Source organism: Aulonocara stuartgranti, assembly GCF_965226115.1.
Source record: "Aulonocara stuartgranti genome assembly, chromosome: 18".
In the NCBI taxonomy this organism is placed as follows: Eukaryota; Metazoa; Chordata; class Actinopteri; order Cichliformes; family Cichlidae; genus Aulonocara; species Aulonocara stuartgranti.
The window spans coordinates 25,224,442-25,337,591 of record NC_138954.1 but is presented as its reverse complement, the minus strand read 5'-3'; the positions used below and the strand labels follow the sequence as shown (position 1 = coordinate 25,337,591).

Here is a 113,150-nt window from a genome sequence, read left to right as displayed (position 1 = left end):
TAGCACATTAACACATCATCTAAATCAAAGATGGGTCATTAATTTTCCAAACGGGGCACAATTAGTGCCTGGCTGTGCTGTCTTCTGTTACCGGTAGCAGTTTATAAAGAGATTAAATTAATATTGAAGAAAGTTGAGTTCAGCTTATTGGTGCAGTTCTAGTTCAAACCAGTTCTAGTTTCTCACGTGGCCTCCTTGGTAAAATTAATTTCCCACCCTGCTCTGAGTCCAACATGTAAACACAATCATTTTGCACATGTTAGCATGGATGCTAATAATAGCATTAAATAGTAAACGGACTGAGTCTTATAGCGCTTTTCTACTCGACTACTACAGTACAGCTTCCCTCATTCACCCAGATGTACAAGCACTTTTTAACCATCTTCACCCTCCGATGGATGCACCAGAGTTCAACTTGGGGTCAGTATCTTGCCCAAGGATATTTGGCATGCAGACTGGAGCAGCCCGGGATCGAACTACCAACCTTCCCGCTCTGCCTCCTGAGCTGCAGCCACACATATAAGCAGTTCATCATCAGATGGCGAGTGCAAAGATCTGCGTGGACAGTTGCTTGCCTTCCAGTTTTTTGCGGCCGTGCAGACTCCTCCGCGAGGTCACATCATCAGGAGGGAACCAGGAGTGGGCGAACACACCACTTTCTCACTTTCCTCACTTCAGCTTTTTTTTTGTTGTTGTTGTTTGTTTGTTTGGGCCAAATACAAGAAACAAAGCGGCTCTTCTTTCTCGTGCATGGATGTCGCCAACTGACCCGAGAAGCAGACAATGACAGCGGTGAGCAAGGTTGGAGGTTTTATTTACAAAAGCAGAAACTTTAGAAATCAAGGTAGAGGGAACGGAGCAGGAACTAAAATCTAGGCTGGTGGTCGGGGAGGGTCTGTGGAGATGGGAGAGACATGGTTAGAGAGGGTGGATGGACAGGGGCCATATGGATAGGTGTGGGTTGAGTGGATGTCTTACTTGCAGTCCAGGGAAAGGTACTTGAGAGAGGGGTGGTCAGAGGGCAGGCTGTTATCCGGTGGTACCTTGGAATGAGCAGGCAGGTTATAATCCAGAGAGAGGTGTTTACCAGAGTGAGGTGGCTGGCTGGGTGGACGAGTGGAGTTGGATCCATCTCAGCATAGAAACCAGAAAAAACCCACAGCCTGCCCGGACCCTGACAAAATCCTTTGCTTGGACTTTTGCAGGTCTTTGTGACTGCGTCCATGTAATTGTTCCTTTATGCTGCAGACTCTTAGTATTGTGTAGCTAATAGATATTCATTGTTCAGTCAGTGAATATACAGACAAGCTTTAAATGTTATCATACTCTGGCTGATGATAAAGTACCTGCAAAAATGACTTTCCAGTCAATCTCAGCTAAACTTTAGTGTTAGTGCGCAGCAATTAGCAAGCAAGCCTTTAACTCAAAGAGCCCCACAGCCTCGTCAAGCTGCTAGCGTGGCTTCAAACTCTTTAGCCCTTTTTCCATCTGGATTTTTTTTTTTTCCTTTTCATAGCCTGCAAAGTATTTGAAATAAATTATTTGGCACAAAAGAGAGCTTTCTTTGCACGGGGTTCGTCAGGCTGAAATTGTGGAGTTCATTGTTTTGGGTTTTTTTCCTTTTTTTTTTTTTTGCTCTAGCTTCAAAGAGCGGAGCAGAAGAAAGCCGGGCTTCTAACTACTAGAGGTTCCCTATCTGTGGACTGCAGATAATGAGGTGGTTGGTATCTGTTAGCTTGAAGAGAGCAGCCTAGCCGGACCGGAGCATCTGTCCGCAGAGAATTGACTTCTCATCCGGTCACAACGGTAGCGCGAGGTTTTGTTAGGTATATCCTGAATTCCTCCAGGTTTAATGTCTCCATCAAAAGGAGATCAAAAGGATGGGATTAGAGCTGCATAACAGAGGTAAGTGCGGAGAGGAGTCTTCACTAAACTCCGGCGCGCTTTTGATACCACTCATCCCTGCCAAAACCGTAGCCATGGCAACAGTGGAGAGGGAAAGTGTGCAGCATTGATAAGAGTGCGACAGGGGATGAAGGGGTTGACAGATCATTTTGGAGGAGTCTGACCCTTCCGCGGAAGGACCGTCGTCTTGTCTGGGAAATTAATACCATACGCAGATGGTGTGTAGAGATTGACAGTCTTGGACCCAGTTCTCTCTGTGAGAGCAATTTAACACATATCATACTACAAAGTGTTAACTTCAGACACTAGTGAGGGTATTTTCACACTGTAAATGCCTGTGACTGTGGGTCTCTTCTTCAAGTCCTTTAGGATTTATCTGCTGTGCCGAGCTTACTCTGCCTCTCATTGTTAGGAAAATATGCACATAACTCCGCTGCCATGCCTTTAGCTGGGCTTTAGCACGCTGCCACGGTAACGAACGTCACGCGGAAACGGATGTTCGGCTTCTAGTTTAAACGGGATCAGGTAAAGAGACAAATTAAACATCAACGCTTTTTCCTTTCACCTAATTTTTTTTCCTTTTAAACTTACTAAGTTTGAGTTTGTGTCAACAAGGCCGGTACATGTATATGTGTATGTACCAGCTCTGGAAAACCGCGGGGAATTCTTCATTTCTTCTCTTCTTCTCTGAACACATGAAGACAGATAAAAAAGAAAAAACAAGAAGAAGAGAAAGAGCAATGTACAGTATAAGGGCCTCCAGCCTGCCTCAGGGGCAGCAAGCCGGATACAGCCTATGATTTGACAAACAACGTTTTTGCACCACTGATTCAGACGGAGTGTACTTAATTAGCAAAAATGGACACTAATTGAGCCCCAGCTGTATGTGTGGGGGGAGAAAAAGGAAAAAAAAAAGATGTGAATCTCTAAGCACACACCAACCCAAGAGCTCCAAGTCTCTCTGATCCTCTTCTCCCCCCCTGAGCTCCGTCTGTTCACTCACTGAGCGTAGCGGCTTGTTAGCACACTGGGAGATTTGTAAGGATAATGAAAAGTCGAGAGAAAAGCATGAAGAAGAGGGACTTCAGGATTTGTTCTTTGCTAAACAACACCTTGTCCTGCAAGTCTTGACGAAGCGCTAAAGAAAGAAAGAAAGAAAGAAAGAAAGAAAGAAAGAAAGCCTTCATTTTTCACTACCACTCTAGTGGATGATTTAATCCCAAATGTTTAGCCCTTTATATTGCAATAAAGCGTGGTATTGCATTGAGCATTTCATAACACGCGCAGAGATTGTTTTGCTGCATCATTTGCACAATTTTTTTTCCTCTGTGAAGGAGTGTCCGACTGTAAATGCGATTCCCGAATCTCAGCCAGACTGACTCGGGCGCTGCGGATAAATGAACGAGCACAACAAACTCAAAAGCAGACTTCACTAAAACATGTAAATGAGCTTTTCACTATGCTAATGAATATGTAAATTTCCCACCCTTAAAAAATAAACTATACAGCCAGAAGGCAAAGTGGAAAGAGTAAAATACAATAAATTTGTCCTTCTTCTTCTTGGGAATCCACAGGGGCAGGATTCATGTTTTTACACAAATCCCTGGAAATTATTTAAATCAGCTCCTGCTTCGCTCTAGCATGTAGTGCATGTTTGTTTTCACTTGACAGTGGGCTATACGTTTTAGGCTGGCAGATGTCGTCATGTTCACGCAGACTAATCATGATGATCTTTGCATTTGTGCCACAGCTGCTTGGTATTTTTCAGTCTTCTGTTTGTTGTGATCATGCACTACATAGCCTTATGTGTCCCTTTAGAGGCACAAACCAACAAGCAAATATATTATTACAGCATACACTTTGGACCAGGAAGAAAATACCAACAATACGACCTGTTCAAGACGTTTTGAGCCACCATTCATTTCTCCATATTTTCCTGCCAAGGAGCCAGACTTTCTTGTCTTGAGCAGTAGTTCTCCAGGATGCCTGAAGGTCTTTCAATGTTATTATTTGGACATTGGCTGCTTTTTCACTCATTTTCAGTGCACTCCTTCTGCCTGACCATGTTAAGAGGAATGTTTCGATATTTTTTAACCCATTTAACTCTGACCTATCACTCATCCAAGCATAAAAAGGCACCTAACTAAAAGTTTGAACCAGTTTTATGTACACACTTGGCAAAGAACCCGTTTTAAATGGTATCTTTAGGTGCTTTCTTAGCAGCCTGTTGTAAAAAGACATCATTTGTGCCCATTTGTTTTGTTGAATCTATGAGAAATGCCAAAGACAGCACAGTTTGACGGGCATAAAATGGCATTTTTGCACCAACAAGGTGATTCTCAAAGAGATGAAAACTCCTATACCTCTGCGTGGTGTGCAGTGTGTCCTAAAACAACATCTAGAGCTCATAAAAAGTCTCTGAAAGTCATAGTGGCTGTCAAGAAGATGTTCTTTAAGAAGGAAAGCAAAGAGAAAATGCTGAGGTATGCCAAATTACAGAAATAGTGGACTGCATTGTCAACATGTATGATGGAGGTCAAGAAACAGTACAACAGCGAGTGTCTAAAGCAGGGGTGGGGAACTCCAGGCCTCAAGGGCTGGTGTCCTGCAGGCTTTAGATACCATCCTGGGTCAGCACACCTGAATGAAATGATTAGTTCATTACCAGACCTCTGGAGAACTTCAAGACCTGTTGAGGACATAATTTAGTCATTTAAATGATCTATGTTCGATCAAGGACACATCTAAAACCTGCAGGACACCGGCCCTTGAGGCCTGGAGTTCCCCCATCCTTGGTCTACAGCAATCTGTAAAACACTGAGAAGCTTCTGGTTTGGATCTGCATTTCAGCCAGTGCTGCTGGAGAAACTCATGGAATTGTGAACATAAAATTCAATCCAATTCAATTTTATTTATATAGCACCAAATCACAACAACAGTTGCCTCAAGGCGCTTTATATTATAAGGTAGACCCTACAATAATACATACAGAGAAAAACCCAACAATCATATGACCCCCTATGAGCAAGCACTTCGGCGACAGTGGGAAGGAAAAACTCTCTTTTAACAGGAAGAAACCTCCGGCAGAACCAGGCTCAGGGAGGGGCGGGGCCACCTGCTGCGACCGGTTGGGGTGAGAGAAGGAAGACAGGATAGAAGACTTGCTGTGGAAGAGAGACAGGGGTTAATAACAGGTATGATTCAATGCATAAAAAAGTACCATCAAAATTTTGATTGACCATGTAATACATCTGGTCCAGATGAACAGAGTCAACCTTTTGGGACTTACTTACCTGGATGATTGAACATGCATCAAGACCTAGTCATAGATTGGCCTCCCCAAAACCCAAACCTCAACAATACTGAAGCAGTGTGAGATCATCTTCACAGAGAACAGAACAAAAAGCAGCCAACGTCTAAAGAAGAGCTTTAAATGTCCTTGAAGAAGCCTGGAGGAGTATTCCTGAAGACTACTGGAAGAAATGACAAGAAAGCTGCCTGAGAGAGTTCAGGCTGTGTTGAAGTATAAAGGTGATGATACCAAATATTGACTCTCAAGTTTGTTGGAATGGCAAACTCTGTTTTTCTTTATATATTATATGTTTGCACAGATTTATTGCACCTCTTTCACATTCTTTTAGCGAAACACAGAGGAATGAGGAGCGGCTCGAGACTTTTGCACAGACGCCGTAGTCTTAAAAGAGCCATCTCTTTAAAAATCATCGTACAGATGTGTGCGTGTATAGGTCAACTAACTAATCTAATCAGTCCTAATAAGTTAAAAAGCATAATGCAAGACATGCTCACAGTTAATGATGTATTTTTTTGTTATTAAAGGAAAGTCCAATTAGTAATATCCCAGAAAACCTGTTAAATCTGTCTCAGTGAACCCAATTAAACTAATTCACATCTTTAAAATGAAATATTTATGGCAGATATTCAGTCCAGTAGCAGCGCCTGCTGTTTATTCTTTCAGTTTACTGAATGAAATATATCAGCGATGGCCAGTCTGGAGGACATCTTGATGCTAACTGTTGATAGCTTACAAGTTTCTCTGAACAATGCTGCAAAAGCAGACACTGTCTGTTTCCCCCCCATAAGAGTCTAAAAAACCATGTTTTCTTGTCTTCTTGTCATCAAAGTATTGGCAGGAATACAGACTCTGTAATCAGATTTTAGGAGGCCAGGAGAAGCGGAGACTTTCCTGCTGGTTTTGGTATAAACAATCAGAAGGAGAAACAGTAACTGAGACAACACAAGCCAGACTGTGCGTACAGACATGTGTTGGAGGAGGTAAAGATGCTTTTCATATGTGAAGATTTTGAGAAATTGTTAACATTTGGAGCTCTGTAGTCACATTTTTTTAAAAATACCTTGTTATATTCATCTTGATAAATGGTAAATGCTGATTAGGAACTAGGCAAGATTTCTATTTTAACTTCAACTTTATGTAGTAAATGTCACTCGACGGTGTAGTGGCTATAAATTAATAACATCTATAAGCCTCCTTTTAACTATTCACTTGTCTTTCTAACGGGCACTGAAGTCTCCTGAGATAATGAAGGCTTTATTGTGCTACCTGAACAGGAAGAGGAAAGCGCTTCTGTTTTGCCCAGCAGCCATTTATATCTTTCCCCAGGTAGCTGAAACCGTGGACAGCAAAACAACTGGGGTACCCGTGGAAACACTGCCTGGAAAAAAAAAAAAGAAATCCATTGTCGGTGTGCCAAAAAAGGTGAGAGAAACTGAAGGTAAAACAAGAGTGAACTTCAGAGAGCTCAAGGACCTGTGAGGGCTCAGAAGCAGCTTTCAGTCAGCAATATTCCTCTCAGTAACAACACAAAGCTTTGTAGTCTTTGCAACAGGGTCAGTGGGGGGAACGATGTCAATCTACTAATCACAGAACAAGCCGGTGCCACTGATCTTGGAGGTCACTGCAAGTAACTGTACGCTGGAATCTGCCACTTGTATCTACATCATCTGGTTGGACATTAAGCTTTTCATATTTGATTCAGTGGGCTGATGCTTTTATCCAGACCAAGAGACAAGAACTGAAAAATAAACCCAAAGCTTGAGGCTGTCTCCTAAAAAAGAGTCACTCCCAATAGACTCCCATGTTAAAATGTCCAACTTTTAACCATTAAAAGCATTTTTACAGCGTAGATCTCCATGGATAGCTTCCCCTTCATAACAACTATGAGTGCGGTGATTTTCTTTCTTTTATTCTTCTTTTTAACTCCTCCACCTGGATTATTGATTTAGTGGGCGTGGCTGCATTGACCAACAGAACACAGGCAGCGGGAATCGACTGGTGTGCTCCACCACATCCATTAAAATAGAGTCAGTCTTAGCACTAATAGCTGATATGTGTGTTTGTGTGTGTGTGCATTGCACCCATGCAGTTCATGGACGTATATCGCTAACCATGCAGGAGAGCGTTGGCTGATGAGTCACGACTAAAAACTTCGAGTTCTAAAAAGCATCACGTTGGTGGTCAAAAATGTGAAGTTCAAAACCAGTTAGGTGGCATCATAGTGGCTACATCTGCCTTTCTAAATCATCAATTTTAGAGTAAAACATACTGTAGTGTTTAAGATGACTCAGGATTGCACTTCTCCTTATTCGTCTCCAAATGTATGAGGTTAAATATGTGCCAAAATTATGTTCCCATGGACACTGGACCATCTCACTGCAGCATTAAAAGCTACATTTTAGCTATTAGCAGTGGCTCATGGTCAAAGTAGCCATTCGTTTTACCTAAATCCCCTCTCTTCCTTATGATATCACTCCATCTATTATCCTACCCCCATCTCTTCCTTGCAGCTAACTGTAACAACAGCAGCCTCCTGTGACTGCAGGGCCTGTTTCTAGTTGTTTCTGGTAGTACTGTTGACGGCGCAGCAGCTGCAGCCCCAACAGCTATCAATGCAGGTTCATTCGAAACATTTTGCTGCATCTATTTTTAGTTTAGTTTATCTCTTTGCTTTTCAGCTCCACCTTTTTTGCTGTTGTTTGTCTATATTTATCAACCACCTCTTCTACTCTGTTCCATTAGGTGCATGAGTGCGGTAAAGGTAGGGGAGGGGCCAGCTCGTTAAGAGATTTGATTGGCCAATCCAGTGCCAGTAATGAAAATGAACGAATGGGCTATTATCAGTGCATACAAGGCCAGCGCATAGTGGCCCTTCAATTGATCAATGGTCCTAAAAGTGCATCGGCCCACCAGGCAAATGCCAGATCACCAGTCCAGCCCTGTCCCCATGTATCACCTGACTTATGTTTGCATTGGTCTCGATATTCGGCACTTATTCTTGAGTAGTTGATGTAATCAACTGTACCGTAGCAGTTGTACTAATTTGTGAATGATACCTGGCATCATGTTCATTATATTGATCATTTCATACTATTTGTAAGATGTTATAACTAATCTAATATTCTTATTTCTGCCTGATCCATTGTGAGGTGTTGATTTTTGCGATGATGGTTTTTGTAGTTATGAAGAAGATTTTTAAACTTGTATAAATGTGACTCACAATTACTCACATTGATGTTTCTGCTAATATCATCACCCGACTAATCACATCACATGATGTTTATTGGGTTTATTAGGCAGTAACCTCTAACTGGATGATTGAAGGTTTTCCGGTGGATGTGTGGGAATACACAGATATTCCCATTATGCCCGATGAAGGTCAGTAGGAACAAAACATTTTAATTTAATAAATGTATTAGCAGGCTGTAGGAGTTACATTGAAATGCAGGGGTTTTTTTCTGCAAATATGAGACACATGAGCACAACCTGCAGAGCAGCAAAGAAACAGTCAAACAACAGGAAGTGGAAGAAGACGACTCAAGTACTGACACAAAAGTGTTGTAAAGAATAGACAGTCTGGTAGTCATGAGTGAAAACGTACAGCTAAACATTAAAAATAAAAAGGTTTGACAAAATTAAGTAAATCAGAATCCCATTAAAAATTGTAACATTGTGTTCATTTATTCCCTGTCATCTTCTGTCTGGGTGTAAAATAACGTGAACTACATTTCCCACGTATAATCCAGCCTTGAACGCCGGGTTCGTCACTTTGAGCGCTAGAACTGTTTGACAGCTTACGTAGATGATTGGAGACTTGATGAATGACTGACTTCCATATCCTCAGACTGAACACAAAGATAAACGCATGAGAAACACATGTTAAAGCAAACCGAACCTTTCGCTCGAGTGATTTCCATTTAAGGACGCTGATGTAAACTGCGAGAAGCAGAGTTTAATCTAATTCAGGGACTTTATTTTTCAGACATCCTGTGCAGGTTACCAGCGGCCACCACGGGATCAAAACAAGATCTGGAAGTTTAGTGAAGTGAAGAGTACGCTTGATTTAATTAGAAGGGAGATTTTTTTTTTCTTCTGTTGCTGGCTTGTTTTTCCTCTGCTGCGCCTTCCCATTATTCGCCAACATACAGTAATGAAAGTCTGTGCTGATTGCAACCACATTGGTGGATCCTTTTGCTCGTTTTAACACATTAACATAGTTTGCAACAACTAGATGAGCTCTTGATGAAAGCGATTTGATTAGAAAATGCTGGATGGTTATGAAACGGAGGCCGAAACACCTCAGTTAATTCAGCTTTGAAGTGTTTTATTTGACAGTCACTGATTGCACTCATCTTAAAAAAAGGACCCTTTAACACAGACAAATTCTCTCTTATTATTCACATTACTCGCAAGTTACCTAAAAAAAAACACACACACACATAGCAAATGTTGGTTTTAACAACATGAGCACCAAGCCAGATTTCCAGGAATTGTTTCTGATATAATTAGTGCCATTTCATGAGGAAAATAACATTTGGGTATTATCGCAGCAGAGTGGTCCATTATATAGAGACCTGATAACTGTTCTGTCCTGAGCTTTTGTTTCTTATAGCACCCACTTGACCACACCACCAGAGGGTAATTACAAATGTTCGAGGGAGGAATATCACCAGAAGTGGGAAAAGTAAACCTCAGGTGGGTTGACAACACCATAAATGTCACTTATGGCCAAATTTCTAAAATTTTGACACCAAGGGCAGAGTTTCTATAAACTGTTTGGCAGATGTCCACTTGAAACTGCCAGTCATAGGCAAAATACAGCAGTCCAGAAAGTTGAAATAGACGGTCCACATTAGACACTTTTAATCCTACACAGAATTCTCCAACATTTAGAGACAGAGAGGAGTTCTAGATAAATATAATTTAGCAAACCCCATAGGGATTGGGGGGGTTCGAATCTATAATATTTTGAAATAACACCCAATAAAAACGTTGACCATGTTGATTATGTTCATTCTAATGTGCAGAGATTGGCTAACCTGACCAGGGAGTGCAATAAACAGGACTGTCAGAACAGTCGGCGTTAAAGTCACTTTTGACAGTCCACAAATCCTTAATCACGGCAGCACATCAGTACATTTAGGCACGAGACAGGGTCAAGATGACCCGCTGAAGTTCAAATCTCACAAATCCCGATCTTGAAATCAAATCTTTAGAGGAAGAAAGGGGATTTAACTAATTTTGAACGCACAACTATCTCCACGGTTTAGAGAGAATAGTCCAAAAAAAGATCAGATACCCGTGAATGTAATGTTAATGTGGGAGCAGAATGGAAAGATGTTTTTGAGCTAACAGGAAGGCAGCAGTAACTCAAATAACTACTCGTTGCAACTAAGGTATGCAGAAGAGCATAGCAGATGGGCTACAGCAGCAGAAGACCACACAGAAATCTGAGGCTCTAATTCACAACTGGTCATTAAAGATTGGAAAACTGTTGCCTGGTTTGATGCGACTTGATTTCTTACACTTTTGGATGGCAGGTTCAAACTTTAGTCTAAACAACATGAAAGCATGCTGCTGGTGTGATAGTGTGGAGGATATCTTCTTGAGCATTGTTGCTGTCTGCAGTTTGTGTTTGTGGCCACAATTTACCCATCTTATGGGCACACTTGTGGGTACACTGAGTACTTCCAGCACGATAATGCACCATGTCAAAAAGTAATCATCTCAAACTGCTTTCTTGAACATGACAATGGGTTCACTGTAGTCAGATGGTCTTCACAGGCACCAGATATCAGACCAATAGAGCAGCTTTGGGATGTGACGAAACAGGAGATTCACTTCATGTTTCTCCAGCTGACAAATCTGCAGCAACTGTGTGATGGTATCAGGTCAATGTGGACCAAAATCTGTGAGGAGTGAAGTGACCTGTGAGTGGAAATGATCAGCATGGCCCACAAGGGATGCAGCTAATGTAAATTACAATTGCTTTTTCCACGCTTCCATTTTTCACACACTATAACGTGCTTGTTATAAAGCCTTGTGTGAAGCGCTTTGGAAAACCGCTCTTAACTACATCTGCTGCTGCATAATTAATCCTGGTTAAAGTGCAGTTGGATCCTCGGAGAAAGACAGCCACGGCATTCAAAGTTCTTAAACATTCAGATTTTTTACTGACCTCAAGTCAAGGAAAGGTGATCAGAAAAGACACGGAACATTTTTCTTTTTACAAGTTGAGTCAAAATACTGAGCGTGACCTATAACCTCCCTGTGAAAGAGGGACAAGGATACCCTTGGGAGAGTATGAACACCAATAAAATTATCCACAGTGTAAATCAGCTGAAAGGGAACAAAACTATCAGTGTGTTGCTTCCAATTAAAATAAATTTTGTGGGGAGAATTCACTGCAGTCACTTAAACTAATAATCTAGTGATCAAAGTGGAAGATTTATATGAAATAATTGATTTTACAGTGATAAATAATCATCTCGAGGGCCTAGATGCTTGAACGGATCTTAAGTTTAACAAATAGTTTTTATTACTAGAAAATATCCCCTGATGAATGTTGTATTGTGCCCTAACACCGTTGTGTTGAAATTATTCAAGGACAAGGCAGCTGATACTCATTACTTTAGTCCAACATGTCCTTTAGTTTATGACCTGCAAATGTAATAGCATTCAGCGGTTTGTGCTTAGCATTAATTAACAAATGCTAACACGGTAGCACACTAAACCAAGCTGGTGAATCTGGAAAACATGATACCTGCAGCATGTTAGCGTTCTTCTTACTGTTTTTAGCATTTAGCTCAAAGCACCGTCTAATTACAACCTAACGGTGCCCCTAGCGCGCCTGCAGACACGTAGCTGCCAGTGTGCTACAATAAAAGCTAAGAGAAGGTCAGAAATTTGCTAAAGCGGCTGAGCGCTGAACTTTACAGGGTTTTATTTGAAGAGGCCACTTTTAATGAGTAACTTTTCACCTGTGGATTAACTTGTATTAGTGCAGTGGCTCTGTGGAACAACTAATTGCAAGTTTGCAGCTCCCACGAGAAGCAAAGGCGACAGGAACGAGGGACTGAAGTCGTTCACCTCAGCCTCCCGCCACCACAGCAGTCGACCTCCTTTGAGACTGAGCAGAGAAAAGAGTTACATTGTTTTTTATTTAAAGATTTCTTAAAAAAACACGACTTATCTGAGTATCTTTGGGATTAACCCTGGGTTTTCAGCGTTCACCTCTTACCAGGGTACATCGCCATGGTAACTTAAGCTCCAGGTTTAACCTTCTTGGCAGCAGGTTGTGTTCCAGATTAGAGATCAGTCAGCTGTCCAGAAAATAACATCACCAGTCCTGGAAGATTCCTGTGTCTGTGCACAGATAGCAACAGGATCTAGAGTTTTCTATTTCCAATTTATCAAGAAGAAATATCGATTCTTTGACACTAATCATTTCACTGCAGTTTTTTTTCTAAGCTTTAATATATTGTACTGTGCAAAAATCTTGAGCTGTTCCTCTATTCTTTATATAATATTTCCGGAGAGCCAGACTTTCTTCTAATTTTGCAAAAATAGTTCTTTCAGAGTTTTTCTTTGCAAATTGGCTGCTTTTTTACTCATTTTTATGATGGCGTTAGATGTTGGATTTGTTATTGATCTAATTACAAACACAGAAACATACAGTCTGAATCTGATCTAATATGCAGAACCATGTGGAAAGCATATGATCCACGGTGGCTTCATTTTTCAGCATGAAGATGACCCCAAACACACTGCCAGTGCGTATCAATCATGCCTTCTCCTCCACAGAACCAGAGCACAACATTGCTGAAGCAGTGTGGGATCATGTTGACAGAGAACAGAACAAAAGGCAGAAACATCCAAAGAAGAGCTTCAAGAACTATTCCTGAAGACGACTTAAAGAAATGACAAGAAAGCTCTATCAAATGCACATTTCAAATGCTGTGACGACAGAGCATTGATCCTCAGACACTTACATGCACAGTCAGCGTTTTTGCTGGCTTTCCTTCCTGGTTTCAAAAAAAACTTTATTAGTGTAGTAGGTCTTGTCCAGTGTTACTGACCAAAGCACAAACATTCATATAGCTCTTTGAACACTAACACTTTCACTTTGTCAGTATGTATCATGTGTTTAAGCTCTTCATATTTTCCTCATATTATCTCCTTTAGTAAAATCAGCCGCTCGGCTGCCAGCACACTTATCCATGTTTGTGATTGGTCACATCCTGCCAGTGCCAACCCTTTTCATGTGAACGTGCTGCAGCTAGACTGATAAACCCTGGATTAGCCTGTTGAGTTTATAACCACCTTCGTGCGACGGCTTCATCTGATGGCTGATGTCAGGGAAAGTGAAGCCAGATTGTGTAAAGATACTTTGGGTGTACTCAAAACCCAACTTTTAGCCTAAATTTGAGAACAGCCCACCCAAATGACTTAAAACTCGACACTGCACTTACTGTGGCCTCCAGCAATATACCTGCCAAGGCTGAAGTAAATCATATCACCCGAACACACACGTTCAGAGATTCCTTCCTTTAGATTTAATGCCCTAGTGAGTATTTACAGCAGCATATGTGGGACCGACTTAAAATAAACAAAGGGTTCGTGGCGGTTATAATGAAGGAAAACGCGTCCCAGTGCAACAGCATGGCTCACTGGTGTGTTTTAATAGTTTTTGAACAACAATTAAGTTATGACACAGAGGAATAAGTAATATCAGGCTACTGCTACGCATACAGTACTTGCAAGGAGGCACAATTCTCCGTTGGTTTTCCTATTTTGGAAGGGATTTAATGACAATTAGAAAATATTTTTAATAATCTCAGAGCTTTTGAGGTTTCTGCACATGCATCCTTTTACTGATCGGGTTTGTGGGCAAAGGCCAGAGTATCGGCATTCTTTTCTGAGACTGAATTTATGCCTCACCATTCCTTTTCTATGAATCATAAGCAGAGCTAAAAAAAAAAAAAAGAAGAAGAATAAAAAAACGTTCTCAAGGCCCACAAACATGAAAACAGCAAGGTCAGTGTGTTTACTCTGCCGTTGGTAATATAAAGCTCATCTCAGCGCGAGTGTCTCCAATTACAACAAACCACTGGGCTCGCTGCTATTCCTTAATAGCTTCTTCCATATCTGACACTCTTCATTTCACGTAATGAGGGTCTTCAAGATGTGAATAAAGGTATGCATATGATTTGGTGCGAGGGCTGAAAATGAGACGTGCCTCGGGGTTCACTTCAAACAAGACAAAATTTGCAGCTCGAGAGAAACTCGGTGGCTTTAAAGCCGACATCTGTTCTTCGTCCCTCGTTTGGGGGCCAGAAAGGAAGCAGCCTGGGCTTCTGTGCCAAGGAGCCTCTTGTCTAAATCTCTGCCAACTTATTTGTCGCTGTGGCCTCATTGCCCGAAGAACCAGCCAGCCACTCCAGCCTAATGGTACGGTCATCTGTCGGTTCATCTCACAGCTCGCAGCTAAAACCTGGTGGCACAGAACATCAGAGAGCAGAAAGGAGGAGGAGGGAGGGAGGGATTGAGAAAGGGAGGGGAAAGTGAAACCAAATCCCCGAGACTGGAGTCGGTCCTCACTGTTAACACCGTGAAGTCACCTAAAGTTTATTGCTTGTCCATTTGCCAGCAATCCAAAGAGAGGCTTAACTCTCCCAGGAAGCCACAGAAAGCTCTTTAACTGCCTGACCTTCCTGTGTTTTTATGGAGCCGGGGAGCAATTTAACATGTTTTAGTTAGTCTGCTTCACCTCAGCGGAGATGCTAGAAAGTGATACGATGCTCGGAAATCAGCATTAGCCGAGCCTGATAGGCCCAAAGCCCATATCTGCCTCGAACATCTCAACTGCATTCACATTTCCAGCAGGAATTCATATTAGACTGGCCTTGAAGTGCATTATACCGCTACCTTGAAGTCTAATGGCCTGTAATAGAGACATGTAAGTATACAATGAAGTTAAGGCTGCGAGACAGAAGCTGAACGGATCCCCCCAAAAAAAGAAGAATAGACGGGGTGAAATTCTGCTACCTCTGGGATAAAGAAACTGTCACACAGGCACAGCTTCCAGTTTATCTTTTAATTAACGTCTCATACACCGAGACAAACACACCATCAATAATGCAGCGGCAACATGCTACAATATTAATGCCAGACGAAATGAGGTAATTAGACGGGGGGAACTATTTCCAGCGCATGTGTGCGCCCAGCTAGCTAGCATCACCGAGCGGGAATTACTCGGCGGGATACAAAAGGGATACCGCTACAATGGAGTCATGAGAAGAGGGGAGCAGCTGATCCCATGTGTGCCAGGGCCAAACGGGAGGGGACAGAGGGCCAACGTTTTGTTTGTCAGGATGAACAAATGGTGACAAACGATAGCAAATTGGAGTGAAGGCCCCCTGCTGAGCTATGGTCTGCCCACTGAGGTCTCAATAGAGCAGAGGTGCTATGGCTCGGGAGGATAAAGACACACATATATAAAGTTATCGAAATGTAATAAAGTTCTAAGGCGTGCCGCGCATACAGAAGCAGGCCCAGCCACGACAATAAGATGCCAGAGACAGGAGCCATTGGAAGCTTGGAGACGACACACAGAAACAAAGGGCTCCCCTGACTATCTAATCCAATGTTTCACATGAAAGGCTTGAGCCTCTGCCGAGGACTAAAACAGCATTTGGCCTAATCCTATAAATCTATATGATCGAGACAGATGGAAAGTAAGTTCTCTCAGTCTGTGCCACTGGGAAAGAAAGAGAAAAAGCCTCATACCTCTCACCCCCATAGCCCTTGTTTCCAGCCTCATCTGCGGCAAGCTGCATAGCATAGCAGGCGTATAACCACAACACAGTCTAAAATAGATTTCGGGGGCCAGCTCAAACCACGTACAAAAAAAAAGTGTATTTCATTTAATTGGCTGGATAAGACAAAGATTTTTTAATTTCCCCTGAGATACGGGTTGCCAACTTGTGTTTTTACACTGAAAGAAGAAGAACTGTACTCAGAGCAGTGCCAAGAATTTACAATGTTCTCTCTCTGTTTCTTTTTTTTTTCCACGGGCGATGCTGCGTTTTTTTCTCTCTCCTCGGAGAGCTCTGCAGATATTGGATTAATTATGCAGATGTTTAAATATCAACCTCGATCAAAGACTCCTACTAGTCTGCGAACCTTAGTTTGTCTGCGCTCCGTCTCCTAAGACCTGTCGTGGCATATGCTCCGGCACGGAGGACACACTTTCAGCTTTTCCTCTCCGTTTCGTGATTCTCCTTCCCTTCCTCCCTCCTCAACACAGACAGGCCATTGTGTGCGGGCACAGATGAGATTTGCATGCATGTTAGACTGGATTACACATGCAGGCTCTGGGAACCCGGACCCCTGTGGTCTCCCTTCACCGTTTGGGCCCGAAAAACCGGCGAGTTCTCCTTTCAATCAGCAACTTCAAACAAATCTCACAGCTTAATTGGCTCAGGAAGATACAGAATCAAAGGTTACATTCCTTAAAATTTGAGAGAGTGGGAGAAGAAGAAAAAAGTTTTGCAGTCTCTCTGCAGCTGCCCGTTTAAATTTGTCTCAAAATCAACTGCAGTGAAGCGGGGCCCTCATCAAGTTTTACATCCATCAGCAGCCAGGTTCCTAACTCGGGGAGATAAGGGTTAATCCTCTAAGTGATACGTTTAATCCCCGATCTTAAGATGCTGTGTGTAAGAGGGTGGGAGATGCCAGATAAGAGAAGGCAAATCTCCTTAAAAATAGCTGAGAACGCAGCATCAATCTGCCAGGAGATGCAACAAACATTTGATGATTTGATTTTAATTTCATATTGCCTCTTTCATCAATACATCCTTGATCATGCACGTGTGTGTGTGTGCATGCGCGCACGCTTTCCGGTCAAGCCTCTCCAGCCTCGTCAGTGTATTTATAGAGCATTTGTTGACACTGACACAGTATTAAAGTGGCTGCCAAACAGACAATGAAAACATCTCGTCTCCAAGCATTTGTGTGTCATTACATTTATTCATACGAACATTAAAGTAAATTGTCAGCGCTGTCTTCTTTAAGCAGCTAAGCCCCGCGGAGCGCCTCTCCTCAGCGGGATTATAAATGAGATAGGATTTAATATTGATCCTCCGCTGACCTCCTATGAAGTTCTCATCATTTCATAATATTCTCCACAAATGCTGGTGATGCGATCAATGAACTCCTACAGGTCCGCGCGCGTAAACCTTGACCTTAGCGCTTGAGCATGACCGGGCTGTGCGCGGCCACAGGAGAGAGAAGGCTAGGGACGACGCACGAGGATGCCTTGTTTACTTGATATGGCGACTCTCCGTGCGAGCCCCCATCACCCCCCCGGTTCTCATCATCTCTTCATGCTTGCATCTCTAGTTTGGACACTATTACATTTTTAGGCTCCACAGCACGCCGCTGAGTAACGCCACCTTCAAAGGGCTAGACCGTGAAGTATTGGATAATTTTTTACCTCGCACTGGAACGAAACTGGTTGATGAGCAAATTTACTGTCAGCTCTGAGGCTGTCTGATGCTGCTCCTCAGATGAAAAGAGGAAGGAAGGAGGAAAAAAAAGGAAAAAGAATCTGTCTCCTCACAAAACACGGGGCTCATAAGCAAGCCACATAAATAAATGAGCTTGATAATTATCGGAATATATTTCCATTCCTCTTACAATGGTCCCCAATCAATGAGCCTGCCTTTAAAAGTCAGCGCTCGCATATGTCCCAAAGGCATTCATTTCACTGACGCTCACATATGAGTTTGGGGGTGGATGCTTGGTGTGGGTGGAGGCAATTGATTCAATGTATCTGAGGCGATGCCAGCCGTACATAATACACAAAAAACAGCGACGGAGGAAGGGTGTGGGCGGCGGGGTGTGTGTGTTTGTGTGTGTGTCAGAGTAGGGAGGGCTACCTGAGTGACTGTAGCCTCTAATAAATCAAATCATTTGCCTTCCCGCCAGCTAGTCCTGTTTTGGAGTCTAAAGCTGCTTATGAGAAAAAAGACATGAGGAATTGTGATTTGTATTCATCGATACTGAGCCACAAGCACACGATGTCCCCTCTCCCACTCCCCTGTCAGCTCATTAGTCGCCCATCTCGATATTGCTATAAGGTGTAGATTCAAGCTCTCATCTAATTATGCCTGCACACACAGAGAATTAGATAAAGAAAACCTTTGCATAATTGGTCCAGAAATGTCCCTCCTTTAGTCCTGTGTGTATGGGTGTGTGTGTGTGTGTGTGTTGGGGGGGGACAGAGACACACACACATATTATTGGACAGGAGCCACACCCTGGCAATGACATCCAGAAGTTAGATTTTTAAGCCGGTAACAATAATGTGTGTGAAACTGTAAATCTTCGGCCAAGCTGGCAGGAGACCAACCGCCGACATCTATTTAAAAGACTTTTTTGATGGATAGTCTCCTCCGAGGAAACAGAATCACATCCTGGATATATACATTCCTGTATAATTAAACCTCTTAATAAATGATTTGCGAGGACAAATCTTTCTGCACAAAAATATGGATGGCAACCAGAAAAGGAAAAAGAAAGAAAGAAAGAAAGTTGTGGAATGAATATATCTGGCCTGATTTCTCCCCCCTCCCCCCACCTCCGTAGCTAATAACTCATTTATCATCTGCGACCTATTAATGACCATCTTCAGTAGAGCCGTAATACCATCAGGAAGAGGAGAGACACTCTTTGCCTTCCTGTTGCTGCTAACATAATTGTTACAGATCATCTCCATTCGAATGCGGGTGCAGGTGTTTGGTTTTTTTCTTTGCTTTGGGACCGAGTACCTTTATCTTTGTCAGATGACAGTGTCAATTTGGCTTCAAAGCCGGTCAATGCTAAAAACAGCCGTTTGTACATTTTTCCCTTGATAAAAGTGGAGTGGATGCATTTGATCAAATCTCTGTTGCATTTAAATTTCTATGGGGAGGAGGAAAAAAAGTCATCTTATGTTGACTAATGTGTTAATTAAAAAAGCACCCCAAACCAAATAAATTATAATACAAAAACACCACAAAATTTACATTCTTGCATATGGAAATGTGTGCATTAGAAAGGTGATAGAAGATACAGTTCATGTAATGCATGTAATTACATATTCTGTCTTCACTCTGTGGTTTCACATTACTATACTGCCCGAAGCTGGCACTTTTCAATCCATGAAATCCACAGACTGTATATTAAATATAGACATCCTTAAACCCCCAGACTCTAGCTTGATCATCCATGCTATCAGAAGTAACCAAGTATGCTAAGCTAACATCGAACTCCAGTAAGGATAGTTACCAAGCTTGTTCCATAGACTCCGTGTGTGCATCATATACAGATACCTGCTGAAGTAATGTGAAAATAAAACATTACCACACAGCAGTGAATATTATTCCCAGGAGGATATCTTTACAAACTAGTACAGAAAGAACCAACATCACAAACAGGTTATTGCAGTAAGTAAATAAGTAAGCTATAGAAAAATTAAAAACCTGTTTATTTCTGCTGTGAAGTTAGTTTTGGAGCATGGACGATGAAAAAAGATGGATTTAGCTTCTGCGCTGAAAATATGAAGCCAATTCTGAAGTGACTTAAATCTGCTTTCTATCTCAAGGCCACCAGATGGCGATAGCTGTGGTTAGCCTATTAGCCCCTTTCCACCAGTACTTATTCGGCTCGATCCGACTAAGTTTGTAGGGTTTTTGATTAGGTGGTAGTACCTGCACCACTAAAATTTTTAGTAACAGCTCAGCCGGTATGACACCAACAGACAGCATGCCACCGACTGGCAAGTCACTGCCGTCACTCAATGAGTGAAATGGCAACGAGACAATGGCAACACAAAAATCAGCACCCTGGTCTCAGAGCCTGACAAAAAGCCATACTTAGATATACCATCGCCTCGACATCCTCCGTTTTAGTGTTGTGTTCGTGTCACATAGATATGACCTCACAGGGTTTTCGGCCGCGTTGTTATAGCAACCTGATGCACATTAGGTGGCACTCAATTGTAATGGAAAAAGAGAGAAACCCAGTAGAGTTGAGTCAAAGCACGCCGAGTTGCACTATGTACAACTGGAAAACAGCTACATGTGAAATGGCTTTCTGCTCTGACCTCTGTAAACACTTTCCTGCTGAGTTATGGTCTCACTAACTCAATATGAATTATATTGAATTATAAAATTAAATCTATTTTGTTACTTGTGGTCGCACAATGTTTCAAACTGGAACCTTATCAGTGATATGAAACCGTCGTTATCCAATGAGTGTGTGGTTACACAGTCAGACCCGCTGCTCCCCACCAGCCTTCAAAACCAAAGGGTGATGTCATTATGCTACACATTATCAAGTCACTTTAACCTGTGGGTTATTGATGGGGTCAGTTAAGTAGCAGAGGGGATTGTTAATCAGTTTTAGCTACTTTGGTATTAATGAAATTAACAACTGTTGCACTAGAGGGGTAACAATGAGACAATCCACAAAGCAGGAATGTTTTTACAGCTGGAGGCCACGGACATTTTATCTGACTGGATTTACATTATTTTAGCATTTGGCTAAGATCAGTGTCATTGCTGGTAGCACGAGGCGATACCTGGACCCTACAGAGGTTGCACAGGTAGTCCACCATCTCCAGGGTGGCACATCAATATGTGACATTGGCAGAAGGTTTGCTGAGTCTCCCAGCACAGTCTCAAGATCATGGAAGCGATTCAAGGGGACAGGCAGTTACTCTAGGAGAGCTGGACAGGGCCGTAGAAGGTCCGTAATCCAACAGCAGGATCAGTATCTGTTCCTTTGTCCAAGGATGGACAGGATGAGCACTGCCAGAAGTAGAGCCCTACAGAATGACCTCCATCAGGCCAATGGTGTGAATGTGTCTGACCAAACAATATGAAAAATGGGCTTCACGAGGGTGGCATGAGACCCCGAAGTCCTCTGGTGGACCTGTGCTCCCTGCAGAATTGGCAGGTCAATCACTGGTGACCTGTACTTTTCACAGATGAGAGTTTGGTGGTGGGTTGGTGATGGTCTGTGGATGCTTATCCATGGAGTGCTGCACTGCCCTCTATAGACTAGGCAACAGCACCCTGACTGCCATTAGGTATCTGGATGAAATCCTTGTGCTTGTTGTCAGACCCTACGCTGGTGCAGTGGGTCCTAGTGCATGACAATTCCCGGCCTCATGTGGGGAGAGTATGCGGCAGTTCCTGGACCCCACACTCGCCTGACCTAAATCCACCAAAACACCTCCGGGACGTTTTGTTTTGGTCCGACACCACAAAGTTGCTCCTCAGACAGCCCAGGAGCTCATTGATGCCCTGGTCCAGATCTGGGAGGAGATCCCCGAGGACACCATCTGTTGTCTCATTAAGAGCATCCCCGACGCTATCAGCCATGCATACAAGTATGCAGGGACCATACAAACTACCAAGTACCATTTCAAGTTGCTGCAAATTAATTTTCTGTCAAATGGACAAGCCTGCCGCATTGTTTTTCCACTTTGATTTTCAGGGATCTTTGAATTCAGCCCTCTGTAGGAGTCCTGTCACTCCTAACACATTATCCAGTCCGTATCAGTCCAGATATCCAACATATTTTTTTTCCTCATTGAGATCTGGTGTATATTAAAAACTTTCTTTTAGCTTTTTATTCATGAGAAAAATGTCATGACAGTAAAACCACAAAGACCTGGCACGATTGGTTCAGACTGAGTGTATCACATTAAACTGTAGTTACTTCACTGTTCACAGCTCGGTTCACCACAGAGCAGCAGTAACATAAAAACCCGGAGTAATGGCTACATCCAGCAAGATATTTTTACACGATAGCTAAAATAACCGCACACAGCAGACTGATTGTTCCTCGACATGGCATGAAAACAGTTTGTACACAGAAAGCAGACTGAGTCATTTATAGTTATGTGGTACTACAACATGCAGATGCATCCACTAAAGCTCCACGGCACCTTCATCTGTTCCACAACCAGAATAGCCAGGGTTTCCGCTCTCCAATTACACAACATTACTTCATCTTTTGGCCTCTTTCTATCCCACTCACAAAAAAAATAAAAAATCCCATCTCCATAGCAACAAACTCTCATCCATAGTTCACAAAAATAATTGTTTGCTCCCGCATCAAACAGTTGTTCCGTGGAAGCTGTTAAATTTTGAGAACTTGTGCGTCTGTGCCCACCTTTGGTATATTTAACATAAAAGCCCAAGGCCTCTGACTTTTCTATTTATGTCCTTTGTGTGCTTCTGCCTCTATACGCTGCCGCAGAGGCTGAGGTGGAAGATAGTTGACTGCGCCGGTCCAGACGGTCTTAAAAGCAGGACTGTTCATTATTCACATGTCCTTGGGTTGAGTGGATGCATGTCTGTATTGCTTGTTATTGGTCAGCTCGGCTCTGATGCTATCACATAAAGGCACAGATGCTGGAAAAAAAAGCACTTAAATAAAAAAGATGTCAATGTTTCTCCTGCTTGTTGCCCCAGAAAGACAAAAGAACTTGTCGCCTGGTGATGCGATGACGCCACCATGGAAATGTTTATCTGTTACAAAGGTGGTAAGACCACACTAAGCTAGCTTAGACTTCTGAAATTAGCAAGAGCACATTCGACTAATTTAAGTTTATTAAACCGCAGATATTTAACAGATTTAAATGTCTTTTGTTTATATTTATGTTGCAGTATAGGAATTTCTTTCAACCCACAGGATAGCAGGAATCATGCTGGAAAAAAGGAGAGTAAATTCAGGATTGACCTGATTCTACGCTCCCTCTTATCTCCCTTAAAATGTCAAGTACCTGAATGCGCTGATCAGGCCATGAAAGTACTTATATATATTATGTCCTTGAGTCCCAGAGATTAGAATTTCCATTTCAGGCAGAAAGCCTCTAGAAAAACCAAACATCACATGCTGAGTGAAGAAAACTGGAAAGGTTACTGAGCCTTATCTGCAATTATGCAAAAACAGAGAGATTGGCCAAACCCATGTTCATTGCTACAAAGGGAATCTACAATGCCTTGATGTTGCATTCTCGTCTCGTAGTGCAGATATGTAGCACACAGCACATCCTAGAGGAGGCTATAGGCAAGAACAGCTGACTGTACACTACTCACACCTAGTCATGTTTTGAATTATGAACACAGGCAATTAAACTTTAAATCCCCCCCTTAGTAAGAAGATAGAGCCGACTAATTAAGTAAGTCCTTTTTAAATTTGGTTTTAATTCAGAGCTCCTCGAATGCCAAGCCGGCGTAGAGGATCAGATCAAAACAAGCTTGGTTTACTTTCATTCAAAGCTTTGCATTTTTGTTTGTGTTACATTCAAGTACCTAGTTTATTCCAGCATTAGAAGGGAACAAAACAACAAATCTGAAAATCTTCACTCTGTCTGACCTTCTTCTATCAGCAGCACTGACATGGAGCTTCTCAGATGTTGACAACTCCACTTCTGGACTCATTGTGTCATCTGTTCTCCGTCTCTCTCTTTTTTTTTTCCAAAGGAAGAAAGACAAGAAACAAAGCTTTGCTACAAAGGTCACTCGGAAAAACCTGCTTCTTTCTCTCATTTATTTATTTTTTTCCAACAAACACCGGGGGAATAAAAATAGTTTGGTTTAAAAATAATGGCTTTCATCTTCATTTATGCCTCTGAATATTCAATATGAGAGCAATGGTGCCCCCTTGTGTAAAATATAATTAACAGTCTGATAGTAAATATGCACCTAAGGTCAATTATAATTGAATCTGATAGCACAGCTTAGAAACGAACAGTGTTATTTAACCGTGAAAGAGTGTGATCACCTTTACAGCAGCTTCTGAGGTCCAGCATGTGTTTTGAACATTTTTTATTCCACATTCATACAATTCCCTCTGCAGTAAACCTGTATTGATTCTCTCAGAGGTGAAGGGCGCTCCCTCTGTCCGTCTTTAGCCTCTCCTGCTCTTCACAAGGACTGCAGCTCTATCCTCCGCTGTCAGAGCTCTGTGCACTCTGCACCGCTCGCGGCTCAGTCAGGCGGTCGTAGGACAGCGCTGTCATAACCTGTGAAAATGTACAGTGTGATATGGCTTTGGAGAATAGAGAGAAGCAAGTAATAAGTAGAGGCTATCAAAGACATGCTGAGTTAAAGATTTTACTGGCTAGAACAGCCTGTGGCTACTGTTTTTCACACTGGATTGGTGAAAAAAAATGTTTTTTAAGCAGTAGCTTCGGCTAGTTTCAAACAGGGAAGGTAGATGAAGGACAGAAAACGGAGCTCTTTCTCTCTGCTGACATTAAAATTAAAATAACCATTAAAGATTTTGTAAGCGTTAAATGATCAGTCTGAAGCCACACTCGTGTCTATGCTAAATGTGAAGCTACAGCTAACCACACAGCTTAACTTAGTTTAGCATGCAGAATAAACATAAATTCAAAAGAACTATTTGGAATTTTATCACCAAATTACTTTTTTTTTTAAAAACAACAGTAGAATGTAACATGTTATATTCCAGTGAGCTTTCCCACCTGCTAGTTTGTAGCGTCTGTTTTCAGTCTCAACGCTATGTGAAGCTAAAGTAAGCTATCCTTTAGCAGAAGGCGATTTTCTTAAAGCCATACACAGTCAGTCTGCCTAATGACCAAGACTATATTAGAGAGACACACTACCCAGACAATCACGAAATGAACTATGGGATAATCCAAAGCACAGATGGCTGTATTAAATATAAGTTTAAAGGGGAGAAAGGCGTTTTAAACCGTATTTTGAGCTTTTAACAGATTATGGAGTATATATATAATCTAGGGAAAACTAAAAGGAACATTTTTGGTTCAGTCGCACTATAGCAAAAATTGAGCAACAACCTTCTTGCAACTAGGAAAAATTGGTGATTGCAGGGTTTATGCACTGATGTTGTTTGTTGTGTTTTGTCTTTCTCCCCTCTCACCCTCAATCGGTCGTGGCAGATGGCCACCCTTCACTAAGCCTGTTTCTGCCGGAGGTTTCTTCCTGTTAAAAGGGAATTTTTCCTTCCCACTGTGACCAAAGCACTTGCTCATAAGGGGTCATCTGATTGTTGGATTTTTTTTTTCTGTATTCTATGTATTATTTTAGGACCTTTACTTAGGGCTTAAAATCTGGGACTGTCCACCAATTGCTCTTAGAACTGAAGAAGCTTCTCAGAGGAGAGATGAAACGTCTTCAAGAAACCTAAAGAAGTCCAGACGCTTTTCTTTTAAACCTCCTTAGACTATGATGACCTGGATGACTGAGAACCTTCACAGACATAGGTCTTAACCTTACAATCTGGTTGTTCAGTGATGACACGACGAATCCTACTTCCGGGCCTAAAGTAGTCTGCGTTTAATATGGCTTTTGTGTTGTTAACATGTTTAATGTTATGTATTTTCTTCTATTTGATCTCAAAAAGCTCCTAAAACAGTCAGTGATCACTGCTGACCTCCCTCGGCTTTTATTACCGCTAATCATTTATTTAAGCTCAGTTTTTAAAACCTTAGGATGTAACTACAGCCCAGCCCATGCAGCAGTATATGAATGACTAACCTCGTATTGTGAATGGATTATCTCAGTTGTTCTCCTGGCTGAAGTTTGGTCCTTTTACAGCATCCTGCCATGCGATTACATTTGTTCCTGACCACCGAGAACACTCACGTTAACTTTTATCGAGTGGAAAAAAAAGTTAGCTTGTTTATATTATGCTAACATAGCTGTGTCGCTAGCGGTCACGTAGCACATCATTATATACCAGCTAGCCCAACTTCAGTAACCCTTCAAACGTCACTGCTGTTTAGTTTTCTGTCTTCATTTATGCTGGAAGTGATAACAGAGCTGTACGTTTTAATTTCTTTCCAAAACCCTGCAGTCAGGACATGCTATATTGTATTTAGATAGAAGCTAGCGAGCTAACTCCCTGCTAACTTCTAACTCCGTTAAATGTCATAAATTCCGTTTTCATGGATGCCTGGATGTTAAACTCAATTGTTACACCTGGTAGAGCAGAACGCTGATCATTTTATTAAAGATGAAAGACTTTAGACAGTTTTTCAACTCTCAGTAATGCCATAGTGATGTTTGATATATGGACCTGCAGCGGAGTTTAGACCCAGACACGGCTAGTGACGTCAGACTGAACAACCGGATAAAAAGTGCATGGAGGCAACTGTTGTTGTGATTTGGTGCTATATAAAAAGAATTGAGCTGAACAGAAAAGTTTGTGGCGCGCACTTTTAATACTAAGGCAACTGCACAGGTGGATGATCATGGTCCCCCTCAGACTGACTGCAATCACTCTCAGATACCTTGTAGAGGTTGCCAGCTCACTGCAATCAATCAATTATTCTGCACCAAAGAGTGCAACCTGTCTGCAATAGGTCTCCTTGCAACAGGGGACTTGACTCAAGTGATTGCAAAACAAAATTAATTCTCTATTTAAGCAAGCTTGCTGAACGCTTATGTCATTTTGCAGTTAAATCGCTGTCCTGCAGCAGCTACATCACTACTTCTGGAGGAATTTCAGGTCTGGATCTATGACGTAAACGCTACAAGCTATAGCTTAGCTTAGCACTCTATAAAGAATAAAAATTTGAACAACACAAAACTTTCCAGTTTCTCTTTTGTATCGGTTAAATAACTGTATATGGCATGTCTTATCCCGTTGGTTTATCAGTGATAGTAGATATGTGTTAGTACCACATAATAGATTACATGCTAAACCAAGCTAAGCTAAACACCTGACAGAACACAGCCACATAGCCAGTCTGTGTAACACTACACTATTACTGAGCGCCTTGTTCTACTTACTGTGATCATAAGAAGTAGTGCCAGCATCATGCCCAACATTATGTACAAATTATTAGTCAATCCTCCAGCCCACAAGGGACCCAAGATTGTGGCCAGGCCCCCAACTGAGCGTCTGACACCTTGGCTGAATCCTTTTGGTGAGGGATCACAAAATATTAGGTTATTTATTTCAGATATAAACATAACAATATGGCTTTAAAGTTCGCTACGTGTAATTTTTTTTTCTATGCATCACATGCGCTGAGCAACAATCTGTTGTTTTAATGTGTTGAGCCAGCACATGGTGCCAAGGTAATATGAGCCAACCTTGTGTTTTCTCAGCAGTGACTTTGGAGAAGAGAGACACCTGAGACACGGCCACAAAGGGAAGCCCCAGCAGCTGCAGAAACACTCCGATGATGAAGGCTGACAGCTCCCATCCATAACCACCTGGCAGGGGTGGGAAGATGATATCACAGGATCGCTAAATTAAAGTAGTTTATCACAGAGTAAATGGAATACATAATTCAGCAATTACCTTTAGCGCAATCCAACATAAACCCTCGCATACCTATATTTGATAGACCTAGTGGCCAATAAATATGACAGTTCTGAAGCTTCTTATTTCTCATGTGGAGTCATGATCATTCAAAGAGTGTGGCAGATCATGCTTCGGTTGCCCAGCTCGTCCGTCCGTCAGTTTTTAAGTTTCTCCCACAAATGGGCTGGCAACACCAGAGACGGCTCAATCCGAAAAACGAAACCCCTGCCAAGCTGGCAACCACTTGATTTTTGTTCTCTGCTGCTTTGCATCATGCACATGCCTGTATGAATTTGTGCCGACTCTAATTGTTGGAAGTTCTTGCATGAGCTGAAAGTCTATCATTTTACGATCAAATTACAGTTTCACCAATCAAACATGCCTCTCGGTGGCCCCAAAGGATAAAATAGTTTTTCTTTAGGTGTCTTTCTTTCGGGTTTTATGTCTTTGTTCGGTTGCTTTAACCACAACGGTTAACAAATGGCAAACAAATGACAGCCACGCTTTAACAAATAGCATTTTTGCTAAATTTGATTACTCTAATCCTTTTATATGTACTCAGGCACTACCCAGCTCCAGCACCTGTCACTTGTAATCAGAGCGATAAACGTGACGAGCTGCAACAGACGCAGGCCAACATTAACATACAGGATCCGGTTTGCCTCTATGGTATCCTGCTGAATGATATCATTTACAGAGCACACTCAGTTCAGCCAGTGTGTAACCCAATATGGCTCTGCTGTGCTCTACACACCGACACTGGTGGAACAGAAAGGATTTGGCTCAGAAAAAGAGGCATTTTTGTGTCTGTGTGTGCCTGCATTTGTGTGTGTGTGTCTGTGGGTGTGGTTTTTCACAGGCAGGTTAGCACCTCGGGGGTTGCAGAGGAAGATGAGGCACCAGATACAGGCGGTGCAGCAGATGACCAGGCCCGCTGCCAGCACGGCGCGGTCCGCCACCTTCCTGCTCAGCCAGCGTACAAAGAAGAAGCCCAGGATGACCTCCACCCCGCACAGGCTGTACATGAGGCTGTTGCCCAGCTCGCCAAAGTTGAAGTGGCGCTGCGTAAGAGGGGTCACCATGGTCTGTGAATTTTTAGAAAGACACCAGTCATTTAGGCAAAGCGGTCCATTCAGAGGTAAAGAAAGGTAACCAGAGTATCCAGTTAGGTCAGTTTAATAAGAGGTGAGAATGGATCTTTACACAGAGGCTGATTATGTGCTTCAGCATTTAACTGATTATTTTCCCAAAAGTTTAGGTCTTAGAAGACTCAGTGTTATTCACTCTGGATGATAAACAGTGTGACATAGTGTGAAATGTTTGGAATCGCTGCCTGATGGATCTCGATGGTCGCTGCTCTCACCTCCAGCGCCGTCTGATTGAAGAGAGTGATGAACTGAGCCGTGAGGACAACAACTACCTCTTCTCTCAGGAACTCTGTGCAGAGAAGGACAGAGAGAGAGATACCAGAAGAAATAAAATAGGGAAGTCAGGGAGAAAAATCCCCAAAAATCTTCAACTGCTAGCTTCAAATCGAAAGTTTCAACTGGCAAGTTAATTCGAGATCAAGAAGTTTTAAGAGAAAAGAAAAGTTGGACGATCTCAAAGCGGTTGTAAGATAGAAGGAGGCGTGACAAATCCTGGCCGCCTGGTCGTGTTGATCATGTCGTCCAAGACGCTCTATATCTATTTCTTTTGATGGAGAGAAGTATGGATTCTGATATTTATCTTATATCCAAAACATGATTACACAGGAAAAAAGGGGGGGGGAAGCTTTCAATAAATTCCAAATTTTGATACCAGCTTTTCCTGGAACAAATTCCTCCTTATGGGCTTGGAGAGGAGGAAAACGAGCTGGGCTTGCTGCTAAATTTGGATGCCAGATGGCTGGAGAATCGGCTTGATATTACACTGTGTGATCCACTACAGTTCAGTTCTCTGTGTTCAGCGTTTGCACTGCTATTGACATGGTTTGATTATTTTATGTCACTGGATGTGTATGTGTGCAGGTAAATACCTGATGTGGCTTTAAAATGATTTATTGTACCTCAGAAAGTTCTGAGACAGATTTTTTTCCCCAAGATTTCCCAGCTTTTATTCCAAAGTCTGAATCTACAGACTGATTATTAGAATCAAAAATGCTTAATAATGGACAAAAAAAGTTACAAAGTGGTTGCTAGGGTTGCCAGGTCTTTGGTATTAAAGCAAAGGGCAACCACTGGAGCTGAAAATTGCCTTGCTCTAAAAGAAGGTCAATCCTAATGTTAAAATATCCAGACAGTAGAAAGCATCGTTAAAGAACAAAAAATAGTTTGTGCATTTTTTCACTTATTACAAAATCTCTGAGCAGAGAGGGGTTTTTTAAGGACTCTGGATACTAGAAGCTGGGGGCGCGGCCAATTTGACCAACAGGCATCCAGACACAAGCAACTGTAAGCAGTTTGGGTCTTCTAGGTATCACCTCTGCTAATTCAAGCCACTGAGCTGGATCTTACCTCCATGCTTGTGCTGTTGGTGCCTTTTATGACAATTTTAATTGGCTAATATGATGTGTTTCTGCGTGGTACGAACTCTCCCAGAAGTTTGTGTTTCTGGTTTGGTGAGTAAAAGTCTAATATTTGATTATTATCTTTGTTAACACTAATTAGCTGATTTGTTTGTCTGTTCATTGATCCTATGAAGTTTATGGAAGCAGACTGGTAACCAAACCTGCTAGAGTGAGCTGAAAACCTGATTCTTCATCCAAACATCAACTCTGTCTTCAAACACCCCCCCCCCCCCCCCCCCCCCAAAAAAAAAAAAATGGTGACAGCAAAAACATCAAAGCATCAATTCAAACGGCAAACGACTCGGAAACTAGTTTTTATCCCATCTATGGATAAAAGCAGCTCAGCTGCCAATCCAAATTAGCCCAAGATTTATTTATACTTTTTTTAAAAATCCAGGTGGCCACTTTGATGCTTTTCCTTTGGACCTTAAAGACATGCTCTTGCTCAGCCGATACATTTTACATTTGATGCTGCACAGAAAATAAGTAATAAAAAGATCTATGAGGAAAATGCTTTGACCTAAAGATGGTTTTCTGGTGACGCCACAAGTAGACAAAGCAAAACAGCAAGTTCCACCGTTTTATTCATTGTATAGCTTAGCTTAGGAAAGAGACTAGCTAGCATGGCATTAAAATTAGCTTACCATTACTTCTAAACATTTCATCACTCGTGAGAGGAGGGGTACAACCTGAAAATATCAACCCAAAATTCAACCCTAAAACTAATCATACTTTCTTGATCTAACTGGAAAAACTAAGAAGCTATATAGCCTAGAACTGTTTTAAACCACATATTGACTTCATTGATATCATTGTTGTTAGTTATCCAGGAAGACATTTACTAGCAGAGGATCTAGCACAGAGTAAAACCTGCATTTCTTTTATTTCTATATTTTTATACATGTTAAACAAATGAAGGCATTCACTCCTGCATCTGGACTTTTTGCTCAGTATGAAAGTGGAATCTAACTCTTGATTACAAAATATCTCTTAAGTATATTTCAGATAATACATCTTTGAATGTTTCAGTCTTTTCAAGGGAGAAGAACTAGAGCGTGAAACAGAGCAGGCTACAAACCTGCAGTGCCGTGTAAGCATGTGTAAAATCTGATCCAGTTCAGATACAATACAAGTACATGGACTAAAAAAGGCAGTTGTGTAGTTTTCCTTGTTCCAAAAGCAAAGATTCACAGAGATTTTACTGGTGCTGTTATGTACTTTTTTCTTTCCACGACACCTACCAGAAAAATCAAGATTTGATGAAAGAAAGTGAAAGATCTGCCCTGATTTTCAAAGCTTCTCCACAAAAAGTCAGAAAAGATCAATAATTAAAGAGAGCGAATACCAGACACGCTGTAAGGGCTAACAGACACTCCTACTGCATGTGCCAGAGAAAACATCCTCCGCTCCTGCTGCGTTTCTGGTGTTGTAGCTTCTCTTCGTACAAAAAGGAATCAATAAGAGGAATGTTGGCCACATTACCAATTCTGTCTCCATTTCATCCACAAGTCAACCACAGCAAGTCAGTCAATAAAAAAGGAAGTCTTCCATCCTTCCCTCTACCACGTCTTCAAAGAGTGAGAGAATCAATACAGCACATACACACAAACACACGCACTCGCAGTTGTGTCTTTAGAGGACACAACACCGACTCGCATTTCCTGGAGAGTTACTTCAGTCTTAAACACAACTCTGACCCCAACACTCACCTCGACCGTAAGCTTTAAACACGTCTGCAGCTTAAATTTAACGACGTCCCCAAAAGAAAAATAAATCCCCAGAATGTGAGTGCGTAAATCTACGATCAAAGCTTTAGGTCCTCACAACATGGTTAAGACAAATGAGTAAGTACTCAACCCACTCACTCCCAAGACACACACACAGTCAAAGAAAGTACAGAAAGGATATTGAGTAGTGGCAAACAATCGCAATCGCCATGTAAACGTACTATGACACTAATCCAATAGTGCACCTGACATCATGTATATACATGCTCTGACATAAACCAGACATGTACACGCAAGTCCAATCAATACACCGGGAATCTGATCTGACATGCTGCAGAAAATTCCTCAGAGAGACCTGGAGAATGGAAAGTGTGTGCGAGACTGAGTGAGCAAATACAAGCAAAATCAATAGAGCAGATATGAAACATGTGCATTGGCAGTGACACCTCTTCCTACCTGAACGCTGCAAAATGGGGCAGAGGAAAGCTGACTGTAATTGCTCGAGACAGGCAGTCAAACCTGCCGGCTCACCTCTGCTGGCGCTGAAGTTTCGGAAGGGGTCCGAAGCTCTGTGGACGGGTTGCATGTCAGACGAGGTGGAGGTCTCCAGTTGGTCGGAGTTGAGGGCTCTGTAGGTGTGCACCGGCTCCTCGTCAGACCCCATCAGCGGCACCTCTTCCTCTACCTCCTCCTGTTTCATCTCCATCATCGTGGCTCCCCCCTCGCAGCTAACGGGTGGTACATCCCAGTACATAGCCAGGACGACAAACTGGAGCAGCATCCACAACAGGCACATGAAGATCTGACAGCATGGAGGAAAAACCCACATGTCTTCAAAGATCTTACAGTTTAAACACACAAAAAAAGATATTTTCACAGGACCAGAATCCCTGGAAGCTTTCAGGAGAGATAAAGTGGTTCAGCTATGGAAGCGCTGCCTGGCAGAGTGAACTCTAGAGAGGGATTCTGGGTCATATTATGCGGAAAAAAATGGAAGCAGGCATATAAGAGCTTTGTTAAGTCTCATTTAAGCTTCATCCACGCTACAGGTGTTTTATTGAGGCACACTTAGATAGAAACAGATCGATACAGGTTGTTACGGGACCGAGTACCGCTGCAGGTGTTTTGTATTCCTCTTACTCACAGGAGAACAAAGGAGGAAAAATATATATGTGAGCACAGAATGTAGAGCGACTATTTCTGAAGGTTATTTCTGTATTCATGAGCCTTTCACAGAACCTTAGATTACTGATTATCTGGATGCTGTTACCCCAGGAGACGTATACTTGTTCACAACAAAGGGCCCCAGTTTGAAATCACACAGCCGCAGGAACAGGTTGAACGCCGGCCCTGTAGAGACAGGAGGAAGTGCTTTAAAGATGAGATAAATGGAAGATGTGTGGAAACAGTAGCCTGCTCCTTAGTGATTTTATTGAATGTTTTTTTCTGCTCACAGTTTAAATGAAACATCAAAAAAGAAAAAAGGGGAAAAAAGGATCACGAAATCCTTCCCGTTGTCTGATATTTCCTCACAGGGCAGAAGGGATGGTGAGAGGTGAAATAACACCTATTTCTCTGTGGATAAGTGGAAAGGGTAGAAACTGACCAACAAGAAGACCGGCTTGTCGACCAGCCATGATGGCGGCAAATATTCCAGCTCGCTCCTCCGGCTGAGTGCTCCGAGTCAAAAAGCCAAAGATGGAGGACCCAGCTCCTGCTCCGACACCTTAGGGCAAACATATCAAACTATGATATATTACATGCATTGAGTGTTAACCGTTTTACGTAATGCATGCGTGCATGTGTGTGCATTTGTCACCTGCTACAATCCGACTGCATAACAAAAGCCACTTTGAGTATCCAATGAAATACATAAAGTTACCTGAGAAGAAATTAAAAAAAAATAAAAAATTGTTGTGAAATGCATCTTCATCTGAGGCAAGATCTTTGTTTAAATGTTTCCAAAAAAGTACTGGCTTCACCCTGTAACAGTTCCATTAACTTCTATACTATTCTATACTTTGGCTAGTTGGCTAATGTTAGCATGCTAACACGCCAACCAATGACTGTATAAAAATAAACTTTTCTTTTACTAAAAAGGTCTACAGTCATTGATTCCAACACATTCGGTGACAATAGAAAAACACTGTATCTAGTAAAGTGCACATTAACAATAATAGACGATCATGTGGTACTGCTGTTTTAGTTAGTTGATTTTAGCTGATAGTAGCTAGGTTTTAGCTAGTATTTACTAATATTTAGCTACTATTTAGAATATACTGTTAGTCTAATAGCATTCAGGTGATTTTGTTGTTTGGTTGACAACATAAATTTCTTAACAATGACTCACATCATCCCTATAATGCTTTGCTTAAAGAACAAATAAATAGTTATTTTAGAAATTCCCATAATCCATTGTGTGCATCCTGTAGATAAAAATTTGAATCGCAGAGGCAGCTAGAGAGTTCTCATTTTGAAGCCTGTACCTTCACACAAGCCTAGAGACTAGTCAGTGGCTATCTGGTAACTATGGTCACTATGGAAACATGTGCATCAACTAACAGATTAGCCAGTGGCTGCAGGAGGTTAAAGGTCCACTGTTAATAGCCCTCTCACCACTCACCAACCACAACTGCTTGGAGAGTGGTTGCTAGAGGTTGGCACGCACTAGCATGAAATTGGTCACAAAGCGGTATGCAGGTATACCGTGCGCTACCAGGAACCTTCTTGCAGTTGCTTTGGTCTCTAGCAAGTTGCTGCTGTCACCAGTAGTTTGCATGGAAGACACGTGAACCTTCTCTGTTTCAAGTCTTATTTTAGTTTTACAACAGCAAGCTATGGGGCAACTGCAGCAATCTGCTATCAACAAAAGCAATCACAAGGACGTTGTTGGTACAGTACCCTCTTTGTGACCGATTTCACCTAGTAACCTCCAGCAAACACTGACCAACACAACCCAGCGGGTGGTTGCCATGGGGTTGCCAGCCAGTATAGGTCTACATAACTAAAGCCTTTTTTTTTCTTTTTATGAAACCACACGTGATGAAGTGTGACTGACAATCACATGGCAGGAAATGGCCAAACACAATTTAGCAAGCACTTCCTGCTTAACTGTGTCTTTTATTCTAAATGAGACTCAGAACAGAATCAATATTTTGGGAAGGGACCAGTAGGGTGATTTCCTCTTTGACTTTTCTACAATCAGACTTCTTTTTGCAACTGCAGAAGCCACCTTCTGCTGGCCATTAGAAAGAAAGCAGGTTTAAATCAATTCTGCGCCTCTTTCACTATTCACTTGACTTTCTTCCTCCCGGAGGCTACGTTCAAAGAGAAATTTAGATTGCATTCAGATGAAAGGAATGACCTGATATCAGATTTTTTGTAAGCTCGGTCATCTATAAGGAATTCTCTGTGTTGCATGAGGTGAAAATAAATGCGTAAAAGATGACCCACAGAGTCTCTTCATACAGAAGCGTGACGCAGAGTCTAAATTAGTCATGTGATGTCTCGTGGCTTGACTACTTACCAACAATCTCGAAAACATTTGAGAAAAGGACAATGGACTTTGTAGTTTTGCTTCGATCTGACCAGATGCCAAATAGCGGGCCCGTGACCAGTGCACTCAAGCTGAAGGCAGACAGACCGAGACCTAGGAAGTAAGGTGGAGCCTCCAAAATCTGTAGATACCTCCATATTGTAGGAAGAATGACAGCTGAGGCCACCACAGAGGAACAACAGAGAAGGGTTGAGACGTGTGCATTAATATGCCAAAAACAACCCTGAAATGATATCCAGTTCGATATGAACTTACCGTACTCTATGCCACTCAGCATGAATATCAGTCCAATGGTGAGAAAAGTAAGATTCCTCTTTTGGTGATTATCCATTGTCCTCACTGACTTGCTTCTTTTTACATGCCAACCTCTATCTGCGCATGCTGCTCTGAAACATTCTTCAGAGCCATAATCAGATAACAAGAGACACCATGCATCCTATTACAGCTGCCGGCCCAGATAATCAGAGGAATCTGTTGCAGCGCTTTACAAGGTCACAGCAAAACTTCTTAGAGATGGACAACAAAGACGATGGGAGGCTTTTCTTACAGAAAAAGCTCAGGACGAACGAAGCCTGGACCACGTCACAGCAAACATGGAAACAATACAAACAAATATGAAATGATTGCAGTAGTCCAATTCCATTAGGCATTTATGTTAAAGATGAAATTCTGTTTGACTCCAGTCCTCGGTGTAGCACCACGCTGCGAGATCGAGGCAAGTTCTCAGGTTGCCCGGTGAGGTAAAGTACCCTGAGGTTTATACATATTTAAACTTGTTTGCTTCAGTTTCATCAAAAGCACCTCACAACCTTGTGAAAAAATGTGCAAGGCCTATCTGCCCCTTTTGGTTACACAGTAATATGCAAAAGTCTTGAGACACTCCTCATTTCTTTATACTTTTCTTCCAAGGAGGCAGACTAAAGAAGAACATCTAAAGAAGAGCCAGGGCAATAGTTCTCCAGGCCTTCTGAAGGAGTTTCAGAGTTTTTCTTGGAACTGACTGTTTTCATAGTAAATCTTTTTTTTGTTGTTGCTTTGCTTTGTTTTTTTTTTCTGTTAAGCCACTTAACACTGACCCATGAATCATTCAAGCATAATAAAAGCTCCTACACATAACAGAGAATAGGACAAATTGTATCTTTAAGGCACTTTGTTACTTGAAGCCTGTTGCAAAAACACATCTTCTGTTCAATTTCTGTAGTTAAATCTATGAAAAATGCCAATGATAACATAAAATAGTAGTTTTGGCGTAGTAATGTGATTCCCAAAGAGCTATTAGCTGAAAACTCGGCATATCCCGGCATGGTGTGCAGTTTGTCCTTAAGGATTTTAGGAAACTGCTGAAGAAATCCAGCAAAGACTTGACACAGGACCTGACAGATGCATCTGGTGCTTAAGTTGATCCATCTACTGTTCACTGAAGCCTAATGAGAAATGATCTCAATGAAAGGAAGAAGCCAAAGGAAGAGAAACAGGGACAAAAGGCTGAGGTTATCATGTAATGCCAGATTTTACAATAACTAAACTAAAAATGAGAAACAACAGATGGAGTGGTGAATCCAAATATGAAATACTTGGTTCAAGTATGTACAGAGGTCAGGAAAGAGGTACAACATAGAGTGTGTACAACATGGTGGAAGCTCTATCATGGTTTTGGGCTCCATTTCGGTCAGTGGTGTTGGAGATCTTGTCCAAATTGATGAACACAGAAAAGCACCATCAAATTTGGATCCATCATGTAGTACAATCTGGAAAGCTTCTGATAATGTTTTAGCATGACAACGATCCCAAACACACTGCCAATGCAGTAAACACACAGTGAAACACTACCAGTCATGAATTGGCCTCCCCAGAGCTCGGACCTCAACAAGCAGTGTGGGATCGTGTTGACAAAGAACAGAAGAAAAAAGGCAGCCAACATAAAGTCACACCAATTATTGCCGTTCATGTTTGTTAGAATTGTACAAACTCTGTTTTTGCCTCACATACTGTGTGTTTCCATGCATGTTTGCACATGCTTCAATAAATCCCTGCACCTGTTTCCTATTTCTATAGCACAATATAAAGAAATAAGAGGTGGTTTGAGTCTTTTGCACAGGTCTTTAAATAGGAATTGTGCTTTTTACAAGCATGGGGCTAAATTTAGCTGTTCAAAAACACAATAAATCACACAGTGATAAAACAAAAAGTAATGAAATACATCAGATAAACAAGGACTATAGCTTATGGAGCTTTAACAGCAGAGCGGGCAACGGAGGAAACTATTCAGCTTAACGCTGCAATGTATTCAATACTGAATAAATTAGGTATGACACTGCTGTCTGTTGTGTTGAGCTGTAGCTCCTTTTTTCAAGCTGCTGTGGTGTTCCTAGCCTTGGGCTCGCTGTATTAAACAGAACTGTCACCAAGTTAATACTGCCATATGTTTTTCAGCAACCCATGAATAATACAAAACATTTGATTGTTTGAATAGCAGATATAAACTCGCTCAGCATCATGTGCTCATGCCAAATAACGTCCAGACAATCTGAGAGGTTTCGAGCTCACCAGGCCCCTGCAGTGATGAAAAGTCGCAGGACTCATGTATTTGGGTAGGAATCTACTATATATGTATGCGTGCATTTGTTGGCCATAGTGTTGACCTTTCTGTAATTTTTTTAATGAAAAATGATTTCATAGAGCATGTGTACTCACCAGTGTAGCGTCACTGTGTGTGTTTCATTCTGTGGAAACGGTAATCAAGGAGGGATTCATCCGGCTCGGCTTTTCCGTGACAAACGGCTGCTGCTGAGTGTCACAGGCCCGCTGAGAGGCCATTAGCATCCTACCTGCCTTACCTGTGGTGGTTTCTATAGAAACACATATGAGGGTGGAAGGTGTTTTTGCACTCACCTTTGAGCCTTGGTAAACAACAGGAAGTTCCCCGGTGACTAAACTGATATCGAGTCCACTCAGCCAGTCACAGCAGTGCCCCGGAGCCTGTTGGAGATATGAAATGATCAGCTGCTGGCAGAAGGACATTTGACTTTCAGATAGAGAGGAGCTTGTTAGGTGGATATACTGTACAGGAGGTAGCTCAGATAGGAGTGGGCATGTGGTTGAACACAGATTCTCCCCGGAGGTCATCCAGCATCCCCATTAACATTAACCTGCACGGTGCTCGCAGGCGGCAGACACGGTAAGAGCCGGCAATCGACTGGGCCAGGCAGCAACACTTTTGGGTTCATTATGAAGGAAAAGCACGGCTGAATTTAAACAGAGCTTCACATTATACACGCTATAGGTGCTCACTGGGTATGTATAAAAACCAGTTTGTGGTGACATCAGTCAGTTCATACTGCATTCCACTGATTGGGCATAGGATTACTACTATAAGCCTGGAAAATGTACATCTTCTGTTTGTAAAGTTTTAAAAAAAAGCCTATATTTTGTATCCTGTCCTGCCTCCAACAGGTTACAAAACCAGTAAGTTTCATGACATCCTGCTGGTCTGTTAATGGCGTCGGTTAAAAAGAAATATTGTATAAATATACAAACAACTGCAGCAGTCTGTAACAGATATGCACTGTTGTAAACAAAGGACTAGTCAAGATTTTAGAAAAAACGATTCAACATATATGCATGTGTGAGATTACAGCACATGCACAGCACAGAGTATTTCTAAATGTATGGCTTGAAGGGGAATGATATATCAGAAATAACCTGTATACACTCACCAGCCACTTGCTACACGTTGCTAGTACCAGATCAGCCCCACTTTTGTCTTCTTTCGTTTTAATTGCTCATGGCACAGATTCAACAAGGTGCAGGAAGCATTCCTCAGAGATTTTAGTTCATCGCACAGGTTGTCAGCTGCACATCCATGATGAGAATCTCCCATTCCACTGCATCCCAAAGGTGCACTGCAATGTTCAAGAAACCAGTTTGAGCTGATTTGAGTTTTCTGACACGGTGCATTATCCTGCTAGAAGGAGCCATCAGAAGACGGGGACACTGTGGGCATAAAGGGATGGATGTGGTCAGTAGCAAAACTGTGTTAACAAAATATCCCATGAAGCTGAACTGTTGATACAAGGCAGGCTAGATCCATGCTTTTGTGTTATTTATACCAAATTCTGATCCAACCATCTAAATGTTGCAGCAAAAATCAAGTCTTATCAGACCAGGCAACATTTTCCCAGTCTTCTGTTTTCCCATTGTAATGTAGCCTCAGTTTCCTGCTCTTAGATGACAGGAGCAGCACCCAGTGTTGTCTTCTGCTGTTGCTGTAACAAATCTGCTTCAAGATTCAACCTGTCCTGATCTTCTGCTTACATTTGGCTTACATTACATCTGCTTACGAGTGGTTATTTGAGATACTGTTGTTTTTCCATCTCACAGCAGTCTGGCTAGCCTATGTTTATATGGCTAGATGCATTGCTTGCTGCTGTGTGATAGGCATGAACAAGCAGCGAACAGGTGCAGCTAACAAACTGCCGATTAAAGGAAATACTAAGGCCCACATTATTAACACAGGACTAATTAAAATGATTCCTCCAGCTTGACCTCTAATCACTGATTTATTGTTTATGGGCAGTGTTTTTCTCTTACAGTGTTCATGTCTAGCTAAATAAGCTAGTTCCTAAACTAATGACCTTCCCATGAGCCTCTGCTGCGCTTCCTGTTTATTGCTAATTAGCAAGTGGTACAATGGCATGCTACCATGCTAAGTGGCGTTTAGCTCAAACCACCCGTATTTTCAAACACAGCCTTACAGAGCTGCTAGCATGGCTCATTTTTTTGAAGTATTGGTTACATTTTGTTGTATTTCATTTCATTTTTATCACTTACATTACTTTAAATACATTTTGTATGTAAGTCATTTATTGTTTTAAAGAGTGTAAAATTAACCAAACGTGAAATCATTTAAGTTTGAATCACTTCTGAATTAAATCCCTGTATGTGTGTGTGTGTGTGTCTGTGTGTGTGAGGCCCGGGGAATTCTGCCACACGATGGTGGCTCAGGACCGCGATCGAAGCCGAGGAGCTGACGGGCACGGAGAACAGGGGATTCAGACACAGGTGCCAGGTGCAAGCGTCGGGGAGGACCGCGCCATCCTGCTGGGCTGCACCATGATGGCCTTCTCTGTGCTCATGTTCTTTGTAGTCGGCATCACAATGATCAAACCCTTTGTTAACAGGTACACTGGGGAGTGTTGTCTCGTTTCCAGGCTCAGTTACAAATGCATCCCCTCACTGAAGGCTTGTTCTCCCCGTGTCTGTGCGTCCAAAGACGTGTGTGTTAAGAGTGAATGCGAGTGTGAATGGTTGCCTGTCTCTCTGCGTGTTAGTCCTGAGATAGAGTGGTGACCTGCCTCTTGCCCTGTGACAGCTGGTGTATATTTTTCCTTCTGCTGAGCTTTCTTAATCATTTTGAAAGATTTCTCCGCAACAAACTGATAAAAGGCACTTAAAAACACATGACATGTGATTGTTGTTGCACCCTATTCTCCTGCAATAGCTTTTACAAGTTTTATTGGCATTCACCATCAGTTGTGTCACATAATCTCCTGTCAGAATAACAAAGCCGGTATAACAGGAATCACTGATGATGCTTATGCTCTGTATTCCTGCATGGGATTTTTATTCCAGTAGTTTTTCTTGCCTGTCTGAGAGTTCCCAGAAGAATTCAGCACAACAATGGACAATGACCGACAGACCAATGACAGACGATGCTGAGCAAGTCTAAAGCTTCCACGTTCAGGATCTTAATTTAACTGTTAACATGCTAAATATTGGCTAACTGCACTGAACCACATAGATGAAGTAAGAAATTATAAAAACTTGGGCAGGAACCCTGCTCCTGTGGAAAAGTTGATGGGTCAGTCTATCCCACACTAATTTTGCTACTACAAATTGCAGTAGCAATCCTTTATGCAGCTGTTTTAATTAGTGCCATTGAGGTGTGCATGTGAATTATGTAAGTCTGAAGGCTTCTCTGAAGCTTCCCTGCTGGTTGTCTTCCAGTGGCTGGGATGATGGTAATGCCAGCTGTGTGCTGCAGAAGAGTGAGATACTGGAGGAGTGGGTGAACTGCAGAGGTGTGAGCACAGTGCCGTGCCTCAAGGCGACGGTGACGGTTTACTTCAATGGCTCCACCGAGGAGGCCGTGCTCCACTTAAATGAGGATTCTGTTCTCCTCGCGACCGAGGTGTGGATTTAAAACACAAAATTCCAGGTTTTAGGAATTGTTACATGAACTGCTCAGGAGGAGGACATCAGCTCTGGAGCATTAAATCTGAATATTAGGTCTTTATATCTATATAGCACAGCATGTAAGATTACTTTGTTTAGTAATTCTTAATTTTAATTCTCAGGTGTTTTATTATCCATCTAAGCATGGACCTGGGAATGCATGTGAGAAAGCGATGAAGGCTGAAGTAGCTGACAGGATGGAAAAGCAGCAACACTTTTAATGCCTGTGCCCTTGTGAATAAGCCAGTAGATATTATTAGGAGATGCTCTCACACTGCACTTCTGCTCCATTCAGAGAGATGCTATGAAGTATTTTTCGGCACCGGTGCAGAAAACGGAGGCTTGTAAATTCCCTTTGCTTTTTTTAACAGACACCAAAAAAAAAAAAGACCCTTGCAGCTCGTCGCACTGATTGCAATCAGTCCTGCCAACTGTAAGGGGTAGGTCACTTGATAAAAAATTACACTTGAATCTTATCTTTTTCTCTCTCAGTGTTTCTACATGCCCAAATGCCAAATGGACAGAAAAGCACTTCAGGATCAAGTCCAGAAAGTGAACGGCAGCCTGGACAGTCTGCTCGGGAACAACACCGCATGTTTAACTGATCAGACGAGGTACCCCAACCACGCCATCTTACGCAGGAAGTACACTTTGCAGATGGTCCTGTTTGCACTGCTGTGGCCCTGTATACTTCTGGGCGGTGGAGCTCTGCTGGTGGGCCTTGTGAAACTGACTCAGTGTCTAGCCCATCTGTCCACAGAGGTGATCAGTGAAGCTGCAGGGGGCCGGCTGACTTCAAGATACACTCAGGGCAAACTGTACAGGCTGCTCCGTAGGTCCAGCGCACAATCTCCCTCATGACATGTCCAGAGCTTAAGCTGTAATATGCCAAAAAATGCCATTTTTGTAAGCCTTTTAACTGGTACATAAAGTTATCTAGTGTTGATTTGTAAAAGGTTAGTCAAAGTAAAATGTTGGTCTGAAGTGTGAGAATTGAAAATCTATACAGTTTTTGCCTCCTTATTAAAAAGTGCCTTCCTCTGTTATTAAATAGACACTGATGTCCAAATGTTGGCAGAAAGAAACAAAGTCTGCTTGACCAGCCACACCATTCATGATGTTTCACACTCAGTCAGCACCAATTAGTACCTCTCATGTTTAATTAGGCATATATTCAATATTTGTTAAGTGTCGAGCAGGTAGCGCTCCAACTTTCTCGGGCCAGGGATCACTTACAGGAGAGAAGCATTCCAATGCTCTCCTGATAATCCAAACACTGATTTATCTAGCCTGGGCTCTGGGTCACTGACTAATACTTTTTAATGTTTTCCAGATAGCAAGCTGGCTAATAAGTCAGTTTATGAGGGATGATTATTTGCACCCTGAGAGAAGTGAGGAAATTCGTGACAGATTGATGTTATGTGTCACAGTTGGATGAGAGTTTCTATTGGTCCAATGATAATATGCGAGGGAGTACTGGACACAATATATTTAGAATAATAACAGACTCTGCTTGAATGTCTTTGCATGATTCATGGTTAAAAATAATTCTCATCCTGGAGTTTTGTGTAAAACTCTCAATGCACTTCCCGTGTCTTTATGTTTCACTTCAAAGGATCCAGACTCTCTTGTTATTTTTAAAGTGCTTTTGAGAGATAGATCTACAGGTTTTTTGAAGCTTTTTCACAGTATCTCTTTTTGGACACTTGTTGTTCTTCATTCATTTTCAGTGCAATCCTTGAATAACTGAACATGTCCAGAGGATTTCTTCTTTGTTTGGTGTTTGTTTTTAAGCCACTTAACACTGGCCTATAAATCAGTCAAGCATAAAAAAGCAACTAACTCAACGGATGAACCAGTGTTGTGTCTACATGCAACAGACAACTTGACAAAGACCATTTTAAATTGTATCTTTAGGCACTCTGTTAACTTGTACCCATTTGCTTAGATGAAAAATTCTAAGAAAGATGTATAAAATAACAGAGACAAACATGAAGTAGTATTTTTACACCAACAAGGTGATTCCCAAAGCGCCAGTTGCAGAAAACATGACCTAACTCAGCATGGTGTGCAGTGTGCCCTTAAAAAACCATCTATAGCAGATGAACTGTATCTGAAAGTCATGTCTGTAAGAGATAATATCCAGAAAAGACCTGACACAGGACCTAAAGATACATCTGGCACTACTGTTCACTGAAGCCTAATAAGAAACAACCTAAGTGGAAGGGTGGGTGTTAAGATGCCTCTCTTAATGAGTGGACTGGACTTAAAATCAGTGGCAACTGACATTTTTTGTTAAAATCATTGTCAGTATGTATGGAGGAGTGGAGGAGAGAGGTACAACAGTGGGTGTCTACAGCCTTCTGTAAAACACGGTGGAGGCTGTGTCGTGGTTTGGGGCAGCGTTTCAGCCATTGGTGTTGGTGATCTTAACAAAATTTGTAGAACAGATCAGCATGAATGATCCCGAACACACTGCCAATGCAGTGAAAGTATACCGGGATAGAAAAATGCAGAATGCAACATTATCGCTCCCTAGATCCTGGACCTCACAAAAAACAGTAAACATCCAAAGATACGCTTTGAATGTCCTTCAAGAAGCCTGGAGAACTATTCCTGAGGACTACGCGATCGTGGCTCAAAAGTTGGCAGTTTGTCTTGTAATCGGAAGGTTGCCGGTTCGAGCCCCGGCTCGGACAGTCTCGGTCGTTGTGTCCTTGGGCAAGACACTTCACCCGTTGCCCACTGGTGGTGGTCAGAGGGCCCGGCAGCCTCGCCGCTATTGCCCCGGGCAATGTAGCTTGCCGTCACCAGTGTGTGAATGGGTGGATGACTGAACGTGTAAAGCGCTTCGGGGTCCTTAGGGTAAGGCTAAGTAAAGCGCTATACAAATACAGACCATTTACTTAACAAAATGACAAGAAAGCTGCCCAAAAGAGTTCAGGCTGTGATGAAGAATAAAGGTAGTCATATAAAGTACTCACTGCCAACCTTCACCTTGTATACAGTTTCCATGTTTTTACTTTTCAATAAATGTATGCACTTATTTCTCAATTCTGAGCAACATATAAAAACATGAGGAATGACTCAAGACTTTTGCACAGTAGTATCAATTACGGTACTCTTACCGTAATCATTTAATGTTAGATAATGTTAATGGGAGTCATTTCACAAGTGTGCCATATTGCACAGACCCTTCTAATAAGTCTTTTTTTGTATTTTTCTATGGAAACCTTTATAATGCTTCTCTTCATGGCTTTGGCTCACTGTGTAAATATTATTCTGGAGTTGTTTTTTTGTAAGCATGGAAATGAAAAAGTGGCTTGTAAATGACCTAAATTTTTAAACGAGTAAAATAAACCGACAGACTTATTCACGAGGAGAAATGTTTTTATTCAACAGCACAATAAATGAATGCATACAGACATGGTGATATGAGGATGACTAAAAAGAAGTATTTGAGGTGTTTTTTTTCTGACATATACAGGTGGAAAGATAACTAGCATGGGTCTGGATCATTTTAAAACATGCAGGGTAGTTTCTTTGTACGCGTTGTGCTTAGAGACTTCCACTTGGGGCAAAAATTCCCTCCACTTGATGTGAGAATGGTACTCCAACTGCAGCACCAAGTCCTTGTCCTTCAGTCACATCCTTTTCGATGACAAGAGGCTGTTTGCTGGATTTTGCGTGAGGATGGTGAATGTTACACGTGACTCCTCCTTTTTTTTTTTAACTTTTTTTTTTGCCTTTTTCCTGGTTAGCCGTTACTCATGAGATTGCTTACATTTAAAAAATACAAAAATATATTACCTCTGTAGTTATTCAAGGAAAGCATTTGCACACGTATCAGTATCTGTTAACTTCACTGTGACTTTGTTGTACCTTAAACAAGTAACAAGGTCATTTCTATACATGAAATTCAAGTAGACAACATCAGGTCGAAGAAAAAAAAAAAGTAGATAGTCATGCATAATGCAGTGTGAGAAACAAAACAAGTACAAAGGGAGAGAGCGTGGTTTAGATAGGGCTTCTATAAAGTATATGTGAGGGTTAGTTCTGTCAGTTCGGGTCCGGCCCACTGCTCTGTATCCCGTACAGAAGTGCGTGCATGTCAGTCGACAGTTTCCTGAGCAGTTTTAAGTCCTCGCTCAAACTTCGCTTACTTTAACAGACTTAACGTTTCCAGGAAACCGCCCTGTTAGGCATCACTTTAGTAAAGCTACAACACTTATGGACGCGTACGAGAGTCTGTGCAGCGATAACGCCGGCCACGCTTCCATGCACAGGGCAACAATCACAGGTATGGAAGAAGACACTTGGAAGGTTTCAAAAATATAACTTCGGATACATTTCTTTCTTTGCTCTCTGTGATTGAGAGCAAAAAAGTTTTGTTTTTTGTTTTATTTTTTAAACACATGGCTTAGACCGAAGCTCCAAAGTTTCTCAAGGACAAGTAAAAGGCAGGGTGCAGAGGTGTTTTGCACAGCTCTTTCTGCTGGGAAGTAGACGATACTGTTACACGGCAACTTAAGTGAGTTTTTTTGGGTTTTTTCCTTCTTCCATGCACTTTCTATACAAAGTCCACCGACGGTTCTCTGTGCGAGCACGCCAGGGGGAAGATGCGCTTCCCTCTGTGCCCGACATCAGTATACAGTACATGTTATAGTATTATGACTTGCATAGAGTAACTGCACAGCACACGAAATGAACACCGCACATCCTTTGTTTCCCACCCGTGTTAGCTAAACGACAATAAAACCACCAAACAGGAAAAAACAGGGATCTGCTGATATCGAGTTATCGAGCCTGACGTTTATCGACCTGTCAGTGTCGTCCAACATGAATCTGGTGCTGGCTAAATGTTCCGAGACTCTGTGATGAGGATGACCTTAAAAAATGTTTTTTCTAACTAACGTATTGAGCAAAAACTTTGTTTTCCTGAAACAAACTAGCGCAATACAAAAACAAACAAAAAGGGGGAAAAAAAACAAAAAACGCTTTTGGCCAAATTCATATTTTGGGGCATCCAAAAAAGAAAAGAAAAAGAAAGACGAACCCTAACCAGCTGGTCATCAGAAAGGTTTTCTCGGGTCCATGTGCACTGAATAGATGACACGTTTGTGCCTCTACATGTGACACAAACTAATACTGACAGACAAGAAAAAAAACAAATACTGCAGACATCAGTGCTAAGAGTACACACAAGACTTGGAATAGTAGTGATTATTTGGGGGGGGTTTGTTTGTTTTTAACAATAAGACTGCTGACTAGTGGAGTTATGCATGTAGTACTTTGGCTCAGTAGAGAATAGATTCAAAAAGGAATATGTGCACCAAATGCATACAAGTATATGGATATACTGCTGTACAAAAAGTCACTTATATGACGGGACATGATTTGTACACGGGTAGGTTACAAATAGGTCATCATTGCAATTTCTTCAAATAGTGTTAAATGCTTAGTTGAGGTTTTCCCAAAAAACTTTGAGGTTTGTTCAGTGTTTATATAATCTTATTGGAAAATTCTGAGAGTACCTGGCAGGTGAGCTGCCCGCTGCAACAACAGCCCCATCTTCACCTGGCCCCGCCTTCATCAGTTCAAAAATAGGTAGTTGAAATAATTCGGTTTCAATCTCTCTTTATAAAAAGCTAGCTGTGCTCATCGTGTATCACTTCATGAAGTTCCTCTCTTAATGTTGATGGTTGTAGAAGCTTTGAAAATAAAAAGATAAAATGTAACCTGTCTATACTTGGTTCACATAAAGGCCAATGCTGTCCAGGTCCACGCTAGCTTAGCTCCTATGAAGACAACAGGTGAAATTTAACTCCACCTTCTTAAGTTCATAATGCAGGGAGAGAAATTTCAGACGTCTGTAAGGAAAAGGAGCATTTAGGCATTTCTTCTGAGCGTGCTCGTTTTGAGTCTCGCAGGCAGGCAAAGTTTCAGAGTCAAGCACTGGCAGAAATATTCACCAGGCCTTAGTGTGTTAGGGGAAACAACTTGCTTATTTTTTATTGTTCTTGTGGTTCTTCGTGTCCTGCTGCTGCCACCATTCTTTCCTCAGTTCATGGCATGCTGGCGAATCGTGTGGAAGATCCAGTCCATCTTGGTAGTCCAGCCGCCGTGGTGAGCGTCGTTCATCTGCTTCATGAAGTAGTCCAGGGCCTCCTGCTCCGACTTGTCCAGGGCCAGGGTCTTCCTGATGTAAGCGATGTCGTCGAACGACTGCAGCTCAGGCATTCCCGAGCCCAGCATCATGGAGAAGAGGTTGATGAAGAGGTTGGCGTGCTGCCGGATTGCCAGGTACGCTTTGTAGCACATCTCCTGGAATCTGAAGAGGGAAGCAAAACGAGCAGGGTCAAGTTCTGTTACCCACCCCAGTTACCCACCAGAGACTGCTGCTATTTTAAATCTGGCACTGTGTGCAGTCAAAGACAACAGAAGAATCATCGACTTTCTTACATTTGAAGTGCAAGACCTCAATTAGAACCTATTCACACTGTGATTGGCTGTGTCCAAAAATTCATTCCCTAGACATTTTTGCAGGAGGTGCAAAAGATACTGGGAGAGTCTTTGAACATGGACCCCTTATCTCTTTCGGGACATCCAATTTGGAACAATATTGCGGACATCAGCTTCATTAGACTACATCCTTGCATACGCTGCAAGGAAAAACATTTCCATGTTTTGGATAAATGACAAACCTGATCCAGAATTTCTATGGAACATTTGAGCAGCTTGCGTCATTCCGCCAGGAAACAGTTTATGAGAATCTGGGCTCCGGATCTTTGTTTCACAAACTCTTCAGTCACTTTGTTGCTCTCAGATCTCATCAGTGACAGAAAACCTTTGGTGTGTGTTTACAATAAGATCACTAGCGGCCACATCTGTCACGGCTTGACTGTCTGATCTTTTGTCTTTGCTACAAGCCTGTGGTGCCTACCATTTGATTTATATTTATTTACTTCTTCCGTTTCTCTCCTAACACCTTCAGATTTTTATTTTTACACAGACTAGTTACTGTGCTGAGTCATTTGTTGTAACAAAAAAGTTTAAAAAGAGGACTCAAAAAGCACCTCATCCACCCTTTCAGCGTCGCCGTGGGTGAAGCATTACCTTTCAAACTCCCTCGTTTTGGTGCACTCTTGCGTTCCTTTGCTAATAACAATCAAAAAGTCCTGTGTGAGCACAAAGGGGACGCGCTCCCTCTTGTACCCAAACTTCTTCTTTTTGTGGTCAAGGAAGTGACCAAAATCTATGTGGAACAGCTGAGAACACAGAAAATATGACACATTAAATTATAAAGGATAAACCAAAAAATCTAAAGTATAGAGATGAAGTTTAACTCAGAAAGAGAAGTGGCTGTAATCATTACCTGCCCATCATCTTTAACCATGATGTTGCTGTTGTGCCTATCTCCTATGCCCAGGATAAATGTAGCTACACAGTAGCCTGCGCACGACCGTGTGAACAGATCGATGGCCTGGTCGTACCTGAGACGGCAAAAAAAAAAAAAAAAAGGCAAAATCATTTGAGGCAGTCTAGGAAATTTATGCAGATGTCGTCACAAAGGAAGTAGAAATAGAAAAAAAAAGGCTTGGCATTAATAATTAACATTAATTAACATCTCTACTGAGCTCACATCTCTCCCTTGTTCTTATCCTTGAGCCACTGATGTAGAGTGTGGCTGTTGAACTGCAGCGCCCCCTTTAGGCCTCCTTTGCACTGGATCTGCATGATGGTGTGAGAGTTCCTCACCACCTCGATCAAACCCACGCAGTCGCCGATAGACAAACAGCCATAGGGCAGCATCCTGGAAGAGGAAGCGTAGAAAACATGAGAGGCAAGGCGATAAAGAAAAAAAAAAAAATATATATATATATATATATATATCAAGACAGCACTGATGGACTTTATATTAAATGACGTGAGGTGGCTGGCAGGGTCTGCCTGCTAATCTGCATTCAAGTATGGCTCGCAGAACATGAAAGGTCCGGTGCCTGTTAATGGATACCTGCATCCCTGCTGTCATGACGAAGTGAGGAGCCTACCTGAGATCAAGGCCTTGGTTCTGCCAGATGTTCTCCATTATCCTAATGATCTGTAGCGTCAGCATGTCCTGCCTCAGATCTGCAGAGTCAAAGAGAGACAAGGAGGTGGATAACGGTGAGGTGAATATGAGCTGCTGAGCTGCTTTGATCAACTCCATGATGCATTATGGAGCAGAGCTTTCAAAGTCATGTTGGTCACAGACGCTGCAGCAAAAAAGCACAACCTGCTGCCGTGAAGCGGGGGTCAAATACGAGCACTGCTCCTTCTGAGTTCTGCGTTAAGAGCGCAGTTATAGTTGTATTTATGTAGCATGAAACGACGCAGCGCAGGCTGAACTGTGCGCATGCTCGGCAGGTCTGTGTGTGTGTGTGTGTGTGTGTGCTGAGAGTGTCAGCGCTGAGGAGAGGACAGACAGGCGGAGGTAGAGGCACAACTCACCATCTCCATTTTTGAAGATGATTTCATTGTTCTGAAAGAGCAGCTCCGACATCATATCTGGGTTTTCCCAGTTAAGCCACAGAGGTCTCTTTGCTGACGACATCATCCTGCATTCCTCCAGGCTAAAGTAAAGACATGGATATGTTTTAGCAGGAAAAATACACATACATGTATATAAAAGGAAAGGAGGAAAGCCCTCTGTAATTGTGGTTGTGTTCATCACAGCAACAGAGCTCTACAAGCATTCAGTTCATAATGGTCCTAATGTGCTTGATATGAACCAAACTGTTCAGCTCTTATCACATCTGGTAATACTTCAAGCCTCGGAGAGGAGAGGGCGAAAGCATCACCTGCAGGGGGAATAAAAATCAAATGCCAACCATTTGAGCGGACTGCGTTAGATAAGAGTGCTGAAGTACCGGAGGTTTCCCAGCTGATGTGCCGGATTCAGCGGAGAGGTGAAGCTTTGCAGTGCATCCATGTAGTCAGGTCTTTTCATCTGCTCCACCAGAAACTTCATTTGAACCTTAGAGGGGATTAAACAAATGTGACAGTTAGTTTCCTCAGGTGCTGAGCAACTGGATAAACGGGCTGGCCTAAGTTCATATGCAGCAATCACAGTCAACTTTCTGCTGCTTCTCTTCAGCAAAATCTCTCACAATGAGGTAATGCTCCTTCACTGAGGGCTTTCAGGCAATGACATACACCCTCTGGTGGCCATGCTGAACCATCTAAGAAGCACCAGGTAGATTTAGATTGGATGGGCACTGGGCATTTCATACTGGTTTAATACATGACCAAGCCATCCAAGCTAACCCCTGTGACTGGCATAGCAACTAGTAGCAAAACATTTTTATAGCCTGTAGCTACATATTAAGTTCACTAACTACTAACGACTGCTAACCTTAAGTTCCATATTTAACTGGAACTAGTACTATAAGGATAAGAGACCCATTGTTCTCATTTCAATGAAATATTTTCATTTGACTCTTCTGGGTTTGCTCTGCATGAGTCACAGTTTAAAATAATCCTTGTTTATTTCATGCTGAGCCTTTGTGGAGTCCCTCGGGTCATCCTCTGTCTTAAACGAGGAGGTTGCTGATTAAGTCCAGCATCCCTTCTTCTGATTGGCTACCCCTCACAAACAGAAAATTGGAACAGCAGGTGGGTGGGGCTTCTGTTATCTATGTTTCTGAGATGATTGAGGTTTTTCACTCTCACTGATGTCATAAAGACCCAAAAGCAAAATAATAATAATAATAATAATAATAATAATAATAATAATAATAATAATAATAATAATAATGATAACAAAAAATACACTGAATGAGTGATTACAAAAAGCTTTTTAAAAAGATGAAATATCTTATGCCAGTGTGGCTGAATATTTTACTACAAGCAATTAAGAGGGAAAAAAAAAAGAGAGAAAAAGCAAAGCTCCAAATTCTATCACTGCACTCTAATGTGGTGTCCCTGCGGCCAGGCCGGTCCAGATGTTGTCAAGATTAAACCAAACGATTCAGTGGATCACATTCAAAACAGCTGCCAGCTGTCAGATTACCTTCTGAGCCTCATCTTTTTTCTCCTGTTTGAGGAGGTCAGTGAGATTGATGAGCTTCTCCATGGCCTCCACCTGTCTGCTCAAGTGCTTCAGATACATGCCACAGGCCCGGCAGTAGGACTCCAGAAGCAGACCAAACCGCTGGCTCACTGTCTTGTTGTGCATCTCTGACCTTCACGCATAAAAACAAGGAAAGAAAAAAAGTTTAAGAGGTTCTGTCCCAAAGAAAATACACTCTGCCTCCCTGGAAATCCTAAAACATAAACCAATGTGAGGCATCTTCAAAGTATGTTTTTTAAATTCATCCGTACCCGAGGCCAAACACTCAAACAAGACTTTAACCTTTCGCTTACAAACAGTTCCAACTTCCTGAAAGAAAATCCTTTTAAATAAACTCACTTTAAATGCCAGAAGAAGAAATGTCCTATCCTCTGATTGGTTAACGCCTTTTTCAGCAGGAACCGTGCGAGTGGGTTATCAAGGTACTGCTCGTACTTCAGAACCTAAGACACGGCCACAGAGAATATATTGAAAATACCTTCAGTCCATCAAGCAAAACATGTGACTCATCAGCAAAACATGGCAGAATGAAAATGGCTCCCGCGGCTTAGTTTGATCTAAACACACCTGAACCAGCTGAATGAGATACTGGGAGAGTTTGTCATCAGTTAGGTATTTCTCAAGGCACTTCACAGCAAACTCTCTGACCATAGGATCGGGGAAGTTGCAATCCAACAACTCCATGGCTTGTTCTGGTTTGATAGCAGGCCAGTCCTTTAGAAGGCAATACATCTGAAATGAGAAAAGGCAGCTAAATACAGAACACAGATTTTGAACAACCCTGTAATACACAGCTGTATAAGGACTATGAGAAGTTGCCCCTTCATACATGTTGCAGACAACAGATTCTCTGTGTCAGAGTTGTATTCTCACCACTGCAAAGTTCTCCTATAGATTTAGGTGTGTAGTGTTCCCTAGGTAGCTGCTGAAGGAGGCAGGACACATTACACTCACTCACTCCCCGTGAAATCTCCAGCCTGCCTGCTCTATTCTCACACTGGCTCAATCTGACATCACACAGACTTTGTACTAGGGAGCTGGCAGGGTGAAGACTGCTCGAGTTCAATCCATCTGAGTATGACATTTAGGTTCTCGCATCAAGCCCTGCTGGGTCTAGAAAAGTCATGCTGTGGCTCATGTGCAAAAACAGGTCGAGAACTTGAGTAAGCATATTCAATCACTGTTAAAAAGTGATATCAAGGTGTATGAGCTGTAGAAACCCCGCACTCACCTGTGCAACCTCATCTCTGGAGTTCCACTTCACAGCCAGGAGGATCTTGGGAAGGATCTCTGGCATATTGATGCAGTCATGTCTAAAATAAAATTGGTGACAAAACAAATAAGTTATAACTTTTTCCACCATCAGCATTAAAGACTTCCGTGTACAAATCTAGCAGCTTTGATAACCAGGGGCCAACTCTTCCACTAGTACCTACTCGTCCTACTGCTCATTTTGTCATTAGAGTTTTCCATTAGGTGGTACTGGTGATGTATTGTATTGCCTACTCTTCCAGGGATCCAAGCGAACTGAGTCAATCTGAAAACGTGACATCAACAGGCTGCATGCCACTGATTAGACTGGACAGTGGCGTCGTGAGAGCCGGCAACGGCTACACAAAAAACAAAATCGTGCTACCCCAGTCTGAGAAAAAGCCATACACTGAGCTTCAGATGTACCCTCTCCTCTACATCCTCCATTGTTGTGTTGCATACAAATGATGTCGGCACATTAGGTGCTATTCAATTGTAATGGAAAAAGACTGAAGCAGAGTAAAGACGAATCGCCCCGAGTGGGTACTAGCTCAAAAGCCCTTTATAAAAGCATACCAGCACACATCATTACCTGTGTCTCCACAGGAAGTCCTTCTCCTGCTCAGTGATTTCAGAAAGTGGGTCTCTGTTACACACTTGCCGTAGCTGCTCATTGTCGCCGTCAGTCAGGGGGTTGTCCCGTGCCAGTCTGTTACTCTATGACACCAAAATAACACAGTTTAGCAAAACAAACCAAGGAGGTCAGAGTCGGTTCTAGAGCCACTTGTCATATAACAGCGGGATGATTATTCTCATTTCCAGCTCCACATTTGCTATAGTGACTGCATGATTCACAGTTCAAAATAGTCTAAGTCTATCTTGTACTGAGCCTTGGTGAGGCCCATCGGTTCATCCTTTGTCTAAAACGATCCGTTTCAGCTCCTCTCCCTTTAAGGAAAACCTTTCTTCTGATTGGCTGCACCTGATTGAGTCCCTGAGATGACATTATTAGGGATATCCACTCTCAATCACATCACAGAGCCAAGAGGCGAAGAAAATGACCTTATTATATAACTGTGTATATATTTAACAGAAAGATAAACCTTATAGGCCCCCATACTTTCTGTGTAGAGTGCACATGAACTATGATGTGGCAGCTCTTCAATGAAAATCACGTCAGATAATGTGTTCATGTATCTGACCAGCAAAGCAAAACAGAAACCAACAAACACGTGTTTACTCTTACCAAACCAGTGTGGCAGTAATTAAAGCCAAGCTCTCTGGATATGTTCCAGTTTGCATGATCCTCAATGGTAGACATATCAGGAAACTTGACAGGGGAGCTGTAATGGTCAAACTCCAGCTCCAGACATGGGGTTTCCTGTATGTTTAGAAAACGGTAAAGAGGGGAAAAGGTCATTCAAGGTGTTTATTGTAATCAAATTAAGGCGCCCGTGTCAATGAGTAATTAATTAATTGGGATAAGGAGCTAGGTTGCTTAAATCGAGCAGCTTAAGCAGCAGCTGCTGCATTACTGAAACTGTACAAGGTGTCGCCAGCTTTGCTATAACTGGGTCACGAGGCTTAAAAGTTATTATTATGCATAATGCGTGTATGTGAAAAGCTTCAGATGCTGGCAAAAACTCAAGTGTTTATAAACTGCATCCTGATCCATTCAGGTTTATGCAAATTAAAGATACAATGCTACTATTATCAACATGTTTGTATATACAGAACAGAGAACCACTGGAAGTGCAAACAACAAAGAAAGTTTTGCCACTTGCCTTGTTAGGGTTGGAGCCCGTGACACCGATAGGGTTGAGCAGGTCTTCCAGGCCATGTGGGACAGGCCACAGGTTGAGAGCCATCTTCCCTGCTACTAGTGTGTGGGTGTAGTCAAACAGGTTAATGTTGCCCCAGGCGAGGGGACAGTGTTCCTACAGGAAACGAGTAAAAAGGATCCATGTGAAAATCATCAGCAAGGCAACATCTGGTGGATACGGAGCAGACAGGTGCAGTGGAATAAAAACAAACAGGGAAGTTGGTGATAATAAAGTAAGAACAGGTAAGACGATAATGAAATGTCCAAAGTACATGTGCATCATTGGTTTGGCTGATCATAACTGTTAATAGAAACATGGTTTTTAAACAAAAAACCGCAAGAAGAGAAAAAATAGCTGCAGCAGGCAGACTGCACAGCTCCAACTCCTGCCCTGCTCCTGTATGGAAATCCATTTAAACCACGCGCACCATGAAACTTAATCGCATCTGCTGCTGGTCTGCTGGGAAAAGGGCCAATTACTGATTGACTTCTTAATTAAAACCATGCTAGTTTGTTTGGCTGTCGGGCAGATACACCACTTGTGCTTTTAATACATTTCTGACAGAATAATTTCTCCACGAGTGCTTGCTGTAATATTAAAACACACTTGTTGGCCAAAATCAACAAGGTGTTAAATCGTGGCCTCTTTCACCCCGGAGGGGGCAAACAAAACAAAACAACCACTCTGTGGCTAATGAGATGGTACAAGAAAAACACAATAGCTAAGATTAATGTGCTTCATTTCTGTTGCACCAAATTCAGTGGAGGTGCAGAGAATAATTTTGAGAACAGTTTCGATAACATCTGAGGCACTGATTGGTTTATATTAGGCTGTTATTCACTCTCCATATTAAAGGTTTGATTCAAGAGGAGCAAAGACCATTTTTGAGGCTGTTTTTCAACCCTTGTAAGTCACACGATGAGACACGGATAGAATAAACCAGTCGAGTTCGATGCATGAGGTTGCGTGATTGACAATGCCTACTGAATCACAGGCTATGACACACCAACGCAACATCGACGCTGTTTCTTTCTCTGCTACACCCTCCTTGGCACAGACACGATCATAGTTAAAGAGCATGTCATTTTAAAAGATCAGCTACATTTTTTTCTTGGTTGGCATCCCAAACATTTTTTTTGGCACATTTTACTTCCATCAATTCGGTTTGTGGTTTTTAACAAGTGCCCGTGTCGAGTAGATCGGGGCATGAGTTGTAGTTGCATTCCAGTTGGCTGACTGGCGAACACAGGTCCCAGAAGCAGTTGATGAAAGATTAATTTCTAACAATGCCTTACTGTCAACAACCATCTTTGGCTACTGGACCATTATAAGGGCCAACTTCACTTACTGTGCCGTGACTGATTCAATTTCGGGATTTTTTAAAAAGAAAATATGCGAATTTTACGACAATACCTTGAAGATTTTAATATAAAATGCTGACATTTCAGTGCTAACCTCTTTAGCTCCCTTCCGTCCTTTGACAGAGCAAATGGAGAGGCAGAGTCGGGCAGCTCGGGGGACTTCTGGAATGTACATGTCGTAAGTCAGCCACTCGTTCCACCTGCCACAAACAGGAACATAACCACAGATATGAATCAGTCACATTAGTGCCACAAAGCTCAGTAAAATCATAGAGTACAAAACACTTTGATTATGCACAACCTGGGGTTTGAGCACGGCACACGTAGCGTGTTGACATTGTCGCACAGCTGCTCTCCACCATGGTATATCCCAGTCCTGACATAGATCTAGATCAGCAACAAATCAAAAGATTTATAAAGTAATCTAAGCGATAACGATTTCTTTCAGCACATTTCTGACTGAGAGAGACGGCTAGACGCAGTGCAACATCTTTTAATAATCTCCAAGCTACTGAGATGGAATATTACAGTCAGAATAAATTTTACTCAAATGAGAAACAAGCCAGATGAGCTTTAAAGAAAAACAAGATGACAACAATGTACTGCAGTTGTACCTTGTCAATGTCTCTGATGTTGACATTGACATAAGTGGCGCACAGTATCTTAATCCTTAGCGTTCCGTTGATAGTCCACAGATTCTTGGTGGCTGTTTCCCCATTCATGTAGGGTGTTGCTGTGGATATTCGCCTTGCATATGACGGCATGGTGAAGAAATCCATGGGCAGTTGGGAATACAGGCTGTCTTTTGACATTAGCATCAGGTTAGGCATTCTTCCCAGCATGATACAGCTGCGCACATACTGTTGAGGACAGATAAAAGTGACATTTTGAAGTAGATGCGATTGTGACATTTTGACGCCGCTCGTGTCATTTTGACATTTTGAAGCCATTCGTACACATCTGGGCCTATCAAAATGTAAATTCCAAGAATTTATAATTGCAGCTCAGCAATAACTGACGCACTCAGCACTTTGTACTTGTGTGATGTGTGTGGGGCTTTTCTCGAACGTGCACACTTGACTGGCCGAACATTTCCTCAGAAATTTAATTTCATGCCCTAAGTGTCGAACACATTTGTGTTGGATGATAATTTGATGTGAGGTGGATCTGTCTCTCCCCCTCTAAGTACAATAGAATCAGCTGCAGCTAAGCTAAGATTTAATTAGATTACCTTGTACTGACTCAGAGGGTATTTCTCCAGTAAGTACTCATCACAGCCGCAGACTTTGAGGATGTACTTTCCCTGATACTCCTGCACACACATCTTTAACTGCTCCTGGGAGAGCAGCATGCTGCGCGTCTTCTTCCGAATGGCTTCTGCAATCACTTGCTCTGGTACATAATCATGATTGATCTTCAGGGTGTACTTCTGTTTGTCATTGGTGGGCGAAACAATGACCCAAATGACCACAATGATTTGACCTGAGGGAAATAAAGTAACAGATGAAACGGAGGGCAAAAGCATTGGCAAAACAGTTCCAGCACAGTGAGGGGTGCTGCCCACCTCGGAGTAAAATGCCTCACCTTTGTCTAGCTTGCTATAGATGTGCCTGGGAAGCTCTGCTGAGGATTCAACATTGGGAGGGTAGACGTACAATGCTCTGCTGTGGGGTCCGTTGCTGTCTCTGAGGTCCACGGCTTCTTTGCAAACGTTTAAAATGTTCCTTCTGAAGTCCTGCACCTCAGGGTCTTTCACCAAATCAAACTCACATATAGGCATACCAATAGCAAAACCTGAAAGGGAAAAAAAGCAATTGCGTTTTGTTATTATGTATTAAAAAGGAGAGCCAACGACAACACAATACAGTGTATATAACACACAGTATAACCAAATAAATACGGGCTGTTTTTAACTGCATAGTAACTCAGGAACTGTACCTATCTCTCTGTTGAGAATCTTCTCTTCTCTGTTGCCTACTGGCTCAATAACCTTGAGGAAGGCCTGGAAAAGCCTAAGATCACATAACCTCCTGGTCTCATCATAAAACTCCTCCCGCTCTGCTTCCTGGGTGACACTAACAAAGATGTAGGAGCTCTCCTCCTGCAGCAGATGGTAGAGAGGGTACTTCCTGGCCTCTTTGAAAAGCTCATGCTTGACTGTAGTAAGTGTGGCCTCCCGGAGGCACTCCAACGTGAGAATCATGCCATTTGGCAGAAGGCAGTCCACTAGAATGCTGGGGGGCATCAAGTGCATCCCCCATAGTTCTCCCGATGATGGTCTGGGAGCCATGGCTTCGCCAGCAGATCCTCTCTATTCTGAGCCCAGTAATTACCAGATGAGCAATTTCGACCAACTGAGAAACAGAAAGGAGCAGAATTACGCCTGTGGTAAATATTTCACTACAGTTATGGCAGCTGCTTCTCAGTGACAGGATATACAAAAATGTAACTATATCCAAGGGAGTTGGAAACATCAAACTTTAACTGATTATGAAGAATTTTAGAAGAATTGCGAACAAAAATAATTGTAGAATACCTGTAGTGTCACTCTTTAGTATTTGTGTGCTACTTATATAACAGATGTTTCTTTGGCTCGGTTAGCACAAGAGCGGCAGCACAACATATGCCAACAACTTGACGTTACAAACTGATCCAATGATAACAAAAATTGTCAACTCATCAGATGCGCAAAATCGACCACATGTGTCAGCTGGTGTTGAATTAGCTCAAGTTAAAGTGGACAGAAATGAACTGATGCAGGGCTGTGGACTCAAAAGGTCTTTGAGAATCATGTAAACAAACTTGTTAGCTAGCAAATTTCCCCGTATATTGGTTTATCACGGCTAACACAGCTAAGCCTTGAACTTGACATACACATTGACTGGTTGGATGTGTACTGCTGTCTGGTGGTTTAACTTTAGATAATGTTTCTTTGACGAGCTAGCTAGCCACGCTAGCCAAGTTCACCAAGAAGATCAATGTCATATACAGTATGAAGACCTCTCCTCATGCACACGCTATTTTCACGCTGGCCCTAATGTAATTAAAGGGTAAGAGTGAACAGTGTTGTGTGAGTAACTGGATAGCTTTATCGATCAACAGCAAAACCAAACACACTGCAAAAAAACAAAACAACAACAAAATTAACATGTTAGGTTTACCTGTGTCAGCTAACGGCAACCGGTTAGCCGTAAAGCTAGTCGGACTGCTCAATCATTAGCCGCGGCTAGCTGAGTAAATCCCATCCGCTCCAGAACTCCCAAGCAGCCGCGCTACTTTAGTCCATCCGAAGAGTGACACGGGGTGGTCGGGACAGTGCCGCTTTTCAGAAGGAAACACGTCCCTAGCTCCCACCGAGGTTGTCAATATTCTGTAGTGGAGTAAGTCTATAACACTTCTTGTTGTTCGTCATCGTGCCGTCCCGAAAATATACTGCACTGCTTGGTAACACGCTAGCTCCACACAGCTAGCCTGTTCGAGGGATGCTAACAGGCTCATCGTCTCGGACCGCCTTCCCACACTGACCGAGCTGGTGGAGGAGTTTGTCATGAGATAAGACTGGGGAATTGACGGGAAACTGCCTGCTCGCTGTTTTCTTGAAATGAAATGTCTCCAAAGAAAAGCTATCAGATTGCACATGCAGAGTCCAAACCCTTTATAGAAACGTGAAGTGAACAAGCCTACAAAATACGATTGCAGCACTATTTTATTTAATTATATATGTACACTCAGGGCATTATATTTCCACACATTTCTCGAGTATCTGTAAAACAAACAGTCTATATTCAATAAGCAAAGGAATAGATTAAATGGTCAAGATTACTGAGTGATTAGAGTGTGAGCAGCTTAAAACTTTGAAAAATTGATAATTGAAGAAGCCATATTCAAGCATATGGATATGCAGTCAGGCAGCCGCCTGTGTTTGTGATGCAGGTTTTAAAAATCAGGTTCTCTTTCATTATAAAAAAGCTGTGAACATTTAGCAGAGGTGCATCTGTATTTGTTTTCTACCTTGTAAATGCTGAGGGATTGATCATTTGTTACAGTTACAAGCCAGACACAGCCAGCGAACTACCACAATGTAAGATGTAATTTCAAATAGAAAATTATTATAGAGATGTAATCAATAAAAATTGTGATCCTGGAATACAAAATCAATTTATTTAGTCTGGTAGGCTGAGTCAGCGCACATGTACGCTGTGTCATGATGTCTCTGATTTTTCACTCATTTTCAGTCCAGTCCTTGTACATGAACATTTTCAAAACAATGTTCTATTTGTTTGTTAAGCCACATAACATCTATGAATCATTCACCACAGAACAGACAACCTGGCAGCGCTGCCATGTTGTTACTAGTAGTCTGTCACAAAAACACACAATTTGCTCCCATTTCTTTAGTTGCCAAACACAGTTTGACAGGCATAAAACAATACAACCAACAAAAAAGCTATTAGCTGAAAACTTCACTTATCATGGCATGCTGTGGAGTGTAGCCTTAAAAAATCTGAAGAAACTGGACAACTGATGAACAAAAGAAGAAGCGGCACATGTTTATCAAAATGCTTTCCTATCATTGTCACATTGTTCGACATCATCAGCCACAGACACTTCTGCTCAGACAGCGATGTTTTTCTCCATCGGTTCAAATATTGATTCGTTTTCGTCGGGTATGTAACACTTGTAAACAAGCACTCTCAGACATTTTTACCATGCTTTAACATCTTCCCAACTGCGCTCAGATCTTTATACAGCTGACAGTTCATTCACATTTATACACTTGCTCTGAGGTGAAAATCAGCTGCTCTGAATGTCTCAGCTGAAGAGAACGGTTTGCGAGATGCAACAAAACATTCATTTGGTTCCCAGCAATTCCTTTATGTCGTGCGTCCCTCACAAACCATCAATTTCTTGGTTTATTTTGATTTTTTCATGTCTTGAGCTTCCCTATCTCTTCACACAGTCTGGAGAGGTACTGCGTTAGCTTCACCATCATGATGATTAGGGCCCCTCCTGCGAGCGTGCAAGACGGCCAGAGCAGCGAGTGGAAGACGGCGCTGTGATCGTACAGGCGAATCAAGAGAGTCATCTCCTGCTGCTCGCTGGGGTCGTAGTAACACGGGACCTGCTGGTTCGCCTTCAGTCGCTCAGAAATGTTCAAAATCATGGCGTGCATGGCTGTGCTGTCCTTCTGACACCTGGGCACATAGAAACACTGCAAGGACAGGAGTGAGGGACACAGAGGTCATCCAGAGGGCAATCAGCCAGTCATACTTTTTTGTTTTTTGGCACTCAGAGCTACTTTTGTTTTATTTCACAACACGCTATCTGACATTTCTGAATTGGGCATCTATCGCCGGGCCAACATCTGACAGCCATTGTCAACATTTGAAACAGTTCAGTAATTCCCAGTATTTTCTCTCTGGCACCGTACTCACTTCAGAGCTGGCATCACGGGTCTCTTCATTGTGAGATAAACGGCTGACACGGCCTGTGTTATTGACGCTCACATAGACCTGCAGGCAAGGGTATCTGGATATCCTCCAGCAGTCTGACCCACAGCTGTAGGAACAGTTCATGTCTGCTGTGACCGTGGAGTTGAGAACAATACACACACCCTCCTCCGTCCACACGCTGTGTTGACATTTAAAGGAAGATCCAATTTATTACGACAACAAAAAAGAAGAAGAGGAAAGAAAGACAGCATTCGGGATGTTATGCCATGAAACGAGCTCAGTTTGGAAAGTGTAATCTGCTCCTGGAGATCTGGTTTCATAAAGTATTCATTTTTGCATTTTTCCCGCTTGAACGAGCAAAGAAACAGTTTGCCAACAAGCACATCTGATGAATAAAACATGTTTCTGAAAGAAATATCAGAGCCGCCTCCTCCAAACACTAGCAGGCCTGTACCTGTCTGCATAGGACCGCAATATGGTGATACCCAGGACAAAGTACATCATGACTGAAGAGAGGATCATCCCAAGTCCCAGAAGAATGGCCCGATCTTCTCCGGGCTTCAGAGCGGTCACCGTCTTCTTCTTGTCCAATATATCTACCTCTCGAAATTTCTGGTAAATTGTCCTGATGATGGAAAATTAGAAGGAGTTAATTTTTTTTTTTAAAGCTGTAGCTGAAATACTTTTGGCAATCGAAGTCCTCTTGACATTTCATACTTTTTCAAGCCTGAAATGATGAGAATCTGTTACCTCCTTTCATTTCCTCTTCCCGATCCTGCTGTATTTCTGGCCCCTGCCACAAAGAACATCTTTCCTGGCGACGACAATGATGGTGATGCACGTCCGCCTGTGTCTGATGAAGCAGAATGGAAAGGCTGCTGGAAAGACCTGTGAAAGAGTGCAGCCGGTTTTATTTTTAAGATCCTAAACCAGTGGTTCTTAACCTTGTTGGAGGTACCGAACCCCACCAGTTTCATATGCGCATTCACTGAACCCCTCTTTAGTGAAAAATAAAATATGATTTTTTTCAAATTCAAGACATAGATTTGTTTTTTATTGGTGCACAAAATGAGCCGTGCATGTCACGGTGGAGGCTCTGCCGAACCCCTGAGACCGACTCACCGAACCCCTAGGGTTCAATCGAACCCAGGTTAAGAACCGCTGTCCTAAACAGAGCACAAATCCCGAGTCGGTGGTTCCAAGGGAGATTTGTAAGACGTGAGAATCGCAAATCACGCTTTACCTCTGGTGCATATTGGCTGTCAAAACGCACTACGTTCCGGATAAAGTAAACACTACTTCAAATAGCCCTCGAACAACAGTTCCTCATTATGCTGCACTTGATATGGCACGCCCCGCCAGGTAAACATCTCATTTTGAACACAAAGAATTCTACAAGATGATGGACTGCCACTGATGAAAGGCGTTAATGCTGACGTGGCACACGTGAAAAGAAAAAAAGAAAAAACCTACCTGCTGTTTTCTGAACACTGTCAACACAAAGTCATTTGCACCTATTGAGACACAAGAGCAACACCTTGCATGGGCCTCCTCCACAGGTCCTACCACTGCAAGAAAACATGCAGCATTCAGTGCCGCTGTACGTACAGCTTCTTTAATATCATTAGCTTTCATGTAATTGAATAAGCACCTGAGACATTAGGAGTAATTGGTCATCTTTAAGTTCTTAAAACACTATTAAGACTGCATGTGCACGCTGTAACTTGGGGTGAATTTCCCATATTGTCACTGCTTTTATTTGAAAATCAAAAATCAGTTCCTCCGCAGGCTGGAATTTATTTAGAAAAAGCTTCTATTTACGCCCCAACAGCCCTCCAAAGAAAACATTAGCTTCATTCAAGGCTCAAAATGGAAGCAGAATGAACACGGCCTCTTTCTTTTCTTTCTTTTTTTTTCTTTTTTGTTTGTGAGGGGATAACAACCCTGCCAGAATGCTGGGACCAGAATAGTTAGAAAACAAGCCAGCAAGTTCCTCTTAGATGAGTAATTTCCTTATTGTATCACATTCCCAGCTGCTTAGGGGAAATGTAGCTGAGAGACAGCTCCAGTGTGACACAAGACATCTGAAGGAAACCATTAATGTTATCAACAAAATGCGCTTCTCTCCAAACACTCCACACGAATTTGCATGCATCCCCACAACAAAGGGAGTCACTCACACAAATTTTACGCTGTGTCTTATTACTTTTAACCAGCCACCCACACACACACACCCTGCCGTTGCCCCTCGAGGGCCTCAAGCTCGGTGCATAACTGTATTGATTTCAGCTAAACGTGGACACCCGCACACACAATTTCAGAGAGAGACCCCCTAACTCCATGTGTCTACTTAACTGTCAAGCAAAACATTTTAAAGGCTTTGAAAGCTGTAAACGTGTTGGCAGCTGAGCCTTGTGCTCAGTGCAGGTTTGATTTACACTGGCAGCACAACAGCCTGTGAGGAATGGGCCTCGACTGTTCTCGCTGGTAAGTGAGGCTAACCAAAAATGCAGCTGATGAGGTTTATTTAAAAGTGATGTTAACTCAAATATATTTCTAGAGATGTCTGGAAATGTGCTATTTATGTGAAATGTCTCAAACTGCAGTGAAATAGTGTTAGAGGCTCAAAGAGCCTGTCGACGGTTTCGAAAAACACGAATTTCTTCATGTCTCTGCTTTTTTTTTTTTAAAGTCTACTTGGTCTGCATACTGTCCAACCCCACAAAGCTCTGCAGGGTGACAGTTTTTGCGTGCTTAAAGAGATTTTCCAGCACCGAGTGCTGGTGTGGAAATGCTTACAGCAGCAGGAACGTATTGTTCACACTTTCCTGTTATCATTTTAATGAACATCCTGAGCCAGAGGCCGATACGATCAGCCAGCGTCCCCTCATGTTTTCACGGGTGTGTCCTTAGTTCATGTTTCATCCAGCTGCCTCGCTTCAATCTCGTGAGCGCGAGCGAGACTGAATGATAGTGAACAGAGCTGGCACGTGGTAGCTCGCGTAATTGTGGAGCCACAAAAAAGAAACACAAGTGACCAAAAAATAAAAAATGAGAAAAGAGAGATTTAGAAAGATTGCAAAGGTGCACAAAACGGAGGCAGTGAAGAGATGACAACAAAGGTATGTTCATGTTGTCCTTCCAGTGATTATTGCTTTCCCATCATGTGTCCCAGTGCTGGTCCTGCCCCTCAGCAGCCCACATAGGTACAGTATAAGCGCTTTACAGAGGGCCACAGAGTAATGCTGTATAATATGCAGGGGAAAGTGAGCTGCATGTTAACTAAATCAGCTATTTATTATTGCAGCAGTTGTGAAGGTTGCAGCGCTGTTCCTCCGACTGAGTAAAAAACATATGATTCATTAGGCCACTCCAGGAGGAAAATCACAGTGTGCTCCATTCAACAGGTCAATGCACTGCATCTAAATCTGATCGCTTAGAAATAAATAGCACATGCACCAGATCTGTAAAAGATTCAAACTCTTTTGTATCCGTTTTGTGCTAAATGTCAGCTTTCCGCTGTGTGCCGGTTCTTTTTTTAAGCACACATGGCCTGTGTTTCTCCCCCGGTGTCCGTGATAATCTCTTTCTTTTCACAGCCGAAGTGAAGTAAGCCCCAGCTTTTGAATTAGCTTATGCTGAATTGAAACCGCAGCGATAACATGTCAATTCTGTGAAGTCCTACCTTTTGTCGCTCGTGGTGGGGGGGCTTGTTGTGATAATCCAGTCTTTGGTGTACAACTGTCAGCAGAAGCTCTTCCAAATGCTGCCCAGGCTCCTGGGGACAGCAGCTGGCTACGTCTTATTTAAACTCTTACCCCCAAGTGAACAGGATGCCTGCCATACCTGGGTCAGTAATTTGAGTTCCCTTTACAATGCCTTAAAATGTGTTGGGCAGCACAATGATCAGACCTCTGACTGGGCCTGTTACTATGTTTGTGCGCAGCAGTTACTTCAAACGCTTCTGGCCTTATATTGTACATATGTCTATATCCATTTACTTTCCTTTATCCAGTTCAGGGGCAGGCTACACCCTGGAGAGGTCACTAGTCTGTTACATGGCTAACGCTCAGAGACAGACAACCACTCACACTCACATTCACACCTATTACAATCACAGTTAACCACTGACTGCATGTCTTTGTGACTGTGGGAGGAAGCTGGAGCGCCTGGATAAAAACCACACAGATACGGGTTGGATATGCAAAAACCACACAGATGGTGGATTTGAACCCTTGCTGTAAGACAACAGTGCTACACACTGCACCATAGTGCTTCCCCATTTACAGGACGTTTAGGCAAATTCAAAGTCAAATGCTGTGACAAGACAAAAAAAGAAGTTGCAGCTACATTGTGGCCACAAGGTGTCTCTGCAACCTCAAAAAGTGGAAAAAGATAAACGTGGAGGGTGGCTCTCCATCCACTGATTGAACATTAAACGTGCAACTCAATTCATTATGAGGGGTGATGCTTTCACTCTGGTGGAGACATGGGTGTTAAAGTGTGATTTATTTATTTTTTGTAGGGATATATTTATTATTACGTGTGTGAAAAGATCATGCTGATCAGGCAAACCACATCGCTGGGATATCCCTGCTTTTATTCTATACGGGGGAATCTTATTGCTTTTTAAACTTCTGGCTCTCTTCATTAAAAGCAAAAATGACAATTAAATCCACTTAAAAAATAAAGACTAAAGATAGCAAGAAAGAAAGAGTGAGAGCAAACATTCGCTCAGAATTTAATCTGCGAAATTTCTAAATCTTGAGTGATGTAATCACATGTGATGTATTTTATAAGGCTTTTACTGTTTCAAGTAACCATGAGTAGAGATTTTGTACACAAATGCTTTTTTAAGCTTGAAAATAAAACACAATTTGCAGATTAAATCTGTAGAGTTTTTTGGGAGGGTTTTTAACCTGTTTTTACCACTTCCCTTTAAACAGTAATTTCCTCAACAGCCTGACCAGATGGTGGATTTTACTTCACCGACCCTAGCTGATGAGCCATCTTGACTGCAATCTCTCCTCATCCCGTTTGGTTTTGAGCGATTGAGCGAACGTCTGCCCTTTTCAGTTATAGCACAAGATCTGATACTGTCACTGCTCACTACTTGACTTTCTCTGCATCGTCCAGCTGATTAACAGTGTACACTGTACAGTGTAACACAAGACAACCTCCCAGAAGAACCACAGAGCTCCTTCCTGCCACTCAGCTCACATGCTTGCTGCTGTAATTATACCCTGGCCTTGGATTTGGTCCTTAAAAATAATGGTCCCTTCTGCGTGTACAGTAAGACAGCAGGAAGAATTTGTGCATAGATATAGCAGGATGAGGGGGAAAAATGCTCAAGGGCAGATGGAAAGGCGTTTGTATTTATTTGAGGTTATATCTAAACTTAGCTACAAAGTGCAGGCTGTCTTCAAGCACCACATTTGGAGGTGAAATAACATGCTAACAGGGGGGTGGATGGGTGGGTGTGTGTGTGTGTGTGGGGGGGGGGGGGGGATGAAAGGCGATTCTGCGTCTTTGTTTCTCTGGATCTAAAAATAGCTCATGCTGAGCAGGCAGTGAAGCTGAGCTGCAGTCCCTTCTCTTGCTCCCTTTTTTCATTCTTATTCCATCTCTCACTTTCTCACACACAACAATGCATCACCCTAACGGTGCACGGGAGGTGGCTTGGAGAGCCAGCGCGGAGCGGCGTTTTGGGCCAAGCTGTTCCACCCCTGTCTTTAAATTGCTGTCAACACAGAGCACCTTTGGACGCAGGGCCCGGTTTTAATATTTATGTGCTGACTGGCGTGTCACCTGTGCATCCATCCGCTGAAAGAAATGGCAACATGAGACTCCAGTCTAAAGGTTGGGATCCTCCAATGTACACATTAACATCAGCTGCTCAAAGTTCTGCATGTGAACTCTTCAGAAAGCGGTCAGAAGCAGGCGTTGCTTGTTCTGACAGGTTTGCAAACACCAAAAAACAGAAGAAACAAAGAAAGAAAAACTGACCCACTAGTGTCAAATTATTTGTCCTTATCTAAAATATACCCACTAATCTTCTGTTCATGATCTTTCACACACACACAAGAAAAAGGCATACTGCAGTTGCTAAGGCACTTGATAAAGCCTGGTCTTGTTATTGTCCTGCAGATTAGTTTCCCGCCCACACACACACTCCTAGTCTCACAATTATAGAGGGAAGCTGTGCTAACCCTGTTTTAAGGGGTAACAGCTGAAACACAAGCAGACTTTGTAAACCAGGGGTTTCTGCACACATGCATGCAGAAATACCGTACATATATATCTATATATTCACATACAGTATAGAGTATGTGCACGTGGGTCAGGTGAAAATGGGTGAGCAGGATTTACACTTGCAGAAAAAGGTGAGTCGATTCACAATATTTGCCTCTGGAGTGAATCATGTATTGCGTAAAGGCTGGCGCTGGAGATGAGGAATTTGCTTCACATTTCTTCACTTGGCAGCCAAAACACCCTCACACAGTGGGAGTGATGGAGCACATATTTCTGTTTCTCATGGCTCGAGGAGAGAGCACCAGAGGCAGAACGTGGGAAATCACTCGGAAATTAACTAATGGAGACAAACAGCACTGGTGCCATGTTTTGTGAGATTTTATAGCAAAGTTTTGTGTTGTGGTCCTTTGTTTTTCCTCGTGGAGCTCCATCTCGACTGGGGATGCATCAGCTCTGGGCTGATACTGTCCATCCATCAGTTTTCTTCTGCTTAGGTGTGAAGAAAATGGGTTTGATCCTGGAAGCTTATATTGTGAAGTGGCAGTGCTAACCACAACACCAACCATCACCCGGAACCTCGGGTGATGGTGATATTTGCATTTTTATTGCAAGCAAACAATAGGTTTTTCTGCTTGGCCTCCCCTCTACACCAATCAGTCACGACAAATGCCTACTGCTTCTGCTGGAGCTTTCTTCCTGTTAATAGAGAGTTTTTCTTTTCCACTGTCACCAAGTGCTCGCTTGTAGATAGTCGTCTGACTCTTGAGGTTTTCTCTCCATTACCTTGCAAGATAAAGAAGCATGAGGTGATTATTGTTGGGATTTGGGAGCTATATAAACAAAAATGTATTTATTGTTTGTTTGTTTTTTACATTTTTTTCTCCACATACCCAGTAACACAACACAACAATAAATATTGGCCACCGACATATCAATATCAGTCTATTTGGCTAATAGTGGATCCGTAGCGTAGTGATTTGTATGATTGCTCTGCCAAGCAAACAACCCCTGGTTTAATCATGAGGGGACACACAAATCCCTTAGGGGTTGTGACAGGAAGGGCACACAGTGTTAAAATCTACCAAATCAAATGTGCATCGCTATCTGCTCTGGGGACCTCTTGTGAAGAAGGATAGGTGAAAATAGCTTCAGTCAATCTGGCCACTATCTGTCGCTATCAGTATTAAGTTGCTATATCAGTGCATCTCGAATCTAATATCTTCTGCACTTAAAAGTCTTGTTACATATTATCAACCCATACATACATGTGAATGCATGGCATAAGGTATTGGAAAGGAATTTTCAAATGGACAAGACGAGCTCTGAGATTATTGAGTGGGAGGATCAAACTGCTCAGAGGCTGGGGAGTAAAAAAAAAAAAAGCACTGCACTATCATACTTTATCTGCTACAGGCAAATCCATCTCTCAGCTACACAGTTAATAAGATACAAATGAATGCCCGTTTCACACGGCTTCCTTCTGATTACATGCAAATACTACACTACTGCTGTATTATCAGCGCTGCTTTGGTTACAGATGATGCGGCAGCTTTGGCAGAACTCTATTTAGCTGTGACTAATGACCAGTCGCTGGTAATTACCCACACATTACTGTGTTGTGGCGGTCGGGTTACGAACACGTGTGAGAATTAAAGTGTTCCACTCAAACACCATTGTTAGTGGTAACCGGGAAATGCAGTGTAACAAAGGCAGTACTAAATACTGTGTAATAGACATCTCACCTGGTGTCGTCACCCCGGTGTGTAAGACTTAAATGGGGGCATTCGTTTGTCACATTCAAACAATTCACTTTGTAATACAGCACACATTAGATTGCATTATGAAGATGGATTTGTTTTTAAAGCAGTGTTTTTTAAAGACACTATAAATCTTAAATGATTACAGTACAGCGTGACTGTGATTTTCATCGTGCACATGGCCGGAATTAGCATGATTATGGATTATGTGTGCAGCTAAAAAAAAAAAGCGCTCTGATAAATCTGTGTAAAACACAGATTGCAATGATGATGTAAGCTGTTGTTGACTTTCCCAGTCTGAATGACTGGGGAAAGGATAGGGGGTGGGGTGTCATTAATCCAGGGCTAGTGGTGACTCGCCAAGAGAAAATGGGGTGTAGTGGGGGATGGGCGAGGACACTGTTATGACTGGTGCTTGGCTGCGGGACAAACTCGCTGAGGCCTTGGTATGTTTTTTTTTTCTCCCTAATCCCCCCCCCCCCCCCATCTTATCGCTCGGTTTCTGCGTGGAAATGCGGCTCCATGTTGGCGTGAACATATGAAACGGGCGAAGACATTATATTTAATCAACTCCGAGGACAGTTTCAGCATTTGCAAAACCCGGCGTGATTTTTGGTGGCTTTTTTTTTTAGGGAAATAGGTTAGTTACCGCTCTATGGTTGTGTTTCAATTACATGTGGACGGAATTATAAAATACCCTGTTATTCTAACATGAGTGAGCTATTAGTTTTGATTATTTAACGGAACACACGTGGAATATTTTTGCATAATGGGCTCCCGTCGTCACGGGTTAATCTTTATATTGATCTTTAGTCCGCGCCGCTTTGAAATAACAGTTGTTACAGGAGCTCATTTTTGCATGTCGGGTCACTCCAATGTGTCTAATGTCTGAAGCCGTTACAGCCTCTCAACGCCTACCTTTAGCTTTAATACTATAACCTTATCGTAGTTCATATATGTGGGAAAACCACCATTCTTGCAGTCGGTTAAAGAGATGACACGGTTTGACTTGAACACGAGAGCTGTGGAAGATATCGCCAATTGAGAGGTTTTTGTCCAAGTAGGTAGGAAATTGTAGCTAACTTGTTAGCATAGCATGCTAGGTTAGCTAGTTAGCTTGTTGGAAGGCTCAGAGCGGCAGCGGGCTGACGACCTCACTGTATTCGTTTGAAATGCAGTTTCAGAGAAGCTAACTTTACTCTGTTGTCGTGAATTGCGTATATTTTTGTATGAATAAAAAAAAGTTACGGGTTAATAGAACTTTAAAATATTTGATTAGCAGATGCGGCTAAGTGCTTGTGAGGAGCATTAAATGAAGTACAGACCGCCTTGCCTGGCTGGCGTGTACTGACGGGTACGGCCGCCGCTGAGGCAAAACTAATGTTAACTCGCACGTTAGCTTTTGATTAGCTTTTATCACTGCACACTAGACACCACGTTAAAATTGCATCTACACAACTTTGAACTATTCTTTGGTGGTGAAGTTAAAGGGAATGAAACGCAAGTAATTAGCCTTCATTTGACAATTATATCTGGAATGCTAAGGCCGGTAGCGCCCTTTCGCACATTCGCATCCCCCCGTGACACATGACATGTGGACAATTGTCAGCCTACCTACAAATACAGCAGGAACTATTTAAGTCTATTTATTGCTACTCTGTTAATAGATGTGCTGATAGTAGAGAGTTTATTTTAAACAGAGTTGTCTTAAAGGCACTTGGGGGCAGTTTGAGTAATTTATGAGCACACACTGTGCTGATAGTGACTTGTCACACACCAAAGTTCAACTCATTCATTCATCGCTAGCTCCCTGCAGACTAACATGATGACAAATGTATTTAACTTGGCTCCAGTCAGACAGACGACCTTTCGCCTAAAATGGTAACCAAACAAAATCTGATTTGCCCAGTTGAAAGTACTAGTATGCAAAATACCACACGAAGAAGTGAGCAATTGTTTGTTAATATTCTAGGCAACAGCCGCCTTTATTACATTGAATCAACAGTGGAACATCTGTATTTCGTTTCCTTTTTACTATTTAAGTGTATTTAAGGCATGCGTCTCTTTTAGAGAAGTACTGCAGGGATTGGTGCCAGGCATGGCACACATATCCATTTGGTGTATTCAGCTTTTTGCATTGCTGACCTAGATTCTCTCATTGTTTTGTGACACGCCCCTTCCTTCAGAGCATTTTACTCAGGTTGCCTTCTCATCCACTTGCTAACAAGCCATTGCTAAAATGTTCGTTCTCAGTAGGGTAATTTGTCATGACACTGATAGGGAAACTGTGTCCCACATGAATGTGTGGCAGGGCCTGTCTGGTTCTCAGAAAGCTGGAGCAGATTATTTACCTCCACTACATGGGGAGAGTTGGGCTGCGAGTCATAAGGGTGCCACTCATGAGTCTGACTTTTCATATCAAACTTAAAAGATATGAAAATATGTTTTGTTCACTTTGTTTGTTTGTTTTAAGGAGTGATTACACACCAAGCAGCTTTTGTATGTATAATGAACTGTAGTGTAGTTACTGATTTTGTAATGGGGCATTTATGTTTGTATTTTTCTTCTCCTAGGGGCTGAAAATTGTTTCCGAGGACAAAAGCGCTATGATGCGCCTCTGAGGATATCACGATCACATGGGTAACACATATCACTATTTATTGTCCTTCCTTTGCCCTCCCACCCCCTTCCGTAGGTATTGCTTGGTGTCTTTCTCTTGGTTGTGTTGAAAATTATATCGCTAATGCCTAGTGTAGGGACTCTTCTAAAGAAGAGCACAGCAGTCTTTTATCTGTGGTCTAACCAGAAGTCTAAAGTACGGAGCAGGATTTGGGCTTATTGCGGTAATTTCAGGTTTAACCCAGTGTTTGTCAGTATTACAAAGGGGTTGTATTCGTACAGGGTTACATCACCGTAGTAACTTATGCTGCAGATATAACCTATTTACATTTGAGATAAGAGATCAGCAGGTACAAAATCACTACATGCTGACCAGTCAGTTCTCTGTAAAAACAAACAAACAAACAAAATGTTTCATCACTCTTTGAAAATCCCTCTGAACTTGGTTTGTGGATAATACTTAGGGCTAGAGTGTTTATTTTCTTCCTCCTTCATTTTTTTTTCTCCTTGTTGTTCTATTTGCCTTGATACGTGAAGCTGACACTTTCTCTAAGCCTACTTTTGAATTCTGTTTTTATAATTATTCTTTACTTGCTGTTAAACACCATCAGTGCTGGAGTTGAAAAAAGAAAATTGTCTTACACCCTAAACATGATTTAGTCGTTCTGATTATCCCATGTCCTTAAGGTGTAACACTGAGAAGTCCCTTAACTTACACAGTATTTTTTCCAGCTTTTCTTCCTTGCTTTAAATAAGCTGCACTTGAAGAGTTACTTTTAGCAACTCTTTTTCCAGTTTCACTGACCAAAGCACTTAAACCACACACACATTTATACAGTACTTTCAGTACTGTAATTTGCCCCTTAAGAGCACTCTTGTAGCTGATTTGTTGGCAACAGCTGTGTTCCTTTCAGCTTGTATTATATATATTCATATTTAATCCTGGGAATGTTGAAATGACTACTTATGTGGTACAGGTCCTAGTAATAGGAATGTGAAAGAAAATGTTGAGAATCCAGCATTAATAGATATCACCAGGAATGTCCTAAAATTCTTGGATTTTAATTAAAGTTGATGTTTGTTAATGATGTGAAATATTTATTTAGAGAATACGTCAATAAATCCTCCTGCTGCTTTTACAGAACACCATTAATACCATGTGTCATTATAGGTTTACAGTATGGGAGTGTCTTTGCAGGGTTTTTTTTTTTTGTTTGTTTGTACGGCTGACTCGTATGTTGTGTTTTTACACCTGTACAACTATTTTAAACATTTGGTGGGTGGTCATTGAAACTTCATCAGCTTGGTCTGCTGAATGTCTAGTTTTAAAAGAATAAATGAGGCTGAAATGAGAACCAGAGAAACTGGAGAGAGAGAGAGAGCAAAGTGGCATGTAGCATGAAATATATGAATAGTTTGTTTATGACTTTAAATGTCAACCAGTGCTGCCAAATTATTGTTATAAGAGGTTATTTTATGCTTGTAATCTCTAAATTCCTGCAGTTAATCAGGCTCAGTTTCATGATAAGTCACATATTTAACTCCATACTTTATCTTTAGGAATATCATGTTGATGTTAGTGAAGCTAATAAGAGAGTGAATTATCTGAAGATGAAATGCAGACTAAGAAAACTCACACAGACAGTGGAATATCAATGACATGCAGGAAGTTCAAGTGAAGGATCTGAGTCTTCTCGTAATTGAGGGGGAGATATTGAAGGACCTGCCATTGAAGACAAGCAGTATCACTGATTGAAATTTCAGGGGGTGGTGAATACATTAGAGGTTTAATATCACAACTCTATTATCATTTGTACTGGTGTAGCGGTTAACATATTTGCCTTCCACGCAAAAGATCCCAGGTTCAACACCAAGAGGGGACACAGTCTTGGCCTCAGGAGTTAAAAGTTAGTGGACTCCTAACTGTGAGTCAAGCTTGGAATAAGGGCGCAGCTGGAAGTATCTTCTCTTTGTTGGTTCTTCCTTTTTGACCTCAGAGTTGTTCAGTCTGTTTTTCTATGTTTAAAATGGCTTACCTGTCTCCTCCACGTCTCATCAGGCCCTTGCCTAATTAAGAGTGGAGTGGGTTGTCAGCTTTTTTACTGAGGGATCCCCTCCCCTCAGTGTTATGTGTGACTGAACCTGCAATGATAAATAAGCACATTTGCAGGTGCAGTCACATTGAGCCCTAAATTGAAAATCCACACAGCATCCAAAAATGTCCTTCTTTTTTCTCGCATTAATGAATAATTGTATTCTATTTATTTCTTTTAAAAGTAGAACCTTGAGTCTTACATTAGCTGGTATAATGTTAGCATGTTACCAGCTGTTGTTGTTGTTGTTGTTGTCCAAAGATGGGAAGGTGGCATGTCTAATTTGCTAAGAATATACAATTGTAACATGTTTTCTTGTGTTAGAGCTCTGACTGCAGTTTAGGAGATGAAGCTTGAGGTGAGAAGAAAGTATGAGGTGGAAATCAGGCAGGGGAGAGAGGAGTGATGGAGGCGAGATGATGAAAATAAAAGAAGGCAAGGCAACATAGTGGCTTCCACAAACCAATGCCAATATGTATTTGTCTATGTATTTATGTATTCATTCTAAGTTGATGAGGATGCATCAGTTTGTTAGAAAAATGAATTACACACCCATCTGTGTATATTTATTAGTGCCATAATTTTTTTTTCTATCAGATAATCTCGAATTACTTATTCTATCTTTAATCTTACTGTGAGTGGCTATGTGACAGACGTAGACCTGTTAGTTATTGTGACTTCATGTTGTCTTGGAAGCGATACATAAATGTTAAAAGGTCTAAACTATTAAGATTGCCATGACAGTCTTTACAGAAAAGTGACCATGACTGATATTCAGACGAGAAGCCAGCATGTTCAGATGCTGTCAGATTAATCAAAAGAAATGCATGTCTGAAAGGGTTTTGGGTAGACAGCTGACTTATGATGCTTAAGCTTTGGGAGTTATGTCTCTGAGCTATTAAGCTGCTAATTAAAATTTCATAACAAGTTTGAAAGTTACCTAAGAGATACTCATAACTCTTTGCTCACCATTTAGACCTGACTGCATTCAGCTTCTATTTATGTTCGCTTTTAAAGATGCGGGTGGCTGCTGGAGTTTTCTAATGAACAATAGGTGTTGCTACTCAGACTGTACGCCACATCAGTTCAGAAATGGGAAGATGGGAAGGAGTCAAAACTGGAAGCAAAGACATTGGCGAAGTTATTTTTCCACAAGGTCTCGTGTTTTAAACTATTGACACATCCCCTTTTGTATAATCTGTGAATCACTGAGCTTCTGTATTGGCAGTAAAACCCAACACGATTGTACACTCAGGTTCTGCACCCAGCTGTGGAGGCACAAGCTGGGTTATAATAATCAAGAGGTTGAAGTGACACCAAAACTGCTGCTGTCACCAGCAGATGTGATGTCACGTTTGTGAGCATAAAAGCTCACACAGCAGGAGTGCTGCATCAGCTTACATTTATTTGTGCTATAACCATCAAACAGAGATTTTAAGGTGAAGACAGTGCTGTGACAGTAATACACTGGTGGCAAGGGGTGCATATTTTATTGAAATGTGTTGTTAGTTGTCATTTTTTGTTTCCTTCAGTAGAGCTTATCGGAGATTGTGATTTCTTTCAGGCTTTTTGCTAAGTTCTAGTCATACTGCTTCATTGTGAGAAAATGTATCCCGCAGGACTTTCTGACCACCTTGTTATGGATTACTGAAGGACTTGTACCAGATTCCAGCCCTTTTGGTTGAGTTGGTCTTGGATCTGAGCCTCTGGGATGTGGCAGGAGACATGTTGACTTTTTCAGCAGGCTGGCATCGTGGAAACAGTAGATGTTCTGTCCCTCGTCCAGTCTCCTTGTTTATTTCCACAGTCCCATTTAAACAGTGCAGGTTCTGCATGAACAAATATGGAGGACAGACACAAGTACTCGATGGATTATTGCCGAGGTTTAAATCCCATCTTTCCCAGACGTTTCAGTATAAAATAACCTGTCTGCCTCGTGAAGGCGGCTGGTAATTATTTCCTGTTGTAGGTTAATGAATGGAAACTGGTGCCCTGCCTAGAGCTAAGTGGTTTCTGCATCCACAAATAAAGAGGAACAAGATGTCGTCATTTATCAAATGACATTTGCGATTGCCTACTTCTGTTTTTGAATATCCAAGATGTAGGTCAAGCAAGTTAATTTATTTTTAATGATTTCATTTAAGGATTCATTTTCATTTTCAGTGCATGTATGACCCTTTTAAAACTGATTTAGCGCGCCAGAATACCAACTAATGTTTTTGCAGTCCATTTATGTTGTTGTTGATTTTAACACATGAGTGATCGAGATGTGTACCACTAGAACTCGTTTGCACTTCACTTCTGCAGTGTCTAATACCACTGGCTTTTAATGAACTCTGTGCTTTGTGCTTTACTTTTACAGGCTCCTATCCTGTGCTGACCCAATGGTTTAATCACCAGGACTAAAAATGAGCATAAGCAGTGATGAGGTTAATTTCCTGGTTTACAGATATCTGCAGGAGTCTGGTATGTCCAACAAATCAATATTTGATCAAACAGCTCTGCTTGCTGTTGTAGTAATCGCAGTGTTAGTAGTTTTAATATTTGGTCATGAATAACTTTTAATCTTGCAGCATTTGAGTCTGTGGAAATGAACTTTGACTTCATCCTACTTTTTGCATGATCCGTTCTTCCCGCAGGCTTCTCTCACTCTGCGTTCACCTTTGGCATAGAGAGCCACATCAGTCAGTCCAACATCAATGGAGCCTTGGTGCCCCCTGCTGCCCTCATTTCCATCATTCAGAAAGGCTTGCAGTATGTGGAGGCTGAAGTCAGCATCAATGAGGTCAGGGTCTGTCTTTGCATTGCTATCGACTGATTAGTTCACACTTGAAACATGCTGGAAAGAATGGGTGTAGTGTTTACTTATGTGTCGATTGCTCTGATAACAGTGTGACCACTTCAGTTAGAAATTCTTTTTGGAAATCATGAATGCCAGACCACCTGGCTTGTTATGAACACACTGTTAAAAAGCCAAAATTCATGTTGTTATGGAAGGGGTGAATCTTCAGCAATAATGCTGCTTTGCTTATTTCAGCAAGGCAATGCCAAACACATGCAGGCCGTGTCACAGCTGCTTGGCTCTGTTAAAAGAGCCTGGGTGCTAAACGGAGCAAGTAGTTTCACAGTCAGACCTGTTCCTCTTTATCACATTCAGTTTTTCAAAACTAAGATGGCTACTGTCAACGTGCCAATCTTCCAGCTTCCCCTTTCCCCCCCAATTTTCCACCCAATCATTCCAACTCCTTTGGTAATGGGGTTAAATAACACTGTATGTTCTCTTTGTAGGACGGCACCTTATTTGACGGGAGGCCAATCGAGTCCTTGTCTTTGATTGATGCCGTAATGCCAGATGTGGTCCAGACCAGGCAGCAGGCCTATAGAGACAAGCTGGCCCAGCAGCAGGCGGCAGCGAGCAGTGGCAGCAGCACGGGGCCACAGGGAAGCACCAAGAACGGAGAGGGCGCTGCCAACGGGGAGGAAAATGGATCCCACACCTTAGCCAGTAAGTTTAGCTCATGGTTGTAAACAATCTGAATCAGCTTGTGAACTACCTGTTGTGTTTTCTTGTCTCATGCAGGATGTTATTTTGAGCTAAATGTCTGATACACAGTTATAAAACAAAGGAGTGTTGGCACATTTTCAAACATGAGTACACAAAACACCTAGATGATCTACTTTTAGTGAGGCAACAGTACAACCTGAATTAATGTCACAATCAGGTTATGAGTCAAAAAATTTTTTTTTTGCTAATTTCACTAGAATGGCTTCATAATATTCTGAAAGATTGCATCTTGTTAAAGCTAACCTCTTTGATTTTTATTTTATTTTTTTGCATGATTCTGTCTGTGTGACCGGTTTAATCTTTCCCGTCATGGCTGCGTCACAGTTTGAGGGTTTTGTGTAAAGTGCTTTTGGTTTGGTTGGTTTTGGCCTGACTGTGTTGTACAATGGGCCGACATATCCTCAGCATAACCATGTATAATATCCACAAAGCTTATAAAGAGGTTATACACACACAATGCGGTAATATTATGTTGAAGCACAGTATGTATTACTCTGCGAGGCTCCCGACTACGGTAGCCATAATGCTCCGACAATCCATCAAGCGGTGCAGCTTCATAGCTTAGCAAAGTGGTACTAAAACATTTTTGACAGATTTTTGAGCGCCGTGTACCACATAAAATCAGTTCAGTAATAATGATGGTGCGTATGAAAGCAAAGGCATTGCGCATATGCATTTTACATTCTATCACAATATTTCATTTTCTTATCATTGCCCAACATTATACCGATATTACCGTGAGCGGTATGATGTGGCCCAGCCCTACCTGCAATAGTTCATGTGTGCTGGAGCTTTAGGACTTCAAGAACGCCGATGACCTACAATTCAGTACACTGCTTAAATGCCTCCACACTGAGGATCCGGTTACTGCTGTGTGGACACAGTGGTGTTAACCATCTGACCTCAGCACCTCGTGCTTGCGGTTAAGCCACTTTTTATGAAATAAGTTCAAGCGATGACATACTCGTGTGCTGCTGTGGGAATGCTGTGGTTTGTAGGTTGGGTGATGTCAGATTCCCATCATGACTAATCTTGTACAGTGTGATGCGGTTTGCTAGGCTGGTTGTTGCACAATGATGTTTAGTGAAAACTGGTTACTCCTTTTCAAATTAACTTTTGTAGCAGTAGAACAGGACTCTACTTTTTCTTCTTTGCGTTCAATGAGAGGAAACTAGCATGTGCTCATATAACATACCTTTTCATTATTTTTTTCTCTTCATTCATGTATTTGCTTCTCTTTTCCTGCTGCACTGCATTCGCTTTGCTTTCTGAAAAATTGCACAGTACTTAAAGAATACTCAAGTTTTTGTTTCACGCTCCTTCCTGTAGATCACCACTCGGAGATGATGGAGGTAGACAGGGATGTGGAGATCCCCCAGAGTAAAGCCATGGTCTTGAGGGGCCACGAATCGGAGGTTTTTATCTGTGCCTGGAACCCAGTGAACGACCTCCTCGCCTCTGGGTCAGTATTACAGTTTTCTGATGCAAACGTGGGATTGTTATGGGCGAGAGCTGGCGCAGCTAAGCGTGTTTCTTTGAGACCTTCACATTATCACCTTTTCACCTTGTAATTCAAATAACCAAAATGATTTAGCTTTTCCTTCTTGTCTTTTTTATATCGGTCGTAATTTAAGTATTTTTTACCCAGAGTTCACTCTTGATGATTTATTATAAAGAGTCCAGATCTGTAAACATAGTTGATCATTTTTAAATGGTTGATTTATAAAAAGAATAACTTGTGTGGAATAGTCAGTGAGCTTTTATCACAGCTAAATGAATGTTTCTCAGTTAGAGGAGTGTTTTCCTGGACATTTGCTGGTGCACTTCAGTGTAATCACCCGAGATTTGCAGTAACACGTTACTTTTTTCAATTAACAAGTAAAGTAAGGGATTACTATTGCAAAACAGTAACTAGATTACTGTTGCTTTCCCATTAGCACGCTGTGTTACTGCGTTACTAAACCTTGATTTTGTTTATGAGAGTGTCTAATGACAATGACGTCTGAGCGTGCGACATCCGTGGCAGCAGCAGACGTGTGCAGATCAACAATGGATAATATGGAGTGTGGGAGAGAGTACGACCATGCAGCGTTTAAAGCTGGGAAGTACTGACATTACTCTGAGTTTGATTCCGTAAAAAGTGACAAAAACATTAGCGTGTGTTGTACACTCTGTGTGGGAAGAAAAGTTCTTTCTACAGCAAAAATTTTTAATTGAAATCTGAGCAAGTACCGAGCACACTGCCACAGGAATGTGAAATTCAGAGAAACCCCCAGAACCCCTCACTGACATGACCGCTGCAGCACCGGGCAAACCTCCAACAGCCCCACTCCTGCGAAACAGGTGAAAATAGACTTAAGAGTGACAGGACTCAGTGCTGCTGAATCTTTGACTTTATTTATTTTGTGCTGTGTTTTACTTGCTTCTATTTGAAAGAGTGAGTGTAAACACAAAAAAATATTTTATTTTATATGCTGGGATATGCAGAAAATAGCTTGAAACAAATTTCTTCAAGTGAGAGAATGTTGCATATTTTTTAATTTTTGCTCGATGCAATGTGCATAAAGTTAAAAGATTAAAACAAATAAAACAAGTTTTAAAAAGAGTTTTTCATTTGATTTATATGATGGATTATGCAGAAGAAATAGAATTGGGCTGAAAGATCTGGTGCTTTAGGTTGTGTATCTTGTTTTTTTAAAAGTATCTAAGTAATAAAGTAATTAATTACTTTTGAAAATAGGTAAAGAGTAAAGTAACAGGATTACTTTCTTGGAGAAGTAATCAATGTAATAGTAACTATTTACTATATTCAAGTAACTTGACCAACACTGGTAAAATTTCACACGCGTGGGACTAATAAAGGTTATCTTATCTTATCTTAATCACACAGAGGGAATCTCTTTACATGGGTGGAGTATGTATTCAAGAACAAAACATGCTGCAAATGTGACACATTTTTCAGAAAACACATGAATCCAACGCAGCAGATTTCCTGACAGGTGTTGATTTATCCCTCACTGACAGATAAAGTGACAAGAATCACTTTTGGTGTTAACCCTCTGGGGTCCAGGGTATAATTGGCCGTTTTTGACTACTTTTGATCTTACCTCTATATTTCACATTTAAAAACTGTTTACCTTGCCTTGTTTGGTATCATTATTTTCAGCACAACCTCAAATATCTGAAATTTATTTTGTCATTTTGGCATACTATATTAGCACAATTAATCTAAATTCAGACAAAAAAATTCAAAATCCGAGTAGAAAAAAGTTATATTTTTTACTGTAAAACCTGCAAACATGTTTAACGAATCATTTTCATAACTTGAAATGCAAATAGAAATTGCACATTTCTAAAAAATTATACACAAGTTTTGCAAACAACAAAGTTATATGGTACCATTTACCTAAAAATGCAGCCAAGGCCTCAGGCGTTTTTTTATTTTATTTAACCATTTAACCAACTATTTACAGAACAATCACGTGTGCTGCAACAAAAAGAAGGCACACGAATTATTTGTGCCAGTCCAAAAATAGTTTGTTCAGTATAAGACAGAGGAGAACAGCACAGGCCTAAACCCTGCAGGTCTGACAGCAGGAGGTGTATCAGTCTAGTTTTCCATGTGGAGACAGTGTTTACACTGGAATCTGCCTTAAATGGCTTTTTTGGAGCAACTGTGACAGTATAACTGACACACAATACAAAACAATAACTACACAACACACTAACTATAGCCTCTAAACACGCTAAATATCATTAATGTCCCACATGTGAAAGCTGTGTCGTCTTAAAATGGTCATGTGATTTTGACGCGCCGGCGTGTCTGTCGACCCCAGAGGGTTAAACACAATGTTAAATTCTTCTCTATTTGCTTCAAGTGTCAAACTCTGTGCACTTTATTGCCGTTTTACAGTCAGTCTATCTATAGCTGGTGGCTTTTTTATGGCTTTAAAACCAGGCAGATAACCTCAAGAGTTGCACCTGTTAGGTAAATGGGCCGTACATTAAACGCTGTATTTGCTCTACTCTTATTTAATTACTCGGACCAAAGTTTGTTAAACTCTTAGTCAGACAAACCCACTCATAAATCAGCTCTCTCTGCGGTTACATCAGGCACAAACTTCTCCACTCCTACGCTCCACTGTTTGTCAACATGGCTCAAGGGAAATGCCTGAATTTTTCAGCAGTTGAACAAGATGATATAGAAGAATAATGCATGCAATCCAACAGGATGCACAACCACTATGTGGACTAAAAAAGGTGAAAAATAACGATCATCTGAAAGAAAGCTCTGTTCAGCAGGAATTAAAAGCTGAAACATGCCAATAACATTTTAAACCTTTTTTCCAAATTAAACCGGCGAGTCTTAATTTATAATGGTAGGCAACCAGAGGTAAGTATTCAGCTGGCTGTTTGCTGTGTATTCAACAGTCTTGCTCCTCAGTATGTGCATGCGTCTTAAAATAAAATGGAGAAAAAAAGCGATTACATCTGGAACAATCCTGTAATATAGGAGGGTCTGCGTAAAGGGCCAAGTATCCACATAAACCAACGTGAATGAGTTTTGTGCTTGTAAAATCTCTTTCTCCTTTTTCTTCAACAGATGATGTGAAAAGTTTTGATAGGGATTTTAAAAGATTTTGGATTTGATGATTTGGGTTCAGGTTCGATAAAATGCCTTTAAACCCCAACCCTACTCAGGAGCAATGATGGTCAGTTTTATAACCTTATCAGTACCGATTTTAGAAGTCCAAGTCATGTGGGTGTGCCTAACGCAAGGTTGTTTTGACTCCTTCAGGTCCGGGGACTCGACAGCACGGATCTGGAACCTGAGCGAGAACAGCACAGGCGGATCCACCCAGCTGGTTCTGAGGCACTGCATTCGGGAAGGGGGCCAGGACGTACCCAGCAACAAAGACGTCACCTCACTAGACTGGAATGTGAGTGAAAGTGGGATTGTGTCAAGTTAAACTGTGGAACCCACACACTAACACGATCATACTGAGTGCTCTGTGTTGGTCATCTAGTCTTCGGGTGTGGGTTTGTGCGCCTGTGTGCATGCTAATAAACACAGCTTTATCAAGAGGCATTCCTTCTAACTATAGCCATGTATAAGGAGGCACTCAGATGAGGGAAAAGGCCTTTTCCATAACCAAGCTGCAAACATTTTGTGCTCTTTTACTCTTATATGTTCCTGTTACCATTTTTTTGTAGTCAAAGTCGATGCACAACGCTTAAAATGAGCCTCATTCATTTACTCATAAATTAGTCATAATAATTTGGCTGCACCCAATGACACCACGCTTCTTTCCTTCAGAGCGAGGGGACGTTACTAGCAACCGGCTCATATGATGGCTTTGCTAGGATATGGACAAAAGACGGTAAGACTCTGGCATCTTCTGCATCGTAGCATTTCAGGCGTTTGTCCCTGGTCTTTTTCCAAGTGGCATTTGGTTATTTTTTTTCAGGTAACTTGGCCAGTACTTTGGGTCAGCATAAAGGCCCTATATTTGCACTCAAGTGGAATAAGAAAGGAAACTTTATCCTTAGCGCTGGTGTGGATAAGGTGAGACACGTTGCTTTTCTTTGTATTTTTTTTTATTATTATTTATGAATATTTTTGGGGTGGAAATCTTCGGTCATTGGTTTGGATTCCTGGTCTGACTAAAACAAACAATTTGAACACATTGTCTTGGGTTTGATTGGTCATTACTCAAAATATTGCCCATTTTTATAGAATCAAATTTAAAAGCAGAAAATTCGTAATGATATTCTGCTATAAAGGGAAAGTTAAAAATGAATTTGCATAAATGATAATTTAATGACAATTATTTTCTATAATTTTCTTCCTTTTAGCAATAGCAAATTGATGCCATGCACGTCTGTGTGGATATGTAACATAATCAGGTTGTTGTATGTCATAAATGTGAAGGGCAGCGTTTCATCTGAAATCACAAAGCTATTTGTTTGTCCAGTCAGAATTATCAACACATGGTTCAACATTGCCACCTAGTGTACAGAAGTATATTAAAACCTTGTCACCTTGGGATTCTCATGATTGACCAGGGGCTGGCGTATTGTGATATAAAAGTTTCGTCATGTTTGTGATATAGTGGTGTAGTTTTGTATTTTCTCTGCTTGTGCAACAAGCAAAATATGAAAAGATTGCAAGATGTTAAAAAGAGAGTGTTTTATTCTATGTAATGTTTTTGATTGTTTTTTATAAATGACACTAGTTCGTCATAAAAAGCATCTCTATCTTCACACAGACGACAATTATTTGGGATGCACACACGGGAGAGGCGAAGCAACAGTTTCCTTTCCACTCAGGTGAGTGACAGGAGTCAGCTGGATTGTTCACATGACGTTTCCTGGAGTGTTTCTGTTTTTAGGCATACGTTACCTTTAGTTGAACTGCAGTGTGAGAGCACAGTGAGAAGACCTTCACTTATTTCTGTCTAGTTTTTCTGGACATTGTGACTGAGCTTTGATCCTGTGATATTCAAGCTAGTATATCTTTACACACAAGGTATCATTTCAGCTTTAAATGAATAGACAAAGCTTTTTTTCTTTTGTTTTGTTTTAAAACCATATGTTGATCTGATGATCAGATCTAATGTGGAAGGAAGAAATCTTTACCGTGATTTGTTCGTTGTGATCTTCTACGTCAACTTACTGCTACATCAGCCTTAAGCTATATCTTTACCTCTCCACAGCGCCCGCTCTGGATGTCGACTGGCAAAGCAATAACACATTTGCCTCGTGTAGCACAGACATGTGCATCCATGTGTGTAAGCTGGGCCAGGACAGACCTGTAAAGACCTTCCAGGGACACACGGTGAGAATAGAACACTCCAGTGTTTGCACTCCATTGCACAAGTAGGAAAACAGCTCTGGTGCTCAAATGCGCTGTGTTTGATCAGTGATGTGCGGTGACTTTTACAGAAAGACAAAGGGAGAAGGTTGTTGCCCAGAGACACAAACAGAAACATGTTCCTTCATTATTTAACAAGATAAACTGGATCAGATTAAAACATTTATGCTGCCTGTCTACACTCCTTCCTGGCTGATGACTTGTAAAATATTACTTTTCTAGTTAAATGAATATCTGCTATACCAAAATGATTTACTATTAGCTGAAACTGACAAGTGTTAGATGAAGTTTTCAAACCATTCCTTTAGGTAGAGAAGCAATAAAACACGGTATGATCTGTATAATTGCAAAATTGTATCAAGTAAGTATCAAAAATAAGAATTTTTCAAATATTGCTGCTGCATGAATAAAAATGTTTTTAAAAAGTGTAATAAAATGTGTTAATAGCAAGAAATCAATAGAATGAAAAACGTTGACAGTACGATTAACTTTCAATATCTAAAATGTTAATGACAAATAAAGGTGGAGTGTTGGTTAACATCATCAAGTCAAACATCATTGTCACAACTTTCCTTGGTAATGTACTAAAGCAGCTAGTATCAACCTTTTCACTCTCCATTTTCTCTACATCACACACGTTGGCCACACTGATTAGCAAGAGGCAACTCGGTGATACTTGTTTACTTGCTAATACTAGCTGTGCTTCCACACAAAGCCCAGATCTGACTGATCTCAGAGCAGTAAAGGCAGAGCCAGGTCCGCTTGACCCGCACATTGGTCTGATCAGTTGACAATAGCAGACTGCGGCCACAAGATGGCAGTAAAGTAAAGGTGAATGCAAACTGGCAGGGAGCTTTGTGACAGCTGTCTGAGATGAAAGGAGAGGGATCACTTTACAGTGGTTCAGTTAAATTTATGTCTATTATTAGGTTTGACTATATTTAGATGGAACATTACTGTGTTACATAATATCAGGGTGGCACTCCCTCCTTTTGGTTTCTTATAAAAGTTATAGTGCTCATAAAGTGCATTCAGTCAGTGGTAAAAAAAAATTATCGTACCATTATGTGTCACTGCCATTATCATTTGTCTCTGTCATAAGCTGATGAGCCTGATAGGCTGGTTATTAACTAATTTATTTCATAGAAATATGTACTATGCAGGTCAACACGATTGTTCTGCAAATTGTTATGGCAAAGAGTCTGTCTTTTTTTTTTTTTTACCCTTCTCATTTTTGGCCAGTTTGAAAATAAAAATGTGAGCTGGAGTAAATGAAACCTTAACCTTGGAAACGATTTGTTTAAAGTCTTGAATTTAGAAGAGATTTTTGTTTGGTCATAAGCCAGTGTTATCCTCATGTAGTGTATTGTATTATCTGTGGCCATGTGCGCCAGTCAGACTTTTTGTTTACACTCACGTCTTTCTCACCCTAGAATGAAGTGAACGCCATAAAGTGGGATCCTACTGGCAGCTTGCTGGCCTCCTGCTCCGATGACATGACCCTAAAGGTCGGTTCACTCAACGCAATGAGGCCTAACGGAAAAGAACAAGCCGGGCCTTCATAGGAACACTGTATCCCAAGTAGGGCTGCTCAATTAATCGAATTTTAATCACGATTGCGATCTGGGCTTTCAACGATCATTAAAAATGACTGAGCTGATTATTAGCCCCTCCCTCATGCTTTACTCTCGCGCTGCTCCGTGTGGCAAATCGAGCGCACCTCTCTGCATTTCCTAGGGAAGCTCGGAAAGCTAAGCAGAAGTTATTTGGAGAGGAGAGTGACTGCCGTTGGTTGAAAAGAGAGGTAAAAAAAAAAAACTTCAGTGGTGTGGAAACATTATGGGTTGGTGGAGTCAGACGTGGATCAAGTAGACACAGTGTGTAAATGCTATGGTGTAGTAGCTGCACCACAGAGCAACACTGCAAAGTTCACTAAACATAGATGTTTACATTTTTCATTTATTTCTTATATTGCAAACATTCGCACTGTTATCAGTATTTGCACACTATTTTATATTATTTTTTTAAAGTCATTATTCAATACATTGTTATTGTTAACCCTTTAAAGCCGGTCAGAGCAGCACGCTCTGTTTTGTGTAACTATTTTTAAATCCCTGTAGAACCTGAACCGCTTAAGCTAGCACAATAAATTTTTTTCCATATGAAACCGGAGGAGTTGTACTTACATCTCATGCCATCAGCTCGTCCTCGGTCACGGTTTCCTTCCACATATAGCTTTGCAAAAATTGCATAAAAAGCGCTTGCAGGAACAAAAACATAATATTCCAGAAACACTTCCCACATTGAAAAAGACGTCAACACGAACTATCGCATTTCCTGCCCGAAACCGGAAGTGACGTCATTTTCGCGGAAAATGTAGTTTTTTACTTGTAGGCCTTAAAAGCCTATACTGGTGTTTTCATAAGTCATGTTTGACTTTTCTGAATAGTTTCTGGGATGCTTAGAACTCGAATTGCACTGCTGGAAATAGTTTATTTTGATGCACATGCTGTTTTCTTTGCAAATTTGCATCATAGGATTGTTTTTTTGTTTTTCCTGCAGTATATAAAAATTGCTGTGTCTCCAAAATAAAACTATGAAGACACTCAAAATAAATTTCCTGTTGTTGTAAACTATTTTTTGCAACTTTTTTGTATTTAAAGTTTTGAGGGATAAACCTCATAAATTTCGCCAAGTAGAAATATATGTAAAAACAAAAAACAAACGATTTTCAATTTTTTTGTAGTTTATTGCACTTTTTTGCAATTAATGTAGTTACTATGGACTTAATGCATACATATTTTTAATATATGGGCTATAACAGTTGTATTGATGTATAGCAACTTGAAATGCTCCCACAAATGGCACTACAACATGTAAAAAAAAATAATAATATAAGCTCTGGCGGACTTGGTTCTATGGTAGATCTTAAAGGGTTAAATAAATATCGTCAAATAATCGAGATCTCAATTTCAGTGAAAATAATCGTGATTATCATTTTTGCCATAATCGAGCAGCCCTAATCCCAAGCGTACATTACAAGTTAAATTAATAGCTTTTAAATGTTGCCTTGATTTTCTCTCATATAGATCTGGAGTATGAAGCAGGATTTGTGTGTCCATGACCTCCAGGCCCACAGTAAAGAAATCTACACCATCAAGTGGAGCCCCACAGGCCCTGGGACCAACAATCCCAACGCCAGCCTCATGCTGGCCAGGTAAGAATCGAATGAAACGTGTTCCTAGTTTTTCATCTTTTTTTCTCTCTATGTCATGTGTCAAAGGGGATTTCTATTTATAAGGGAATGTTAATGGTATGTAAATTGTTGTTGGTGGAACACCTTTAGAAAACAGTCACAGATATAAACAGATTGTTTATAGTAAATGGCCTTTTTAATACTAACATTTTGGGAGTTTTTCAGTTAAACGTAACTATGGCATGAGAGTTAAATGCTTGTTTGTTTGTCTGAGATCTGATGTATCCCTTTGAAAGAACAGTCCAGAGAAAAATGTTTGCTTTCAGTTGGATGTGCTCAGGATTTGGACATGGTTCACTACACAATGCAAATAAGAGTTGGCTGTGCATTAGCCAGCATTATTACTTCCTTGTATTTTCTCTGAATTCAGAGTTCATTAACTGCATGTTTAACTGAATAAAGAATCATTGTAAATAATTAAAGCTTAGAATGAGTTATTGGTTTGTTATTGGTAACATCGAGCAGCCTAAAAAAAATTCATCTTCATTTCTGCGTCTGGGATAATGCAGCTCTGCCATGTTTGCTTCCCATCAATTACTCTCTGGACTAGATTTTTAGATTTATTTAGGGGTGGGTTTCAGTTTCCGTTTTAAGTAGCAGTCATGCCACTGACGCAGTGTATTTTATATCTTGCACATGGTTCTTGACACATGACCCTTTGCATCCTCTCTCGTTCCCCTCTCTCTGCAGTGCGTCGTTTGACTCAACAGTGCGCCTGTGGGACGTGGAGCGGGGCGTGTGCATCCACACTCTGACCCGCCACCAGGAGCCCGTCTACAGCGTGGCCTTCAGCCCAGATGGCAGGCACCTGGCCAGCGGCTCCTTTGACAAGTGTGTCCATATCTGGAACACTCAGGTCTGTGATGCTACCTTCAAATTAAAAGCTGATCTGGTAATACATGCTGAACCACAATATTCTAAAGATGTTGCCTGTTATTGATGAATCTGTGCGTGTCTCTCCAGACGGGTGCTTTAGTCCACAGCTACCGAGGGACAGGTGGGATCTTTGAAGTGTGCTGGAATGCAACAGGGGACAAAGTAGGAGCCAGCGCATCTGATGGATCGGTGAGTTTTGCTGCCTGAGAGCTTCATCACTCCCAGTAGTATCCACCCACATGTGCTCTAGCCTGTGTCTACAACTTTCACACCACCTTCCTGACCATAGAAATGTGTCAGCCCCATTTAATATAGGTCTTGCCAAGCTGTTCTGATAGAATGGGCTGGGGGTCTACTACAAGTACATCTGCTGCTAGTATTACAGTAGCAGAAGTATTTGGTCATTTCTCTCGCTTAGAAACTTTCCTAAGCAAAATTGACTGTTTGACTGTAGCCATGACCTGAGCTGATTATTCTATGAGCTGTCAGCTAACAGCCTCTCATAAATGGTGAATTCAGAACTTTCTTCATATTTGTTGGATTTGTTAGCACTTTCGGCAGCCATGAATAAAGCACTTCAATCTGAAGGCTTCATTTAAAATGCTCAATCAGGGCAAGATTTATGGTCATCATGGCATCAAATAGCCGTCTGTCTGTTTACAGATGCTTCTTAACCAAACTCTAAAAGGTTTTTATCTGCATTTGAATGAAACTGCAGAAGTCCCATAAGAGGTTACAAGGAAGCGCAGAGTTGCATATAGACTTTCTTATGAGGGGATTGAAAAGGCTGGAGTACATCTACTGCTGAATTATTTAATTGGATTATAGGCTGATATTGATAGCAGAATTGTTAATTGGCCTTAGAGTGCTGGCTTTTATGTGAGCTAAAAGCTCTGTTGTGTATGAAGCAGAGCACTGTTAGTAGTGTACCTTTCCCCAGGCACACCGAAAATGTTGTTCTTGTAGGTCTCGTGCTTTTCAAACATTATGCCTCTGCATTATGAAGTATTTGTCTCTTGCAAACTGACACAGCAGTGGGAATGGAAACATTCGACTAGTAAGCAGCTACGTGCTAAGCAGTAGGAGAAAATGAGGAACAGTGTAGATATGTTTCCTGTTTTTTGGGGCACAAAGCCAAAAAAAGGGAAAGGAAATTTGAACTGTTTGTATTTTTGTATTATTTCAAAGTACCCCTCAAGTTGAAATGCTCAACTTATGCATTCTATTGCTCATTGTGGCACAAAGTTACATTGCTCTAGCAAGGTACTGTATAGTATGTTTATAACATAACATCCCGGACTGGACCTTCCTATATAGAGTATGTGTCCTCTATATGTACCTATCTTGGACCACTCCTGAGAAAGACTTAAAAATGTTCCTTTTCTATTTTGCAGTTTGAAAGGTAGTTCGGTTTTATTTTGAAATCCATGCTTTTATTTTGCAACAGGAAACTGGCACAAAACCGTTAAAGGGCTTGTTAGTAACGTTTGTTTTAGGATATGATAAATAGTGTGCCTTAAAGTAGGGCTGCTCGATTATGGCAAAAATGATAATCACGATTATTTTCACTGAAATTGAGATCTCGATTATTTGACGATATTTATTTAACAATAACAATGTATTGAATAATGACTTTAAAGATTGTCAAAAAATAATATAAAATAGTGTGCAAATACTGACAACAGTGCAAATGTTTGCAATATAAAAAATAAATGAAAAATGTAAACATCTATGTTTAGTGAACTTTGCAGTGTTGCTCTGTGGTGCAGCTACAACACTGTAGCAAAGTTTACACACTGTGTCTACTTGATCCACGTCTGACTCCACCAACCCATAATGTTTCCACACCACTGAAGTTTTTTTTTTTGCCTCTCTTTTCAACCAACGGCAGTCACACTCCTCTCCAAATAACTTCTGCTTAGCTTCCCGAGCTTCCCTCGGGTCCTCTTAATTGTTGTGACGGTGTTCGAAATGCAGAGAGGTGCGCTCGATTTGCCACACGGAGCAGCGCGAGAGTAAAGCACGAGGGAGGGGCTAATAATCGGCTCAGTCATTTTTAATGATCGTTGAAAGCCCAGATCGTAATCGAGATTAAAATTCGATTAATTGAGCAGCCCTACCTTAAAGTGAAAAATATGTACATTTCCTGTGCCAGTTTGTACCTGGCTGACAGTGGCACAAGGTTTATTAATGTTTCCTTTAATGGAATAAGTTATGTGCAATCACAATGTCGTTTAATAGAGTTTATGTGTAGTTGTAAGTTAGTGAGGTGATATAGTGAATTGAGTGATGTAAATTTGATTTGTATGCTATATGTGAGCAGGAGAAATTTATTTCCTTGATATTTTGATGTTATGGTAGTTATATTGTTGGTTTTGTTTTGCTCCTAGCTCTTACGGTGTCTTCACTGAATATTTCAATAAAAACTTTTCCAATAAAACCTCTGTGAAGCATCAGTATAAGAGACCATCATTCAGTCAGGGATGCTACACCGTTATCAGCCAAAACAGTAGAACAATGACACAAACTGCTTAGCGGCTCGTCCTGTGACTCTCAAACTTTATTTTTAAGCTGAAACAAGTTGCCATATTTCCTACGAAACACAATTTCCATACGCTACCTAAAATTTGTGTTGATCTGTCACCACAAACCGATTTAAACTGTGACAAACAAAAGCGGTTAGGTTAAGTGAAGCAATGCTTTTGAAGTGTGAAAGGCATTTTGTGCATTGTTGAAACAGGCTATGCAATGCTGCTGATTTTTATCACTTTGGTTGATCGTGTGCTCATTTGTGGACTTTTTTGTAAAGGGCAACTGACATTTTGTTGTAGAGATGATTTTGCTGTGTGTGAAGAAGACTGATGTAGAGTGCTGTGGAGGTTTCCAAACTGAGGAACTTGTTTGTTTGAAATGTTGATTCTATATGTTTTAGAAAATGGCCTGAAATCTATAGATTTCAGATATAAGCCATCTCAGCTTCAACCCTCCTTTTCCGCAACCTACTTCTTCAGAATTATACATCTTGTCTTTCACACATGCTCTGAATTAAGGATATGACTGGCTGAGTAGCGTCACGTGGAACGAGTTCCTGCCATTGGTCTGTTTGCGTACATACACTGATTATCATAAAGACAAAGGAAAAAGTGGTGCAAGTTAAAATAAGCTTACTGTACATATGAGAAAGAGTCAAACAGAAAGGGTCTTAAGTTGGACTGTTGGTGCGCTAAACTATATGTTTATTATGCTGAAATGCCCACTAGTCTTCTTCACACTGCAGTGCGTTCAGTTTCCACAGTATCACACAGGGTTCATATGGGTGCTTGAAATCCTTGAAAATGCTTGAATTTTAATGTTGTCTTTTCAAGGTTTGAAAAGTGCTTGAATTTTAGATGTGGTGCTTGAAAGTGTAACTGTATTTCATTCACCACAAATAACTATCTGGTTGAATAGTTTTCTTATCAGATAGAGAAACAAAATGAGTCGCAAAATGTAAAAGCAAAATTTCGCGATCTGGGCTCCCTTGCGCCTCCGTCTCTTTCAACATGTGGCCCCGCCCCTCCCTCGAACAGTCGGGCATGAGTGCGCTAACATACCTGTAGGCTGCTGTTTTAATGAGTGTTTGATGGAACAAATGGCGGAGTTTGCGCTTTCCAGTCGCATGATAGGTGAGTGCTAGTAAATAATTTTCCAGTATGCATACGTTACACACGCTTTTTTTTTTTTTTTTTTTTTTTTTTTAAATTATGATTATTATATTGCTGTCAAACTCGCTGGAGCAATGATTGAAATGCACTGAGTGTGATGCAGTATGGCAGCGCTTTTATGGAATATGCTGTGAACTTAGCTAACATTACAGTAATATGAGTTAATTTACTCAAGTGAAAGCTTTAAACATTAGCCCGATACATAACTAGCCAACTTAGGCTTTCTGATTAACCCTCTGGGGTCGACGGGCCCAGAGTCTCCATTTCAACTTGGGTCGAACGTGCAGATTTCAAACTATGTACCAGGTTTTAAATTGTGTTGATAGGCCACGTAAAACCGATGGTTTTTTTGGGGGGTTTTTCTGAATAAAACTGTCGTTTACTCCGGGAAGAAACGGTAAAAACAGCGTTTTCTAAGGAGAGCGCTAGCAAACACGCTTTGATTGTGAGTGAAAAAAGAAAAAACACTCCTTCCCTATTGGTGGAAAAATGTACCGTGTGGAACAATCAAAAAATGATATGGCAACATGTGGCATTTGGTTGTTTGGGAAGAGGGGGAAGTTTTAGCAGTGAGAGAGAGAGAGTGAGCGAAAGAGAGAGAGCGAGAGTTTTGCTACGTGAGAGGTTTGTGACGTTTGCCGTGTTTGGAGTCTCAAGTTAGTGTGTTGTCTTGTGTAGTTAGTGTGTGGTGTAGTCGTTGTTTTGTTTTGTGTGTCAGTTCTACTAGTGAACGTCACAGTTGCTGCAAAAAAGGCACCAAAGGCAGATTGCAGTGTAAACACTGAGTGACACGCCTGCTGTCAGACCTGCAGGTTTATCCCTGTGCTGTTCTCATCTGTGTCATAGTGGACACAAACTATTTTTTGGAGTTGCATAAATAATTTGTCTTCTTCTTTGATGCAGAACACCTGATTGTTCTGTAAATAGTTTGAAATGGTTATATAAAAAAAAGTCTGAGCCTTGGCTGCATTTTAGGTAAATAGTACCATATAACTTTGTTGTTTGCAAAACTTGTGCATTTTTTTTTTTTTAAATGTACAATTTCTATTTGCATTTCAAGTTATGAAAATGATTAGTTAAACAAGCTTGTGGTTTTTACAGTCAAAAATATCACTTTCTACTCATGTTTTAAGCACAATATTTAATATTTACAGTATGTCAAAATGAGTAAATAACAGATTGGCAAACTGCCTGTTTATTTAAGGGAGATGAACAAAGTACAGTGGAATTGTACATAATAATATGACAGATGATACATTCAATAGATTTTAAGTAGATGCTTGTGCGTTCTTAAAGTCTCATATTTTGAATTGAACTATGTGATCTGTTCAAAGCCTCCCAGTCAGTGCTGTTCTCCATGCCTGTCTGACTGTACGTGATGTTATTAGCACAAAAACACTTTAAAGGTGATCATTTAGGACTTCAGCAGTAATACAGACAGCAATGTAGTTAGTGATAGAACAGTTTTATTGGGAATTAACTTAAAAAACAAACAAACATCTGTCTCCTATTTTCTGTCACACAGGAAAGAAGCATCAATATCTGATGAGAAGACTTATTTATTTCTTTTGGGGGGGTTTTCAACAGGAGAAGAATATCTCTAACAAGTTGATTTGTTCACATTTTCACATCTTAATTTTCAAGTGAAATGTGCATGTTGAGTTTATACTCTATGTATATAAGGCGACCGTCCTTTTGCAGTATTTTTGTGTGGTGCGTTTTTCTGTGTTAACAAAAGGGGAACAAAGGTGTTTAAGTTCACCTAGGATGATTTGTTTTAATTTTCACATGGTCTTACTGAGGTGATGCGAATTGAAACATGCACTTTTTTTGGGAGGGGGGAGGGGACAACACAGTTGTTTAAACATGCCACAGGGGAAGTATGGCCCTCTGCTCTTTTTGGGTTCTGATTGGAAAATATTTGTACACCTTGAAGCGTTCACACAGCTTCTGACTACGGCAGAAACTGAAACTGGGTGACGTTTTGTCTAACCACATATGCCTTCCTGTTTGACAGGTATGCGTACTAGACCTGAGAAAATGACACTCATCGGGGGGAGCCATGGACCGACTACGAATGTGTACATAGCCAAAATGACTGTCCCTGCCTGTCCGCCACACTGCTGTAGTCCCACAGATGCCATGGCCCGCTGTTACAGCCAACTGGAGCACGCCCTCCATCAGACATAGACCCAAGGACCACACCATGGCAACAAACAGTTTATATGCAAATGCATCAGATATGCCAGGTCTGCATGGACATCAGTCTTTGCTCCTCAGACCTGCAGGAGTTAAACATTTCTTTGTTATCACACAGTATAAATGTGTCACCACAAGCAAACCAAAACACCAGGATTCCTCTTGATTTCGCTCTTTTTGTCCTTTGTATCCGACTTGTAAAGACTTTTGTTCTCTGGTGTGTGCATATTGCATATGTCAGCATTTAGTGTCCTGTGGACATTGTTGTGTTGAGTTTGGACTTTATTGGTCTCTGTAAATTACATGGGAGAGAAGAGAGAGGAGATGGGAGATGTTTTTTTGTTTTTAAAGAAAAAAGATGTTTGTCTTTTAAAAAGTGGATGTTCAGAGTCGTGCATTTGGAGATAAATTCATTTACTGCAGTCTTTGAGGTTCAAAAATGCAGGTGTATAGTTTTGTCAACTCTATTTTTATCCAGTAGGTTTGTTCCATTTTTTGCCATTTAAAAAAAACAAACAAAAAAACTAAATATGAAGCAGTTAATCAAAGGTTGAACTGTCCTTTGTTTGCAACCTTTATCCTCAGAAATGGTTTTCAGGTAATCACAGTTCATCAGGTTGTGTTGGTGCCCTGAAGAATTCAAAATCTCCTGGCTGAAAAATGATCTGTGTAGCTTTTAACACTGATGACAGCAGTGCTGTTGAAGAGCGGTCAGCTTCAGGTTCACGTCTTTGAAACTCACCTCGTCCTTGATCTGTCGGTGCAGATATCACTTGGTGACAGAGACGGGAAAACCAGCCCATTACTTCATCGGATTTGTACAATTAATAGTCCTAATTGCACTTGTTTTCTCAGTTAATGGCTTGTTGCTGTCCATTGTTTTTCATAATGCAGCTTTGTTGGTCTAATTGCTTCTCGATACCGGAAACAATTAGACCAAGATGATCTGGAGTGTTGTTTCCTGCTGTTGTAGTAGTTGACCAGCATTAACGTACACACACACACACACACACACACACACACACACACACACACACACACACACACACTCTGGAGACAGGCTGTGTTCAGGCCTATGCACGGATAGACTGTGCTTTTGTGTGCAGTGTTCAGAGTTGGCATTTTGAGTCAAGTCTGCTTTTGAAAAGCAGACTCAGCATAGGACTCGTAACGTGTTGTTAGCTCAAATGACTTAGAACGCGTTCAGTAGGAAAAATAAGGTTAGCAGTGTCTCGTCTGGCTCGTTTTTGAGGCAAGTCTGTGTTGTTAAAATGCAGACTCTCAGCATAGGACTTGTTGTAACATGGTATCTGCATATAATATATATAAATACATTTATGAATATATATCTATGCTACTACAGGGGTTTTTTGTGTGTGTATGCCACTCCTACGTTATGGGTGGATTTTAAAGTAACCTTTTCAAGATTCATGAAATACAGTACGTGATGTTCTTGTGCATCACTGACAGTTGTGACCACGAGGAATGTTTTTTATTTATAAAATACCATTAAACAGTTAGAACTAAATTTAAAAGAAAAAGACAATGGTAGATTTTTTGATTATTATTATTTTTTTAACCTGCACTTTAGGTGCAAATGGAGAAACTGTCTCAGGCACATCTGATTTAAGAAGTCCCTGAGGACGGCTCAAATGATTTAGAACGCGTTCAGTAGGAAAAGTAAGGTCAGCGGTGTCTTGTCTGACTCGTAGGACACTTCAACGTTGAGATAAACTAACTTCATGGCATTCCCGCTCTCATCTCGTAGCCATAACAACACCCTCGGCTAGATATGTGCACACACGTCGCTGGATAATTCAGAGGTTTTGTTCAGCATGTTACTTGTCTTTTTAAAAAAAAAAAAAAAAAAAAATACTGAAGCTGAACTATGCTGAAGTTTGCTTTAATACAGTCAGCAGTACTTGGAGTGAATCACAAGGACACTATTTCAAATGATGTCTATGACGGTGGAATGGTATTTTATAATGGTTTGTTTTTAGACGATAAGCTTTTTACGCTGCATTCAAGTGTGTTCGCGATTTTATTTTATTTTTTAATTTTTGTTCCTTCCAAAAGTACTAATTCTATCTTTGCTAAGTTGGAGAGCCCTTGAAGGTTTTGTACTGATCAAAACTTTTGTAATTTTGATTTATTTGTAGCTGTATACTCAAAAGGAACAACAAAAAGAAAAATCTGGATTTAATTGTCGATGTATTATAACACAACGTGTAAATACTGATTTTAAGATTTGTTGGGTTTTTTTTCGTCTTTTCCCTTGTACTCTCTTTCTCTCTCACTCACATGGCTGCAGTCTGCAGCCTCCTGATCAGACTGTTGTAATATCACTCAGATCTCAAGGTCTAGAATAAAATCTATTTTGATAATATCAACGTCTTTGATCTTTTGCTTGTTGATTTCCTGTGTCTGAGTCATTTCTCTGGTACTAATTGAATGAATGTGTGTGGTCAATAAGCATTCTTTCACCTGTGTGTGAACAAATGTCACTCACTGCCCTTAAACCTGAAAACAGTTTTTTGTCTAGTTTTGTATTTGTTTTTTACTGATGGTGTTCCAAGCATTTGACAGCTAGGATGACTGGAGAGAAACGGCAATGCGTTACAGCATTTAAGAAACAAGTGTGGTCTTCAAAAAAGTGACGGCAAACATGAGGAAGGGTTTTTGTTTTTTTGTGAGCAAGCTTAAATCTATTTTCATGTTAGGAAACTAGATTAAGATCTGAAGTTTCCTGTAGCAAACAAAAATATTGTTTTCTAGACCAGTGTTGTGGCGCATGGAAATCAGATATCCAGTACCTCAAAATATTGTTTCCTAAGACCAATTAAAACCAATTATTTCCATATAGAAATGTCAAACATAACAAAACATGTTAATTCATGCACTCAGTACTTGGCTGGAGCTCATGGGAGTTGGCTGGTTATGACCACTGGAAAGGTAAGAACATGGTTGCCATTTTTTGGCACTGTGGGCCAGTGCAAAGTCCTGCTGTAAAAGGAAATCTCCATAAAAAATGTATTCGTTTATTTCCTATGAAGTGCTCTGAAATGGCGTTGACTTTGGACTCGATAAAACACAACAGACCAATTGTGACCAGCACCAGTTGATCACACGGCACCTAAAATCCCCACAGACTCGACTTAATATGACTCCAGACTTTAAGACCTGGATTTCCTTTTGACCACTGGGCAAACACTTCTTTTATTTTTCTTACATCAGGTAAAACACTTCTGATGTCTCTGCTTCAAGTGCGTGCTCATATTAGTAAAGTGACAGTTGTAGCAACGTCTGCGCATGGTGGTTCTCCAAGCACCAACACTGGCCTCAGTCCACTCCTTGTGAAGTGCTCTCAGGTTCCTGAGATTCCTCTCGGGGCTGTGATTTTCCCTTTTCCTAACACGGTTTTCCCTTCCTTTCAATATCCTGTGAATATGCTTCAGCACAGCTCTCTGAGAACAGTCTGACAGAGTGTTAGGGCCACATTTAGAAAGAAGACTTTTGTTGATCGTTTTGAGAATAAAGCCTTTTCATTTTATACAAATACACTCTCCCAGGTTTATATGCTTTTTCCATCTGATCAGACGCAGCTTTCTGCACCATCTTTTCAGCATCCCTATACTTATCACCACAGAAATCATTTCCTTCCTTGTTACTAAAAGTGATTCTGAAATACGATTTCACAAACTCTGAGAGTATAGCAGCCGTGGCACTTTGTCTTGAAACAACAACCGTTACCTCCTTTTGACTTTATTCTCTAAATCAATTCTATTTGTTTTCTTAATGTGTTTTCTTAATCTTAATTCTTCCTAATACTCCTTTTGTAGAATAGTCATAAGCCGAAATGAAGACAAAAGTATTATATAACATTTATTTATTATATAACATGTTCCGAACAAAGGAAATATATGAAAATTTATTTATTGAAATGCATTGGTATTTCTATGAACAAAGCGCCAACTCTCACTTCACTTTGTTTCATAGGACTGAAAAGTCAGCTCTTGCGAAGGTGAAGCAATATTCCATTGCTTCAATATTTCTTGTTAAGCACCAATGCGATCTCCCTTTCGCCCCCGTACCTGGGGGCGTGGTGCTTAAGAAGTTATAGTAAAGGAAACAATGTATGTGGTATAGGCGAAGGCAGAGCCGTGCGATCTCTCGCCTGTGACGTTTGTGGTGAGGTTATTTGCCACTATAATGCGTGTGGATGTCATGGTGAACTTTTACTGATTTCTTCAAACTGTTCTTTTTTTCAGGCTGGAAACAGAATACATTCTTGAAAAGCAACAACTGGTCACACAAGTTTGAATTTTTTGGTTTTTCTCTAATACACACGGGCTGAACAGCGTACATTGAAGCTGAAATATACCACGTGTTTTAAATTAACAAGGCCTGTTAACCACTTGAGAGTGATCAGTGGTCGTTATTGACTAGAACTAGCATATTCTTTTTGACAGTATACTTTTACACATAAAGACGACCCCCGTACCCTTAATGACGAGTTTTGACGCCTCAGTATATATCTATAAAGATGTGGTTTCTGGGTTTTCCCGAGGGTAGCTGCATAGAGACCACCCTCGCCAACTTCGTATGGAAACTCAGTCATCTTGTCTGAGACGTGGCACAAACAGCTCAGTAGGGTTACTTCTTTTTCTTCAGCTTTCCAGAGTTAAAGAGTTGAAAGATTTGTCTGACAGCACTCAGACCAATAGAAAAGTCCAAGAAACACAGTGATCCATTTTTAGCGTCACATATTTGTAATATCAGCTCAAATCTTGACTGACGTTCATGTGTCATAATATGTTTACAGACACACTCCTGGACTTTGGGTTAAATAATGTGACAGATATTTGAAGTCATGTCAAAGCTGATAACACAGAAAACACCAACACTGGCCTCAGTCCACTCCTTGTAAACTCACATTCACTTTATTCTGTTCCAGCAGATGAATGATTGTAACCTGATCTTTTTCTAGGTAGCGAGTCAATAAGACATGAAAGCTGGCATGCTTTAAGCCCCATATACACGAAAACTAAAAAATAAAGGAAAGATTCTTAGAAATAGCTGTAAGCGACAAACAAAACTTCAGTTCCTGTTAAACATTTTGAGTCTCACAGATAATATCTTACAGTCAGATTGCTATGAAACTAGATTAACTACATCCAGTTTACGTTGGGGGTTTTAAGTGGCATGAATGTCACTTAAAACTGATCCATCTTTTAGATAGACAGATCAACATGGTTACTTGTCATGCCCTAAAGACAGCACTTTTAACTGTCATTAGAATTTGCATGTGTTCAGTTGAGCGTTTATACTGATAGAATCAGAGTTGATAGATCATGGATAATAATCTGTGCCTGACGTTCAAACTAGTAGTGTTCAGTGGAGGGGAAAGTGGTGTGGACTTGCTATTATTATTTATAAAAGTTGTGTTTTGAGGCCTCTCACACTTGCTTTGTTAGTTTTCTTCAGCCCGTCACATGGCAGAAACATGAGACCTGGCAATCCTGATGGATCTGACGCTAACTAAACTAAAGCAGTTGTCGCTATGGAATCATTATTACTATTGTTATTATTGCTGGGTGATTTTTATGCCTGGTCGCTACAGGTGTCACTACTTTTCTTGTGGGGTGATGAGAGTCCTTTGGTTTATAAGATTAGATATCTATGGCATTGATAAACTCTGTTTCACAATGAATGACCCGTTTCAACAAGGCATAGACAAGAAACAGACTTTTAACAGACGGGTTTTTAACAGACTGTGTGCTTCTATGCAAATTAGCCCCCCCTCGCTCCGAGAGGGCGTTTGGTTCCTTCCAGCTACCGTGCGATCAATTAAACGGTGAGGATCGTGGAGTAGTCGGCAGCGGCTGGGGGAGTTCTGACCGTACTATAAGGTACGCACAGCCACTTACATTACACGAATTTAATGCTTTATTTCAGTTTCAAGATATTGAGAATTTCTTCGGTTAAATTAATTTTAGTGGTTAATTAAGTAATCGCCATTAAGCTAGCTCATCGTCTTCTGTTGCTACTTGAAGAGAAGTAGTTTTATATTTAAGAGCTCGCGCGCGCGAGAAACGATAAAACTTTGGTTCCGTGTCAGTTATCTTTTCACAATAAAGAGATAGCAAAGTGTTTCCCATAGATTCATAAAAACACTTAGAGACAAAACAGGAAAGACAAAGTCAAGTGTTTCGGATGCTTTGAACCGTTTAGAGTGTCCGTTTGTAGCCGGTTTAAATCGGTGTTAATTATGAGTGTGACTCAGTCAAGCAGTGAAGCATCCTGCTTTCCCGTTGAGTGTTGAAGTGTGTTCCTTTTTAGGAATTATCTTGCGATCATGGTTGGGCTTTTATCATCATTGTTTGGGGAAGGGAACAGAAATGCATGGCATTGCTTTGTTCAGTGTACAGTGTCACAGTGGCTGCATTTTAAGCCTCAGCATTGAAGTTGTTGCTTTCTCTTGGTTGTAGGTTGTAATAATGCTTTTAAATACTGTAACGTTTCCTTTTTTCATATGAGGTCTATGGGGGCTGACTCGTTTTTATGCTAGCTTCAAGTGGGACATAGAGGAACTGCAGAAACTTACATAAAATATACATATATCTATTGTTTGAGAGCCTCTCTTGTAGATTACTTTTCAGATATGAGTGCACTTTCTGTCTTGTCTCTGATAAAAGAGGGCAGGGGTTCACAGACTTAGAAAGAAAAATATTGGTGATCATTTTGAGAATATAAAATGTGAAGATTACAGTTGTTGTTTTAAGATAAACTGCCACGTTAGTTATACCATCTACAAAACGGCTTGTTTAGCTGAGTTGGCAAAACAAATTGATCTGCCATCTTGTGATAAAACATCCTGTTTAGTGCACACGGGTGTAATCCACGACATTCTTATATCTGTGTGCCAGACTTTTCATTTTATACCAATACACTCTCCCACATATTTTTTTCTCCATCTGATCAGACGCAGTTTTCTGCACCATCTTTTCAGCATCCCTATACTCACCACAGAAATCATTTCCTTCCTTGTTGCTAAAAGTGATTCTGAAGTGCGATTTCACAAGTACAGCAGCCGTGGCACTTTGTTTTGAAACAACAACCGTTACCTCCACATTTTGACTTGTCAAAAGGTGGTGACTATTTCAACAGTTTAAATGTAACGTCACAAAGTGTTTGAAGATTTCCTTCCGCTCATCTGAATCGTTGTCAGTTTCAGCCCCTGAGGGACCCCTGCGTTTAGAGTAGACACTTGTCTGTTGATATTTTAAAATGAGATTGTTCATAAAACAAAACGAGACAAGAAACATTTTATTCGTCCCATATTTAGCAAATCCATTTGTCTGTCTTTTGTGCTGTTTCCAGTTAAATAAGATTTGAGGGATTTGTAAATAATTAGCTTTCTGTTGCATTTTCCATTGTTCAAAAAGTGTTTTATTTATACATTAGTAATCTTAGTAATCGACTGAGTCTCTTTAAAAGTTAGTCATTATGTCTTAAAATGAGGAAAGCACAAAGAGGAAGTTTAATACTTAAGCCATATAACTGTAAAAATCATTTGTTCTGTTAATGCAAATGGAATGAAACTTCCCAAAGGTGTGTATTTTTTTCAGATTTTTTAATTTTCAACATCAGCTCCTTAATAATGTCAATAATATTCACTATACACCAAATTGTTCCTCTTGACTCTATCGTGGCCATTTTTGGCCAATTGAAACCCATTATAACCACCTTTTTTGATTCCTTGTTACTGACAGTACTATATCATGCGATTTAGGTAAAATTTCTTTCATTCTAAACTCAACACATGAAAATTGTAGTTTTTAATGTTTTTTAACAAATTACATCATTTACCCATTTTTGGCCAAGCAAACGATTTCATGTAATATTTCGAGTTTCTAGTAGCGGCCTTTGATGGCCTACCACACTCCAATGGACCAATATAATGAAACAATTTTGACATAGGTTTGATCTTAAGGATCTAATAGGTTGTGTTTGTGCATGACATTGCAGCACAAACATGTATTTGCAAGATAGACTGGAATAAATAATGACGCATCAAACATTACATAGGCTGCAGTGAATTTCTGTGGATGCAGGCTATTGAGCTTTGAGGTTCCCAGACAAACTCAGCTTTGAAGCACATGTTAAAAGAACTTTTACTCTTGTATTTTTCATAAAAAGATACCATACCCAAACTATTAACTCTAGAAACAAAAACAAAAATAAAAAACCCAATCACAGGACATTTTGCAGAGTTCAAAACTGCAGCTGCAGCGCAAACAACAACAAACACTGTTTGTAAACGTGTCCTGGAGTTTATGCAGATGCAGACGTTGTTGTAAGTAAGCCTAACAGCTTCCAGATCATTTATTCTGGCTATATGGCAAGAAGGTCATCACTGCTTCAAGCACTGCCTATATGATCTGGTCAGAGAGCAAGGACACCAAGCAGTCCTCTGTCCTTGAAGAAAAGACATCTGCCCAAGAGGAAGAAACTTACTCTCCAGAAGATGAGGGGACAATCTCCAAAGAGGCTGACTGCATCACCACTGATGATGAGTACTAGCCAGTGCCTGAATCCTCTTCTTTGGGGGAGGATTGGGGTTGGAGGGCATGGAGGTGGAGGTCGAGCAGCTGATGGAAAAGAACATAGGAGCATTTTCTGAGACCGAGGAGCCGGTGACTGAGTGGATCCCTCATGAAAGGAAAACCATGTGGGTCCCACCACTGAAGAGAGACTGCTCTACAATCCAGTACCCACTGGTATCAAACCAGGAGTCACCCTGTATGCAGTTTCCTGCATTAGCAGCCTGAGATCTACTTTTGACCTTTTTATAACAAAGGAGATCTTTTAGCTGCTGTGCACCCTTACAAACCTGCACGGGAGGCCAAGGTGTGAGGACTGGAGGATTATGGATGAAGTAGAGATAAAGCCTACACCAGAATAAAGCAATACATAGCATGTTGAATGACAACACTGGAAGTTCTCAGGAAGTAAAAAAAGGAAAGGGGTTCAGACTCCAACTGACGGAGGAGCTCCGAGGACGACGTCTTTCCTTCGGGCACCTTGGCAGAGGAGCCCCTCAGATGAAAACTGGCACAGGGGAAACAACCCAGAGCTTCCTCCCCAGCTCCTCCAGTTGCAACAGAGGACGATTTTGTTGTCTGTCTTTGGCTTCACCAAAACTACCACAGCAATATCCCACATGCCAAAGCAACGGAGGAATGTGCATTTTGACAGCAACACACAAGGAACCAGCAGTCAGTGATGGGGAATAAAGGATGCGTGAAAGCAAGAAGCAATCCTGGACTACAATAGGCACAAATATTGCTTGGATAACTTAGAGAGGATGCTGGCACCTCGAGTTGTAGAAAGAAAACTAACTGATGGCTGATGGCTCTTTTCTCCAATTTCCTGGATGTCTTGGGATACGATGCCTTTGTCCCGCCGGAAACAACTTCACTGAAGTGGAGGAGTCCTCTACAACCTACAAATGAAGAGTGATCCTGAGAATCAGGGACACATGCTGGTGACCTCAACAACTGCAAGACACCCTTGTCCCTGATTCTCAGCCACTTCTGCCATTGATCTCAAGATACAGTAGTATGAACCAGAGTGTGACCCACATCCCACCAACGAAATGAGAAGAAGGTGCAAAAGGCGCACCTCCAGGACTGGAACAGCAGCCCTTTGCACCAGGTGTAGAAAGTGTGCCTACAAAAACCACTCTAATGTGGTTAGTACATCTTGCTGCTAATGAGGATGCACACAGAAGCTCACACTGGAATATAAATTTTGATCATTTTATTGGTCATTTCAGTGGTTATTTGGTCATTAAATTGCCTTTCTGGCCACTAACACACCATGTGTGATTTTCTTTTTGTCCATTCACCCCCCCCCCTCCCCCAAACCCCCAAACCCCCAAAGAAAAGATAAATAAATAAAGTAAAAATAAATCATTGTTACTGTTACTGACCTGCAATGATGATAAAAAAAAATATTAGGTTTCACCATTCATATGCTAAAAAATGTCAACTTTATTACTATTTTCCACCAAAAGCGTAGCAATAATACATAATCCGACTGGTATTCAAAGGGTATAATATCTGAATTTGAATTGTATTTTGGTTTTTATGACTAGAAGCGATGCTAATTTAAAAAATCAAGTCAACGAAAGTAGGAAAGTGTTTTAATATATATTAATTTTATAGTATTTTGTAAACATAAACAGGGGGCGGCCATTTTTGGCCACGAACAAGCTGAGAGGGAGTTTTTTTTTATTTTTCGGTCACTGCACAAAAAAACAAAGATGCATAAAACTCATTGATACTTTTAATTATTGCTACGCATCTAACCTCCATCATGGTTAGAAAATAAATCAGTTTGCATGTATTATTTAGAAAAAAATGTGGATTTTATGCTTTTATCCCTATATAAATCATACAAATTATGTGAGTTAACTGGTATTTAAAGGGTTAAAATTATGGAGGAAATCCCTGGGAGGAAAGCTAACCTCTGAAAACAAGCTTTCAGCAATCATTTAAAACTGGTAACAGCATCAGCTGACCTGATAGACTCGAGCACAATTTATGGTCCAGCAAATGCGTCCATCCACGTACACTTTTCAGTCAGACAGAGGGCAGAGCAGGGTTTTCACCCAGCTGAGATGTGCTCCAGTGCAGTTCTCCAAGATCGAGACTGCAAATTGCTGGAAGTGGATGACGTAAGCGACTTCCGATTGTTGATTGGTCAACAAGTGTTTCAAGGCAGTTGAAGAATGCTCGTATTGACAAATGGAATGTCTTTATTTTTCCAATAGCTGTTGAGCTAAACATGCAGAAACATGCCTTCACGCTGGCGGCTGACTTTTACGTCATCAAAACAGTACAGGCGGGTCAGTAACCCGGAGCTGATTTATTGCTTTCCGGTATCCAGCAGACTGCACACGAGGTGTAAGTCTTGTTTGAGGATCTCTGACGATGGTTTAAGCCAGTAGTACTGACATGAACAACTGTTGCTGAGGCTTTGTGGTGGGTTTCCAACAGCTGCAGAGCGGTCAGAGTAATATCCTTCACACAGGCACTGGGATAGCAGAAGGTATGCCCACCGCGCACCGCCACATGTTGGAGCATAGAGGTGCCGAAAACAAGCACTGTAAATGTTCAGTACTGCAGTGTTGTTGAAATGGGAGCTTTCTTTGTTTAGTGTTGTGAATATTAACTATTTAAGCTACTGCTGAGAGGAGGGGCTGTATGTCTGCCTGTCTGCAGCTATGCAGTATCAACTTGGTAGCTGGAGGCATCACAGAGGGTGCTGTTGGTGTCACTAGTGTTCCAGTTGAAGATCTAATCCAGGGGTCTCAAACTTCAGGCCTCGAGGGCTGGTGTCCTGCAGGTTTTAGATCTCACCCTGGGTCAACACACCTGAATCAAATGATTAGTTCAGTACCAGCCTCTGGAGAACTTCAGGACATGTTGAGGAGGTCATTTAGCCATTTAAATCAGCTGCGTTGGATCAAGGACACATCTAAAACCTGCAGGACACCGGCCCTCGAGGCCTGGAGTCCGACACCTGTGATCTAATCCAATTTAGGAATTTATTACTTTCAGTATCAGTCGGTTTTTAAGTGCTAGATGGCTCATTACCAAGGTGTTACACAAAAAAACATCTTGTGACGGGGAAAACCAATGAGCTTTTGCGACACTTTATTGTTGCTAAACATATTGATGTCACTGGTTACAGAAGAATTTATAAACTACTGAAGATTTCAGTGAGCGCTGTTGGGTCCATAATCCGTCAGTGGAAAGAACATAATTTTACCATAAAGCGGTCTTGAGCAGGTGCTCTCTGCAGGATTCTAGAAAGAGACATGCATTACTTAAAGGGAAGCACCTGATCGTGGCCAGTTTCTGCTCCCGATTCAATGCAGGATGTGTTAAATGTTAATAAAGTAAATTAATGACACCTGTAAGTGGTTTTATGGCTTTCCCATAATTAAAAACTGTCCCAGTGATCTGAGATCCTTTTGTGTGCCTGCTGATCAAATAAGCATGTGAGCATTACTGTGAGTGTGCGAGTGGGAAGCCAACCCCGAGCACAACTTTTTCCTCACACTTTCCCAATACAGTTAGTCATATGCTGTGCAGAACCTGATGCATCATAGTGTAGTCTTTCACTTCTGTAACCTCCTGACAAACATTTCTGTCTAATCAGGTCATTTTGTATATTTTTAGACATCCAACGCACCGGCTCTCAGGTGAAATTCAGGGCACGCCGCTTTAGGATTTCATATTTCCTGTTTTAATGGAGTGGAGGCTGCTACATTTCATTATAAAGCTAAATAAATAAAAAGGGTTGTGATACTGAGGCTTTGGTGTGAACACTGAATGGATAAAGTGTGGGCTTTTTATAGTCAGAGCTGTCAGTACGTTGATTATGTTGCCTGTCACTGATTGCCTGCACATTTTGCATTAACACTCTTTTGAAGGTAGTCCTTTCCTGGTGTTAGACAAAGGGACCAATGATGTTGGCTAGTATACAGGATGCAGTGTGTTTATAGTGCATTTATCTTCAGATACCGATTGGTTCCTACAGGTTCAGAAAATCCAAAGGTGTGTGTGCGTGACGTGTGCAGGGAGTTTGCTTGTGAACTTGAAAGTAATGTTTGTCGGAGCAGGCTTACTCTTATTGTCCTTCCTGCACTACCAACCTACCGAAAACTGCCTGCAGTGCAAAAAAAGGGAGGGCGCAAGAGCAGAGATGGTTCATTCAGAAACAAGCAGAAGTCTGCACTGCACACACAGACCAAGAGAGGGAACAGGAAAAACAGGAAAAAAATTCCTACACACATTCTCACTCGGATCCTCCCACAGGTGGTTTGACTACTTCACAGAAGACTGATGCCAGCCTCTGTTGAGTCTTTTGCCTCTTGTCATCTGAAGGAGGGGTCAACGTCAGACAGCAGAGACGCACCGTGCAGTCAAGAAGGAAGTTCAGTATAGGAGAGGAGGCTGTCGCTGGATTCATACGGTGAAACTTTCTTTTGCCGGTAAGTGCTAGAATAATCATTCAGGTCACAGTTGGCCCCCATCTCCTTCTCATTTTGCTTCTGTGCTACAAGACTATTCATACAAGGGGGATAGATTAGGTTGAGAAACTGGCTTAAGGCTGCTGTCTGTCTACTGTATCCTGTAGCAGAATCATCCGTGTAGAGAAAAGTGCACAGTTTCAACTAACACAGGAGTCCTGAAGATTATCTATAAATGTGTAACAGATTAACTGGTTCATCGTTTATGAGAAATGCAACATGTTCTTCTTTACTCTGTGCATGTGAAGGATATATTATCCTTCTGTAAACTTTGCATATAGTTCCTCATTTCCACACGCATCTAAAAAGAGCTACAAGCTCTGACCTCAGCACATGCAAATAGCGCTAAATGGAAATGATTTTTGTTTGTGGCACTGCCTTCAAAGCTCGTGTTAGAACATTGCCTTTGTTAGCTGTGCATTGTTGCACGTCATCCCCTCTCTAGGGAGGCGCAACTCCCTCCATAAACAGATATCTCAAACCTTTAGAATAAATACCCAATAATGTCTCTCCCAGTTATTAAGGCTGAAGCATGTTTTTAATTCTATTGTGATTCGGGTAAACAAACCCTGTAAATTCATGCTAACATGTCACGCACCGTTAAGAACCCTCCCTTTGGCAGGCTTGTAATGAAGACATGAATGCATTCCCTCTTATAAAATATCTGCGAAAAATAATAATAAAAGGAGCGCATCACGCAGGCAGCAAAGTAATAAACTAGATGAAGTGTTAAGCGTTTCTGTGAAGCGTTTTTCATTATTGGGCAGAGAGAAACGAAAGCCATTCGGAGCCACTGACCCCATTAGGCACAGGCCACCCAGTGATGTTTAAAAAGCTCCCCCCCCCCCCCCCCGCTTTTAGCCTAGGCCTTGACGGAAGCGAGTTACTCTGTATTGTGCTGCTGAGCTATTCTGACACCGTCCATTGTATCAGTGTTTTCCATGACTCTCAGCGATTTCACTGGGTCTGCACAGTAAACCCCTCCATTATGGACAAGCTTGCATTGCAACATTTGCTGCGTTGGCTTTTGCATTCTTTTCGCTCACACCATGACCCCCAGATTCCCCACCAACACCACCATCTCCCATCGACCACAAACAATCTGCTCTTCAGCTAATGGTGCGACTCTGGGACTTGTACATGTGGGGTTCACGGGGTGATGGCGGGCAAAAAGTATGTTTGCGAAATTTGAATTTGACACGAGAGATGCATCTGCCATGCTTTGCCGCCAAGAAGGACGTTATGCCTTTTGAATGTTTCCGTTTCCTCCTGTCGAAATGCACGGAAGCAGCCTTATTACAGTTTTGCATTTTCTGATTAGTTTTTATTTCATTTAAAATTTTAGTTTTGAATTCAGTTTATTTTCAGTTAGTTTCCAGAGTGGACTTTTATTTTAGTTAACTAAAATGATTTTTCACATCTAGTTGTTGTTTTTAAATGTGGTTCTAGTTGCCTATAATCACCTTACACAGATTTTTTTTTCTAAATTAAACTATATTTAGTTTAATTTATATTTAATTTATATATAATATAAATTATTATTAATTTATATTTATTAAACTATAAATGCGCTCTCTCTCTTTGCAGAACCAAAAATTAAGTGGGCGAATAATGAGTCGTCTGCTGCTGAGTGACTGAGTGGCTTTCTCCCCCCACCCCGATGGATCACACTTCCCAGCAGCCCCCACTGAGTCTCACCACTGCCTCTGCCTCCTGCTGAATGTTGGAGAGCCTAGGATGGAATACCAAGCAAGTGATGCTCTGAGGCAATCAAACAACACTGTTGACCTCCATTACCTTACCCCCCCTGAACGCACCAACACCTGCTCCGCTGCCGCCTCCTCTCAGACAGGGACCGCAGCCACTAGTTGATCCCATTCCAGGATGTTTCTGAATTTCCGCCGTGTTCGAAAATGCCAGTTGGTGCAGGTGATGACCACCTGCCTTGTGCTCTCTGTGGTGATGGTCTGCTGGCAGCAGCTGGACAACGGCGTCGTCAGCCACGTCAAATCCTATTCCTATCGCTACCTGGTCAACCGGTTCACCTACATCAACAAGAGCCTCACCATCCCCCGAAAGCAAGCCAGAATGTTCAGCAACTTCCAGTACCTTATGGACCACCCCAATAAATGCGTCGGGAAAGATGTTCTCCTCCTCCTCTTTGTCAAAACGTCGCCAGAGAACATTGAAAGGCGAACGGCCATCAGGTCCACCTGGGGGAACGAGACCTACATCCAAAATACCCTGGGGGTGACGGTCAAGGTGGTGTTCGTTCTGGGAGCAGTTCAGACCAAGGAGACGGAGCCTCTGTGGAGCAAGAGGAGTGGCGTTGGTTTTCAGGATCAGCTCATCCAGGAGAATCGTCTCCACGGCGACTTGATCCAGCAAGACTTTTTAGACTCCTTCCACAACCTGACCCTGAAGCTGATCATGCAGTTCCACTGGATGCACAGCCGCTGCCCACACGCCCGCTTCCTCATGACCGCTGACGATGACATCTTCGTCCACATGCCCAACCTGGTGAGCTACCTGCAGGACGTGAGTAGCAGAGGTGTTAAAGACTTCTGGATCGGTCGAGTGCACAGAGGCGCGCCGCCCATCCGCGACAAGGAGAGCAAATACTACGTTTCCTATGAGATGTACCCCTGGGTGACCTACCCAGACTACACAGCTGGGGCTGCGTATGTTGTCTCCAGTGACGTCGCGGAGAAAATCTACCACGCCACGCTGACGCTGAACGCATCCATTTACATAGACGATGTGTTCATGGGCATCTGCGCCAACACCGTGGGTGTGTCACCACAGGAGCACACTTATTTCTCAGGAGAGGGCAAGGCGCCGTATCACCCATGTATCTACGCAAAGATGATGACATCACATGGACACATAGAAGACATTCACGCCGTTTGGAAGGCAGCAACGCACCCTCAGGTGAAGCAGCAGGTCTCCGGATTCTTAGGGGATCTGTACTGCACCGCTGTGAAAATGGCTCTGCTTTGTAAACCCTACTATTTCAACACCTACCCCTGCAAAGCAGCCTTTTCCTAGTATTACTCAACACTTTGTGCGTATCATCAGACTGTGAGTGCGAATGTGTCACACTGTAGATCATGAGCACATGCTGAGAATATTACCTCGGTCCTTTCAGTCGGACAGTCACGTTGAAGTGTTGTGTTCGAGACCCGGCGATTTGTGTCACTGTGGGTGTGAGATCAGTGTGTTTAGAGTTCAAACAATAGATTCTCATTCACAGCACAGTGTTTCAAAAGTCCTTCAATGTTCACACATCGCCGCAATTAAAACTCAGTAGTGGTGCAAATGACAAGACAACATCCTCATTGTCCTACTGTGAAATGTGAGGCTTAAATAAACGAGCCATGGTTATTAAAATTGACTGACTTATCTGTGAAAACGGAAGTGATTCATTTGGGTGATGACAATGATGTGTGAAACACCTAATCGAACAGACCTGTGACGCTTCCTCTCTACTTTTGCACTGGGGGAAAAAAAAAGACATTTGACTCACATTTGTAAAAATGTGTGTTATTTGTTTTTCGTTTGGGTTTTTTAAAATCAGAATGAAGACTGCACTCTGTTGCTGGTGAAGAACTTGAGAGTTTGTGTAAAAGGGAAACAAGGTCTGAGGAAACCTCAAGCCAGCCTTTTGAAGTACTGAAAGGTTTGTTTCCCCTGCTTTGCATTTCTCCAAAGTGCTTGCGTGTGTTTTTCGCGCCATACTAAAGATATTCAGGTCAGGTGGTTTGTAAACCCTTTGTGTGCCCCCTGTTCAGTACACATCTGTGGGACTGAGGCATAGCGGCACATAGTAATTCATGTATCTCACTTCAACAGATACAACAGTGTCATACCATCACAAAGATTGGCAATCAAGCCAAACCTGGTTCAAGTTTTAAAGAGTTGTAGCAGTGACTCAGCGTTGTCTGATACAATTTGACATATATGGGGAAAAAAACAACTTATTTGCTCGTTTTAAAAACAAAAACAAAAAAACAACAACAACAAATTTCCCTGGATGTATGATGTGGATGATAAATGTGGCCAGCATGTAAGAAACGAGTTACGAGTTAATGGAAAATCCTACCAGCAGCAGACTTTTGCACTTTGACTGCATATTTCAAAAAAGGTGATATGAATCTAAAGATGATGTTCGCTCATAAACATCTCCAGAGCATATTTTATTATCACTCTGCTGTCTGGTTTGTGCTTGTGTGAAAAACAAAGTGAAACTTCAGAACTTCAACTCTCACTCTCTATGTAAAAAGTTTAATGAATTAAATTGATTGAATTGAATGAATTAAATTACTTTTTTTTTTTTTTTTTTTAAACAATTTGTTTTTAGTTGAAGCGGTTTATTCGCGCATCATCTCGCACCTACAGCTGTTAATGGAGGCCATAATGTATCTGCTTTACTTTACTTTACTTTACTTTACTTTAACTGCCATCAGTTATGGTGGGAAGCTGTCAACCACAATGCAGAACGTTGCATTCAGACTGAGCAACGCAGCAAGTGTGCTGTCGAAACCTTGTGGTTTTTCCTGTGTTAAAATAAAAAGGTTCCCGAAACAGGCGTCCGTCTGACGCCACAGTCAGATCGACGGCACTGAGGCCAAAACATTTTTAACCTTTCATTTAATGAAAGCAGGGATTATGTTTTAATCAGTAAGAGATGCATACGCCTCCATTAATATACTCTTTGCCTTAAAGTTTTTCTATAACAAAAAACCCAAAGGAGCTACTACACACGCAGACTGGAAGGCTCACTTGCTTCATGCTCCCCTCTTGGTTAAAATTGCTAAATTGTTTCCATTTCTTCTTTCCTGCAGCTGTATTTTGAATAAAAAATATTTTAAAAACTTCCCTTTTGAATATTGAATTGAAGTTTTATTTTTTTTTAAAACTTAGAACGCAAAACACTAGGCTCTCTGGATTTGACTTGATATTACGCAGTCAGCACAGGTGATGAACATGCCACCCTCTGCTCCCTTAACTTGGCCTCACTGGAAACTGTCTGCATACATATTTATTGCACCTCGTTCCTGAAATCCGACGTCGCCTGGATTAACTGTTCTAGAAACAGATGCTCCGTTTCCGAGGCAACTTGTAAAGGGAGAGCAGGATTTAGGAGCGTCCAGAAAACGGTTCCAGCTGTCTGCATCTGTCTGGCAGTAACTGAGTTTAGGAAAAA

The 113,150-nt window shown here is 41.4% G+C and overlaps 6 protein-coding genes across 19 annotated transcripts; 3 read left to right on the top strand and 3 right to left on the bottom strand.

Annotated features, from left to right (window-relative positions):
* Positions 1 to 6,322: 6,322 nt before the first annotated feature.
* Positions 6,323 to 40,365, bottom strand: mfsd8l2 (major facilitator superfamily domain containing 8-like 2). Of its 6 annotated transcripts, XR_014272618.1 has the most exons (15): positions 39,128 to 40,365; positions 38,106 to 38,390; positions 35,667 to 35,983; positions 35,382 to 35,567; positions 33,675 to 33,737; positions 33,462 to 33,581; positions 33,126 to 33,205; positions 32,387 to 32,657; positions 28,944 to 29,017; positions 28,452 to 28,665; positions 27,367 to 27,489; positions 27,061 to 27,191; positions 24,062 to 24,302; positions 23,654 to 23,743; positions 6,323 to 6,596 (listed from the first exon to the last, which is right to left on the bottom strand). XR_014272618.1 is itself a non-coding variant. In XM_082512418.1 (14 exons), the coding sequence occupies exons 4-14, from the start codon at positions 35,740 to 35,742 to the stop codon at positions 24,222 to 24,224; spliced, it is 1,419 nt and encodes a 472-aa protein (XP_082368544.1). In that variant the 5' UTR covers positions 35,743 to 35,983; positions 38,106 to 38,390; positions 39,128 to 39,404; positions 39,521 to 40,365; the 3' UTR covers positions 23,814 to 24,221. The 6 variants fall into 6 exon arrangements, 4 of the variants coding, with proteins under 4 accessions (XP_082368544.1, XP_082368545.1, XP_082368546.1 ...); XR_014272619.1 differs by lacking the exon at positions 6,323 to 6,596 and having other exon boundaries at positions 23,457 to 23,743; XM_082512418.1 differs by lacking the exons at positions 6,323 to 6,596; positions 23,654 to 23,743 and having other exon boundaries at positions 23,814 to 24,302; positions 39,128 to 39,404; positions 39,521 to 40,365.
* On the top strand, positions 38,438 to 42,514 carry kcnmb3 (potassium calcium-activated channel subfamily M regulatory beta subunit 3; the record flags this gene model as incomplete). 3 transcript variants are annotated; one of them, XM_082512424.1, is made up of 4 exons in its annotated part: positions 38,438 to 38,589; positions 40,382 to 40,591; positions 41,418 to 41,601; positions 42,138 to 42,514. In XM_082512424.1, the coding sequence occupies 4 exons, from the start codon at positions 38,504 to 38,506 to the stop codon at positions 42,504 to 42,506; spliced, it is 849 nt and encodes a 282-aa protein (XP_082368550.1). In that variant the 3' UTR covers positions 42,507 to 42,514. The 3 variants fall into 3 exon arrangements, with proteins under 3 accessions (XP_082368550.1, XP_082368549.1, XP_082368548.1); XM_082512423.1 differs by lacking the exon at positions 38,438 to 38,589 and adding an exon at positions 39,414 to 39,429; XM_082512422.1 differs by lacking the exon at positions 38,438 to 38,589 and adding an exon at positions 40,101 to 40,264.
* A 2,508-nt stretch (positions 42,515 to 45,022) lies between these two features.
* Positions 45,023 to 59,719, bottom strand: LOC309694145 (phosphatidylinositol 4,5-bisphosphate 3-kinase catalytic subunit alpha isoform). The gene is made up of 21 exons (XM_082513952.1): positions 59,353 to 59,719; positions 58,130 to 58,545; positions 57,776 to 57,985; positions 57,423 to 57,673; positions 56,806 to 57,051; positions 56,493 to 56,578; positions 56,286 to 56,391; positions 54,792 to 54,944; positions 54,254 to 54,388; positions 53,600 to 53,724; positions 52,988 to 53,069; positions 52,324 to 52,488; positions 52,096 to 52,199; positions 51,697 to 51,868; positions 50,555 to 50,661; positions 50,136 to 50,257; positions 49,697 to 49,775; positions 49,288 to 49,458; positions 49,021 to 49,138; positions 48,762 to 48,913; positions 45,023 to 47,976 (listed from the first exon to the last, which is right to left on the bottom strand). Exons 2-21 carry the CDS (start codon positions 58,479 to 58,481, stop codon positions 47,706 to 47,708), a joined length of 3,207 nt encoding a protein of 1,068 aa, XP_082370078.1. The 5' UTR covers positions 58,482 to 58,545; positions 59,353 to 59,719; the 3' UTR covers positions 45,023 to 47,705.
* Positions 59,720 to 59,860: 141 nt separating this feature from the next.
* kcnmb2a (potassium large conductance calcium-activated channel, subfamily M, beta member 2a) lies at positions 59,861 to 65,560 on the bottom strand. Its single transcript, XM_082513953.1, has 5 exons — positions 65,330 to 65,560; positions 62,395 to 62,532; positions 62,099 to 62,269; positions 61,627 to 61,822; positions 59,861 to 61,403 (listed from the first exon to the last, which is right to left on the bottom strand). The coding sequence occupies exons 2-5, from the start codon at positions 62,451 to 62,453 to the stop codon at positions 61,119 to 61,121; spliced, it is 711 nt and encodes a 236-aa protein (XP_082370079.1). The 5' UTR covers positions 62,454 to 62,532; positions 65,330 to 65,560; the 3' UTR covers positions 59,861 to 61,118.
* Positions 65,561 to 70,014: 4,454 nt separating this feature from the next.
* tbl1xr1b (TBL1X/Y related 1b) lies at positions 70,015 to 97,225 on the top strand. 6 transcript variants are annotated; one of them, XM_082512590.1, is made up of 16 exons: positions 70,015 to 70,099; positions 72,227 to 72,293; positions 76,728 to 76,831; positions 77,005 to 77,150; positions 77,654 to 77,870; positions 79,260 to 79,392; positions 82,729 to 82,870; positions 83,248 to 83,311; positions 83,399 to 83,496; positions 84,200 to 84,260; positions 84,647 to 84,768; positions 86,238 to 86,312; positions 87,894 to 88,021; positions 88,751 to 88,916; positions 89,024 to 89,125; positions 94,658 to 97,225. In XM_082512590.1, the coding sequence occupies exons 3-16, from the start codon at positions 76,774 to 76,776 to the stop codon at positions 94,682 to 94,684; spliced, it is 1,539 nt and encodes a 512-aa protein (XP_082368716.1). In that variant the 5' UTR covers positions 70,015 to 70,099; positions 72,227 to 72,293; positions 76,728 to 76,773; the 3' UTR covers positions 94,685 to 97,225. The 6 variants fall into 6 exon arrangements, with proteins under 6 accessions (XP_082368716.1, XP_082368717.1, XP_082368714.1 ...); XM_082512591.1 differs by lacking the exon at positions 70,015 to 70,099 and adding an exon at positions 70,145 to 70,293; XM_082512588.1 differs by lacking the exon at positions 70,015 to 70,099 and adding an exon at positions 70,510 to 70,713.
* A 3,416-nt stretch (positions 97,226 to 100,641) lies between these two features.
* b3gnt5b (UDP-GlcNAc:betaGal beta-1,3-N-acetylglucosaminyltransferase 5b) lies at positions 100,642 to 112,821 on the top strand. Of its 2 annotated transcripts, none has more exons than XM_082513474.1 (3): positions 100,642 to 100,748; positions 107,730 to 107,905; positions 109,532 to 112,821. In XM_082513474.1, the coding sequence occupies exon 3, from the start codon at positions 109,829 to 109,831 to the stop codon at positions 110,990 to 110,992; it is 1,164 nt and encodes a 387-aa protein (XP_082369600.1). In that variant the 5' UTR covers positions 100,642 to 100,748; positions 107,730 to 107,905; positions 109,532 to 109,828; the 3' UTR covers positions 110,993 to 112,821. The 2 variants fall into 2 exon arrangements, with proteins under 2 accessions (XP_082369600.1, XP_082369601.1); XM_082513475.1 differs by having other exon boundaries at positions 100,650 to 100,748; positions 107,799 to 107,905.
* Positions 112,822 to 113,150: the final 329 nt, after the last annotated feature.

Coding starts and splice junctions, on each gene's coding strand:
- mfsd8l2 (XM_082512419.1), bottom strand. CDS start 35,742: ATGGATAATCACCAAAAGAGGAATCTTACTTTTCTCACCATTGGACTG. Junction 28,666..28,943: donor TCAATCAGACGGCGCTGGAG/GTGAGAGCAGCG, acceptor AAAAATTCACAG/ACCATGGTGACCCCTCTTAC. Junction 24,303..27,060: donor CACTACTTCTTATGATCACA/GTAAGTAGAACA, acceptor ACATTTTCACAG/GTTATGACAGCGCTGTCCTA.
- LOC309694145 (XM_082513952.1), bottom strand. CDS start 58,481: ATGGCTCCCAGACCATCATCGGGAGAACTATGGGGGATGCACTTGATG. Junction 52,489..52,987: donor CCAGAGATGAGGTTGCACAG/GTGAGTGCGGGG, acceptor TTCTCATTTCAG/ATGTATTGCCTTCTAAAGGA. Junction 50,258..50,554: donor CATCAGCTGGGAAACCTCCG/GTACTTCAGCAC, acceptor TCTTTACTTTAG/CCTGGAGGAATGCAGGATGA.
- kcnmb2a (XM_082513953.1), bottom strand. CDS start 62,453: ATGTTCTTTGTGGCAGGGGCCAGAAATACAGCAGGATCGGGAAGAGGA. Junction 62,270..62,394: donor GGAAGAGGAAATGAAAGGAG/GTAACAGATTCT, acceptor TTCCATCATCAG/GACAATTTACCAGAAATTTC. Junction 61,404..61,626: donor CCCGTGATGCCAGCTCTGAA/GTGAGTACGGTG, acceptor CTGTCCTTGCAG/TGTTTCTATGTGCCCAGGTG.
- tbl1xr1b (XM_082512590.1), top strand. CDS start 76,774: ATGAGCATAAGCAGTGATGAGGTTAATTTCCTGGTTTACAGATATCTG. Junction 83,312..83,398: donor TAGGATATGGACAAAAGACG/GTAAGACTCTGG, acceptor ATTTTTTTTCAG/GTAACTTGGCCAGTACTTTG. Junction 84,261..84,646: donor ACAGTTTCCTTTCCACTCAG/GTGAGTGACAGG, acceptor ACCTCTCCACAG/CGCCCGCTCTGGATGTCGAC.
- b3gnt5b (XM_082513474.1), top strand. CDS start 109,829: ATGTTTCTGAATTTCCGCCGTGTTCGAAAATGCCAGTTGGTGCAGGTG.